The 143,821-nt window shown below is 48.1% G+C and overlaps 1 protein-coding gene across 1 annotated transcript; it reads left to right on the top strand.

Annotated features, from left to right (window-relative positions):
* Nucleotides 1-84,200: 84,200 nt before the first annotated feature.
* On the top strand, nt 84,201-125,501 carry SFRP1 (secreted frizzled related protein 1; the record flags this gene model as incomplete). The annotated part of the gene is made up of 3 exons (XM_082680385.1): nt 84,201-84,726; nt 90,191-90,268; nt 125,179-125,501. The coding sequence occupies 3 exons, from the start codon at nt 84,201-84,203 to the stop codon at nt 125,499-125,501; spliced, it is 927 nt and encodes a 308-aa protein (XP_082536511.1).
* Nucleotides 125,502-143,821: the final 18,320 nt, after the last annotated feature.

The raw sequence follows: 143,821 nt of genomic DNA, 5'->3' as shown, positions 1-143,821 counted from the left end.
TTGTTGTGTAATTATTTGTTTATATATGTCTCTTGCACTAAGTAAGAACAGAGCCATGTTTGTTTTTGTTTTCCTTCTGTAGGCTCTGCAGCCCCAGCACCTGGTTGAGTGCCTGACCCATGATATGTACTCAACTGATATTTGTTACACACGTGAATACGATTCCAAATTCTGACATGCGTGCATAGGGAGGGGCAACAAATTTAGCTAAAAATCAAGATAGCTTCCTGAGTGTCTCAGGTGGACACTGCAATGTATTTTTCTTGCAGCTGGGGACCTTATGATGTAGCAGAAAGGCTCTGTCCTCATCACCAGATTGTGATCACCTGGAGAACAGGGACTGTCTTTTTCGTCTTTATATTCCTCTGCAGGTGGCATATTTATTGGTCCATGATTGAACACTATGTACCTAGCAATATTGACGTAAATGCTGCTGGTTTTCAGATTTTTGAGTTAACGAAGCATGGTAGATGAGGGTGTGGCTTCTGGGCAGATGGGGCAGCCCTGTCTGTCAATTCGAGACAGAGTTATCTGACCGAAGGTGAGACGTGGACGAGCCTGGGGAGGGTGGGTACTCATGCCCTCACGTCACAAGCATCAAGGCAAGGGATACCGTGAGAGTTGATGGAATAAGAAACAGATGTTTATATTATTTACGGACACAAAGGAAACCAATAAGAATAAAAATCATAGTGTACATATCCCACATTGAGTACAAGAGTGAAAGCCTCCTCATTCACGTGGGTCCAATGGGTCTTCAATAGTTAACAGTTGATACAGTGAGATATCATGGTCTTAATGAAGCATTCTCTTTAGCTTTATAAGAAAAAGACAGAAGAAACCAGGAACTTTAAAAGTGATTGTCCCAGGAAGAGGCACAACGGGTGGCGTGGGCTGGAAGGAGCCGTGTGATTTCTGGTCATAAGCTTTTCCGTGCCATTTACTGTGACCCATGAGCACATATTTTGATAAGAAGAAGAGTCCTCACTCTGTTTTATCATAGGCGGTTCACAGTAAACCTGAGCTTGGCAGTCCCACACGGAAGTAGTCGGTGTTCTTGTTACCCTATCAGTGTCAGCTTCCCTCCAGGGTCCACGAATCACAGCATCTTCTCACAAGGTGACAGCCCCTCTCCCCAGGAGCCCCCTGTTTGTTTAACCTACTACCAGTTCTTACTCCTTCCCCAGAAAGAGTAACTGCAACCTTGTCCCACATCTCACATTCTCCATACGTTTTTTCAGCCCAGGCAGGATGCCACAACTGGAGTCAAATGAGGACACAGGAAGAAGGCCTGTGGAATTGCCTGTTCAGACACTGAGCTGTGGACAATGGGAGGCCAGAGGGCATGGCCAGAGGTCAAACTCAGCATCCTTAGTCTTGTCAACCAGAGCCACAATTTTACAGGGCCCGTGACATCTAAACAGGCAAAGTGGAGCGTGGTGGAAGGAGCACGACATTAGGAGTAAGAGGATGTGCGTTCTGGCTCATCGCTGGCCTCACTTAACCTACTCAGTTCCTCATGTGTGAAATGCACACGTGAGGTACATTACGAGGTACCTCATCGGTACCTCATTACGAGGCTGGAAAGACGGGAGTGTGTGGAAGTGTTTCACAGATAAAACAAAACTCTCTACGTTATTAAATCTCTCACTCTATAACGTGGGCTTTATGTTCATCATTCTTGCTCTTGTAGCAATTCTGAAGCTCAGAGACATGACATAATCGTTCATTCATTCATTTCTTCCTGCATCAAAAATTCCTGGAGTCCTTACTAGGTGACATGCCTTATTCTAGGTGTTTATTCTAGTACCTCATTCAGCTTATTATGAATTTACTTACACGCATGACTGTGCTGAACTGTGCTGGAATGTAAAGCAAAAGGAAACATCAGTAATCCTGCCCCTATTTTTTAATTGTGCATCTCTTTGCATTAATTTTGATTTATAAAAATATTGCATTAAAATATTATTTACCTGATTATTGAGCTTTTTGGTGCCCCTTTAAATTTTGTGCCTGAGACAAGTGTGCTGCTCACCTCACTCTAGTCTTAGCTCTGCTAATAACCCTGTGAGGTAGGTATTATCCTAATCATGTTATAGAAAAAGAAATTTCAGTTCAGGGAGATTAGCTAACTTGCCCAAGGTTACAAAACAAATAAGCAGTAAAACAATAATGTAGATCCAGGTCTCTGTGACTTTATGCCACTGTGTCCTGCTATCTTATTTATTTTATTTTATTTTTTTTGTTGTACGCGGGCCTCTCACTGTTGTGGCCTCTCCCGTTGCGGAGCACAGGCTCCGGACGCGCAGGCTCAGCGGCCATGGCTCACGGGCCCAGCCGCTCCACGGCATATGGGATCTTCCCAGACAGGGGCACGAACACGTGTCCCCTGCATCGGCAGGCGGACTCTCAACCACTGCTCCACCAGGAAAGCCCCTGCTATCTTTTAATTGATGAAATGCACAGGAAAATTCCTTTGAGATCTAGAAAGTGCTATTTAGTATTACCATTTTAAAGCCTATTTTTGCTCTCAATGAGGTTTTTTTTTTTTTGCGGTACGCGGGCCTCTCACTGTTGTGGCCTCTCCCATTGCGGAGCACAGGCTCCAGACGCGCAGGCTCAGCGGCCACGGCTCACGGGCCCAGCCGCTCCGCAGCATGCGGGATCCTGCCAGACCGGGGCACGAACCCACGTCCTCCGCATCGGCAGGCGGACCCTCAACCACTGCGCCACCAGGGAAGCCCCTCAATGAGTTTTATTTTGGATTAAATACTCCTATAATTTAGAGACTCATTTTCTTTGTATTACACAGCACTGTAATATAGATGCATTACAATGTAATGTACAATACCTGTAATGTACAGACAGGAATGTGATAAATAACAGTTACATATATATATAATCATATAGAGTGTACTTCTACATATATTATCTGTTTGTTCTCCACAAACCAATGAAATAGAATAGCTGAGTATACATCTCTGTTTCTTTTTTTAAAAAATTATTTATTTATTTATTTTTGGCTGCATTGGGTCTTCGCTGCTACGTGCAGGCTTTCTCTAGTTGCGGCAAGGGGGGGCTACTCTTTGTTGTGGTGCATGGGCTTCTCATCGCGGTGGCTTCTCTTGCTGTAGAGCATGGGCTCTAGGCATGCGGTCTTCTGTCGTTGCAGCGTGCGGGCTTCTGTAGTTGTAGCACACTGGCTAAGTAGTTGTGGCACACGGGCCCTAGAGTGTGCGGGCTTCAGTAGTTGTGGCACAAGGACTCAGTAGTTGCAGTGCGTGGGCTCTGGGGCACACAGGCTTCAGTAGTTGTTGCGTGTGGGCTCAGTAGTTGTGGCACGTGGGCTCTAGAGCGCAGGCTCAGTAGTTGTGGCACATGGGCTTAGTTGCTCCACGGCATGCAGGATCTTCCCAGACCAGGGATCGAACCTGTGTCCCCTGCATAATGGCAGGCAGATGCTTAACCACCAGGAAAGTCCTATTTCTTTGTTTCTTCAATGAGGAAGCATAGGTTTACAGAGTTAATGACTTATGGAAATTCTCACTCACATTTTTTTTCTAGCTTCATCTAATTTCATTGTCATAACAGGCCAAAGGTGGTTACAGCTATTATCCTCATGCTACAGATGGAGAAACTGAGGCCAGAGAGATGAAGCGCCTTGCTTGAGGTCACAGAGCTGCAGGTGGAGAGGAGGATTTGGACCCGGGTTTAGCTGACTTCAGAGCCCAAGGGCTGGTCTTCCACCATCTGCCTGGTGCTTGCTGAAGCCTTGGGAAGTGCGGCTGGAAGAGCAGGAAGAGGTGAGCTCTGACTCCTGCTCTCTTTGACTCCCAGACAGATCAGAAGGTGTGTGTGTGGTTCTGCGGCCATGGGGAGCTGGGGCGGATGGGGAGAAGTAAGATGGGTGGTGAATGGAGGGGTAGAAAACCCAGCCTGGCCATGCCAAGCCGTAGCAGGAAACACCTTTGCCTGTTCAGCCGGCCTGTGGGCAGGGGGCAGCAGTGTGCAGTGTCCACTGCCTCAAGCTGCAGATGGCTTCTAAGGGCAAGGGGTAAACAGTCTGCTTGGCTACTTGGGTGTGTAACCGAGCAGGACCCTAGGGGCCTTTTCAGGGCAGACACCCCCTCCCCATGTCCTCCACCTGCTTCTTGTTTGTAGAAAAACTTCAGCCTCCCAGGCCTTCCCTGAGTCCCAACGAACACATTTAATCAGAAAAGGCAGAAGATGCAAAAACAAAGGAAAACAGTCAAGCAAGGCAAAATAATAAGAGTTTAGTCATTAAACAAAGTCAAGGACCTTTAGTTCCTCCTCAAGGGCTGTAGATAATACTCTGAGCCATGTCCTTTGAGCTGTTTTGCAGATACTGAAACCCCCACCAAGTGGAAGAAGTTAATTGCAAGCTACCCACAAGCACAGAGACCCCAGACCTTGCGGTTGAAACCAGCAGGTTGATGACTTTAACTCCCAGTTATCTCACCACCAACCAATCAGAAGAGTGTCCATGAGCAGATCACACACCCTACAATCCTCTCTCTCACCCTGTCTTTAAAAACTTTTCCCTGAAAGCCACCTGGGAGTTTGGATCTTTTGAGCCCTAGCTGCCTGGACTCCTTGTTTGACCTTACAACACATGCTGCACTTTCCTTCACCACAGCCGGGCGTCAGTAGATTGGCTTTACTGCATGGGGGCGAGCAGACCCAAGTGTGTGCATCTGGGGTGATGGGTGACGGGTGAGCTCTGGAATATTCCTCAATGCCCTTTTATTTTCTATTTTGGATGCTAATAATGGTGGGGTATCCATAGTTCTAGAGTGGGAACCCTGAGGGAGAAACTTAGTGAGATGATTCCAGGGGAGTCTGAGCAGTCATGGGATGGAGCAGGGTCAGGGGCACGGGATCCATGTCAACCTCTGATTCACAGATAATCACAGAAACCCAACAAGTAGCAGGTCTGAGGATCTTCCCATGGATTAGGGACCTCTGGAAACTTCTCAGAGGCAACTTGCATCTGGGAAACGACATACTTATTCTCATTTTGCATAGGATTTTCCTTACCCTTCACCAAGAATCCCTCCACCAGGGAAACGCATCTCCTTTCCCCACTTCTTTCCGGTTGCATCGTGTGTGAAGCTCCGACCAGTAGGGGGCGCTTCTGCCGGTGGGCCACGTGCCTGGTGAACCAGAGGAGGTACCTCATGAACACGGGGCTCCTTTCCTGAAGATCAGCAACGTGACCTGGCCTTGGGCACGGATCTCACTGGGCTTTGAGGAGAGAAATGACTACGACAGCCCCCTGGGCTCTGTCTTCAGGCTTGATCTCCTCCAACGCACTCTCCAAACCAAAGCTAGAAAGAGCTTAGTCTTTTCAGGGACTTCCCACGTTCCCTTCCATAAAATCCGAGTCAGAAGAGCTCTTTACAAACACGCCCGGCCCCACTTCTCACGGCCCCCATCTGCCCATGCTACGGATGAACAATTCCGAACCGTGTTCAGGACTCAGGTCCCCGGCCGGGCTCTGCTTCCGGAGCTCCACGCAGGTCACCTTCCCTGCCTGGCGCCCTTTCCCCTGCACGCCCTTTGCTGGGCTGACTTCTCTCTCTTCAGCTCCCGTTCAGGTGCTATATTGTCCGGGAGGCCTTCCCTGTCCTCTCAGATGTGATCACAGCCCTTCCCGCGCGTTCCCACTTTCCCCGCCTTGCTTGGGGCCGGCACCTGGGTGCGCGCGGGGCGGGATGGGGGGTGGCGATGGTGTGTTTCCCTCACCGACCCCGCCCTCCTGACCGCAAGCTCGGTGGTCCTCCCACCCTCTGGTCTCCTGGTTCCTTGATCTCCTCCACTCCAGTGACCCCTGCTTTCAGCCACTCACTCCCACGGACGTCCCCGCTGGCTCCTGTACCGTCTACATGGTAGGAACTCAACAGAGATGGTTTGGTGAGTGAAATCTTTATTAAAGATTGTTCTTTGGCAGTCTCGGAATGTGTCATTTATGAAATACCTGCAGGCTTTGTTACAATGCAGATCCCTGGGCGTTACTCTCAGAGATCTGGTAGATCTGCACTGGGGTCCAGGAGTCTGCATTTTAACAGATTTCCAGGTGATTCTTAGGCATATGGAAAGTTGAGAACGACTGCTCAGGTTTTATCAGTGATGGAGGAACATCCTCTCCACCAGTACAGTCAAAACCCCTGTCCAGTAAGCTCTCAGACTGTGGGTCACCTTTAGCTGAGGGCGAATTGGATCTGGTGGCCCTTCCACGGCAGTTTCTTCATGCTGCCTGATACTTCCCACCTGAGACCCCCATCCTCCAGGGAGAAATCCTCTTGCCTTTGGCCTGCATTGTCCTGGTGGGCCAGTCCCCGTCACGCATGGGTGTGACCCTGGAGGAATGGGCTTTGTTCTTCCAGGGACAGGGCCTCCAGGTGGGAGCCAGCCTCTCTACTAACATTGACGCTCCCTCCCCAGGTAATTTCTCCTGTGTGTGTCAGGCAGTCTGTAAACGTGATAATGAGGGGCCCAGTTTTCTGGCTAACAGGGGAGCTGGGGGGCAGGGCTCCCCGGGAAAGAAATGTCAGCTGTTGCTCTTAGGGTTTCCTCATCCCCCCGACAACCCCTTCCCTCATCTCTGCTACCCCCCACTCAGCTTCAACTAATGAGGCCGCTAGCGCTTTGTAACGACACCTAACAGAGAGTCCGGAACAAACAGGCCTCAAGGGCTAGAGCAGAACCTGGGTTTCCTACCCCCGTGGCCCTGGGGAACTAGCCAGGACAGGTAAAATGATTCTCAGAAGCTCCTCAGGCACCCGAGGCCATGGGGACCACACGAACATCCCTTTCTTTGCCCAGTCTGTTAGAGGATGCAGCCTTATAGCCAAGGCTCCTGGATTGGCCAAGCCTTAGTCTGGAGAGAAGGTCAAGGAGCAGCTGCCCTCAGTGAGACCACTTCCCCCGCTCACCCCTATGTCACCTGATAACAGGAGAGGGCCGTGTCAAACTCCCCCGAGGTCCTCTTTTGTGCTCTCGGAATAATCGAGTTTCAAAGGAGAGAACAGATGGATTGCATTTTCCTAACTTTTAGCTGGTTCCAATGTGCAAACAGTTAAGATCATAATGTTAACATTTTCTCAATGTTTTATGTGCATATAAAATATTCCTGAAGAATGTGCTTTTGAATGCAAAGTTTGATCCAATTACAATTTTATAGAGTTTATAAAAACATAAAAAGTATGTTTTCTGGGTGTCTGAGACCCTTTTGGCCTCTACAGTAAACTTGGAAGCTTGCAGGGAAACATAACTGCCACCATGTCAGAAAGGGCCCTATGGAGCTTAAAATGATGAGCCCATTATGTAAATATGGAAACATCCCATAGTCTCTTGGGGTGAATGAGATACTGATGAATGGAATTAAAAACAATCCTGTGGTCTTGGATCAGATTGGAAATGGTTGTTGTTTTCTGTCTTTGAAGAGCCATAAAAAAAAAAAAATAAATAACGGGAAAGGAATCTTGTGAACTTGACTTCTGTGGTTTAAAAGCCATAAGGTGGCTCCGTGCAGAATAAAATCAGGCAGCTTCCCCATCAGTGGGGAGAAGAAAAGGCTCCACAGCAAAAAGCAAAAGGCACAGATCAGAAGACGCCTTTCCAGCGTGAACTCTGAGGCTGGCAGAACGTGCGGGAAGCTCGCACTTGAGCCTGGGGTGTGAGGGGTGCTCCTGGGAGTGGAGACAGGCTCTCTCCAGCTCATCTTCATGTACCTGGGCACATAACCTCAGCAGTCCGAGCCTTGACACCTCACTGGTGAAAAGAGAGGGGCAGATGTGAGGATCTCTCTGCTACCTCTAAAATGCTGTGATCACCTACCCCACCTCCTGCCCTAAACTAATTACAAGCTGTTGGAATACACGAGGTGACCATTAGCAGTGTGTCTGGAGGAGGTGTGCATAGGATTAAAGGATGTCCAAACCCGATCCTCCATCAGAAGGCTTCGTTCTTGGAAAATAAAGTGGATAACAAGCATGTGTCTGAGTCCATTTGCTTGCTGCTGGATTTTCTGGTGCCACGTGTAAGTGTTCATAACATGACCAGCCATTTGCATTCAGAGATGTTGATTAAGAGTAGCTCTTGAGGGCTTTCCTGGTGGCGCAGTGGTTAAGAGTCCGCCTGCCGATGCAGGGGACACGGGTTCGTGCCCTGGTCCGGGAAGAGTCCACATGCCGCAGAGCGGCTGGGCCCGTGAGCCATGGCCGCTGAGCCTCCGCGTCCGGAGCCTGTGCTCTGCAACGGGAGAGCCCACAACAGTGAGAGGGCCGCGTACCGCAAAAAAAAAAGAGTAGCTCTTGATACCAGAGTGAGAATGTGCCCAGGATTGTACAGAACAGTTTTGCTAAGGAAACGTGGACCAGATTTCTTTCCAGGGGCTGGTCCAGCTCAAGCAGCTTCCCTATGGCATTCAGGTGCTTGATGAGGGTGAAATTTTTCCATTGCACACATGTGGGGCAGATCCCCCAGCTCTGGACAAACCCAAGGCTGTCTAGGGAGAATTGCTCTCACTGTGTGGATTTGGGTCTGGACCATTGATTAGGAGAATTCCAAGCTCTCAGAACTGGAGGAAGTGCAGAGATTGTCTTGTCTGATACACAAGGAAAATGAGAGGTCAAGAGGTGTGGGCAGAGTCACAGTCTCTCGGGTCAGGACTCCTGCCATTTTGATACAATCAGCTGGCGTCTTCTGTAACCAGATGCAGAGTTGGAGGAAAGCCATGTGGCTGGAACCAAATGAAGGAGGAAGAGTTGTGTGAGTTTCTGAGGGCTGCCATAACAAATTACCAAAAACTTGGTGGCTTAAAATAATAGAAATTGGTCCTCTTACAGTTCTGGAGTCTACAAGACTGAAATCAATGTATTAGCAGGGCCACACTTCCTCCGAAGGCTATAAGGAAGGACCCTTCTTTGTTTCTTCCTCCAGCAAGTGTGGGCCCGTGTATTCCTTGGCTTGTGGCTGCGTAACCCAACCTCTGCCCTGCTCTGTTTTCACATGACCTTCTCTGTCTCATTGGGAGTCTTCTCCTCTTAGAAGGACACCAGCCATTGGGTTTAAGGATCACCCCAACCCAGTATGATCCCATGTTGATTCTTAGCTAATTACATCTGCCTATTTCCAAATAAGGGCACGTACTGAGGTTCTGGGTGGATATGAATTTGGGGGAACTCTGCTCGACCCACTGCAGGTGAGAGGTTGGAAAGGAAGGCAGAGAGAAGAGCAGGGTCCTGTCTCTTCCTGAAACATGCCCTGTGCATCCTCTCCTCACAGCTCTTGCCCTAGATGTCTCCACCCAGACGTCTGTGAGGCAGGCCTCCTTCCTTCCTTTACCATCACCACCCTCACCTCCTTCAAGCCTGCTTGCTTATGCGGGGTCTTAGAAGGCCCACAATTTGAGCAATTTTCAAACAATTTTGGGAACAATTTTGGCTTTAATTCTATGTGAGATGAGAAGCCCTTGGAGGATTTTGAGCAAAAGAGCCACGTGTTCTGATTTCTGTCTTGTAGGACTCACTCTGGTTGCTGTAGGAAACTTGGCTGTAGAAGGGGAGGGAAAAAGCAGAGAGAGTGATGTGGCTTTTGTAGTAGATTAGGGGAAAGATGCTTGGAGTCAGAAGTGGTGGAAGGGGAGGATGCGATCAGATTCTGAGCATATTTTGAAGGTAGAGTGGAGTTTGGGCCATTAAGGTTTGAGATGCCCATTAGACACCCAATGGGGATGTTGACGAAGCAGTTGGACATCTAGGTCTGGAATTAAGGCGAGAGGCACATGTTAGAGACACATATTTGGAAGTCCCAGCAGTCAGAGGGTATTTAAAGCCGTGTTACCAGATGAGCTCACCCGAGGATTAGAGTGAAGATAAGGAAAAAGAGGTTTGCGGACCGTGTCCTGGACTCTGCATCATTTAGGGGCTGGAAAGATGAGGGCGATCCAGCAAAGGCACTGAGATGCAGTGGCTGGTGAGAGCGGAAGAGAGAGAGAAAGAGAGGGTGGAGGAAGGTTTCGGAATGGAGGGAGGGATCCAGTGTGAAGAGATTGGCTGGTAGGTCAAAAAGGACGAGGCCTTAGGACAGTGGGCATCCCTGCTGGCCTTGACGAGAGAGGGTGTGAGGATAAAAGCATGACTGGACGACTGCCCTGTAGGAGCTCTGGGTCAAGTGGAAAAGAGCCGCGACGGATCCGCCCCCTCCCACTCCAGGGGTGGGTCCTTCGTGGTCTCGGGTCAGCTGTTTCACGCCACCAGCCAGTGGCAGCCTCGGGGGCTACAGGACCTAAAGCTGGGCAATGAGACCCGAGGGGAAGTCGGCTGAGGGGATTCGGAGAAAACGTGTCCTCGTGCCCAGAAAGGAATGTGGGAGAGGAAAACTCTTCTTCTTCCTTTGGTCTCTGAACCTGACGCATGGGGGCGCCGAATGCAGCCCCGCAGAGGGGTTCTGTTCCTTCTGAGCACGGAGAGGTGGACCATGCTGTCTCCCCTTACCTTCCAACCTGCTCTGAGGAAGGAGGCAAGAGAAGTAGATGACGGGCCTGCCCGTCTGGCCTCCCGGGTTTGGGGCATCACTGCGCGGGAACCCCCAGCACAACGCAGTCATGCGTGTCTCAGCTCTCTTGTCTCCTCCCAGCTCCGGTACCCACCCCGCTCGCATCCTTCTTCATCCGGCACTTCCGGCCACTATGGTGGGGGTGTGGCCCCTGCAATCTTTTTGCAGTTTAAAAACGGAGCTCCGGGACTTCCCCGGCGGTCCAGTGGCTAAGACTCCGCACTTCCACTGCAGGGGGCGCGGGTCGCATCCCTGGTCTGGGAATTAAGATCCCACATGCCGCTGGGCGTGGCCAAAAAAAAAAGGCTGGGAGGGAGGGGGGAGCGCCTGATGTTGGAAGAAGTCCGCCTGGCTGCAGTATTGAGACTGGAATGGACGATGCTCAGGCCTCCAAGGCCCCAGGAGACTCATTTAGGAGCTGGGGCCTCTGCCCAGGGGACAGCCCATTCAGGGAGCCAGCCCGTCTGTGTTTTCTCCAGGCGTTTTCCTCTCCCAGGCAGATTCCCAGGGGGCTCTTTAGACCAAGCTGGAGGAGGAGTTCTTGGAAACACGCAGAGGCCAAGTACGTGGGGGTAAGAGATTTTTATTCCAAAGGGAGGCAGCCTAGTGGAGGATGCTTTCATTTAGCCTGTGATGACAAGATAAGGAATTAATAGGTTTAAGCTGCCTTGAGGAGCGCTGAGATAACAGCCCGCCATAAACCTCCCAACCAGATGGAGCTCCAGACAACAGGGGAGGATCCCTGGGTTTCAGCCCAGCTTCCCTCTGAGTCCCAGGCTGTTAGGGCATTAGCAAGGCCAGCTTGTGGCCTCGGAGAGGGTGCAAGTGGGTAAAGCCACCTGTAGAGACCCGGAGGAGGGACACACACCAGGAGGAAGGTCTGTCCCAGCCTGGGGGGCGTGCAGGAGTCCGCCGGGACTGACCTGGGCGGGAGATCTGACGAGGCCCTTCAGGACCCTGAAACAATTCCCAGGTTCCACATCAGGGACGCAGGAGTTCCCAAAGTGAATTTCCAACGAAGTGACACCTTTTCCTAAAAGTCTGTGGCCTGGAGAACGATGAGGCCAGTGGGAAAGGGGAAAATGGAGAGAGTTCCTCTCTCTGAAGCTGGACAGGTGCAGCCCCCAAATCCACCACTGTCTTGGGAGCAGAACTTGATGAGAATGGGGATCTGCTCTCTAGAAGCAGGCATGGGGAGCCCATGCTTGTAATTTTAGGAAACAAGGTCTGGCCACTTGTGACGCTCACCACGTTGATCGGCTTCTCCTGTCTAGAATGGGTCATTTTGGCTAAAGGTCAAGTCATATCCATCCCTCCTTGCACCCCACCAAAAAAAAGGGGGGGTGCAGGGAGGGGGGAGAGAGAGAGAAAGAAATGGGGGGGGAAGAGAGGAAAAGAGAGAGGAAGAAAGAAAAAGCCAAACAAAGGCAGTAAGTGGATTTACAGAATGCATTTGGCACTGATCAGAATCTCAAGAAGCTGTCAAAGCAAGCGTCTTTAAGGAACAGCTCGGATGCTGCCGGGCCGGAGCAGCTCACTAGAATTCTTTTTCCCAAAAGGTCCCGGGAGAGGGAAGCTCTCTAACTCCCAAGGCTCTCTTACTCTCTTGATCAGATTCAGGCCCTCATGCCCCCAACCATCTCCCCCAGCTGGGTGTCCCTTCTCCATCGCTGTGTCCCCTCCCCCCAGTGCATCACCCACAGTTGGTGGGGGGATGGCGGGGAGAAGAACCATCCAGTAACTCCTCCGCAGCCCAGCCCCGAGGCCGCCACGCTGAGCTCTGGAACGCCAGGGTAATTTGAACCTGCCTCTGTGGATAGCTACGTCTGTGTTTACAGATAGAAGAAGCTGCAAGAAACAGGACTGGATTTGTTATCTGTAAGTCAAACCAGCTGTGATCTCCTGTCTATGGCGGCTTCCTTGGCAAATGCCAAATGTCCCTTGTGGTTGGAGCCACTTTTTTTCCCAGAGTTGTTTGCCCTTCATGCAGCCAGCTTTCCTCCCGTGCCTCTTCCTCCACCAGCTGCTCCCCCGCAAGGTGTCAGCGTGCGGGGCACCCACCAAGGCAGCCCGGCCCCAGAGAGAAGGCTCCAGCCACGGAGTCACAGAGCCTCTTGGAAGCTGCTTAGCTGGGGTGAGGGTACTAAACTGGAGTAGATTAGCCCCTCCCCAGAGTCTTCCTTTCCCCTCCATCTTTTAGAAATCAGCTTGACGTCTATCTCCATGAAGTTCTGAACCGAGAATCACTTTGGGAAGAAAAAAAAACCACACACACACTCTCAGCACTTCCCTCGTGGCACAGTGGTTAAGAATCCGCCTGCCATTGCAGGGACACGGGTTTGAGCCCTGGTCCGGGAAGATCCCACATGCCGTTGAGCAACTAAGCCTGCGAGCCACAACTACTGAGCCCGCGTGCTGCAACTACTGAAGCCTGCACGCCTAGAGCCTGTGTTCCACAAGAGAAGCCACTGCAATGAGAAGCCTGCACAGCACAACGAAGAGTAGCCCCCGCTCACTGCAACTAGAGAAAGCCCGTGCACAGCAACGAAGACCCAACACAGCCAAAACACAAAAAAAGAAAACAAGCAAAAAAACACACACTCTTATCGGAGGGAGCATCAGAGTGACTTTATGAGTGTTTAGAGACAACTGCATTTCAAACTGGTAATATTTAAATTGTCACATGAAAAGAACTTTTTGCGTTTAAGTCGGTCAGTATCCATCTTTTCCTCATTCAGATGGAAGTTCCTTGGGAACTGGGACCCAGTCATGTTATCTAGGAAGTTCTATATGGAGATTTTCACTCAGCAAGTATTTGTTAAACATCTACTATGTATCAGTTTCTGCCCTTCTACAAAGGGGTAGAAGAAAGGTATATAGCCATGTAAAAATCTTTGTTATATTTCCTTCAACTATTAGCCAAGAGCACATTGAAGCTTACAGGCAGCCAAGGCAATGGGAGTTCAGTGCAAGGAGTCATAGTAGCCTGGGGGCGATCCGGGAAGCCTTCCTGGAGGAGGCAGTGTTGAGCTAAGGTCCAAAGGAGGGGCCCGATGTTCATAATGAAGGGACATGGAAAATGTGGGAGCGGTGTTGTTAAATTCAGCAACTAGCTCCCCCGCTACCCCACCAAAGATCTAATTTAAAAGTGTTGGCCGATTTCCCTGGTGTAAATACACCCACCATGGCTAATTTCATGGTCAGTTTCAAGACACTAATGTGAAGTCACTAAGTCACTGAACAAGGAGTCAGGAAGAGATATATAGTAATACATCATTTAGTAGCATTTTTGCCATACAGGTCAAATAGAAATAAATCATGATATGAAAAAATGCTTTACAATAATTAGGAAATAGTGGATTTTGAGCATTTATTACCTTTACTTTTGATATCATTTATATCATTTATATAACTAAGTTTATATAACTTAATTTTTAATGATGGTTGACCTTAACAATGAGATCACAAAATCCCTGAATGTTCAGTGGTCAACACTCACGAGCCAGTAAGGGCCAGCTCCAGCAGCACACCAGTACAAAGCAGATAGAAGCATGGGATAGAGATTTATACCGAGTGTTAGTGAATGTTCTACCTGATGGAAAGTTTTTCTGCAGCACTAATGATGATTAGTCTAGCCTTGATGTCCCTGCTCACATTCTATTTTCTTCTGCTGGATCTAATCCTAGAAACTCAGACTGCTAGGAATCCCAGTTGCCTGTCCCCAGAGTTCCATAGAAAAATATTATAAACAGAATTCTTTTTCGCTGTTTGACACTCCATGAAAGACTGTAATTGAAACATCACTGACTAAAAGTCACTTCTTTGAACAAGGAGGCCTTTCCCAGGGAGCAAGCCAGAAACTTCTGCTCCTTTTTCTTTCCTCCCATGTCTTACTGTGCTGGACCCTGTTTATAGAACAGCTGAAAGGACGGACCACCACCTTCCACAGAAGATCCTTTCTGGAAGGAGAGACAGGTCCCTGCATTCACTTCTCTCCAGGAAGGGTGCTCTTAAACACAACCTGTGTTCACACTGGATTTTCTAGTCCAGTTAAGATGACTCTGGACATCACTGTATGACTGTTAAGCTCAGGAATGATGATACTTAAAAGGAAAAAAAAATGAGAATGAGTTTGTCTGTTTAGACATTAACCCATGAGTTGTTTCCATATCCCAATTGCTGAGCAAACCTTCTTTTCCTGGGATGGTATGGGATGTTAACTGAAATGATTTGGAGTGTGTGACCATGCTGTACTTTAAATCCCACCACTAGAACCTTCCTTTGGAATTCTGAAGGCCTCTCACCTCGAGCTCCTTTGAAGCCCCTTAGAATTGAGTTTACAGGCACTGGATGACATTTGCCCTTGAAAATGTTTTATTTTAGTGTTTTATTTCCCCTATTGATCTTTTCTCCAATTGCAATGGTGGGAGAAGGGCCAGCACCAGGTTCTGGAGGTACAAAGAGAAATGGAGTGTAGGTAAAGCAGAGTCGGGAGCTGAGCTCTGGGGCGGGTGAGGGGACCCCACAAAGAGACTTAGGAGTAGCTGGGGACATAGGGGAAAACCAGGAGAGACGAATACCTGGACACAAGCACAGAACATTCGTTTTTCTCTTCTAGTTTTATTGAGATATAACTGATGTACGCACTGTGTAAATTTAAGGTATACAGCGTAATGACTTGACCTACATATATTGAGAAATGATTACCACCATAAGTTTAGTTAACATCCATCACCTCATATAGACACCAAAAAAATTTTTTTTTTCTTGTGATGAGAACTTTTTTTTTTTTTAGCAGTACACAGGCCTCTCACCACTGTGGCCTCTCCCATTGCAGAGCACAGGCTCCAGACACGCAGGCTCAGCGGCCATGGCTCACGGGCCCATGTGGGATCCTCCCGGACCAAGGCACGAACCCATGTCCCCTGCATCAGCAGGCGGACTCTCAACCACTGTGCCACCAGGGAAGCCCAGGATGAGAACTTTTAGGATCTACTCTCTTAGTAGTTTTCAAATATACCAGATAGCAGAAGCACAGTACTTGTTTAAAGAAAGAGGCTATGATTTAATTGTGTCAAATGCTGGTGAAAGTTAGAGAATTGACCTCCAGATTTGGTGAAGTCACTGGTGACCTTGTGTATTAGTCAGGGTTCTTCGGAGAAGCAGAAGCAATAGGATACGTGTGGGTATGTATAAAGAGATATATTTTAAGGAATTGGCTCACGTGATTATGGAGGCTGGCAAGTACAAATGTGCAAGATGGGTCAGTGGGCTGGAGACCCAGGAAGAGCTGATTCTGTGGTCGTCTGCTGGAGAATTCCTTCTTGCTCAGGAGAGGTCAGTCTTTTGTTCTATTCAGGCCTTCAACTGATTGGATGAGGCCCACCCACTTATAGAGGGCAATCTGCTTTACTCAGAGTCTACAGTATTAAATGTTAATTTCATCTGAAAACACCCTCACAGAAACATCCAGAATGTTTGTTTTTTTTTAACATCTTTATTGGAGTATAATTGTTTTACAATGGTGTGTTAGTTTCTGCTTTATAACAAACTGAATCAGCTATACATATAAATATATCCCCATATCTCCTCCCTCTTGCATCTCCCTTCCATCCTCCCTGTCCCACCCCTCTAGGTGGTCACAAAGCACCGAGCTGATCTCCCTGTGGTACGCAGCTGCTTCCCACTAGCTATCTATTTTACACTTGGTAGTGTATATATGTCCATGCCACCTCTCACTTTGTCCCAGCTTACCCTGCCCCCTCCCTGTGTCCTCAAGTCCATTCTCTATATCTGCCTCTTTATTCCTGTCCTGCCCCTAGGTTCTTCAGACCTTTTTTTTTTTAAGATTCCATATATATGTGTTAGCGTACGGTATTTCTTTTTCTCTTTCAGACTTACTTCGCTCTGTATGACAGACTCTAGGTCCATCCACCTTACTACAACTAACTCAATTTTGTTTCTTTTTATGGCTGAGTAATATTCCATTGGATATATGTGCCACATCTTTATCCATTCATCTGTCAATGGACACTTAGGTTGCTTCCATGTCCTAGCTGTTGTAAATAGAGCTGCAATGGACATTGTGGTACATGAGTCTTTTTGAATTATGGTTTTCTCAGGGTATATGCCCAGTAGTGGGATTGCTATGTCATATTGTAGTTCTATTTTTAGTTTTTTAAGAAACCTCCATACTGTTCTCTGTAGTGGCTGTATCAATTTACAGTCCCACCAACAGTGCAAGAGGGTTCCCTTTTCTCCACACCTTCTCCAGCATTTATTGTTTGTAGCTTTTTTTTTTTTTTTTTTTTTTTTTGCTGTACGCAGGCCTCTCACTGTGTGGCCTCTCCCGTTGTGGAGCACAGGCTCTGGACGCGCAGGCTCAGTGGCCATGGCTCACGGACCCAGCCGCTCTGCGGCATGTGGGATCTTCCTGGACCGGGGCACGAACCCGTGTCCCCTGCATTGGCAGGCGGACTCTCAACCGCTGCGCCACCAGGGAAGCCCTGTTTGTAGATTTTTTGATGATGGCCATTCTGACCTGTGTGAGGTGATACCTCATTGTAGTTTTGATTTGCATTTCTCTAATGATTAGTGATGTTGAGCATCCTTTCATGTGTTTGTTGACAATCTGTATATCTTCTTTGGAGAAATGTCTATTTAGGTCTTCTGCCCATTTTTGGATTGGGTTTTTTGTTTTTTTGATATTAAGCTGCATGAACTGCTTGTAAATTTTGGAGACTAATCCTTTGTCAGTTGCTTCATTTGCAAATATTTTCTCCCATTCTATGGGTTGTCTTTTTGTCTCATTTATGGTTTCCTTTGCTGTGCAAAAGCTTTTAAGTTTCATTAGGTCCCATTTGTTTATTTTTATTTCCATTTCTCTAGAGGTGGGTCAAAAAGAATCTTGCTGTGATTTATGTCATAGAGTGTTCTGCCTATGTTTTCCTCTAAGAGTTTTATAGTGTCTGGCCTTACATTTAGGTTTTTAATTCATTTTGAGTTTATTTTTGTGTATGGTGTTAGGGAGTATTCTAATTTCATTCTTTTACATGTAGCTGTCCAGTTTTCCCAGCACCATTTATTGAAGTGGCTGTCTTTTCTCCATTATATATTCTTACCTCCTTTATCACAACTAAGGTGACCATATGTGCGTGGGTTTATCTCTGGGCTTTCTATCCTGTTCCATTTATTTATATTTCTGTTTTTGTGCCAGAACCATACTGTCTTGATTACTGTAGCTTTGTAGTATAGTCTGAATTTAGGGAGCCTGATTCCTCCAGCTCCGTTTTTCTTTTCTTTCTCAAGATTGCTTTGGCTATTCAGGGTCTTTTGTGTTTCCATACAAATATTTTGTTCTAGTTCTGTGAAAAATGCCAGTGGTAGTTTGATAGGGATTGCATGGAATCTGTAGATTGCTTTGGGTAATATAGTCATTTTCACAATGTTGATTCTTCCAATCCAAGAACATGGTATATCCAGAATAATGTTTGACCAAACCTCTGGGCACCTTGGCCCAGCTAAGTTGGAACATAAAATTAACCATTGCCCCTGGGCAGTAGCAGTTTTGGTGAAGCGGCAGGAGCAAAGCCTTATTAGAGGAGGCTCGAGAGATAATGGAAGGAGGACAATGGAAGCCAGGGTGTGGAGACCACTCTCTGAAGGATTTTTGCTTAAAGGGACATAGAGAAATAGATCAGTAGCTGTGGGGAGATGTGGGGTCAAGAAAGGATTTATTTTTAAAGAGGAAGAGATATTACAGAATATTTACACATTGATGAGAATTATCCAGTAGGTAGAAAAAAATGATTGGACAAGAGGTAGTGAGATCCTGTGTATGGCTTGGGGGAGGGGGGGTGTAGCCTTTGGGTAGATTTGATAGTGGGAGCATGTGGAAGGTCTCTTCTGATCACTTTCATTTTCTCAGTGAGATAAAAGAGTTATCATTTATGGATGGGTTGAGAGAAGGGGCTCTTTTAGTCCAGAAATTGATAGCAGAGACTGGGTTGCAAGCTCAGAAGAGTGATTGATATTTGAAATTGATTAGACTGAGAACTTTCACTGTTGCAGCCTTTCTCAAAGTAAAGAGAAGGAGGCCAGAGGGATGAGGTGAAGGCAAGGTCAAGCATTTTTTCTTTTTTTAAAAAAATTATTTATCTATCTATCTATTTATTATTTTTGGCTGTGTTCGGTCTTCGTTGCTGTGCGTGGGCTTTCTCTAGTTGCGGCGAGCGGGGGCTACTCTTTGTTGCGGTGTGCGGGCTGCTTATTGCAGTGGCTTCTCTTGGTGAAGAGCACAGGCTCAGTAGTTGTGGCACACAGGCTTAGTTGCTCTGCAGCAGGTGAGGTCTTCCCAGACCAGGGCTCAAACCTGTGTCCCCTGCATTGGCAGGCATATTCTTAACCACTGTGCCACCAGGGAAGTCCTAAGCATTTTTTCTTAATGTGGAGAAAACCTTGAGTGTGTTGCAAGGCAGGGAGAAGGAGAGACACACACACGCGCGCGCACACACACACACACACACACACACACACAGACAGAGTCAGAGAGACAGAGAGACAGAGACTGAGGTTCTGTAAGAGGATAATCAATTATACAAGGTCCCAGATTGTTGAGGACCATTCCTATTCACCTTTGTGGTGAGTGGAGAGCTTGCCTAATGCTCTGATTATTATAGACTCTTAAACATTTAAGCAAATGTTTAGATTGCTTTTCTTCATTTAACAAGTGATGTGGAAGAAATTGTATCTGAATCTACATTATTTATTTATCACCTGCTACGTATGAAGGGCTATGGATTCAAGGGAGTTCTAGAACCCAATTAAATTTATGCAATTTTCTTTAATTTTCAAGCATAGTTATTTTTTTTCATTCTAGTTTGTCCTTCACTCACTTAAAACACCTCTGTTTTTAGTCTTGTAGGAATTTGTTTTAAAGCGTAGCCTAACAGAAAATTCTTCTATAATTTTTAGGTTTCAACAGAGGCTCAAAATGTACTCTCAATGATAAGGTGGAGAGAAATGTAGGTAGGTTGGAGGATTTAGTGTGGAAAGAAAGGGACGACTGCCGTTTTCAGAATGATCTCCACGTGCCAAATCCACTGAACATTTTCAAATTTCCTTTTGACTTGACTTCTTAGCAGCGATGGGAATTATTGACTTCTTCCTCCCTGCAGGCTCACAGTCCTACGTTGTCCTTAAGTGTCAGATCCTCAAAGCTATTCCTTTAGGCTTGCTCCCCTTGTTGACATATACTCCTTCACTAGATAATCTCCTCCACACAAATACTTTCTGCAGGCAGATTAATATTCCCAACCCAGACATCTCTTTGGACCTTCAGACCCATACATTCAAATGCCTACTTAGCATTTGGAGACCTCTAGAGGTCTCCAAAGTACCTCAAATGCAAGCCTCAGAACCAGCCTGATGACCCAAGCTACACTGATTGGTCCCTCTTTTTCTGCTGCCACTGCATCTCGTTGCAATTATGTGTATACCTATGATGGCTACTGTTAGCCTGGGAGCACCTAAGAAACAGGTTATATTCATCTGTGAATCGCTAGCTGTGACGCTGGGGCTTAGCAAGGGCAGATGGATGGATGGATGAATAAATAAATGAATGAATTCTCTTCCATCAGTGAAAGACCCTGTGATTTTTCAAAGTTTCAACAAAAGTAAAGAGCGTATGCTATTTGGTTTCTCTCCTCCCTATTGCACTGAAACCGTTGCCATCAAAGTCACCACCACTGCTTTGTAGCCAAATATGGGGACACTCCTTTGGTCTCATCTCACAAGCCCTCTCATCATGTAACATGATTTATCCCTCCTCTTGGGTTTCATGACGTTGTTCACTGCTGGTTTTCTGTCACTGGAGACTCCTTTTGTTTTTAAAAGGTATTTTATTTTACTCAGCTTTATTGGAACATAATTGAGGTGTACTGGTCAGATATGTTGTAGGATGCCTTTCTATTAGATTTTGTCTAGTGTTTTTCTTGTGATTAGACCATGGGTATGGTTTTGGGGAGGGAGACTACAGAGGTAGAATCTATTGTCATCCCATCTGATCGTGGGTATATATTATCAAAATGATCTGTTGCCATTGGTGATGACCTTGATCACCCAGCTCGAGAAGGTGTCTGTCAGATTTCTCCACTCTGAAGTTAAGCTTTTATTTTCCTCTTTCTATACTGTACTTTTTGGAAAGAAGTCACTATGCACGGACCACCCTTCAGGAGTGGGGAGTTACAGTCTTTCTCCTTGAGGCCACGTGGAGTATTTACATAATTTTTTTTTGAATTCTTGTGCATGGGAAATTTGTCTCATCTTATTTATTTATATCTGTGTGGATTCATGGATATTTCTTTTATGCTTTAGGTTATAATTCAATACCACTTTATTTATTTTACTGCTCAGCTCATTCCAACTTTGGCCATTGGGAGCTCTTTCGGTTGGCTACTGCGTCACTTTGACACACTCCTGTCAATCTGTATATGTGTGTGTGTGTCTGTGTCTCTGTGTGTGTGCATGTTTTCCTGAGCACTTCTTTACTTTCTGACACTAAAAGATGCTGCAGACTCATCCTGTATATTTCCTGCCTCAGTCCTAGAATCAACCATTTTTCCAAGAAGTCCTGGTTTCTTTACCAGAGAATGGAATTAGAAACTAAGATCTGGGCACTAGGTGTGTTCATTGCTACTGTGGTATTGTTATTTCTAGACCCTCTCAGTTGACAGAGCAAGGAGATACACATGTGTACACTAGCCCTTTAAATACACGTATCTGTAAATACTTCTGTATGTAACCAGGTGATCATTATTAAGCTAAAAGACTTTGTACTGATGTCTCCAACTCTAATCCACTACCACCTGGAGCATCCTAGCTTCCTCCCCTTACTTATCTGTAAATTCCTACTCCTGAGATGAGAAATATGGCTCCGGCCAGCCCCTGGACATTTACTTAATTGTTCAATTCTGGTATACAAGTAGAGCAGCATCAGAATTACTAACCCATACTGCTGTGGAAAGCAACTTTATCAACTAGTGTACAATTCCTTTACAGATTCCACTCATTTCCAAAGTTAGTTAAGTCAACAATCTTTCTCCCGTTCAGTAATGTTGTTTCATATGTTTTTAGTACCTGGGATCCCCTGACCTCTGAAATTATTTGATTTTTTAAAAAATTGCATACATTAAGATTCATTCTTTGTGCAATAAAATTGTATGGGTTTTAACCAATGCATAATGGCATGTATCCACCATTATAGTATCATAAGAATAGTTTCAATACTTAAAAATCCCCTGTGCTTCACCTATTCAACCCTGTCCCTATCTCCCTGAACCCACTTATCTTTTTATTGTCTTTATAGTTTTACCTTTTACAGAATGTCATATAATTGAATTATACAGCTTTTTCAGACTGCCTTCTTAGCGATAAGCATTTAAGGTCATCTGTGTCTTTCTGTGGCCTGATTGCTCATTTTTTGAAATCACAGAATAACATTCCATGATACAGATGTGTCACAGTTCATCAATTCACATGCCGAAGGACACCTTGGTTGCTTCCAGTCTTTGGCAATTATAAGCAAGACTGCTAATACATACACACGCAGATTTTCTGCATAGACATGTTTTCAAATAAGTTGGGCAACAGAGAGACAGCCATGAAGAAAGATTTCCAGCCCAGCAGGTACCTTTCAAACAAAAGAAGCCTGGGCCTCCAACCCAGCTTCTTACAAACAGCTGCTTGCCTGGGACTCTAAACCAGCTTCAGAGTATGTTCAGAATTCTAAAAATCAAAATCTATCACTACCATGCTTCAGAGGACTGCCGCGTGGATCAATCAGCCAGGAATGAAGCCAGAGGCCTCAACGATGCTCACTTGGGTTCCGGAGTAAGAGGTCTGGAGGTCCAGTGACGAATCTGATCTTATCTGAATCATGGCACCGTAACTGTTAAAGAAAAAAATTACGACACTTGTTAAATGTGGCAAGGAAGACTTTATTCAAGGGGGGTAATGGAATGGGGTTTTTGTGGTAGGGGAGAGAGACTGGGCTCAAATCTGAATACAATAAGGAAACATGGGGATTTATAGCCAAGAGGCAGGATGGGAGGTTGGTGGATAGAAAATTACTAAGAGGGTAACTCTTTGCTAAACTGACCTGACAGGATTTTTGTTCAGGGCTGAAAGTCAGAAAGAGAACTCAGAGGAGCCTGACTCAAGTTTGGCGAAGGAGAGAGTCTTTGTTATGTAAACAAACAAGTAAACAAATAAATAAATGTATACTAATTTACTAATAATACACACGCATATTTAATATTCAGATGAGTTTGATGATGGAGGTGAACCGGGGAAACAGGGAAGCAGCAACGTGAATTCTGCCCAAGGGAATCAGCAATGACTTCAGAGAGGAGGTGATGGAAGCTGAGCTGATGTTGCAGGAGGAGAGTTTGTCCGCACAGGAAGGAACGGTGCATTTCAGGCAGGAGGAAGGAGGGTTTGCTGGAATGGAGCAGGGTTAGGGGTGTGGCGGAGGGAGATGATGCTGGGAAGTGAGTCTGGATAAGTCGAGAGAGAGGCTTATGCCAAAAAGAGATGGAATGTCATGTATAATAGTTCCGTTTGTACCCCGCAGGTGGAGGACCAAGGAGCCTTGGGACAAACAGCACCTCCATCACCTGGGAGCTTGTCAGACGTGCAAACTCTGGGGCCCTGCTCCAGACCTACTGAACCAGAATCTGCACTTTAACAAGATCCCAGGGCCTTCATTTTTTTTTTTTTTTTTTTTTTGCGGTACGCAGGCCTCTCACTGCTGTGGTCTCTCCCGTTGCGGAGCACAGGCTCCGGACGCGCAGGCCCAGCAGTCATGGCTCATGGGCCTAGCCGGTCTGCGGCATGTGGGATCTTCCCAGACCGGGGTACGAACCCGCGTCCCCTGCATCGGCAGACGGACTCAACCACTGCACCACCAGGGAAGCCCCCCAGGGCCTTCTTAAACACCTCAGAGTTTGACAAGTACATCTATAGAGAGTTCTGGGCAGGGATTACCGTGGCGACATTGGCACTTTGACAGACCTTTTTTTCTGTGTTAATTCAGTTTTTCCAGTGAAAAATTTTCCAATCTCTTGTCTGAGGGCATTGACCTGGCAGCCATGTTCCGGGAGCGCGTAAGGGTGGCTGCTGTGTCCTCAGGTCAATATTTGGACTTTAACTTAGTCTGTTATTAGCATCATGCCTCGTCCCTGCCATTTGGGCATGATTTTGCTCAAGCTGGACCCTCTCCTGAGAATAAACTTCCAGTTTCTTGAATGGAGCGAATGTGGATATTGTTTGGTAGGGAAAAAAATCTGAGGGTCCAATTGTTCTATATATTTATCAGTCCCCTTACTTTCAGCATCGCATCACATGGTCTCTGGTACTTTCAGGTATGGTAGGATAAATTGGCTTATTTCTCGAAGGTACCACTGCCTGGGATTGTATCTTTCTCTGCTTTGTTAAGAGAGGCAATACATCTTTATACACGTACAGTTTTCTAAAATTCTCCTGAAGTCTCCCAAGCACTATTATTGTCTGTCTTCTTTGTACTTGAAGATTTAATTTAGTTGAGTTGGAAGAAAGAGAAGCTTCTTCCATGTGTAACAGAAACTTTTTGAAATTATGCTTTAATCTCTCTCTCTTTCTTTTTTTTTAGTAACTTGACTTTAAACAAGTCAGCTCTGTGCATGTACTAAAATGTATTCATTCTAAGCACACTCTTTGATGAGTTTTATCTCCAATCAAGATATGCATTTCCACCAACCCGTGCACTTCCTTCCTGAGGTTGGCAGCTACCGAAAAGGCCTATTGATTCGCACTTCCTCGTATTTACTCCCGTGTAAACTCCTCTTCTTGAGTGTGAGGTGCAGCCAGGGACTTAATTCTAATGAATAGGACATGGCAAATGTGATGGGCTATTGCCTCTGAGATTAGGTTATAAGACATTGTGACTTCCACCTTGCTGGTGTTCCCTTGCTCTCTTGCCGTCTTGCTTGTTTTCTCTGACAAAGCCAACTTCAGTAATGTGAGCATCCCTGTGGAGAGGCCCACATGTCAAAAAAATGAGGGCATTTTCTGGCCAACAACTTATGAGGAATCAAGGCCCTCCATCCAACAACCTGCAAGGAACCGAATCCTACCCACAACAGCTTGAGTAGGCTGAGAAGCAGACCCACTCCCGGTGGAGCCTTCAAATGACTGCAGCCCCAGCAGAACCATGACTGCAGCCTTGTGAGATATGCAGAGCCAGAGGACCCAGTTGTCATGCCCAGATTTCTGACCCACAGAAACTGAGAGATAACAAATGTTAAATACTATCATTTATTATAAAGAAATAGGTGATCATATACATCCTGATCTTTTGCAGCCAACCTCTCCCAACCCCAAATTCAGGTATCCACTCATCAGCTGATCACTCTGTCCTAATCGATTTGTCTTCCTTTTCTAGAATTTCAAATAATATAATATGTATATTTTTGTGATTTGTCCACATTGTTGCCTATAATAGGTATTGATTCATTTTTATTGCTGAGTAATATTCCATTGTATGGATATATCAAAATATTTTTCCAATTCACCTATTGATGGACATTTGTATTGTTTCCAGTTTTCGGTTATTATGAATAAGACCTCTACTATCATCCATGCATAATCTGTGTGTGAAATATGCTTTATTTCTCTTGGGTAAATACCTAGGAATAGAATTGCTGGGTCACGTGATAAGTGTAGGCTTGTATGTTAATCTTTTAAAGAAACTATCAAAATGTTTTTTAAGTATTTGTACTGTTATCAAGATTTCTCAATCCTTTGGCTTTCAGCAGTTGACAATGATGTACCTTGGTGTGGCTTTCTTTGTATATATCCTGCTTAAGTTGTCAAGGTTCTTGAATTTGTAAGTTAATGATTTTCTCCTAATTTGGAGAACTTTGCCACTATTTCTTTAAATATTTTTTGTTTCTCTCTGGGACTCCAATTACACATATATTGGACTGTTTGCTATTTTCCCCCATATTTCATAGGTTTTTTCTTCAGTATTTTATATCTATTGTTTGGACTGGATAATTTCTACAGATTTATTTGCAAGTTCACTGATTCCTCCTCCATCTTCATTCTACTGTTGAAATTAGAGAGTAAATTTTTTGTTTCAGTTATTGTAATACTTTTTGGCTCTAGAATTTCTAATGGTTTCCATTCTCTGTTTAGATTCTCTATCTGTTCACTCATTAGAACTATATTTCCCTTTACTCATTAGTCCTTATTTTCCTTTAATACTTTGAACACATTTATAAAAGTGATTTGAAATCTTTGCCAAATTCGACATCTTGGGCCACTCATAGTCATTTTCTGTTGACTGCTTTACTTTCTTTTTTTAATAAATTATTTATTTATTTATTTTGGGCTGTGTTGGGTCTTTGTTACTATGCACAGGCTTTCTCTAGTTGTGGCAAGCAGGGGCTACTCTTCGTTGCAGTGTGTGGACTTCTCATTGCGGTGGCTTCTCTTGTTGCGGAGCACAGGCTCTAGGCATGCAGGCTTCAGTAGTTGTGGCTCGCGGGCTCTAGAGTGTAGGCTCAGTAGTTGTGGTACATGGGCTTAGTTGCTCCTCGGCATGTAGGATATTCCTGCACCAGGGCTCGAACCCGTGTCCCTGCATTGACAGGTGGATTTTTAACCACTGTGCCACCAGGGAAGCCCTGCTTTACTTTCTTATTTCTTTGCATATCTAATAATTTTTGGTTGAAAGCTAGGTAGAGTGGATAAAATGTAGTAATTCTAGATTCTACTATTTTCTTCTGAGAGTTTTGTCATTGTTGTCCTAGAACACAGTTAATTGCCTTGACACAAATTGCAAACTCTTCTTCCTCTGTGTTGTGCAGTAGCTAATATATGTGCTCATTTCTTCCAGTTTCTAGTTGCTGTGTATTTTTAACCTCACCTCCTGAGGTGGGGTGGGGGAGGTGCCCTCCCTCCCCACACATGCATAATTTTGTGGTCGTCCAGGGCATTGTGGCATAGCTTGCATACGGATTTTTAGTCTCACACTTTCCACAGTTCTCTTGCTCCCAGGATTTTAACCCTAAATCTCCCTGCTCTGCCATTCTTAAACTCTTTCCCCTGACATTTTGAGTTGGTAAAACTCTTTTTTTTAAAACTTCCCATAGCCCTGAGGGTTGGGGGTACTATCAGCCTAAAACAAAACAACATAAACAAAAACAATAAACTTGCAATTCTTACTTGGAACAAGTGTAGTCTTTCAAGAGTAAGCTCTTCTCTGACTTGTATTTACCAGTTACTTCAAATAGTTGATTATTTAAAAAAATGTTTTTCTCACATTTTATTATCATTATCTAGGAAAGGCTTTACCAAAGACTTCACTCCATCATTACTGGAAGCAGAAGTCAATGGAGCTTTTGAGTGTTCCTGAGGATAGCTTTTGTGCATAGAAAGATTATTTGCAGAATGTTAACATTAATATTTGATTTATTGAAATTACAAATTAAATGCCTAGATTTTCCTTAATCTTTTAAGTTCAACTTACAAACCTTATAAAATTAGTAAAGTTCAAAAATTTTAAATTTTCCTTTGATTAAAGTTTAATTAATGCAAGGTGAATAGAACAGATCCCCTTAAACATTCAGTCCCGTTTACAGCTCAGTTAATTAAATTCCTTCAATCATTAAAGCTGTATTTATAAGTTTAACATAGTAGATTTTCTTTTCAGCACTTCAAATGCCTCTAACAAGCATTACCTTCCCAAGTACCTGAACAAGCATATTAAGTCTGATAGAACAAACTGATAAATACAGCAAATCTTTAAAGACATTCCAGTGCTATTTAACAACCCAGCTGAAGTATCTATACCTTTCAACTTACAACTATAAATCAGTTACTCAATTACATGTTCTAAAATGGAATCACAACTGTAATCTGTTAGATTCTCTCTATGCCAAAACTCTTAACCCTACAATCACTGTAAACACCAAACACATACAGATTGTTCCAATGATACTACAACCTATTTTTGAATGTAACACAAAAGTATTAATGTAATAGTTTGATTTATTTACTCATCTCTGTATTTGGTTCTAAACCGTCCTAGGGTTAAAAAGACATCCATGAAAGAAAAACTTTTACCATCACAAGCCAATAAGTTATTATCCCAGTCAAATTGGAGATTTCAGTAGAATAAAGTTGCTTATGGGACAGACATGTTGCTTATGGGACAGACAAGTTGCTTATGGGACAGACATGTTTTCCAGACATTAGATCTGATTCTCCTGCAGCCACTCAGCAGCACACTCACTCAGATTTTTAATAGTCACTAAAAAACTGGGACTCTGAGTCCGTATCCTTTGGAAGGGTTTGGTCTCTTCTGAGTTTAAGATATGCCATTAATTAACCCTACTGTCTGATATGAAGTCTGCAGCCTCCCACCTGGTTTGCTTCACAATATGGTTACGTCCAGTAATTCTATTTCCTGCCCAGTTCTGCTCTGAATTCTTTACAGATCCTTTCTGTATGTTCTGGCCACCCCTTGATAGCTATTTAATGACACCCTGTTGAATTCAGCATACACTTCCTGTTTGATTCAAACTCCCAGGACTGAAGTCATCCTCACTAGAGTAGAGAATACTATAGAAACATCCATCACCCAGCTTCATCAAATCTTAACATTTTGTGGTGTTTACCTCAGGTTTTAAAAAACATTAAAACATTTCTGATTCAGCTGAAGTCTCCTGACTTCACTTGCTCCCTCCCCAGAGGAACACTTTCGTGAATTTTGCATTTCAGATTTCCAAGCATTTGATTCTATTATAACATGAATGTACCGATAAATTGTATTGTTTTGCATGTTCTCAAATTTTATGTAAATATTATTTTGTGGTACCAGTTTGCAATTTTCTTTTTTGTTAATCAGCATTACGTTTTTGAGAATGACTAATGTTGATATGTGTAGCTTCAGTTAATTTAACTGCTATATAAGAGGAATTAATTCAGTATATATATTATAGTGTATTTTCTGTTCATTTGGTTGATGGAAATTTCTTTCCCAATTTTTTGCTATTATAAACGTGTAGCAACGAATATTTTTGTATGTCTGTGTGTACACATATGTATGTGACAGTTGCCTTAAAATATACATCTACAATGGAATTTCTGGGTTGAAGAAATTCTACATTCTTTTTTTTGGCTGTATTGGGTCTTCGTTGCTGCGTGCAGGCTTTCTCTAGTTGTGGCGAGCGGGGGCTACTCTTCTTTGCGGTGCACGGGCTTCTCATTGCGGTGGCTTCTCTTGTTGCGGAGCACGAGCTCTAGGCACGTGGGCTTCAGTAGTTGTGGCACGAGGGCTCAGTAGTTGTGGCTCGCGGGCTCTAGAGCACAGGCTCAGTAGTTGTGGCACACGGGCTTAGTTGCTCCGCGGCATGTGGGATCTTCCTGGACCACAGATCGAATCCGTGTCCCCTGCATTGCTAGGTGGATTCTTAACCACTGTGCCACCAGCGAAGTCCTCTACATTCTTAATTATTTTCAAGTAGTTCTCTAACTGTATATGAGAGTTCCCATCTCTCCATTATTCTTGCCAACTCTTATTTATAAACTTTTGCAATACAATGAACGTGAAATAATTTTCATTATTGTTCTGGTTGTAATTCCTTTGTTACTGGTGAGATTAAACATTTCTCTTCTGTCTATTAACTCTCTTTCCTTTAACTTGCCTGCTCATATATTTTATCCATTTTTTACTGTCATTTTTTCCCCTTAAAAATGGATTTGTAACCTCTTTATACATGCAGATTTTAATCCTTTGTTTGTTTTATGCATCAAAAATACCACATTTTAACTTTTAATGGGGTCAAATTTATCAACATTTTCCTTATGATTTATAGTTTTTTTGTGAAGTCATAGTTTCCTCTGTTGCCTTCTAGAAGTTCAACATTTTTGACTTTTGGTATTTGCAATTGATTGTTTTGTGTGTAGCATAAAGTGTCTCTATTTTCCAAATAGTATCGCCCTTTGTTAGATGATTGGTCTTTATTCATGTATAATGCCACTGCTGTTGTTTAGCAAGTTTCCATGTATGTATAAGTCTGCTTTTAGACTCTCTAACCAGAATGTGTGTGTGTGTGTGTGTGTATGTGTGTGTGTAATCCCTAAGGCAATATTTCTTTTAATTACTATAGCTTTACATTTATTTATTTGTGATACTCTGTTCTTTATATAAACTTTATATCTGCTTATCAAATTCACAAAAACTTGTGTTAGGATATTGATTGAAATTGTATTGAATTTATAGATTAATTTGAGTAGAATTAGCATCTTAATAATATTGTCTTTTATCTATGAACTTAGTATTTATTCCTTAATGTTTTTATTTATTATATCCCTAATTAATGTTTTGTAATTTTTCCAATAAATGTGTCTTATACATCTTTGTTATGTTTACGTATATATTACAACTATTTATATAAACTCTATACACAGATTCTTTACAGTTTTCATTGCTGTTGTGAATGGTATCTATTTTTCTATTATAATCTCTAAGTGGTAATTGCCAGTAGAGATGTAAATTATTAATTTTAAAATGTTAATGATGTTTCTTATCAGTTCCAACAGTTTTTTAGAATTCTTAGATTTGTTCTCATGAAGAAAACCATCACCTGTGGATAAAGACAGTTTTACATTATTTTCCAATTATTATTAATTTTATTCTTCTGTCTTATTGTATTGCCTGGGACCTCCTGTATAATGTTGAGTGTAAGTGATGATGATGGGGATCCTGTCTCATTCCTGAATTATTGTTTATGCTTCTCAAGTTGTAACATTAATTATCATATTTAATAGGTTCTCTGTATCATGTTTAATAATATAGTTTATGAAATTAAGGAAGTCATCTGCTATTCTCAATTTCCTAAGAATTTTTTTCTAAGCATGATAGGTATTGACTTTTATCAAGTATCTTTTCAGCAGCCATTGAAATGATCACATATCTTTTCTGTTTTAATCTATTAATGTGATTTATTACACTAATAATTTATTATACCAGTAGTCTTCTGATGTCAAATCATACTTTCCTTTGGCATTAAGGCTGTACTATTCTAGAGTAAAAACATATGAGAGGGTTTTCTTTCTCTTTTCTTTCCTTTTTAAAATTTTTGTAAAAGAGTCCCTTGAATGTTTTGGAAAATTTCATCCATAAAACATTTAGGCCTTGCTCCTCTTGTAGGGGAAGTCTTTTGATTACCAATTCAGTTTCATTAAGCTTTTCGTTTGTTCGCTTATTGAGGCTTTCTATTTCTCTTAAGAGCCAATTTTGGTAATTAATTATTTTTCTGGAAATTTTTTCAATTCATTTACATTTTCAAATCTATTAGCATTGAATTTGTATTAATTGTGATTTTTAAAACTCTACTGCTCTGAGATTATGTCCCTCTTTTTGCTTTAAATATTGTTGATTTGTGTCTTTTCTCTTTTTTTCTTGATTACTGTTACTGCAGATTTATTCTATTAATATTTACAAAGCCCATTTTCCAGTGTTATTGATACTATGATTTCTTTGTGTTCTATTTAGTTAACTTTAGCTCCTAATTTTATTTTTTCCTCCTTCTGTTTTCTTTGTTATATGATTTGTGTTCTGTCTCACTTTGTGACTTGAGTATTTAATTATCTTTTTTAAAAATAAACTTATTTATTTATTTATTTACTTATTTATTTATTTTTGGCTGCATTGGGTCTTCATAGCTGCATACGGGCTTTCTCTAGTTGTGGTGTGCGGGGGCTACTCTTCATTGCAGTGTGCAGGCTTCTCATTGCGGTGGCTTCTCTTGTTGCAGAGCACGGGCTCTAGGAGAATGGGCTCAGTAGTTGTGGCTCGTGGGCTCTAGAGCTCAGGCTCAGTAGTTGTGGCACATGGGCTTAGTTGCTTCGCGGCATGTGGGATCTTCCTGGACCAGGACTCAAACCTGTGTCCCCTGCATTGGCAGGTGGATTCTTAACCACTGCATCACCAGGGAAGCCCTAATTATCTTTTTTATCTTAATTTTTTTTTTACTGAGTGGCTTTAAAGCTATAATTTCAGTATAACTCATCTCACTAATTTTCATATGTACCATTATTTATTTATTTATTTTTGGCTGTGTTGGGTCTTTGTTTCTGTGTAAGGACTTTCTCTAGTTGCGGCAAGCGGGGGCCACTCTTCATCGCGGTGTGCGGGCCTCTCACTATCGCGGCCTCTCTTGTTGGGAGCACAGGCTCCAGACACGCAGGCTCGGTAGTTGTGGCTCATGGGCCTAGTTGCTCTGCAGCATGTGGGATCTTCCCAGACCAGGGCTCAAACCCGTGTCCCCTGCATTGGCAGGCAGATTCTCAACCACTGCACCACCAGGGAAGCCCCATATGTACCATTTTTATTGTTATCCATTTCAAATATTTAAAATTTCCATTTTGATTTTGTCTTTATTCCATAAGTTATTTAGGAGTTCATTTAAAAATTTCCAAACATACATTTCTTAAAAATTACCTTGTTATTGTTTCTAGTTTAACTGGACCAAGCTCAGAGAACATGGTTTTTGTCATATTGGTTCTTTAAAATCGCTTGAAACTTTCTTTGAAATCTCAGATATGTTCAATTTATATAAAAATTTTGTGTGTAGTTTAAAAATTATGTTCCCAGTTTTGGGGTAGAGGAGTCTCTTTTATATGTACACATGCTTCCAAGAAAGTTGACTCTAATAGTTGAGATTCAATAATTTGTAATTATTGAAAATTGTGACTTACCTCTACCATCTATTTTTTTTCTTTTTATTATCCTTTGCTTTTTTGTAGCCCCTATTTCCTACCTTTGAAGTATTTATAAATTTTTCTACATTTCCTTTTTTCCTTTCTCAGATGATTTGGAAACTCTGGGTCTTACTTCCACTCTTTTGAAACATTCATACTTAAGTATACATTTTTTGCAACAAAGTCTATAGTCATTCAGTGTCTTTCTTCCTCTTCTCAAACATGACAGAGAACTTATCAAATGTTGACAACTTTGGTATAAGAACAATCCTCTCTCCTGCCTCGCTGCCCCATCGTCTTGAGATTGTTATCTAGAGCAGTGCTACTGTTTAAAATAACATATGTAATTTTTAATTCTGTAGTAGCCAACTTAAAAAAAATTTAAAAAATAGTGAAAATAATTTTAATAATGTATTTTCTGTAACACATATCCAAAATATTGTCATTTCAGTATGTAACCAATATGAAAGTCATTGAGATATTTTACATGATTTTTCACATGGAGTCTTCAAAATCCAGGGTGTATTTTACACTTCATCATGCTCCAATTCAGATTAGTCACATTTCAAGTGGTCAGTGGTCACCTAGAGCTAGTGACTACCATATAGGACATCTTAGGTCTACAGTTTTCATTTTCACCTATTTCAAACATAAAAATTACCTATAATTACTAATTATAGTTAGTGTATATATGGATATATATTATATAGTAATATGTTATATATGTGGTATAGCTGTATGTTATATAGCTAATGTTAACTTTACCAACAAATCTACCCATTTTAGTGCTCATTATTATTTCATAAATCTCATGTCTTCCCTCTGGATTTGCTTTTCTTTTTGTTGAATCAAATCAGTTGTAGTTCTTTGAGTGAGGGACCATTACATATATGTAACTTAATATATAGTTATTATATTAAGTTACATATATATAAAACTTTATGTAGGTCTGAAATGTTCTGCTTTACCCTCACTCTTGAATAATGGTTTGCCGGTTATAATCCTATGCTGACAATCATCTTCCCTTAGGGTTTTGAAGACACCACTCATTGTCTCCTGCCTTCAAGCAGTAAGTCTGGCTCCTGTCCCTTGTCTTGGTTATTGCACTTCTAGTGTCCTTTATCTGTAAGGAGCTGAACTCTGGAGTCATCTGCTTGTCTGTGGATGAAAGCTCAGCAGGCCCATAGCTTCCACTTTCCATATTCCTTTGTATTTCTCTTCAGTTTCTGATCTGTGGTGATGCTTATCTTATTTTTGAATTAGCTATAGCTTTCTAGTATTCTATTTTATGTTTTATCCATCACTGACAAGGGTTGTGTTAAAGAAGGAGCCAATAGAACCATCTTGTCCAGAAATCAACGACTTTGTTAAAGTGGAGTCAAGTATTTTATTTATAGTTTTGTTGCATTTGTAATTTTGATCCTTTCCTTCATGGTATATAGGAAAGATATTGATTTTGGTACATGTGTTTGTAATTACACATCTTCCTTTCTAATTAGTTCTGCTTGGTTTTTCAGTTGATTTTGTAGATGAAAGGTAAAATAATTTGCAAATAATGCATCTTTCTTTGTTTAGACATGATTTATATAATTTCCTTTTCTTATTTTATTACATGGGTTAGAACTTTCATGTTAATTAACAGTAGTGATAGCTAAAATCCATGTCTTGTCTCTGAAGTTAAAGAAGGTTTATCTAATGTCTCATCATCAAATATGATAGCGGAACTTGATCCAAAATAAATACTCTTGATTAGGTTAAGGGAGTATCCTTTTATATCCAGTTTACTGTCTTTAAAACAAATCAGAAACAACTGTAAAATTCTTTTAAATACCTTTTAGTTTCCCTCAAGATATTCATATGTTTTGACTTATTATTGTACTAATATATATTGATTTCATAAGACTGAATCATCCTTCACTCCTGGAATAAGCCTTATTTGGTCATGGAGTATTATTCTTTTAATATACTGCTGGATTCCATTACTAATATTTTAGCTGGACTTTTAGATTAAAATAACAAGTGAGATTAGCTTGTAGTTTTCCTTTTTGTGTTTTCTTCGGTTTTGATTTGAGAGTTATGCAGACTTTGTAAAATTAACTGGGAAGCTTTCCATCTTTTCATATGCTCTGAGAAAATTTAAATAGCATAGGAATTATCTGTTCCTTGAAAGTTTGAAAGAATTCATCTGTGAAACCATCACATTATTGTTTCTAAGTTGTTATTTTTGCATTGTGTTTCCTCTGTTTCACAAGTAATTTTTAACATTTGCAACCGGTTATTTAACCAGATTGCACCAGTTATACTGAACCCTTAACAGTGCATACTTAACCCTTTGTTTGTCTGATGTGGCTGCCCATTGCAATCATTTATTCCATAACTCTTCCATTCTTAAGCCCTCATTTGATTGAATTATATTTTAAGACTCTTTAAGGAAGAGTGTATATATTCAGGTCCCTTGCTCATATGATCGTATCTCTCCTTCATATATGAAATATCATTTTCCTGAGAGTAATTCTTGGACTACAACCTATTCTTCTCAAAACCATGTAAAACTTTTCATCTGACATTTATTACAGCAGTATAGAATTCTAAAAGTCTTGTATTTATTCCTTTGAAGAGAATATGTTTTAAAAATATGTGTATTACTCATGGATCTTTAGAAGATTTTTATCTGTATCTGATAATGTAAAAGTTCTAAGGTATCCTCGGGTCATTGCTTATTGATTTTTGCCTAGAACGTCATTTGCTCCTTCAGTATGCATTCCTGCTTCTTTTTTTTTTTTTTTCTGGCCTTTAATGTAGTTTAGTTGTATGTATTTTACATACATATAAAGTTGTTGCTTTAGTTCCAGTTCTCACTTTTCATGAGGAATAATCCTTGGGCTTGATTATTTATTTGTATTACAGATATTTGAAGGGGGCTTAATCGGCACTGGGCTCTGATCTAGGTTCATGCACATAACTTGCAATTTTTCTTATAAATTTCTTCTCTTAGATTTTTCCTCTTTACTCTGGTTTGATTTGCTGATATACTTTTAGTTTCTTTACAGTTCTTTCTTATCTCAACCATATTTCTTTTCACCTCATCTTGTTAACCTTTTATCTTTTCATGTTGTATTCTTAAGAGTTTTATTCTTAAGAGTACTTGTCTCTGTTTTTGCATTCTTTGGCAGGTAACAAGATGTCTTATAAATTAGTCTCCTCAGTCTTGCATTAAATTATCTTCAGAAATATGTTCTGAAAAAAAAGAAAAGAAATATGTTCTGCTCCTGAATCTTTGGGTTGATTTTCCTTTCCTCTCATTCTGCTGTATCTTCTCATAGACCTCATTTGGTTTATTTCCTTTACGCTGGAATCTCTATGAATAATAGCCGTGTTGACTCAGAGCTTGCCCAAAGATTTTGAGAATCTCTCCAAGCACTCACTACATTCCCTCTTCAGGTCTGTTGACGTGTTCAGTTTTCAGTGCATGGTAAACATCTATTGTTTTCCCTTCTCACTGCTCCACTTGTTTTAGGAACAACTCTTCCTGGAAGGAGTTTGTGCATATGTGCACATGTTTGTGCATATGTCTGACACCTGGGCTTTTGTGGCTGCTACCCAGAGGACGAACCCTTTGAATGCCTGGCTTTGGTGGCCAGTGGGGCTTGTGTTTGCAGGGTCCCACAAGATGTAGCAAACAAAGAAACAATTCTTAACTGGCTACCTGCCCCCAGTGCTCAGTGCAGAAGGAGCTGAGAGAAATTCCCACTTCCCAGTCTACCCCTGAAAGAGTCCTATTTGCATACTATAAAAGCTGCTGCCTGAGAGTTCAGCTTCCAATCATCCTGCATGAGGTGGTGACTGAGACCCTCTCCTTTGGGACACTGACAGGTCTTGGTACACCCTCAGCTACTGGGAGCCACTAAGAACGAGGAAGGTGGGTTAGACAATCATAAAGGTCTGAGAGACAACCAAGAGCTCAGGATGGGCTGAACAATAAGGTTCATCTCCTACACTCTTGCCACTCTGGTAAGACTGGGAGAGGTGGCTGTTTTATGCAGAAATCAACACAGAAAGTCAAGGAAAATGAAGAAACAGAGGAATATGTTCCAAAAAAAGAACAAGATAAAACTTCAGAAAAAGACCATAATGAAAGGGAGATAAGGTGATTTACCTGATAAAGAGCTCAAAATACTGGTCATAATATGCACACTGAAGCCAGGAGAATAATGCATGAACAAAGTAGGAATTTCAACAAAGAGGTAGAAAATATTAAAAAAGTACCATAGAAATCACAGAGCTGAAGGATACAATAACTGAAGTGAAAAATTCAATAGAGGATTTAACAGCAAACTAGATGAAGAGAAAGAAAGCATCAGCAAACTGGAAGACAGGGCAGTGGGATTCATCCAGTCAGAGGAGCAAAAAGAAAGAAAATAGCTTAAGGGACTTATAAGACACCATTAAGTGCACCAATATTCACATTATAGGTTTCACAGGAGGAGAAGAGAGAGAGAGTAAGAGGCAGAAAGGTTATTTGAAGAAGCAATGGCTGAAAACGTCCTTAACCTGGGGAAACAGACATCTACATCCAGGAAGACTAAAGAGTTCCAAATGAGAGGAATACAAAGAGACCCACATTGAGAAACATTACAATTAAATTGTCAAAAGTTAAAGACAAAAAAGAGACTCTTAAAAGCAGCAAGAAAAAAAAACTTGTTATATACAAGGACATCCTCAGAGGACTACTGACAGACTTTTCAGCAGAAATTTTACAGGTCAGAAGGAAATGGCATAATATTTTCAAAGTGTTGAAAGAAAAAAAACTTCCAACCAAGAATACTCTACCTGAAAAATCCTCAACAAAATACTAGCAAACAGAATCCAACAGCACATTAAAAGAATCATACATCATGATCAAGTGGGGTTTATCCCAGGAATGCAAGGATTCTTCAGCATGCATGAATCAATCAATGTGATACACCATATTAACAAACTGAAGGAGAAAAACCATATGATCTTCTCAATAGATGCAGAAAAAGCTTTTGACAAAATTCAACACCCACTTATGATAAAAACCCTCCAGAAAGTGTGCATAGAGGGAACTTACCACAACATAATAAAGGCCATATATGACAAACCCACAGCCAACATTGTTCTCAGTGGTGAAAAACTGAAACCATTTCCACTAAGATCAGGAAGAAGACAAGGTTGCCCACTCTCACCACTATTATTCAAAATATTTTTTGGAAGTTTTAGCCACAGCAATCAGATACGAAAAAGAAATAAAAGGAATCCAAATTGGAAAAGAAGAAGTAAAACTGTCACTGTTTGCAGATGACATGATACTATACATAGAGAATCCTAAAGATGCTACCAGAAAACTACTAGAGCTAATCAATGAATTTGGTAAAGTAGCAGGATACAAAGTTAATGCACAGAAAAAAAAATTAATGCACAGAAATCTCTTGCATTCCTATACACTAATGATGAAAAATCTGAAAGAGAAATTAAGGAAACACTCCCATTTACCACTGCAACAAAAAGAATAAAATACCTACCTAAGGAGACAAAAGACCTGTATGCAGAAAACTATAAGACACTGATGAAAAAAATTAAAGTTGATACAACAGATGGAGAGATATACCATGTTCTTGGATTGGAAAAATCAACATTGTGAAAATGACTGTATTACCCAAAGCAATCTACAGATTCAATGCAATCCCTATCAAACTACCAATGTCATTTTTCACAGAACTAGAACAAAAAATTTCACACTTTGTATGGAAACACAAAAGACCCCGAATAGCCAAAGCAATCTTGAGAAAGAAAAACAGAGCTGGAGGAATCAGGCTCCTGGGCTTCAGACTATACTATAAAGCTACAGTAATCAAGACAGTATGGTACTGGCACAAAAGCAGAAATATAGATCAATGGAACAGGATAGAAAGCCCAGAGATAAACCCACGCACATATGGTCACCTTCTCTTCGATAAAGGAGGCAAGAATATACAGTGGAGAAAAGACAGCCTCTTCAATAAGTGGTGCTGGGAAAACTGGACAGCTACATGTAAAAGAATGAAATTTGAACACTCCCTAACACCATAAACAAAAATAAACTCAAAATGGATTAAAGATCTAAATATAAGGCCAGACACTATAAAACTCTTAGAGGAAAGCATAGGCAGAACACTCTATGACATAAATCACAGCAAGATCCTTTTTGACCCACTTCCTAGAGAAATGGAAATAAAAACAAAAACAAACAAATGGGACCTAATGAAACTTAAAAGCTTTTGCACAGGAAAGGAAACCATAAACAAGACAAAAAGACAACCCTCAGAATGGGAGAAAATATATGCAAATGAAGCAACTGACAAAGGATTAATCGCCAAAATATATAAGAGCTCATACAACTCAATATCAAAAAAACAAACAACCCAATCCAAAAATGGGCAGAAGACCTAAACAGACATTTCTCCAAAGAAGATATACAGATTGCCAACAAACACATGAAAGGATGTTTAACATCACTAATCATTAGAGAAATGCAAATCAAAACTACAATGAGGTATCACTTCACACCAGTCAGAATGGCCATCATCAAAAAAATCTACAAACAATAAATGCTGGAGAGGGTGTGGAGAAAAGGGAACCCTCTTGCACTGTTGGTGGGAATGTAAATTGATACAGCCACTATGGAGAACAGTATGGAGGTTGCTTAAGAAACCAAAAGCAGAACTACCGTATAATCGAGCAATCCCACTACTGAGCATATACCCTGAGAAAACCATAATTCAAAAAGAGTCATGTACCACAAGCTCATTGCAGCTCTATTTACAATAGCCAGCACATGGAATCAACCTAAGTGTCCATCGACAGATGAATGGATAAAGAAGATGTGGCACATATATACAATGGAATATTACTCAGCCATGAAAAGAAATGAAATTGAGTTATTTGTAGTGAGGTGGATGGGCCTAGAGACTGTCATACAGAGTGAAGTTAGTCAGAAAGAGAAAAACAAATACCATATGCTAACACATATATATGGAATCTAAAAAAGAAAAAAAAAAGATTCTGAAGAACCTAGGGGCAGGACACAAATAAAGATGCGGACATAGAGAATGGACATGAGGACACAGCGAGGGAAGGGTAACCTGAGACAAAGTGAGAGAGTGGCATGGACATATATACACTACCAAATGTAAAATAGATAGCTAGTGGGAAGCAGCCTCATAGCACAGGGAGATCAGCTCAGTGCCTTGGGACCACCTAGAGAGGTGGGATAGGGAGGTTGGGAGGGAGATGCAAGAGGGAGGAGATATGGGGATATATGTATATGTATGGCTGATTCGCTTTGTTATACAGCAGAAACTAACACACCATTGTAAAGCAATTATACTCTAATAAAGATGTTAAAAAGAATAAAATGAATACTCTACCTGGCAAAGCTGTCATTCAGAATTGAAGCAGAAGTAAATTGTTTTCCAGACAAGCCAGAGCTGAAAGAGCTCATCACCACTAGACCAGCCTTATGAGAAATATTAAAGGAAATTTTAAAAACTGAAATAATGGACACTAATTAGTAACAGAAAAACATATGAAAGTATAAACCTCACTGGTAAAAGTAAATATATAGTTAGATTCAGAATACTCTAATGTTATAATAGTGGTGGATAAATCACCTATAAATCTAGTATGAAAGTTAAAAGACAAAGGTATTAAAATAAACATAACTACAGTATTAATTAATGGATACACAAGGTAAACAGATGTAAATTGTGACTTCAAAAACATAAAATGTTGGGGGAGGAGAGTAAAAGTGTAGTGCTTTAGTATGTGTTGGAAGTGAAGATGTTATCAGCTTAAAATAGACTGTTATAAATGTAACATGTTTTATGTAAGCTGTGTGGTAACCACAAGCAAAAATCTGTGGTAGATACACAAAACATAAAGAGAAAGCATACCACTAAGCATAGCACTACAGAAAATCATCAAATCACAAAAGAAGAGAGCTGGTGAAGAAGAAAGGAACAAAAGAATTACAAAATAGCCAGAAAATAATTAACAAAATGGAAATAGGAAGATTATATCTATCAATAATTACTTTAAATGTAAAAGGACTAAATTCTCCAATCAAAAGACATAGTGGCTGCTGAATGAATGAAAAATCAAGACCCTATTCTATGCTGTCACAAGAGACTTACTTCAGCTTAAGGACACACACAGACTAAAAGTGAAGGGATGGAAAAAGATATTCCAGGCAAATGGAAACCAAAAGAAAGCAGGGGTAGCTATACTTATATCAGACAAAACAGACTTTAAACCAAAGACTGTAAAAAAAGACAAAGGCATTATATAATGATTAAGGAGTCAGTCCAACAAAAGAATATAACAATTGTAAATATTTGTGCACCCATCCTAGGAGCACTTAAATATATAAAGCAAAAATTAACAGATCTGAAGGGAGAAATAAAAAGCAATATGATAGAAGGGAACTTCAATACCCCAGGTTTAACAATAGATCATACAAACAGAAAATCAATAAGGAAATATTGGACTAAATATTTACAGGATAAATTTCATCCAACAGCAGCAGAACACACATTTTTCTCAAGTGAACATGGAAGACTCTCTGGGAATTTTCCAACCACAGTGGTTTGAAACTAGAAATCAATTACAAGAAAAAAACTGGAAAATTCACAACTATGTGGAGATTAAATAACCTGTTCCTGAACAACCAATGGATCAAACAAGAAATCAAAATAGAAATGTAAAATATCTTGAGACAAATGAAAATGGAAACACAACTTACTAAAACTTATGGGATGTAGCAAAAGCAGTTCTAAGAGGGAAGCTTACAGCTATAAACACCTCTATTAAGGACAAAGTAAGTTCTCAAAAAACAACCTATCTTTACAACTCAAGGAACTAAAGAACAAACTAAGGCTAAAGTTACTAAAAGGAAGAAAATAACAAAGAGCAGAAATCCATAAAATAGAGACAAAAAAGAGAAGAGATCAATGAAAATAAGAGCTGTGTTTTTGAAATGATAAACAATATAGACAAACCTTTAGCTAGACTTGCTAAGAAAACAAGAGCGATGACTCAAATAAATAAAATAAGAAATGAAAAAATATAAAATATGAACAGACCAATTTCTCTCTCTAGAGAACAAATCTCCAATTTTCTGCCAATGTAAGGGCAGGAGCAATCATCAGTGGCATCTAGAGATCTCAGAATCTCTTAGTCTTTTCTCCTGATTTTAGCTCCCCCTTCACCCCTACTTCCAGAGCTCTCTGGTGCTAACTATTGGGCATCCCATGATGTAAACTGGTTGCTACTCATATTTCTCCACTTTTCTCTTAGTATTCAATTTTCTGCAGGCTTGTGTAGTCAGTTGCATGTACATCCATTCACTTTCCAGCTTCCAACACTTCGTTGTTCTGCTTCTGTCCAGAATCTCTGTCTTATGGGGGAGGAAGAGGAAAATGATATATATGTTCAGTCCTCCATCTTTAACCGAAGTTCTTAAGCTCTGTGTCTTCTAGTTCATTGCTACTTCCATAGAGAAAGACTTGTGCATATGTCCAGGCTTAAACACACGTGACAAGGCAGCATTTGTTTGGGCAAGGTTGACCAAGGCCACCATCATCTTGATTTCTTCTGAGAGAGACCAGGTGCTCAGTGAACCAAGCAGTGAGCTCTGTGGCATAGATGAAGAATTAAGGTGACTTTATTATTGTGAAAAATGTTTCAATAATCACAAAAGTGTGTAGATTTCTCTAAGGCCCTATTTTAAAAGACAGTAAGTGACTTCCCTGGATGTCCAGTGGGTAGGGCTCAGCGTTTTTACTGTGGTGGGCCTGGGGAACTCAAATCCTACAAGCCACACAGTCCAGCCAAAAAAAGCAAGATAAAAAAAAAAAAGACAGTGCATATTTTTGTTAAAGTAAGGAGTCACTTCTTTTCTGAGCCTGGATTATATTACAAGAGCCACTCTTGTACCTGTAATGGCTCTTTCCTCTCCTGGACATGTGGTGCTACCAACAAACAGCATCTTTTAAGTTCTCCAGTGGAAGGGAGAGGGATATCTGGTCAACCCAACCATAGCAATATCTAAAAATGCTAAACAATACAGCCCCACAATTTAGCATGTTTTCCCATGGGATGATTTTGCTCTCCTGAAGTGTGATTGTCTTCTATCTGGTTTTGGGTGGCCTAGACTAACACAGTACTGTTATTGGAAATAAACGATATCCTGCAAGTCCTTCTGGCTGAGCGTCTCCTGTTTTACCCCATGCCTGGGACAAATGACTTACAGTGACTACAGCTTCCAAGATGCAACAGAGCACGTCCCAGGACTACACCTCCCAAGATGCAACAGGGCACCTCCCAGGACTACACCTCCCAAGATGCAACAGGGCACCTCCCAGGTTCCCAGGCCGTTGACTTCCTGGGCCTTGATGTCCCTCTGAATGGATATAGAAAGCTTAGAAAGGATAGTTGGGGTGGATGGGAGCAGGACCTATCCAAAACCAACCAAACAAAATGGACCACACTTGGAAGTTAGAGGAATGACTATCTCATTTCCTGGACGTAGGTGAATCAGGAGGAAGACAATGAGTGTCGATAGGAGGTTTTCCAAACCTTTTTTCAAGCAGTCTTTATTTTTTAAAGCAAAATCTAGGGTAGGCTGTCAGAAGTTCTCTGCAAAAATACAGACCATTATCTGTATGTGTGGGAAACACATTCTTAGTCAAAATATTTATTTAAACATTTCAGCTGATCATTTGTTCCTTTTGGGAAGAATTATTTCACTGCATGTGAACCTCAGTGGAAAAGACATTGAAAAATTGAGTAGTTCATTCTACACAGCTCCAACTCACATTCTGCTTCCCTCACCCACACGTTTTTATTTCTATCGAAAATTCTTTTTACACCTTCCTTTGAGACAGGAACCGATACACAGCACTAAAACAATTTCAACAAATGTCAACACAAAACGCAAGAAGACATACACCAGGTGCGTTTTCCGAATCAATAAAAACGTTACTAATAAGAAAAGACATTTGTAGTTTGTAAATTTTCATTTTGCTGGGCAGGAAGCCAAAATTCTGGATCATCAGTTTAATAACCAGCCGCTCGGAAGCTGGCTTGAGAAGGAAGATTTTCCTCATTCTGCTTCCTTGGAGTGGCTTAGTGTCTTTTCCAACAGCGATCCCCTTCCTGGGGATGTTTCTCAGGGCTGAGCCTGTAAAGGGACTGGGGGCACAGGCCCTGCTCTTTGCTGCCCCCTGGGGCAGCCCCCTCAGTGATCAGGCCAAGAAAAGGCCCTTCCAGGCCTTGGTGGGCTCTCTAACCTGGTCCTAAGGGTTAAACAACCTTAAACTTCCAATCTCAGCTGTTTACCTCAGCTCAGGTGCATTAGAGAGATTATATAAAGGCCTTCCTACTTTTTTCTGGTTGTCGGATTCCGATGCTTGGGTATTGTGTTTTAAAAAGTTTATTAGTGAGACTCTTCTGAAAAAGTAGTAACCAAAGAATAGTTTTCTGCCTTTCGACTATGATTAATTGGTGAATCCTCTACCCAATTAACTGAGGCAAACTTCGCATTTGCATTATTGCTGCCTGTTCAGATTCCAATGGCACTTAAAAAAAAAAAAAAAGTTCAATGGCTCATTTCAGCTCTACCTAAATGTCCTTACAGCACAAACGTTATTTTTGGCTCAGGGCACATGCTTTCAGCTATCTCCCTAAAGCTTTCCCCGCCCCGGCTGTGGAAACCCAGCTTTGCCGAGTCTATTCAGGCCCCCTTACATTTGCATGTCTATCAGGGGTCTTTCACAGCCCAGTGGCCCCAACAAGTACTTGCCAATGGCCGCATTGTTCTTCAAAACCACCCCAAATCAGGACTTGCAGCGTCCTTCTCGCCTTACCATTGAAACACCTGTTAGTTTTCCGGGACTTTGCTTTCTACTTATGGGAGTTGTACCTTCCCTACTTGTTGAGATGGCTATTTGTGGGGAAATGCTTGAACTTCCTCTTGGAAAACTCTTTAGAAGTTACCTCAAGTTTTATATGATGCCATTTGATCCCCCTTAGCGCTCATTTCTGCTTGTTCAAAAAAGGCTGGATGGCCACATGGATGGGAGAATGAAAAACACTTGTTTCTCTCACTCTCATGTGCTTTATAAATTTAAAATTTCCCCGAAAAGAATCTGAAAAAGAATGGGTATATGTATATGTATAACTGAATCACTTTGCTGTACACCTGAAACTAAGACATTGTAAATCAACTATACTCCCATATAAAATAAAAATTAAATTAAAAGAATAATAAAATAAACTTTTCCCAAAGTTAAAAGTCTACATGAACGTAAAGTGATTATATTGTGAAACCAACATTTCAGATTAGACTATAAAACAACACCGTGTTCAGGGAGATGAATTAAAATCTATTGCAAATATTTAGTCCACAATTGCACAGGTCCAGGGAGCCCACTTAACATAAGAGCAGGGCAGGACTCTGAGTAGATATGTCTGTTCTGACTTGTGTGGTTATACATATGTGATATGTGTCTACGTGTACAGATACATACATTACACAGATATGTTTATTATAAATATATGTGTATACGTGTATTTAAACATATATACTTTCATGGCTACGTAAGGCATTGAAGACTAGAAAGACAATATCTCTCATTTTTATTCTTTAAAGTCTGTACTTAGGACCCACACAGGGTTCGGCTCATCTGGAAGTCTAAGAAATGCTTTTGCAGACTCACATTTTGGTGTCCATATCAGACCTGAGAGTAAGACAGCTCGCTATTTTTATTTCCATGTTATGAATGAGTTATTATTTTTAGTATTAATAACTACTTTATCATTCAGCTGTTCGGAAGTAGACCCAGGCTTTGCGACCTCTGGTCTTACTGTGCTTTTCTCCTTGTTCCCAGCTCAGTAGCAATTTCCCCCCAAACTGCAATCTTTTTATATGATCGTATAACACTTTTATTGAGTTAGAGAATTTTAATAATAACAAGCAGATGATCAATTATAAAGCAAGTCGTAAAATATCATCGGTGTAGGTAATACTAACGTACACGTAAAAATAGTTTAAAATGGTTTATACTTATTGAGTTAAGGGAAGTTCTGTGCTTTAAGATTTCGCATTGTAGCTTTTTAAGCAACTTGGCTTCACAGCCCAAGAAGCGTTATTCACTGTTTCTCAGAAGGGTGGCAAATTCACATTTGGGCTGTTTTCAGCAAATCATTTTTGGGCTTCTTGGTAAATTGTATGCAAAATATTTACTCTATGGAGTCACGCAAGAGAAATGGTACACGTTGCCATTTTTGGACGTTTGTGAGTATAGCCAGACAAAGCTAAGTGGGGTGGAGTCTGAGAAAAAGCTTAAAAGCCTCGACCACCTAAACAAATGTGGCATTCAGGCATTCAGGCTGGAGGTCCCCTGGTCCTCCAGCATCTCTGGGATACTGGGATGACCAGAGGAACAGTGGTGTGAATATTCAAAGCCTGACCTATTCCTCTGGGTGCCCCTTTCCTTCTCCTTCTGGATGGAAGCATTTTCTCCACAGACTGACTCTAGTTCCTGAACTTACTGCAATAGGTAGTTATCAATTCCTCCAAATACATATATATTTTTCTTTTCTAGGGCTAGAGTGGGGCTGGCTGTGGGAAGGAAAAGTTAGGTCTATCTAACGGCAGGATGAAAGAATCAAAAGGATTATGTTTCAGAGAGAAACAATTGGCTGTGCCTCCTTGGGAAATGCTTCTAAACCGTTCAGGGCCTGAGATGGGATTAGACGCAGCCCAGCCTGAGGCAGCATAGATGCTTATTCAGCTCAGGTCTTTTTCTGCCCACTTTCCTCTGGGGAGTGACCAGGAGAGAGGGCAGCCGTGTCACCATGTTTCCCAAGGAGCAGACAGTGGAGGTTTCAGAGGTGAAAGGTTAAACACTGGTGTCACTAAAGTGAAGGGGAGTTTGGGGACGGGGAAGGTCAGCAGGGAGGTTGGGGGAAAGGCGGGGGAGGTGAGAGCCAAGGCAAGCCAGTCCCAGGGTTGAGAGAAAACAGGCCGGCCTCTCCTCCCTCCCCTGACTCCAGACCCTACATCTGTGTGTTGGCGGTTGTGATGTGATCTCCTGCCTCTCTCCTTCAGCTCTGCGGTTTGGCATTAGCCTCGATGCTATGGCCTTATACACAGGATGTTCACAGAAGATGCTTGTTAAGTTATCGTGGTCCTGCCTAGACTTTGGCTCCCCTAGAAATACTCTGATTTTGGAATCACTTCCAGTCTTGGGGCACAGTTTTGCATGTAACCTTAAGGGTTGCTAATTTCCCTAAAGTAAAGGTGGAATTGATTTTTGGAAGAAGTGTTGCATAATTGGAATAAAATCTGAAAAGGGTAGAAAATGAAGCATGGACTTATTGAAAATGAACCCCTTTGAAACATGGGGTTACCAGAAAGTAATACATTCACTTTTTTGTTAGGTATATATATATATATCTATTTAAATATGTATATATGTAATACATTATATATAAAAATATATTTATATATATTATATATTTATATATATTTATATATATATATTTTTTTCCTGAAAACATTCTAAAATAATTTTGCTAATAGTTAGTACATTAGGGTAAGTGTGCAACTTCCCAAAGTCAGTGGTCATTTTGGAGGTCCAGTCTGCATACAGAGTATTTATCTGGAAAGAAAGGCTGTTTTCTTCCCCTGTTGTCATATCCCCCATGATGGACTCTTCCTTGAGAGCTGAAGAGAGGCTCTACTCACAGCCCAGGAGAAAAAAGACCCAGTTACCTCCTGGACTGCATTCAGGTTGGTTGCCAGGATCCCTCCTTTGAGGAATCTGCCACTTAAGTCAATGGAGAAGGGCATACTCTGTTCTGGGGTGAGATGCAGGCAGGGCCAGCCATTAGGGGACCTGGCTGGGATTGGGTCTACCTGGTAGCTACTTAGTGATGTATTTCTTTGGCAGTTTCCCTCCTGACTTCCCGAATGAATTAAAAACCTCCCCCCACTTGGGCTTATATTTTCTTACCTATAAAGTAGAAAGAAAAAGAAGAAGGATTTCTCCCTTTGTGCAACCCAGTGCTATAGGGACGACTATAAAAACTCTTTGGGTTCAAAAAAGGAAAAAGAGAGAAAGACACAGAAAATCATAAGGAAGGATAAAAGGGAAAAACCATACAGAGAAAAGACTGGCAGGGAACAGGTAGGGAAGGGAACAGATGGGAAAAGGGAAGAGAGGAAGGAAGGACAAAGAAGAGAGGAAGAGAGTGAAAGGAGGGATGAGGGCAGAAAGAAAGAGCAGAGGAGAGGATGCCTCATCAGACCAGAGCCAGGGGAGACTGAGGAGCCCTAACGCCCCTGGGGAGACAGAGCAAATCTGGTCTGAAATCTTCAGGGATCTATTTTCTTAGATGTCCTGGGGACAGAATTCCAAGGCCTGGAAGACACCAAATTGTGTTCTTTCTGTGGTGCTGGGTCGTGGGGCTGGATGGAGGGGAGGGAAACCATCTGCAGAAGCAGAAAGTAATAGATTGTAATCTCAGGCTTCTTATGTGGACACGAAGCTGAGGCAGAGAGGGAGGAAGACAGATTCTCAGGTTTGGGGTTGGGGGGATCTGTAAGCATGTAAAGTGGGATAAAACTCTAATTTATGTGAAATCATACGTATAAAATTTGTAACACACAATTTTATTTGCTATAGGACAATGTATTTTTAAAAATCATTATAAAAGCAATCAAGATAGAAGAAATAATCCTAAAATTTATATGGAACCACAAAAGACTCAGAATTGCCAAAGAAATCATGAGGAAAAAGAACAAAGTTGGAGGCATAACCCTTTCAGACTTCTGGCTATACTACAAAGCTACAGTAATCAAAACAGGGTGGTATTGGCACAAAAAACGAACATACAGATGAACAGAACAGAATAGATAGCCCAGAAATACACTCACGCACCGATGGTCAATTAATCTAGGACAAATGAGGCAAGAATTTACAAATGGAGAAAAGACAGTCTCTTCAATAAGTGGTGCTGGGAAAGTTGGACAGCTTCGTGTAAACCAATGAAATTGGAACACTCCCTCACACCATATACAAAAATAAACTCAAAATGGTTGAAAGACCTAAATATAAGACTTGACACCATGAAACTCATAGGCAAAACATCCTCTGACATAAATCGTAGCAATGTTTTCTTAGGTCAGTCTCCCAAAGCAAAAGAAATAAAAGTGAAAATAAACAAATGGGACATAATCAAACTTAAAAGCTTTTGCATAGCAAAGGAAACCCTCAGGAAAATGAAAAGACAACCTATGGAATGGGAAGAAATATTGGTAAACGATGCAACCAACAAGTGCTTAATTTTCAAAATATACAAACAGCTAGTACAACTCAATATCAAAAACCCAAATGACCCAATCAAAAAATGGGCAGAATACCTAAATAGACATTTCTCCAAAGAAGACATACAGAGGGCCAACAGGCACATGAAAACATGTTCAACATCACTAATTATTAGAGAAATGCAAATCAAAACTACAATGAGGTTCTCACATCAGTCAGAATGGCCATCATCAGAAAGTCTACAAATAGTAAATGGAGAGGGTGCAGAGAAAAGGGAACCCTTGTACACTGTCGGTGGGAATGTAAACTGGTACAGCCACTATGGAGAACAGTATGGAAGTTCCTCAAAACACTAAAAATAGAGCTACCATATGATCCAGCAATCCCACTCCTGGGCATTTATCCTGAAAGACAAAAATTCTAATTCAAAAAGATACATGCACCCCAATGTTCACTGCAGTATTATTTACAATGGCCAAGACATGGAATCAACCTAAGTGGTCAGTAACAGCTCATTGGCTTAAGAAGATATTTTATATATATATATATATATATGTATATATGTATGTGTATATATATATGTATGTATATATATGAATATTAGCCATAAAAAAGAATGAAATATTGCCATTTGCAACAACATGGATGGACCTAAAGATAATCATTTTAAGTGAAGTAAGTCAGATGGAGAAAGACAAATATTGTGATATCACTCATGTGTGGAATCAAAAAATAATACAAATATCTATACATAAAACAGAAATAGACTCACAGATATAGAAAACAAACTTTTGGTTACTAAAGGGGAAAGGGAGCGGGGAGGGATAAATTAGGGGTATGGGATTAAGAGATACAAACTACTATTTATAAAATAGAAAAGCAAAAGGGATTTACTGTACAGCCCAGGGAATTACATTCAATATCTTGTAATAACCTATAATGGAAAATAATCTGAAAAAAATGTGTAACTGAATCACTTTACTGTACACCGGAAACTAACACAATCTTAAAAATCAACTACACTTCAATTTAAAAAAATCAAGGTAGAAAAACCAGCCAGCACTACCGTGGATGGACGCGTGTGTGCCCACTCCCTGCTGACATATTGAAAAGGTCCCAGCCCTGCTGTGAACCAGGAAGGGTCTTTGGCATCCTTGTTGGCACACTGTGTAATAGCAACCTTGTATTCCCAGCCCAAAATGGAAATATGCAGCTTCATGCACGGTCTGACACTGGGATGGAGTATTTAAAGTTAGACTACTGTGGGAACACATGGGATGTATAGGCTTCTCCACTTAGGCCCTAGTGATTCAGCCACAGACCTGCTTCCCCTCCCAGGAGTAACAGTCTCCCGTCTGCGTAGAAATGGAATCCGGGTTTTGCTCCTAGGGATGACTGGTCCTCGGATGAGATTTCCTTCCCCTTTATCCCTCCAAGGGGACAGTGTGAAGACCCCGGAGCAAACTCCCTGGGGAAGAGGCCGGGAAGGGAAGGAGCCACTGGCTGGGCCGAACTGGGGAAGCTAACAAAACGCAAACACCTCCCAGCCCCCAGCGATCCGCCACTTCCCACCCCCTCACCATCCCCGTCCCGCTGTAACGCACGGTGTAATCTCGCTTCTAAACACAGAATTACAGCAAACCAGGGGGGAAAAGCCCCAAAGGAAGAATTAATTTCTGCTTCCTCATGCAAATCCTTTGGCCAGTCATTGAAGGTTCAGAGCAGGACCAATTCAGCTCCTTGTGCAAATTCCAAGCTGAAGGCATTTAGAAAAGAAGAGGGAGCGAGAAGGAGAGCAATTGAATGGATTTACTTTTCTAAGAACCAGCACTAACAAAGGTTCCATTTTCCATGGTTATGGGTCTGGCTAGCCGGCTCTCCCTGACAAGCTCTCCAAACACATGTGCTGGCCTGTTGAAAAGGCCTCGCTGTTGACTGACAGATAATTGAAGTGACAAATTGTTTCATTGTATTTGGCAGGGAGAGTGCTGTATTAGATAATTATGGGGAACGGAGGAGCTCTGGGGTCTCAGGTCACAAGACATGCCTGACCCTATTTTCTGCGAGGTCTGAATGGCGTTCTCGGTCCCAGAGGACCTGAGTGGGGGGCTGTCTCTTTTTTCGTTGGTGTTGCGTTTTTTTTTCCTTCCCCTTTACCTCCCCCTCCCCCTCCCCGGCCACCCCTCCCCTCCCCCTCCCGGCCACCCCTCCCCCTCCCCCTTTCCGATCTAGTGATTAAGAGCTAAAGCATATGGAGACCTCCAGAGCGGAGAGAAGGGCCCTGATCTCGCCCCTACCCTGCCCCCACCCCAATTCCTGGCCTTTTAGGAAAACAGTTTGTGGATTTTATCCACAGTAGAGAGTTTTCAAACTCTTCCTCTGATCGGCTGCCCACAGCGTCCTGAAAGGAGGCTGGCTAGTCTTGGAGGGAAAGTGGCTGGGGACGAGGGAGTCCCTTCAAATGTCTGGGGGTGGGGGGGCCTGGGGCGCGTCCTGGCAGGGTAAAGGGCGCAGAGCTGCTTCTGTGTGCCGCGTCCTGATGGGGGGTTTTCTGCGTCATCAGCTCTTTCTGATCCTGGTTTTCCTGAAGGAAAATTAGGAGACGCGGGAGACCTAAAGATTAGGAGGTAGTAGAACCATCTCTTTTTTCCAGCTGAGCCCCAGGAGGACCACGCCGTTTGTCAGTGGAGAAGTAGGGGAGACCTCAGGTCGGGGGACTCCCCATCTGGCACTCTTTTCCCCCAAACACTGGAGCCTCCTGGGAGATAATGAAAAAAGTGTCTGCGAGTGTGAAATACAAATAACTTTGTCCGCCTCTGCCTTCCTAGCTGCCTTGACTGCTGTATAATCTTACATGAAGCTGAAAGCACATCACGTAGATGGATGGATGGATGGATGGATGGATGGGTGGGGGCTCCCTTGTGTCACACTTCCTGCCCTGCCCCACACCCTCAAGGCAGTCATTCTCAGGAGTTGGGGGAGAGACCCTGGGAATGAGACTTCCCCGATGGTTCAGAGGGACCCCAGAGCAGGCCAGAGGGGCTGGGAAGAGCCTGCTCCGTAGGCTACGAGGGAAAGTGAGTGGCAGGTCCTTCTGCCCTCAGCCTGCAGCCACTCAGGGAGGGGGGGCAGGAGATTGGGGTCTGAGGATTTTCACTCTCAACCTCACTTGTTTTCTACAGAGCTTTGATGCTTTGGAAGATTCACTTTTCTTTCCAACGGGAAAGGTGTTAGAATTACGCAAACTCTTAAGATTCATTAGTTTCAGTTGAATTTTCACTTTGCCCCCATGGACTCTCTTTTTTTTTTTTTTTTTTGCCTTTCTTTTGACTTTTCACTCTAAATATAAGTCCAGAAGAGAACCTCAGAAGGTGATTTGTCATTTGGTTTCCAAAAAACAAAATGGTGGGAACACCTGAAAATTTCTGCAGTGTGTGTGACCCATGCACTTTCTCTGACTGTTTAAAAAATCCAATAACTTAAAAAAAAGAGAGAGAGAGAGAGCTCTCTAGTGGGTTTTTTTTTTTTTAGATGTTGGGAGTTTATTAATTAATTAATTTATTTTTGCTGTGTTGGGTCTTCGTTTCTGTGTGAGGGCTTTCTCTAGTTGTGGCAAGTGGGGGCCACTCTTTTTTTGTGTGTGTGGTATGCGGGCCTCTCACTGTTGTGGCTTTTCCCGTTGCGGAGCACAGGCTCCGGACGCGCAGGCTCAGCGGCCATGGCTCACGGGCCCAGCCGCTCCGCGGCATGTGGGATCTTCCCGGACGGGGGCACAAACCCGTGTCCCCTGCATCGGCAGGCGGACTCTCAACCACTGCGCCACCAGGGAAGCCCAGGCGGGGGCCACTCTTCATCGCGGTGTGCGGGCCTCTCACTATCGTGCCCTCTCTTGTTGCGGAGCACAGGCTCCAGATGCACAGGCTCAGTAGTTGTGGCTCACAGGCCTAGTTGCTCCGCGGCATGTGGGATCCTCCCAGACCAGGGCTCGAACCCGTGTCCCCTGCATTAGCAGGCAGATTCTCAACCACTGCGCCACCAGGGAAGCCCTCTAGTGGTTTTAAGGCAGTCATTCTCTGAGTCAAAACCTGCTGTGCTCAGTTCAGGACTGGCTTTGACTGACTTATAGAACGTATGTCCCTAACAGAAGGCATTAATTAGAGGGATCGTGAATTTGAGGGGAAGGCAATAGAGGCAGCACAGGATCAGAAATGAATAAAATGGTTTTAGAATCTTGTGGTAAGAGAAGTTGTGGTACGAGTCTGAGGAGAGTTTCCAAGCATGGCTGCCACAAGTTCCTTCCCCCAGCACAGGTATACTTCTCACCCCATCAGGAGGAGGAACTGAATTCCTCTGCTCTTGGACTGATCTTAGTGCCTTGCCTGAGCTGTAGGACGCGGTGGAAGGGACTTCCAGGGACTTCTAAGGCGAGGCCGTGAGCACTCTGCGGCTTCTATCTGGGTCTCTTACAACACTTGCTTCTTGAGACACTCCTTCTTGGGACATTCCCTCTTGGGACGCTGCCACCATGCTGTGAGAAGCCATATGGAGAAGCCACACGAGGTTGTTCTGGTCGTCAACCAGCTGACCTCTAACTGACAGTATCACCTGTCAGCCATCGAGTTGAAATGAAGCAGGACCCTATGAAGTCTTCCCAGGACAGAACCACCTCCAACCATGTCCTCTGCCTGCCTTTTGTCTGTAGAAAGACTTTGGTCAAAGAATAAATTTAATCAGAGAAGTGAGAAAATGTAGAAGCAAAGGAAAGCATTCATATAGGACGAAATAATAATAATTGAGTCGTTAAACAAAGTCAAGGGCCTCTATTTAATTCCTCCTTGAGGGCTATACATAATATTCTGAGCCATGTCCTTTGAGTTGTTTTGTAGATACTGAAACCCCCAGCAGGTGGAAGAAGTTGAGTATGTGATGACCAGGCTGTCGCCATGATGCAAGCTGCCATAGTTCTGAGAACTGGCCTCAAAGGAATGGGAAAAAACCAACCCTGGAACTGAAGACTAACTGTACTTAAAACAATCAAGATGACACTGATCAGACCACTGCATGACCAATTTCAAGATGATTGTCAGAGCTGACTGTGCCGTTCTGCAGGTAACCCCTCCAGCCACCCCTGAAACTCCCCTTTCAAAGTTCTTGCCCCCTGATTGGCAGGTGGGGATTTGGCCTTTGGACATGAGTCTGCCTTCTCCCCAGGTTCCTTTCTACCAACACTTGCCTCTTGAGTATTGCTTTCAATCAGGGAGCAGCCGGACCTGAGTTCAGTAACAGACTGAAACAACTCCACTGGATGTCCAGTCTACTCAAGCCTTTAGATGACTCCAGCCCTGGCCCCTACCAAATACAACTCCATGAGAAATCTTAAATGAGAACTGCCCCGCTGACCCATCAACAGACACATGAGAGACAATAATAGATTGCTGTTTCAAACCACTATGTTTTGGAGGTGTTTGTTAATCAGCAAGGTGGACAGAACAAACAATGAGGCTTCCGTCCCTAAATCGTTGCCTTGGGGAAGGGGCTAGAGAGAGGGGGATTGCTCCAGAAGAAGTAGAACACCATCTACAAACAGTAGATAAAGCAAAGACCTAGGAGAAGGAGACATAGAAATTCTATGGTCCAAAGGATTTTGCCCAGCAACTGATGTAGGACATGCAGCTGGCCCCAGATGCTTTGAAGTACTAGCAAAAAGTCTTCATGTTTTTCTCTCCTTCTTACTGAAAGGATGCTTTTCCTTATGAAATTGATCTGAAGGATTCATCATGGTAGGAAGCCTCTCCTCCCTGCCCTGCACTACCTGTGCAGTTGTGTGACAAGAGGGATTCAATTACCTTGAAGGGAAGGGAGTATAATATATGGGGCTCTCAGTGTGGGGTAAGTAGAGACTGAGGATGCTTTCATGAACGTGGGTTGTGAGTGAGGGTTCGCATCCAGAAGCTGGAGACGTTTGCAGAAATCCAAGGTCACCAGGAAAACAGGCTAGAGACTCTGTCAGCTTGGTCCCTTTGGCCCAACACAGAGCTGGATGCAGGAGAAATCACAAGCCAGTGACATCAAAGGTCCTTGTCATGGGGTTTCTATCTCTCTCACCCAGTGGACTTATTTGCTGTTTTCTTTTCCCTGCTGCACCATCCCATTGCACCCTCTGGCATAGACCCTCCTTCATTATTTAAAGACCTCTCTGGGGACTGATGATCTCAGCCCTTTCTCTTTCTAAACCTCCCTTTTGGAGTTAGGCTCCCATGTGGACCACATGCAACTCTGGCAAACAGGCACGCCCTCCTGGGGCCTTAGCCCTGCAAGGAGACTGCAGACAACCCACTCACTGCTAATTGTCTTCTCTGAAAGAAGAACAAAGAAGAGATGGATATTCCTTGAGAAAATCCAATATGAAAAATTCGGGTTTGATAGGATGTACATTAGAGAGTTATTCATATTGCAGGTAGTAGTCCTTTAAATGTCCACTAGTGCATTTAAATACAATTTGATTTAAAAAACTAACCAAGGTAGCGTTTCTTCAGGCCATGTTTACCATGTAAAGTGAGAGGGACAGATGTTTATAAGAAGGGAATCCAGCAGAAAGTGTCTCAGTCTAGAGACAAAGGGAGCCCTTGATTGATTTCTCACAGGGGGAGACATTTTTCTACCTTCTGGAGTTAAAACAAACAGCCAAAGAGGGGAACAAATCAGGCTTTCTGCAGTCAGTTCACTTCACCAAGTACTTTTTTAAAGAACCTACGTGCACCCGTTTGGAATATGCCAAATAAAGAGTTTCAAATTAGTAGAGCAGACTAGAGGAAAAGCTGTCTTCAAAACTATAACAAGGTGATAAAATGTTACTATTTTAAAAGGGTGTAATGTGAGACAACATTCCTTATTTCTTTATTCCACACCATTTCTAGAAAAATAGGCTGATACTCTTAGGTGTCAGGAATGGAAAATGAATTTTGCCAGATTATCTAGGGAGAAATGTCTAGATCTACCTGTAAGGACCTTTACATTCTAAGTTAAACTTCTGCCTCAGGCAGATTCATTCTCTGGGTAAATCGAAATCAAATCCAAACAACGAAGCTAAACAAACTAACCAGAAAAAAAAAAAAAGCCAACAACAACAAAAAAAGAAAATTAAAAAAAATAAAAGTCTTTGTGGAAAGAAATTACAGTCAGCGTGGAGGAGAAATGGGAGCTCAATTCGATTTGATTCCATTCACTTCAACTCAACCCAACCCAACCCAACCCAACCCAACCCGATCCAACTCATTCCAATCCAATCCAGTCTGATCCAACCCAATCCAATAAATATTTATTGAGTGCCTACTACCTGCTGGCAGAGCAGTACATTCCATGGATTCGGAATTGAGACACAGTCTCTGCTCCCAAGAAGTTCTGTTTGCAACATCTGCAGAGGATCAGACATTCATACATTAGAGAAGGTCCCAGGCTAGCCCGTTGCTTCCTGGCCCTCTGGGAAAGCCCTGCCCTTATGACCCCACCTCTGTGCCGCCAGGTTTAGCCCAGTGCCTTCTCACCTCTGCACAGAGGGGGTACCACTGCTCCGTGTGCATGGCCGTGTGGGTGTATATGGACATTATGCCTGGTCAGGTAGAACTCGTCTTTTCTAGCACATTTGCTAGAGCTTGAATTTCATTATGATCCCTTTTTTTCTCTCTCCACTGTCAGTCTAGCGCAAATAATAATTATGAAAACCCTTTTCCCACTATCGAAATAAAATACAGCCAGAGAGCTAAAGCACAGCCCATCCACTGAGAGCCGACTGAAGCTGGGTGAGACCAGTAATTCAAAACAGATGAATGAGCGGCAAATACTATGGACTCAGTATTCCAGGCTGACCTGACCTTTAAAACTTGCTGAAAGTTATCCTTGAAATTCCCCAGAACTCCTTGAATAACTTCTGTAAAAGGCTTATTTATCACAAAGTCATAAATAATATTTGCTAGGTATTTGTTCCGTCCGTCTAGAAAATGAATTAGGCCAGAAGACATGAGCTCAGTGGCTGAGCTGGGGTGAGGGTGGGATGGCCTGGGTTGTGGGGTGACCGTTCACAGATCTGAGAAGGAAAGTACCGAGAAGCTGCAGCTTTCTGTCTTCCATACATGGAGGTGTAAAAGGAGGGGTGCTCAAGGAATGTGGTTCAGTACGGCAGATTTTAATTTCATTGCTTCAACACAGAGGTGGCTGCAGATGGCTGTCAAGAGACATAGCTCTGGCAAATAATTCAAGTGATAACTTTTACAATCACTAAATTGTTTCTGGGCAAGATCCCAAAGTCCCTTCCCCAAGAGCTAGATGCTCTGTAACTGCCCTCCGTGAAAGCTGGAGGCTTCATTCATTCAACAAATCTATCCAAAGACAGCATCCTAGTTCTTTGGGGGATATAAAGATAAAAAGGACTTAGTTACATCTTTCAAGGAATCTTTGTCTTCAGGAAGACAGAGAAACATGCAAACACCTAGGACACAATGTAGAAAGTGATAAGCATGTTAGTATAGGAACAGAGACAGGGCAGTAGGAATTCAGAGGATGACTTCCTGCTCACGGGGGTGGGGGGGCAGGTGGTGGTAAGAGGGGGCAGGGGAGGAGATGAGAGGATTTTTAGAGGAAGCCCCACTGAGCTTCTTGAAGGCTCGGTAGGATTTGGCAGGGCAGGGGTGAAGCCTTCCAGGATGAAGGAAGCGTGGGAAGATCAAATACAGGCGTATACAAGGCTTGGCCCAAATAGGCTGTGAATTTAAATAGGGGGGTGATGGTAGGAAGGGAGGTGGCAAACCAGGGCTGGAAGACTGACAATGGTCCTTACAAGATCTAAGGAAGATGCTGTTGTAGGAATGAAGAGAAAGGGATGCTCCACAGCCATTATAGGGGGTGACAGACAGAAGTTGGCAACTAATCATGAGGGTGGGGCGGGGGGCGGCGGGAAGGAAGGGGAAGGGATCCTCAAGCAATAATGTTAAGATCATTTCCTGGGTCGGGCTTCCCTGGTGGTGCAGTGGTTGAGAGTCCACCTGCTGATGCAGGGGACACGGGTTCGTGCCCCGGTCCGGGAAGATCCCACATGCCGCAGAGCGGCTGGGCCCGTGAGCCATGGCCGCTGAGCCTGCGTATCCGGAGCCTGTGCTCCGCAACGGGAGAGGCCACAACAGTGAGAGGCCCGCGTACCGCAAAAAATAAAAATAAAAAGAAAGAATAAAAAAAGATCATTTCCTATCTTGAGCGTGTGATGCTATTAAACCTCACGGTCTGAGCCTGCCTGCAGGGAATTGAGGCAGAGCAGGGAAGATAGGAAGTGATACCTGCTGGGGGGAGAGGATCACAAAGGACAATCGACTGCATCTTCTGCTGCCGATAGCTGGGGACCGGGGAAGGTGTGGGGTGTTTGCAGGTGAAGGGAGCCCGTGGGGAGAGGTGAGATAAGGGAGGGGGATGACACACATTGTCGAGGGGTAAGGAAAGGAGGGATGCATGGCCTACAGGGAGAAACAATGAGCTCTGATGAGTGGATGCCCAGGAAGTTTGCGTGGGGAAAGGGGGAGTCGAGAGAGTGCCTGTCCCCACCCTGATGAGGTCAGAGGGCAGAGAGAGCTGCCTGGACACCTGGGGAGGTGGTGAGGTCTACACCAGGTTGGCAGGAAGCAGCGGTCAAGACCTCCTGCCTAGTGTTTTGCCTCTGTTTTTATTCTGTGCCTAGGACCAACGGGCTCAACCGGACACTGTGCCTCCACTGTTCGTCCTGAGAATACGGAGCTCTGAATGAGGCGACTGGGTGCTGGGGAGGCGGGGGCCCCGTGACAGGATGGTGGCTGCCTAGATTGGGGAGGGCAGGTTTGCCTTGCCAAGGAGCTGCGCTCGGAGATGCTCTGAAGAGCCTGCCTGCTTTTCTGTGTTCCTTGGTGGCCTTCCTGGTGACTCCCAGAGGACACATGCTTTCTTCACGGCACAGCATGACTGATTGTGACGGATGCCTCACTCAGGGGCTTGGCATGGTTCCCGTTCTTATCCTAGAGCGTCAGAGCTAAAGGGGGCTTCGAGCTCATATCGGCCAGGGGCCTCCAACCGGTCCACCCGGAAAACCAGGTCTGGACCTAGTGTCACAGCAGCTGCCAGCCTGAGAAGCCCTCCAGGGATAGGGAGGGAGCCTGGTGGGGTAGCTTGAGCGGCCTCTCCCCTCCAGGGCAGGTGTGATGCTGGCTTCAGAGGTAGAGTGGGATAGTGTGCTGCTAAGAAGGTGCAGGAACCCCTTATGAGGATGACTTCCAGCTGGCAACACCATGAGCTTAGGGCCCACTGCCCGGCATAGAGTAGAAGCTCAATAAACATTAGTTGAGATAAAAAAAATAAGGAAATTCATTAATTCCATCATGATTGGAGAAGGAATAAAGTTTGAGGAGTTATAGGGTTTTTGATTCCTAGTTCAGTTTCCTCTCACTGCACCCATAAGCTTTCTCTCCCCAACATCATTTTCTCTCATGATTTTGTACCTTCAAGAGCTGTGTGTCTTTCTTAGGCTTCTTCTCGAATTTCCAGAATCTTCCCCGGGGCCTGAGGATCTCAGTTTTCTTTAGGCACTTGGAGTGCTAGACCTACATTCACTCCCTGCTCCCTCCTTATTCACTCTTTCTTTCTTTCTTTGTGTGTTTATTCACTTACACCATTAAGATGTTAATTGGCCATCTGTCCTAAGTCACCTGCCGTTCCTGTAAGAGTGGGTATTGTAAAAGACAGCCTGGCAGCTCAGGTCTCCTAGAGGTAGGTCACAGGATGGCCGCAGTCCGCCCCCTCCTTGGAGTCACACCCTCCTGCATGCACGCTGACTTCCCTCCTGGGCTTTGTCACTTGAGTGGCTCTGGATACTTGGAAACCAGCGGAGGCTGAGAAGCTCTTGTGCAGTGGGACTGGTCTTCTCTTCTGGTTTGTGGAACTCTGTGGCTGCCGCCGTGTGAAGAAGCTTCTGATGATGAGAGACACGTGGCCCAGTGGCCTCCGTCATCCCGGCCAATAGCCTGCCCTCAGCCAGATGTGGGAGTCACCCCATTACGTTTCGGGACTGTTTGTCTTCTGGCAATAGGTAACTGATACAACAGTTACCTCCTCATTAGCCTTGAGAGGCATCTAATATCTTTCCAAACAAAAATTCCCTCTTGCACCAGGATGCGCCATACTTTCAGCCCCCAAATCATTCTCCAGCTGTTGGTCTCCTTTTATCTTGTTCAGACTTTCTGGAAAGCCACTGGCTCTCTTACAACCTCTGGGCCTGAAATCAACAATAAATATTGGCTTCCCATCCCAAGACACAAAGTGAGAGCAGTCATCACCATACTCCCAGCTCTGATGGGAGTGGGTGCACCAGAGGCAGTAGTGAATATTTGAGGGAGCGCCCTCCAGGGCACCCCCAGGGAGCACGGGACAGCTGTTCCTTCAGCCAAGGAACTTTGTAGACTGGACTCCATCCTGCCAGCTCAGGGCACGCCATCACCCCCAACCCAGCAGGATCCTTCGAGGGCCAGAGGCGGCTGTCCTGCTGCAGGTCCCCAAGGGGCAGCATTTCTGTTTGCCCACTCAGGAGTCTTCGCTGGGTGAGGGCAGGGTCTCAGGTTCCGGAACACGAAGACCCAGCTGAGGAGTCTGTGCTTTGTTATAAGAGGGGATGTTTCCAGAGTGTCGGGCTGGAGCCTGCTTTGGGGGTGCTCTGTGGCTCAGTGGTCCCTGCATTTGTGGAGAGACTTCTAGGAGTGGGGAGGGATCCACACTGTGTGCAGGATGCAGAGAATGTCAAGAGGATGAATAAATGATGCCGATACATGAGTAAGTGATGCCGCTGCTGGTTACAGTGGTAACAGCAGCAATAGCAGTGGGAATCGGGGCATCAGCAGCTCTGCTAGCAGAAGCGATGGCGCTTGCAACGCTGCAGGGCTAGGTTTGCATGCGTCTGACCTCTGTCCAGCCCACTTGCACTGGGCGCCCTTTCTCTGGCTTTCCCACCTCCAAGCTCAGGCTTCCCTCCCCCCAGTCACCCTGACAGCCCCTTAAACATCCAACACCCCCTCCGCCCCAAATCAGTGTCCCCTCCTCTGTCATAATCCTTTTGGGCTCTGGTCTCTACCAGCAGACAGTTAAGCCCAGATAAAGGCGGCCCCACTAATCTGTCCGTTAGTGTGTGTGTTCCTGTCCCAGATAACACACTCATTATGGCAGACACTTGGCTGGGCTCTTGGAGAGGGTCATGGAGCAGCAAGACGCGGGCTGGAGTTTGGTTTGTACCTGGGGGTCCTGGGGGAGCTTGAAGAGATGGGGTCTCATTACCTCTTACACCATCCTGAGGGTGGATGTTCAGGCTCCCTCTGTGTGTCTGAAGCCGACCTCTCATCTGGGGCGTTGGAAGAGTCACAGGCTTTGGAATCAGATGACTCTGATTCGGCCTCTTATGAGCTCTGTGACTTAACAGTTTCACTTCCCGCCTCTGGACCTCAGTATTTCTCATCTGGAAAAATGGGAAAATTATAGCTACCGTGCAAGCTTGCTGTGAGAACTGGGAAGAATATATGAAAAACGTTTACCCACGACGGGACTCCCCCAAGGCAGTGCTGGGATGGGGAGTTTCTCCTGCCCGAAGCCTTGAGGATGTAGAGCGCCCCCAGGCGCAGGGGCTGCAGGCCTGGCTCTGGAGCCAGACCCCGTGGGCTCAAAGGCTGGTTCCACCGCTTATGAGATGTGTGACTTTGAGAAAGTTACTCTTCTGGGCCCCAGTTTCCTTATCTGTAAGGGACAGTATCAGTCCTTACGTCATAGGGATTAAGTGAGTATCTCGGCATGTGATGGAGCTGGCACTGTGCCAGGGCAGAAGGACGGTTCCAGGAGGCTTGGGGGAGGACTTCACCGGCTGACTGTTTTGTCTTCTCTCTGAGCTCTGTCCTTCCCCAGGTGTGGGGCATGGCTCACCAGGACAGGTGCCTGCCCCAGACTCTTCAGATTCAGGGGGCAGTGTCCCGGGGGGGTCTCAGGGTCTGATGGGCCCCAGTTTCCTTATCTGTAAGGGACAGTATCAGTCCTTACGTCATAGGGATTAAGTGAGTATCTCGGCATGTGATGGAGCTGGCACTGTGCCAGGGCAGAAGGACGGTTCCAGGAGGCTTGGGGGAGGACTTCACCGGCTGACTGTTTTGTCTTCTCTCTGAGCTCTGTCCTTCCCCAGGTGTGGGGCATGGCTCACCAGGACAGGTGCCTGCCCCAGACTCTTCAGATTCAGGGGGCAGTGTCCCGGGGGGGTCTCAGGGTCTGATGGGTCCAAGCATCTCACCTTAGGAGGCCTGGTGGGGTGCAGCCAGGACCCTCTAGGAGGGATGGCCAGGGGCCTGGGGTGTGAGAGGTTTGGGAGGCAGGAAGCAGGAAAGGAAACTCAACTTTCCTTTAGCTCCTACGTGTGTTAGAGGGTTAGACCCCATGATACACATTATCTCCCCACCTGACGAGCGCATGTTATTATCACGAGGAGCCCGAGGCAGAGCGGTTTCTACCTGCCGAGGTCACACGGAGCACGGCTGATGGGAGAGAGACTGGGACGAGCGTCTGCGGGACACCAGAGCTCCTCCTGGGCAGTGAGGCCATGCAGTGGCTCTGGTGGCTTTAGTCACAGCACGGTCCTTGGATCCTTCAGTTACCAGGGTGGGGAAAGTGAGCTGTGTACCGTGGGGTCACCTGGATCCTTGGCGTGCGGCTCTGTGAATCGGCCAGTCGACAGGTGCAGGCAGCCTCCAGCTTCCAGCGAGGCCTTGGGGCAGCCGGGGAAGGAGAACTGCTGTGTTTGCTGATTCAGGGCAGAGTCATTTCCTCCGCCTTTGCTGAAATTGCCTCTGAAACTCTGGATGCTAAAACATCACCCCGCTTTTTTTTTCCAGGAACTATGCTTGACCACAATTCTACTGTCAGTTTGTTTTCTTGGATTGCTTCTCTTTTTCCTCCAGAAAGGGTACTGGGATCTAAGAAATGAAACAAATAAACAGAAACCTCCATGAGATGAGAACTGTGACCGATGGAGCTCTGGTTAACTGAAGCATCTTGTGGAAGGTGGCTTTTGTCCCTATCACTCAGTATCAGCTTTAGTGTGTCTGTGCAGCAGGGAGAATCTGTCACTGCCAGTGACCACCGGTGGCTCCCCGGTTGAGGTGACTGTGTGTCTTCTGCTGTGTGTGGTCACACTAGCTTCCGGGGTGTCAGGGCCATGGGATAAAGGGGCCCAGCAGGCGGGCCTGTATCTCATTGATTTCCTGTGGATGCAGTGGCCCTTGAAGAAGAGGATTCCATGGGGCAAGGCCCCCCCTGCTCTGCCTTTGCAAATTTTCTCCTCACTGAGCCCAGGCCTGTGTGATATATGCTGCTGAAGGGGGCACCAGGCAGCGGGGAGGGGAAGGAGGGAGCCATTGAAAGGAGCGCCTGCACGTCGAGCATCTTCAGTGGGCCAGGCCTCTCTCATTACTACCTAGGACGCTGGTGGTCCCCAGGGCAAAGGGCCCTTTGTTTACTGTTCCTTCCCGTGTCTTCCTTCATTCCTCCCTCCTTTCCCCCCTTCCCTTTTCCCATCCATCCATCCATCCATCCGCCTATCCAAGTATGACACTGTACAGGAGATGTGGTGGGAAATATACAAGATGAAGTCCCTGCCCTTTAAGAACCTCCAATCTAGGAAGACGGATGAGACAGAGACACACATAAAGCAAAGTAGAAAAAGAGCAGGGCCGTAGAGCAGAGCAAAAACTGCCACGAGCATTCAGGGAAGAGGTCTTGCTGATGTGGTCAGGAAGGGGGGTGAACCTGGAGGGGGAGGTGAGGGGGTTTTAAATGATGGAGGGGATAGGATTAGCCTCTCAGGGAACAGAAACAGCAAAGGTCAAGGTTGGCAGGTGGGAAGGCTGTGGTTGTTTAGGGAAAGGTGACCCGTTCGGTTTGGCTGTGGAGTAAGGGTGCGTGGAGGTGAAGATGGCGGGATACATTTGAGCCAGGTTGCAGAGGGCCCTGGCTTTAGGCTTTGTTGCACGAGGTAGTCAGGATCCACGCAAGGCTTCTGGCTGGCGGTGCCTGTCCTGAGCGGTGCCGACACACAGCCGCCAGGGACAGCGCCCAGTGGGTGAGTCCACACCCACTGTCACTCCCTGACCTGGAGGGCCCAGCCACTTCCCTCCTGTTCCAGCACTCCTGGCCACTCCCATTCGTGTGAGGATCCATCGTGAAAGTCCCGTGAGGCACGGCCGGATGACTAAGTGATGGGTCGCCTTTATGGAAGAAAAGCATTGACCAGAAGAACTTGTCAAAGAGAGGCGGAGTCTGCCGCAATTAAACTTTGTCAGTGACAAAGAGAAGCATCGCCCGGTGGCTGTAAGTGTCTCAGTCGTGACTCCTTTTTGTAAACTTTTTTGGCCAGCGCCAGGTCTTAATTGCGGCACGTGGTCTTCATTGCCGCGTGTGGGATCCAGTTCCCTGACCAGGGATCGAACCTGGGATTGGGATCGGACCTGCATTGGGAGCGGGGAGTCTTAACCACTGGACCACCAGGGAAGTCCCATGACAGTCCTTTTAAAAAAAAATGTATTTTATTGAAGTACAGTTGATCTACAGTGTTGTGTTAATTTCTACTGTACAGCAAAGGGATTCAGTTATACACATAAACATTTGTTTTCGTATTCTTTTCCTTTATGGTTTATCAAAGGATATTGAATGTAGTTCTCTGTGCTGTACAGTAGGACCTTGTTGTTTATCCATCCTCTATATAATAGTTTTCATCTGCTAATCCCAGCCTCCCACTCCCTCCCTCCCCCACCCCCTCCCCCTTGGCAACCACCAGTCATCGTTGCCCTTTTAAATGAGCAGTGAGCTTACTTCTCACAATACTTTAAAGAGTGTTAAAAGGTATTTTGTCCACAATAATTATCCCTGCCCCGCCAATGCCATAAGTGGGAGCCATTAGGCCTTCTTTTGGTTTAAGGACGACAAGGTCCCTGGCACGTACATGCCTACCTGGGAAGGGGAAAACATGGAGATCTGTTGGGTCCCTGACCTTCAGGGTGAATGGATTCCTTAGGTCAGCAAATCTGTGTGCTGCCGGCTTCTGAGGGATCAGCACCCAGGACTGGATGGGTCTGGAGTATTTTTAAGAAACATTTAATGAGCTTGTCGAGTGTGCAAAGGTCTAAGCTGGAGAGCTGGGGCTGGGGAACAAAGACGAACACACCTCAGTCTCTTGCTGTAGCTGCTCAGAGGGTCCTGGAATCCGGCAAAGAAGAAGCATCACTAATGTTCTCGTTACGTTTCTTAAGGCATCACCTCCTTTAAATGCATTCATACACCCTGATGAGATAGCTACTAGGATCCTCACTATTTTAGGCTGAGGAAACATGCTCAGAAACGTATATACGTAGTGTTACAAATCAAATGAAGGAGATCTGGGGGATGGGCAGGAGGTGACGAGCCGCGGGGGGCAGACTTAGCCAGACTCCAGCATCTGTGTTACAACTGCAGGGCTATGAGGTGTGAAGACCATTCTAAAACCTGACCCCAGGAGCGAGGTCAGAAGGAGAGAAGCCAGTCAGACCCTGGGGCGGGAGAACAGAGCAGGTAGGAATCAGGGCAGACCCTGAGGGTGGGCCCAGGGCGGGTGGCACTTGGTCAGGGCTCTTGGGATTTGCTCCTTTCTTCTCATCAGTAAATTCTGGGAGCAGGACCAAAAGAAGCAACGGTGGAGGCTCACCAAATCTGTGGGGTTAACTCAGGCAGACCGAGCCCGGGTCCCCTCCCCATGGGACCCGCCGGCCCCCAGATGTACTAGAGAATCAACCTAATTCCTCCACTTGGAGTCCATGATAAATTTTGATGCAGCCGAAAACGGCGTGGAGAATAAAAGCCTCCCCTGGTGGATCCCAGGATGGTGCATGTGTGTGTATGTGTGTGCACTCAACCAAGCTCCCTCAGTCCCACGCAAACGTGCGGGGGCCCCCTTTTCTTGGAGGTCAGTGACAGCCCAGCCTCCCATTCACAGGTTGGAGAAAGGGCGTTAATCTTCCTGACATGGCGGGGGTGGGAGCGGGGACTTGGGGGCCAGAATCCCTCAAACTGGGACGTCACTGAAAGCAGAGAGATCCTTGTCTTTGGCTGGGTGAATATGCTCTCGTTATTGAGCCCAGGACATAAAAGAAGTCAGAGGGGCTTGAAGAAAATCGAGTAGCATTACAAGAAGCAAATATCACCTCTCCCTTTTCTCCTTCCTGCTTTTTTTGGGGGGGGTGGGTGGGTAGGGTATTCACGGAGGGGACTCTGTGCCCTTGGAGGAATTTTGCAGTGTTTTCCGAGGACAGACACCTATGTTCTCAGCAGAAGGGGCAGAAAGGGCAGGCCTGGTGACGTCTGAACTTGTGCCCGGAACGTAATTCATACGGCCAACGGCTTGTACAGACTGGCCAGCTGGTGAGGCCTCACCTTTCTCCAGTGGAGTTCTCCTCCACCTGGATGTTCCTATCTCCCCTGTTCCTCGCTATTCACCTGGGCTCCGCAGCCACAGCCTGGGGGATCGGGTCCCATCCATTTGGAACGAGAGAGGCAGGATTGCGAGTGAGGGGAGGGGGAGGGGGTCAAGCACCCAGACCCATTGGTTACAGAAACTTAGGACCCTGTGCCCGCATCCTCCTGACTCATGGCTGGTGGCCCTCTCCCCAACCCCAGCTTTGCCCCAGCTCCAGGCTTCCCTCTCCCAGACTGTCCAGCCACCTCCTCTCCCGCTTAGCCTAGCCCCGATGTAACCCAAGGTAGGTTCCGTCTCTTTCCTGAAGTCTCCAGCCAAGTCCAGCTACATATCAGCCCCATACAACGGAATGCCTCCGGGGCCCTCACTGCTTCGCACGTGACAGTCCCGGTCCTGAGGGCTCTGCCCTCTTGCCGGGGGCTTGCAACCATCCTAACTGCATTCGGCTCTCCAGGGAAATGTCACTTCTTCAGAGCGGCCTGATCTCAGCCCTTCAGAGCTAGTCACCCTGTGTGACTTTTTCCCCACAGCACTTCCCAGTTTCTTAACATCTTGCTTCCTCGTGTGTTTTTCTTTTCTTGTCTCGCTACGGGAAAGCCAGGCAAGGAGGCAACTTGAGGCGTTGTTCACTACAGTGGTCCCGGTGCCTAGAACAATGCCGGTTTGCTAAAGGATTAGAGATGCTCAGGGCAGCAGAGCGAGCGGAGCAGAGGCTGGAGCGGTGCAGATCCAGGACTGGGCTTGGGGTTCTCACCTCCACGCTGTGGGTGACCCCGGGCAGGTCCGGCAGCCTCCCTGGGGCTGGACGGCGGCAGCCCTTCTTCCTGTGATCCCAGAGCCCTGGGTGTGGTGGGTACGTTTGCGGCTCTCAGGCTTGGCCAGCAGACGTTCCTTGGCAGCCGGTGCCGTGCACGCAGCGCACAGGTGCGCCCGGGGCTGCAAGGCTCTTTATGGAGCCACTGGAGCAGGCTTCGTTAGTGAGGAGAGGAAAGGGAAACAAAGGGCAACCTTCCCAATTATTAATAAGGCAGCAGCCCCGTCCATCTTAATGAGACAGGGCGGAAAAAAACAGCGTTTGGGCCGTCAGTACACAATGAGATACAATAGAGACCTTGCTTTCTTTTTCAAAAGGAGGACAGAGACACAGACAGAAGGGAACAAGGAGGCCAGATTGGAACGCCGATCGGAACGTGCACCTCCGCGCCCCTCGTGGAAGGAGGCCCCTGCGCTGCAGCAACAGCTGTCGGGAAAGTGCCAGGGGTCCTCTGCTGGGGCGGGATGAGGCAGCCTCTCTGGCAAGTGGGCGTGGAGCGGCACCCAGCCTAGCGAGGGCCTTCGATCCCTGGGTGCACGTGGCCCAGTGCGGACCAGTGGCACAGGACCTGTCACCTAACGCGGGGCTCGTTTTGATGCGTTAATCTTTTCAGTTAGTAGCCCCCTTCCTCCTACCCCTACGCCCCTGGCCACTGTGCCGTGTCAAAGATTTTCTGAGCCCCGCACCTGGGTCCTTCTACTCGTCAGCTGAGTGACTTTGGGCAAATTTCTTAATGTCTCACCCTCAGTTTCGTCAGAACTAACTTACCTCCCAGACTTGCTGAGGTTCTACTGCGCTCATCTGTGTACAAATGATTGTCAAAGTTCTGACACAAAGAAGGCATTGAGTAGATCTTCACCGAGTCAGAAGCTGAATCTCATCTCAGCTGGCGGACAGGCAAATGAGGTCTCCAGGAGGCTGGGCTACCTTGAGAGTGGATCTGCCTCGTGTTCGCGCTGATCGCTCCCCACCCAGCACGGAGTAGCTGAATGAACGACCAAAAGGCCAGAACTATAATAACTTCATCAAGACAAGAGGCTGATCGAGGGTTGGTCATGCCCCGAAAGGTGGGGAATCGTCCTTCCTTCTGGAGAATGTTCCCTGGAGTCTGGAGGCCCCGCCAGCCCTGGGGTTCCCTCCCCCTCTACAGCAGGTCCCCCAGGCTGCGAGGTCCAGCTTGAGCACCGGCCGCGCTCTTCTCCTTCTGGTGGAAATTCTCCATCTGCAGGAGACTGTAGGAAGGAAGAAGGAAGGCAGCACACATGGGCGTCAGAACCCGGACAAGTGGGCGGCGCAGAGGCTGGCCAGGAGCCCAAAGCACTCAGGTGGGGCTGCAGAGAAGCTGGTCTCTCTAGCCACGTCTACTTAGGTCAAGGTGTCCTGGGTGGGATATGGAAAGCATTTCAATGTGGGGGGAAGGGGAGGGAAGAGGGGCAGTTGGGGGGTCTGGTGACAGGCTGCAGAGTGTCCCGGGGCTGTGCCCTGCAGGGGCCCTACAGGCAGGGCAGGACGTTCCTGGGGAGAACGGGCCCCAGCCCTCACACGCGGCTGTCCTCCACAGGAGCCAAGGCTAGATCCCAATTAGAGCCAGGATTCCTGCAGTGATGGCTGTGCGCTGCCAGCACCCTCATTAGCTTGGCAGGAAATCCCTCCAGCCTCGCAGGATCCCGCCACATGCCCAGACACGCTCCCTGATGTCCGAACCCCCGGCTCTCCGCCTCCCCTCTCTTGCTGGGTGACACCCCACGGGTGCGGCATTTCCTCAGAACAAACACCCCCAGGACTCCGCAGGAAACGCAGGTCCCCCATGTGTGCAGGGCAGAGTTCTCACCAGCCCTCCCCTCCCGGGACACAGTCCAGTCCAAATGGGAAAGGAAAGGTGTGTTTTGCGTGGCAAGCTATTACAGGATGAATTCCTGCAGCCTGGAAAGGGCAGCTGTCAAATGCTCTCATGATATGACAGGCATATGACCTCCCAAGGCTCCCCTCTTGGCCCCTTCCCATGGGTGGGTTACCTTGGGCAGAGCTTGTGCCATGCCTGGCAGTGGCCGGGAGGGTGGAGGGGACTGAGGCGAGTTTGCTGGGAGGGAGCTCAGAGGCCCCGCATCCCCCAGGGACCATTGCATGACCCCCGAGCCTGCTTCAAACCCTCCTCTGCTGCTGCCCAGAGTTAGAGCAGGTGGACGAAGCTCAGAGTCTCTTCCTTAGGGGATGCAGAACGCAACGGAAAGATATCCAGACTGGGCCTGGGATGCCCCGGGAGGGCAGGCAGTCCACACAAAGCAGACAGGGGTGGCGAGAGGTCTTGGGGGGCAGTGAGGAGGGCACGTGCACAGGAGTGAGCAAGGATGCACAGCAAGAACCTTGCACGTAGTAGGAGCTCATTAAATACCTGTTGATTGATCACTGGCCCCAGAGTTCTCACACCAGCCTTCACTTCTGTGTGGTCTGGAAGATGCAGATATGACTATGACTCTATATGCATCGTGAACTGGACAATGGGGGCAATTATCCCCCATGTGAGCCATCACTCACCCCGTCCCACACGAAATCTTTTGCAATAATTACCTGACATTTCAAATGAAGCAGGATTTTTAAAAACCTATGTCATTGGGACTAATATTAGAGACTCACGTTGTTCCTTTTGCTGAGAAAAATAGTTATGCTGCTCTCTTTGCCTATCCTTTTTACTTTAAAGTTAATATCTATACTTTCACTTTTTGTTCCCCCAAAGTGATATATGATCATTGTAGACATTTTAGAAAATGACGAAAAGCCAAAAGAAGATAGTGTAAATTCCTTTTTTTTCTTTTTTTTTTTTGCGGTATGTGGGCCTCTCACCGTCGTGGCCTCTCCCGTTGCGGAGCACAGGCTCCAGACGCGCAGGCCCAGCAGCCATGGCTCACGGGCCCAGCCGCTCCACAGCATGTGGGATCTTCTCGGACCAGGGCACGAACCCGTGTCCCCTGCATCGACAGGCGGACTCCCAACCACTGCGCCACCAGGGAAGCCCTAAATCACTTTTGATTCCAACAACCAGAGACAATGAGCATTTCAGTGTAGTTATTTTCAGTTTTTTAGCCATCTTTTTTCCTTCTTTCCTTCTCTCCCTCCTTTCTTTTTTTAAATTGAAGTATAGTTGATTGACAATATTGTGTTAGTTTCAGGTGTACAGCAAAGTGATTCGTTTTTTCTTCAGATTATATTCCATTATAGGTTATTACAAGATACTGGGTATAATTCTCTGTGCTCCACAGTAAATTTGTTGCTTATCTATTTTATGTACAGTACTTTGTATCACTCACTTCTTTCTCTTCTTTCCAGTCTTTCGGCAAAATTTGTTTTTTTTGTTTTGTTTTGGTTTGGTTTTCTTGCGATACACGGACCTCTCACTGCTGTGGCCTCTCCCGTTGTGGAGCACAGGCTCCGGACGCGCAGGCTCAGCAGCCAGGGCTCACGGGCCCAGCCGCTCCACAGCATGTGGGATCTTTCCAGACCGGGGCACGAACCCGTGTCCCCTGCATCGGCAGGCGGACTCTCAACCATTGCGCCACCAGGGAAGCCCTCGGCAAAATTTGAATCATACTATAGATAGGTTTGTATCCTATATTCTCCTCATTCACTCATTCATTCATTCATCATTAGTTCATTTGTTCATTCAGCAAGTGTCTCCTTCTTGAGTGCTTTCTAGGGACCAAGGCACTGTTCTGTGAGATGCAGTTGTGAACAAAACTGATACGAATCTCTGCCCTTGGGAAGCGTTGGTGATGGTATAGAGGGAGACAGACAATAAAATCAATGAGAAAAATATGTGGGTGTTAGAAGAGCATAAGAGGTGGGTAGGAAGTTGAAGCAGGAAAAGGGGGTGGTCGCTGTGTAGAGGCTGGATGCAATTTAAATAGAGAAGACCCCCCAGAGCAGCTGATGTCTGGGCTGAACTGGCAGGACATATTCCCTCCCGAGATGTCCCATTTTCAATACCTAAGCTTTGGGTGCTTGAAATGACTTTCTCAGTCGCATCAAAAAATCTAGGCAAAATTCTTGTATCTTCCATATTGATAAATGCAGTAGCGAAGAAGAAAAATGCCAAGGGAAGTGCTCAAAGCTTATGGCCGAGTCGTGCATCTTTCCCGGGGGGGATCAGAGCACGTCCACGGCAGAGAAGAGAAGGAGCTGGGAGAAGGCAGGGCTGGTGAGGGCGACACGGTAGCACCCAGTCCGCACTGCCGACCAGGTGGCTCTCTCATCTTCCCATTTGGACACAGTTGTTATAGGAATAAAAAAAGAAATCACATCAGTGGGGACTTCCCTGGGGGTCCACTGGCTAAGACTCCAAACTTCCAATGCAAGGGGCACGGGTTCGATCCCTGGTCAGGGTACTAAGATGCCGCATGCCGCGCAGCGCGGCCAAAAAATTACAAAAGACAAAAAAAAACAAAGTCACCTCAAAACAGCTGTATCTCTGGTGGTGCCTTTGCTGTTTTCACATTCATCTTTTCACACCGATCTTTTGCACACTGATCTTTGCTGGTTATAATCATCACTAATATTTGCCCTGGGCTTCTGGGTTTTCTGGTGTTTTCAGAGCTCCTAACGCAGTATGAGATGTAAAGTAAAGGAGGCATGGTCAGAGTTTTCTTTCTACATAAAATTTCAAGGTTTGAAGGGGTCTAGAGCCTAAATCGCCCAACTGCCTCACAAATTAAGGCCCCGAGGCTCAGAGAGACCGAGAGGTAAGTCCCTCTGCTTGGTCAGGCTGGAAAACTAGACTCCTAACATCACAGAGTTGATGTTATTACAGCCCCATTCCCTTCCAGAAGCCAAGCTGGTTTTCCCTAAATAAAACTCGCAATACTTAAGATTGTTCTGGAGTTAACCACTGGTACCAGGACTCTCAAATTCAACAGAGAATCTGCCTTGCCTGTGTTCAGGGTGGCAGTGTGGTCACCTGTCTCAGGAGCGGCGTGGCTCTGACCAGGATGGGGATGGGCTTGGCTGGCTGGTGTCAGCTGCTGGGCTCTTTCTTGGCCACTGGGATGCTTTGAGAGGGGGTCCCAGGAAGTAGCCTGGGCTGGTGCCCATTAGCCAACCCCTTCTGAAGCCCTGAATATGGACTTTGTCTGGCGGCCTCCATTCTGCTCCGAATGGACTAAAGCCAGTCATTTGGCAAAAATCAGCTCAGTGGCCGCCATTGTTCTTAAAGAGGCAGAGCTGAAAGGGCTGTGGGACTAATGTATTCTATTGTGCCCCTTGGGCTGGCCTCTGAGCGTGGGGAGAGGGCTGCATTCCACAGACGCCCCTCCCCCAGAGCTGGAGCTGCTCAGGCAGCCTTTGGGGCCATGGGTGCCTCACCTCCCAGGGAAAATCGGGGGGGGGAGGCACCCCATCTGGAACCCCTCGGGTGGAAAGAAAGGGTCTTGAGAGCAGCCAGGAGCCCAGGAAGCGAGCCAGGGATGGGAGTGGAAAGGTGGGGAGCTTCCACGGAGCCAGGCACATCGCCCTGGTGGTCCAGCCCTGTCTCCCTCACCTCTGCTCTGCAGGGCACAGTCACCAATCAAGCAGCCCCTTCTCCTCTGCAATCCATTTCCCATCAAGAACATTCCACCTCCGAGGACAAGAGGGGTCACCGGATTTGTTTTGAGCTGCCTACAGATCTCTGGTTCCAAGGTCAGTTATGCCCGAAGCAAGAGAAATATGATGTGTGAAAGATAAGGAGGGAAGCGCTTGGAGACGGAGAGCCTGGGCTGACACATTTATCATATATGCCCTTTTAAGCACAGAGAAGGGGTCTGTGTGAGTCTGGGGAGACTACCTCTGGTTCCCTGTGTTTTTGCAAAGCTGGGCCTCCATCCCAGGCTTCCCCTCACTTTGGAGGGCTAGAAAGGACCTCAGCCAGGGGAGGAAGGAGGCAAGGCAGGGTGTGGTCCGCTGGTTTAGGTCTTTCCTAACAAGACAGAGGTTTGGAAGTGTGATTCCTCTGGACTTCAGCACCACCTGGTTCTTCCTCCCTGCCACCCCCTTTAATCTTTTACAAGTGTACTTATTCTCGTGACAGCAACCATTCAACCTTTGGGGGCGGTATCACGAGGCTGAGAGCCTCCTTGTTTAGGATAGTCGGGGGTGGACAAAATGATGGCGTGGGGAGAGAGAGAGAGAGAGACTTGTCTCCCAGCTTGACAGAACGTTGGACCTGAGGAAGATGGGGTCTCTGTGTGCTGCAAACCACAGTGGGTGTGAGGCGGGGTTCTGGGGGGCTTGATCTGGGGCCGAGTTCCTAGCATGTCCCTTGGTTTCCCTGAGTTGCTGGACAATAGGTGGGCAGATGCAGCTCCAGAGTAAAGCATGTTGTCCTGACAGAGTGTGACAACCCGTCACCCACGCTCTTCCCACCACCACTCCCCCCAACTTTGCTCTGCATACACTGGCCCCCTCAGCCGTCTCTGATGTGTGTCTTTCTTTCCCATCTCTATGGTTTTAGGGATCTGGGGATACCTCTTAGAAGACCTCTCTTCCCCACAGGACCCAGCTCAGGCAAAGCTTATGTCAGGAGAAAAGAGAGGATGGAATTAACCCCCAATCTGAAATCCCCACTGATTATGAAGAGGCAATTTCCTTGCAGTGGAGATGGAAATAAAACCCCCAATCTGGGACTGTGGGTGAGTTAAAATTATGCAGGATGCAGAGCACTTCATCCTCCAGAAAGAGTATTTTATTCTCCTGTCAAGGCGCCAATGATGATGGCAATAAAGGAAAACATAAGTGATAGTGGTAAGGATTATGTGGCAATTCAGGAAGTGGTCGCTTATATATTTATGGACCAACGTGGCTGGAAAACTTTTCACACCCAAGGAGTTCATGCAGAACTTGGAAAGCACTCCAAGGCTGAGAGGCTATACTGGGGAAGTTGTTACTGATGGGGCTTACACTGTGTTTTAAGCAGTTTGGTTAATAGACTACAGTTAAAAATCAAGAACGAAGGGGTTTGATGGACAAATTATGCTTTCCTGGGGGGTTGGGGATTATGGCTTTCTTGTAACACTATAAGTGTTAGAAGGACCCATAAAAGGCCATGCTTGTCTAGCGACAGATATTAAATATGATACAGCTTGGAGCTGCTGGAAGATTACAGAAGCCTCCAGATGCGCAGCTGCTTATATTGCAGCATGTGGGGAAGAAAGCGGGGTCTGTCTGCCCCTGGCTGCTGCAGTCAGCCTCAGAGGTGCCAAGGGGCAGCGCTTCTGTGCTTCCTGCCCTTTGCTTTGTAGCACCCCTGCAGCGCTGCTTCCTTTAAGAAAGAGAGTTGCCTGTCCGCCCTTTCGGCCCGTGAGCTCGATTTCATTGTTGAAGGATTGTCTGAATGCTCTGTCCTTGGGGTGGCTGACGAGCCTCTCTGTGACTTACTCTCCTCTTCTGAAAAGTGGGGATCCGTAAGCCCCTTCCAGTTGATTACTATATTGCGAATGCAGAGCAATGTGGGTGCCCATGTGTGACAAATCCACTGACACCTAGAAATAGGTTGTTTTTGCAGCCATCGGAATTGAAACAGGAGGAAGACAAAGCAACTTCCTAGCCTTGGAGGAGTTTCTTAGGATGGTACTTCTCAGTCTTAAATATGCATAATATGCATGTTGGAACCTTGTTAAGATGCACATTCTGATTGAATACGTCCGGGGTGGGGCCTGAGATTCTGCATTTCTCACAAGATCCCAGAAGCTACTGATGCTGCTGGTCTGGGGACTACACTGTGAATAGTAATGTCCCAGGAGACAGTAAAAATTGGAATGTTCAGCCTTTGAGCTTCCTGTCTGCTGTGAGAGCCTCTAAATGAGAGACCTGTATCACTTAGGTTTGTTTCTATCTGTATGAATGAGAAAACCCAAATGATTTTGGATTTCAACAAGTGAGGCAGAGAGATTATAGGTCCCGCCCACCAGGAATTCCAGGGTAAGCCACTCAGGTCATTGCTTATGATCCAGGTTCTTTCCATCTTTCTGTCCCTCCACTCTAGTGAGTGGGCCTTTATCCTCATGCTTGTGGTCTCATGGTTGCAAGATGGCTGCTGTACTTCTTGGTATCACATCTGAATTCCAGGCAGGCAGAAGAGTGGAGGGAGGGTCAAGGTGCATGCCTTCTAAAGTTATCTGGATTTTTTTTCCCCCCACTGCCCAGCTTGTGGGATCTTAGTTCCCCAACCAGGGATCAAACCCAGGCCCCCTGCAGTGGAAGCATGGAGTCCTAACCACTGGACCACCGGGGAATTTCCTAAGGCTGTCTGTTTTAAAATGCTTTCCAGGGTGCCCCAGTTACCAACCTGCACTTACTTCTTACTGCTCAGAGCTGGGTCCTAGGACCCATCTCATTCAGGGATCCCGTGTCTACAACATGGCAGGCAGTGGGCTGAGTACGGAAGATACAAGGACCAAAAGGATATAGCTTCTGTCCTCAAGAAGCTTCTGGAGGAGCTCCAGACATGTAAACAAGCAAATAGTATTTGAGGAGGGCTGCTTGGGTAGCCATGGTGCACAGCGGCAGAGGACTGCCCTGGCCACTTCTAGCAGGGGGACCCTGGGGAGTGGCCAGCCAAGAGAAGATGGGGAGCTGAGTCTTGGGTACGGATTGGGAAGACAGCTGGCCTGATGCATTCTGGGAATGGTGCATCTTCTCACGCCTCTATGGGAACCGTCCCAGTGCTGGGATGAAGCTGGCACGCCTGTAGGGCTGCACAGGTGGTTTCTGTCTGGCATACAATCTGATCAGTTGTGCCATAATGGGTTTTAAAATTTTTAATATCCCCCCTGGAAAGACCACGTAACTCTCAAGGTGTTCAGACCCTGAAGAGGACCGTACACAGAACTCCTGCCTCACATCCTGGACCAGCTCTCACACAGCCCTCTTTCTCTCTCTCTCTCTCCCAGGTGTAGTGAGCCCCCCTTCTTTGCATGGCTCCCAGTCTTTTCTCCCCTAGAGCATTTCTTCTGGGCATCCACATGCTGCCTGCACAGAGCTCTGTAGTCTCCTTGGCAACCCAGGACAGACCGGGTCACCCTTCCTAGCAGCAGTTCCAAAGCCCCCACTTCTGACCCCTGCAGGCACCCGCTACTCCATCCCGCTCTTCCCTGGTTCCAGGACTCACAGGAAGACCCCTCATATACCTGCCCACGCTTCAGACCTATCTCTCCATCGCTCCCTCTTTCAAAACTGCACTGCTGGTGGCGGTCCCACCGCTCTGACGCTCCGGGTCTTCTTCTGAAAAATGGGAATAACGAGCTGCTGTGCCAGCTCAGGGGCTTCTTGTGAGGTCCAGAGGCGATAATGTGGGTAGACTGCAAACTGGGAAAGACTGAAGAATGGCAGCTCACTACTGGGGCTAGGGGCTAGGGACCGGGGGGCAGTGTGCCTGAGCTCAGGGGAGCAGGGCCTCTAGGACGCGGTGCGTTATTCAGGCGGAGGGAGACTAGGAGAGGAGACACCCCCAGCCGTGGATGGAGATCAGGGGATGAGCGCCTTCAAAGCGCATGTGTGGTCACCACACCTGACGGGTGCTCACTCATCCTCTCCCCGCACCTCGTTTATACCAAACCCATGAGAAAGGCGGCTCGCGGCTCCTTGGGGAATGTGTCCCCGTTGGCCTTCCCCACCCCATCCTCGGAAGCAATCCCAGCGATTTACGGGCCTCCGAAGCCTGTGTCACTTCACTTTCACTGCCTGGATCACCGGAGGGGGGCTTTCCTAAAGAACCATTTTCCCTGCTCTGTGATGTCCAAGCAAAGCCCGGGGCTCTGAGCCAGGACCTGGCATTAGGTCGCACCCTGCGGAGCCCTCTCCAGCTTCTCTTTGCCCCTTCTCCACTCCCAGGTGCTGTCAGAGGCTCTCAGGAACCCCGGCCTTCTGGGTACCAGACCCTGTTTTTTTTTTTTTTTTTTTTTGCGGTACGCGGGCCTCTCACTATTGTGGCCTCTCCCGTTGCGGAGCACAGGCTCCGGACGCGCAGGCTCAGCGGCCATGGCTCACGGGCCCAGCTGCTCCGCGGCATGTGGGATCTTCCCGGACCGGGACACGAACCCGTGTCCCCTGTATCGGCAGGCGGACTCCCAACCACTGCGCCACCAGGGAAGCCCCCAGACCCTGTTTTTAACAGGGTTGTGTTAGGGTCAGTGCCCACGCAGGATTTGCAGGAAGTTCTCTTCTCCTCCGGAAATCGGCCAGTACATTCACCAACTTGCCCACCTTCCATGCCCATCTGCAACTGAGCAGCCTACTTGGTGCAGGCCCTGGGGAGAGGTAAGTTGGATACGTGTCTGTCCCCAAGGCCGGATATGAGGATCAAAAGGATGCAGGAGAAAGGCTCAACCCGCCATTGCTGGCTCTGAGGATGGAGGAGGCGACCTGGAGCCAAGGTATGTGGGCAGCGTCCAGAAGCTGGAAACGGCGGAGAATCTCAGAGCCTCCAGGAGGGACGCAGCCCTGCTACCACCTTGATTGTAGCCCAGAGAGGCTTCTGACCTCCCAAGCTGTAAGATGATAATACATCTTACAACAGTCCCACACTCTGTTTACAGTCTTTGTATAAGGCGCTGAGGATCAGTTCCTCTGCAGAAGGAGAAAACCATGTGAGTTATTCATTCTTACTTACTGCCTTGGTTCTCAGGAAACACAGCGTAAAATCGACGCTCAAGGGCATACCTCTCTTAGCCTGGGTCTTTCACACATCTGCCTCTCTCTACTACATATTTATGCATTTATTGGGGAGTGCAGAGCCTTATTGAGCACTTACTGTATGCCTGGCACCATGCTAGATGCTGGGGATGCAAGGATAAAGGAGACAAAATAAGATCCTCCAAGAGCTCCCAGTTGTGTAAAAGACACCCCAAAGCAAGTAGTTATAAAAGGTCAACAGGAGGAGAGAGAGGTTAATCCGATTGGGGTGAAGGAGGGAGGTGATGGGCCGAGAGGGAGTCAGACAAACCTGCTGGGGAGAAGCAATGCTAGAAAGATGAACAGGTGGGTTTGCCACATAAAATACAGGATGCCGATTTCAATTTAAATTTCAGATATACAAGAAATAATGTATAGTATAAGTATATTCCATGCAATATTTGGGATATACTTATACTAAAAATCTTTTTTTTTCTTGTTCATTTGAAATTCAAGTTTTACGGGGGCATCCTATAGTTTCATTGCTAAACCCGGGAAGTTTATGAGCTGGAGTTTGTACGAAGGTGAAGGAGGGTGTTACTGACAAAACAACATGTGTAGGAGGGAGGGACTGAAGGGACATTGGAGGGCAAGATCTTGATATTCTTCTGGAGTCTGGGCTTTTTCCTGTGGACAATCAAAAAGTCTGTGAGGGTTTTAATCAGAAAACCAGCCCATTAGAGATTTTAAAAAGTTATGTTAAAAATGTGTGTTTTCGTTCCTTCTTTTCTGGAAGGCGGTACATAAATTCTACAATGTATATATCTATAAATAAGGTAGTATATTCAAAATTGAATACAAATTGCCAAGCCCAGTTTGACAATGCCTCTTCTGGGGAGAGAGAGGTGGGTCTACCTGAGCAGTGGGGCAGGCAGGGGCTGTGTGTCTGTGGCCTTGAGGTAGATTAGGGTGGGCACTAATGCTTGGGTGGCCTAGGGAGGAGAAATTACAGGGAGCAGAATTTCCCTTCAGGAAAGGAAGAACATTCTCATGAAGTTGCCTGAACCTGGTGGCTGTGTCCCCAAGAAGTGAAAGGGTCCAGTGGTGGTGGCTTGGTGCTCAGCCAGCCCCCATCAAGAGTGGTGCAGAGGTTTGGGGACTTCCCTGGTGGTGCAGTGGTTAAGAATCCACCTGCCAATGCAGGGGACATGGGTTCAAGCCCTGGTCCGGGAAGATCCCACATGCGGCGGAGCAACTAAACCCGTGCACCACAAATACTGAGCCTGTGAGCCACAACTACTGAGCCTGCGCTCTAGAGCCTGCGAGCCACAGCTACTGAAGCCCGCGCGCCTAGAGCCCGTGCTCTGCAACAAGAGAAGCCACTGCAACGAGAAGCCCGCGCACCGCAACGAGGAGTAGCCCCTGCTTGCCGCAACTAGAGGAAGCCCGCGTGCAGCAGCGAAGACCAAGCACAGCCACAGATAAATAAATAAATAAATTTATTTTTAAAAAAATGGTGCAGAGGTTCACCAATACTGTATTGGACACTTAAGAATGCATTTGGAGGGTAGCTCTTATGTTAAGTGTTCTTAGCACAGTAAAAAATGAATAAAAAGAAAGATGCAGAGGGGTGTTTGCCTGGGAGGAGGTGGAGCTGGACTATGCCTTTAACTCCAAATATTTATGATTCTTCCCAGACATTCCCAATCCCAGACAGCAGGTCAGGCCAATTCTTTTTTTTTTTTTTTTTTTTTTCGGTACGCGGGCCTCTCACTGTTGTGGCTTCTCCTGTTGCGGAGCACAGGCTCCAGACGCGCAGGCTCAGTGGCCATGGCTCACGGGCCCAGCTGCTCCGCGGCATGTGGGATCTTCCCGGACCAGGGCATGAACCCGTGACCCCTGCATCGGCAGGCGGACTCCCAACCACTGCGCCACCAGGGAAGTCCCTAGGTCAGGCCAATTCTTGAGTCAGAGGGGATTGGGAACCTCCGGGCATTTGCACCTCCACAGAGGCGGAGCAGAAAAGCAGCTCATCCAAGTGAGAACATTTCTGTGCTTTGTGGTGTCTCGTATGGAATGCCATTTTAAACGTTGCAGACTGTAGAACACAGTTAGGACTGTGTGCCTCCCTGACACTGGATGTTGAGAATCCACATATTTTATTTCCTGAGGTAGCAGGGCAGGCATGAATAGCCCTGATTTACAGATGAGAACTCAGCGCAGAGAGTCAAGTGTGAGTCATCCAGCCTGTAAGGAGCAGAACTGGGGCCATACTCCATACATCCTGGGTCTGAACGCAGACCCATCACCACCCAGCCACAGGCAGGAGACCCTCCGCCCTGCACACTCGCTCCAGGATGATGGAGAGGACGCTGAGTGTACCTCTGGAGAGTGTCATCAAAATCACTGATGATATGACAGTGAAACAGAATGGGAGAAACCGGCCGGAAAGGTCCACCCCGCAACCCTTGTTTTTTCGGAAGAGGGCAGGATGGAGCTCTGTGTGTAGGCGCCGGGGAGGCCCTGCAGTGACCCTGCATAGCCTGACATTCAGCTTTCGGCGACCCGGGAGACTGAAGAATGCCTCCTTAAGCTGGGGCTATGAAGCAACAGGGAACACGCTTCCACGTTTTTTTTTTTTTTTTGTAATAAGTTTATTTATTTATTTTTGTCTGCATTGGCTCTTCGCTGCTGCGCGCGGGCTTTCTCTAGTTGCGGCGAGCGGGAGCTACTCTTTGTTGTGGTGCGCAGGCTTCTCATTGCGGTGGCTTCTCTTGTTGCGGAGCACGGACTCTGGGCACGCGGGCTCAGTAGCTGTGGCGCATGGGCCTAGTTGCTCTGCGGCATGTGGGATCCTCCCGGACCAGGGCTCGAACCCGTGTCCCCTGCATTGGCAGGCGGATTCTTAACCACTGTGCCACCAGGGAAGTCCCACTTGCACTTTTTTGAAACGAAAACCACAAGTTTAAAGGTGTATTTTGCCCCTGTTCATTCAAGAAGGAAAGATGTGCCTGGCTCACAACTCCCCTACTGGAGACCCCTGGTTTCTGAGAGCTCTGTCATGTCAATAACATGTTTAAAGAACCTTTGTTCTAGAACTTTCTCCTCCACACACACACATTCTTGCCATTAGGGCAAGGGAGACTGGGCTTTGAAGTGCAAAGTTTTGACAATATGACAAAGCACCACACAAACCCAACAGCTGCATATGCACCTCTAAAATATGAAGTGTTCAGGCTGCTCTGCCTGGCGCTGCTCTGGGGGAGGGGGAGGGGGGAGGAGGAGAAAGAAGAGATTGTGTTTATTCTTAAAAAGCAGTAGGTCAACTTAGGGTAAATATTCAGGTATCAAAAACAATGGCTAGGGCTTCCCTCGTGGCGCAGTGGTTGAGAGTCCGCCTGCCGACGCAGGGGACGCGGGTTCGTGCCGCGGTCCGGGAAGATCCCACATGCCGCGGAGCGGCTGGGCCCGTGAGCCATGGCCGCTGAGCCTGCGCGTCCGGAGCCTGTGCTCCGCAACGGGAGGGGCCACAGCAGTGAGAGGCCCACGTACCGGAAAAAAGAACACAAACAGAAACAATAGCTAAAGTGTTTAAAATTTATTAGATTAACAAACTTGCTCAATTATATTATTTGATTTAATTTAAAATTTATTAACTGATAGCTGTTCCACATATTATTTTAGAATTTATAATATTTGTACTGTTTCAGTAAATTTTCACCAGAGTTGTCTGCTCAGAGCTAATCATTTATTCAATTTTCCACTTACCCTCTGAATATCTGGATTTAGAAATCATTACATCTCTTGTTATATATGAGATGACCTTATAAAAATTAGTGCTAGCTTCCTCCTCAATTTCAAGAAAATCAAGACATTTTCTTTAAAAACATTTTAAAAGATTACCTGGGCAGTCACGCTCAGTGCAGTTCCAAACTCCATGGGCACTGATTGGTGGTGGGCAGTCATTCTCCAAAATCCTAGGTGTGAGTTAAAGTCTGTCAGTGGGACAGACTTGAGCCTTTCCTTTCCAGCTGGGCCTTGAGAGGAGCCAGAAATGTACTGAGTTTAGGATTCTGGGGTCTTACATCCACACTCCCTGTATTTCTCAGAACAGTCATGTCCCTGGCTTGCCCCAAGAGGCCTCTCGCTAAGGCCATTTGTGGGTGATCAATGAGAAACAGCAAGACCTAGGCTAGGCCCTCCCATGAACGGATTTGTGAGATTTACTCCAGACTCGAGACCCCCCCACCCCCACCCGGCCCCAGGACTGGTGGAGGTGTAGTCACTTGGACTAGTTTCCAGAATTTTCATGGTGGGCAGACCCAAGTCCTCCCACCATTTGGGGAAACAGTGCAAACATGAGTGAGAGCTGGGCAAAGCCTGGATCCAGAGGTGACAGGATGTTATCTGCTAACACAACTCTTTGCAATGAGTACGTAAACAGACACATTTGTCTTGGGACTGAGGGCCTGCCTGGAGGAGAGAAAAGGACCCCTACCAAACTGCATTTTTCTCTAACTGCCCCTTGAATCGAGTCACAGTTGCCTGGTTTCCTGAGGTCTATTCTGTGTCTGTGAAGAATGTCTTCCCCAGCTTCTGGGGCTGAGCATTACCAATTGTTTAGGGATTAACCCTTCGCCACCCAAAGTCTTGCTCTCCCGCCATCTCTTTGCCTCCATGCTGCCCCTCTCATGTTAATGCACCTTTCATTGGCTTAGAAATGACAGGGAAGGTGACCATTGGCAGTTGCTTCCTGTGTGCACAGTGGAATCACCATCTCGTTAGGGGCACCAGGGCTTTAAGAAAGTAGCCTCGCTTCTTCAGAAACTCTAGTCGTTTGACTTGGAATGTGTCCATCAAGAAATTTGGTCTGCAGAATCTAAAGCAAGCTTCCCCAGAGCTTTACAAACAAGCTGGCCCAGCAAGGCAGCGCCTCCTCCGGTGTCTGCCTTGAGCCCGGAGCTCTGTGGCCATTTGCCACCTGGGGAGGTGCCACACTGCTCAGATGTGGTCTGCAGCGTTCTTGGCCGCCCTCCACCCCACATTTCAGGACACAAGCAGTGTGGAGACCCAGTTAACCTCAGGAACTGCTGTTGCTGTCTTCTGCCCCTGGGGTCAGTCGTGGTCACACTTCAGGTCCCTGAAGCTTGAGCCTCCCCCTCAGGGTCCCGTTTGAAACATACAAAGAATCCCCAGGAACTCTGAGGTGGCAGTGGCAGAGGGACTTCATTTCCCGGGGGGCTGGATGGGAAGGATGGGCTGTTTCTGCTAAGACTTCCCTCTTGCCTCCTGCTTTAACGGAACCCCTGGTTTTTGACTTGAAGTTCCTGGGCCAGCTCTGAATGTAGCATGTGTGCCTGAGTGATGGACTTGATATTTACACAAGCCACGCTGATAAGTGCACATGTGTTTTTAATGTTTTGGCTTTCTAGACCACAAACATGTCAATGTGCATATGCGTGCACACACAGACGTGCTCTTGGGCTGGGCCTTGAGTAGGGCTCTTTTTTTTTCTTCTTTTTCTTTTTTTAAACTGTTCTCGCAGAGTTAACACCTTTGTTAGCACCCTTTCCTGCCTCACTGCCTCCGGGTTGTCGGAGGGCCGTCATCCAGTTATCCCACCTGGAAAGGCGCTGCCTTTTTAAGCCAGCAAACAGCCCGACGACACCTTCGCCTGGCCCTTGCGGGAGCGGAGCCCCATGGGCTGGGGATTGAAAAGCAGACCTCCTTTGCCACAGCCTTCCTGCGCCCCGGTCTGTCGGAAACAGCCCATCTTCGTCTGCAGACACAGAGAACAACACCGAGGAGGTGGACTGCTGCATAAAGTTAGGGAAAACTGTTTGAAAAAAAAAAAAAAAGTCTTGATTATCTCATGGACTTGCAAGTACTGTTAAGGTTCCTTACTTTCCTGCCATCTGACTCAAGTTAACAGCAGCATTAAACATCGTCTTTACCCACCGCACGCTTCTCTTCGTCCCCAGTCTCTCTTCCTTTTTTTTTTTTCTTCTTTTTCTCGTTTCCCCCCCTTCTTCCTTCCTTTATTTATTTTTTGGTTTTGTTTTTTAAGGGGTGTTGACCCGCGCTGAGTTCTAGGGAGCCGACCCCTCCCGCCCGCGAGCCGATTGGCCGGCCACGCGGGTGACTGACGGGCGGGCCCGGAGCGCTCGCGGCGGCCGGCGCTGATTGGCCGGCGCGGCTCGGAGGGCTCGGCCGCGGGAGCGCCGGACACTCGGGTCCCGCCGCCTCGGGAGCCGGGCCGCACTCGGGCCGCGCGCTCGCCTCCCCGCGCGAGCTCCCCAGGGTCGCCCCGCCAGCGCCTGGCGCGGGTGCGGACGGCGCCTTTTGTGCCCGGGGGCTCCTGGAAGTTCGCGGCGGGACGCGCGCGGGGAGGCGGCCGAGGACGCCCCGCGTCGCAGGGGCCGGGGCGCCGAGCATGGGCGGCGGGCGCTGGGCCGCGGCGGGCGCGCTGCTGGCGCTGGCCGCCGGGCTGCTGGCCGCGGGCTCGGCCAGCGAGTACGACTACGTGAGCTTCCAGTCGGACGTCGGCGCGTACCAGAGCGGGCGTTTCTACACCAAGCCGCCGCAGTGCGTGGACATCCCGGTGGACCTGCGGCTGTGCCACACCGTGGGCTACAAGAGGATGGTGCTGCCCAACCTGCTGGAGCACGAGACCATGGCCGAGGTGAAGCAGCAGGCCAGCAGCTGGGTGCCCCTGCTCAACAAGAACTGCCACATCGGCACCCAGGTCTTCCTCTGTTCGCTCTTCGCGCCCGTCTGCCTGGACCGGCCCATCTACCCGTGCCGCTGGCTCTGCGAGGCCGTGCGAGACTCGTGCGAGCCCGTCATGCAGTTCTTCGGCTTCTACTGGCCCGAGATGCTCAAGTGCGACAAGTTCCCCGAGGGCGACGTCTGCATCGCCATGACCCCGCCCAACGCCACCGAGGCCTCCAAGCCCCAAGGTGAGGCGGGGTGTTCCCGGGGCTGTCCGCGCTGCGCCCCGGGACTGGGGACGTGCTCTCGGCCGTGCCCGACCGCCTTGAGAGCTACCGGCCCGTCCGAGGTGGTGCCTGGCGGGGCGAGCCCCGCGCGCACCCGGTCCGGGTCCTGGAGCCGCTGTTCTGGGATCCAGTCAACGGTGAAACAAAGCCTTAGCTCTGGCTCCCAGAAGAGCGCTTCTGTCCCTTGCGAGGGAACCGAGTGCCTATCGGAGTTTTGAACCCCCCAGACGGGATGCGCCGGGGGGAAAAAAAAAAAGCCTAAACCCCAAATCTGGGAAGCTCAGAAAGGCCGAGCAAATGCTAAGGTGCAGCTTTGTTTATTTGCTTAGGTTTCAGGAGGATTTTTTTTTTTTTTAACGCTTTCCTTAGCTAGTCATTCAGCCAAGTAGCTCCAGGACTGGTTCAGAACTGGCCGAGAAAAAAAGTTCAGAAGTTGCGAGGCTTTCTGTTTCTCTACCCCTTTCAGTTAACAGCTTCGGGAAGGTTTGGGCGGGGGCGGGATGGAAAGGCTCTTCTCCCTCATTCTTGCATACCCCCTGCTTCTCTCATTTACACAAATCCTCAGGTAATTAGAAAGATAAAATTGTCATTAGCTCATGGCTCAGCTCCCCTTGGGGAGCGAGGCTCCGCAGATTGGAGGCTTTCCTAACAGCCCCAGGGATGAGCCGGAGGTACTTCTCTGAAACCCCTTCCACTTAAAGGGCAGTTCTTGGTGGGGGTGGGGGGAGGAAAAACCATCCTGGGGAGGCAACAAAACAGAACGAAACAAGTTAACAAGCAAATAAACCAAAACAAAACCCCACAGAACAAACAAGCCAACGAAAACAACCCAGCACTGTGGCCTGACTTTTAGAGGAGTGAATTCAACCCCAAATTCTTCGGAAGCGGAGTTGAGGCTCAAAGAGGTAGAGGTCCATACCCAGGGCGCCGAGCAGAGCGGTCCGCATCCCAGGGGCTTTTGAGGAACGGGTTTAGGGTGGGGGGAACCTGCTCATGGCTGACTCAGTTCATCTCCAAGGGATGCCAAAGCACAAAGGTCCCCCGAGGGGCGTACTCCCCAGAGTGAGGGCGGGGTAGTCCCGGGAAAGGGCACCCGGAACGTTGAATGCCTTGGCTTATTCCAGGGAAGGAGGAGGTGGTCCAGAGGGGCGGGTGTGGGGTGGCAGGTCTGGCGGGTGGGCAGGGCAGCGGCCCGCCTGCGGGGGCAAGGTCTGGGTCCCGCTGCTCCCCTTTCCTGGGGGTCTGCACAGAGTTCACCTTCGGGGAGGCGCAGCCCTTTGAGCACGGGAGCCGAGCCGTTACCTGGAGCGGACAAAGCGCTTTGTGTTCTGTCCGCGTGGAACCCACGGGATTTTCCTTCTCCCCGTTGGCACTGCCGGCGGGCAGACTAGCCCAGCCCTGCCCCCGGAGGCCGCGGCCAGCTCTGCTGGGGCTGAGTCCACCCCCCAAGTGCCCCTTTCTGGTACAATCAGCGACAGAACACTTCTGAGGGGGAAGCCCTTCTGACGGGAAGGTAGGGGTGCTGGCTGGGCTGCCTACTTGTGAAGGGACGAGCATCCTCCACCTCGATGCCCCAAAGGCAGGGGTGGCGGGGTGGTGGTAGAGAGACCAAACCCGTGCCCTCTTCTTGGAGGCTTTGACTCCTTGGCTGTGTCCCACTGGGCTGCTCCTGAAGTCTGCCCTTTGCACCATCTCCTCTCCTCCCTCCATCCCAGGAGTGCTCAGGTCGTCACCCTCCTGAGACCAGCTGCACACAGAGAACAGTTATGAAGGGACCAGTCCCGTGTGGGACTTGGGACCCGGTTGTCCCCACCGAGTCTTTGGTGACAGGCTCTGGGGGAGGCTCCGCTCCTGCCCAGGACTGCGGGCCCTCAGTGGGAGGGACCCCCTATAGGAGTCAGTCCTCTGGGGCCGAGAGGCCACTGACTGTCAGCTGAGCCTGGAGGTGGGAGGGGTGTGTGTGTGTGTGTGTGTGTGTGTGTGTGTGTGTGTGTGTGTGTGTGTGTGTGTGTGTGTGTGTGTGTGTGTGTGTGTGTGTGTGTGTAGGGCAGGTGGAGACTGGTCCTCGTAACCTTACGGCTGGTGGCTCCAGCATCAGAACTGGTACTTTTGGAGGAGACCAAGTATACATGCCCTACTTTTATTCTTTATTTCTTTTTATTCTGTAAACTTAAAATGGAATTTTCAAAGCAGCGGCATATCTCTGCATGCCGCAGGCTGGTTTCTGTTCACATACTTGGACAAGCACCGTTTGGGGGTATTGGGCAGGCCTTTGGGGCCGCATGTTATCAAAGATAAACTTGATAATGAGACTGAGTCAAAAGACACCCCCCCACACCCCCAAAGGCTTCAGCCCAAGCTGCTTCAGCATCTGTTATGGGAGAGGAAAAGTGTTTGTTTGTTTGTTTTCAGGAAAGTTATTTCTAAATCTTGCCCTTGCATTAGACCTGTATATTCCCAGGCTGATAAATTGTCGTTCCTCCTCCCAGCCAGGTTTTACTGATTCAAGCTCTGCGAACGAGCACATACCTTTAGTTTTATTTTGTTGTTGATTAGGCATGTTGTGCGTTAAAACAGCCTGGCTGTTTTAGTCACAGATTGCAGAGGCCACGGGGCACTCATCCTTCCCGGGAGCCTTCCTTAGGATCCCTTCCCTGTATTGAAGAGCTGGCCAGGGAAGACCTGCTCTGTGTGTGTGGGGTGTGTGTGTGTGTGTGCTGTGTGCATGTGTGTGTGTGTGTGTGTGTGCTGTGTGGGGGTGTGTGCCGTGTGCATGTGTGTGTGTGTGCTGTGTGTGTGTGTGTGGGGGGGGATGTGTGTGCCGTGTACATGTGTGTGTGTGCCGTGTGTGTGTGTGTGCCGTGTGTGTGTGTGCTGTGTGTGCGTGTCTGTGTGTGCTGTGTTCTCTGTGTGTATGTGTGTGTGTGCTGTGTGGGGGTGTGTGCTGTGTGCATGTGTGTGTGTGTGCTGTGTGTGTGTGTGTGTGTGCTGTGTGAGGATGTGTGTGCCGTGTGCATGTGTGTGTGTGCCGTGTGTGTGTGTGTGTGTGCTGTGTGGGGGTGTGTGCCGTGTGCATGTGTGTGTGTGTGCTGTGTGTGTGTGTGCTGTGTGGGGATGTGTGTGCCGTGTGCATGTGTGTGTGTGCCGTGTGTGTGTGTGTGCCGTGTGTGTGCGTGTGTGTGTGTGTGTGCGTGTCTGTGTGTGCTGTGTTCTCTGTGTGTATGTGTGTGTGTGCTGTGTGGGGGTGTGTGCCGTGTGCATTGATTTTTAAAAATCCACTTACTCTTGATTCCAGTGTTGGACTTTCCCGTCCTCTCCCTTAACTACTGATGAAACACAAAACCTTTTGGGTTTTGGTTCTTTTGCTTTAAACATTATTTTAAATACACCTTAAAACAGCCATTTAGTTCTGCCGCTCGATGGATGACTGTGTGGATTTCCGCTGCTCGGGCCGCTCGCAGGGCCCCCCAGCACGATCCGGAGAGGCCGCAGATTAACAGCGCCCTACACAGTCTAGAGCTGCTCCCCAGTCGGCTGTGGGTGGGGGCAAGCCGTGCGAAGGCGCAGAACTCACTGCAGCCAGCTCCTGCCCGGCTGGGAGACGCTGAGGGCCAAACGTAGCTGAGCCCGGGCCGCCAGTCGGGTCGCGGAACTCAGAGCGTCTAGACAAGGTGATGTGAGCGAACCAGGGGAATCCAGTGTTTGTATTCAGATAGTCCTGCCCTGCAGGTTGTTTGGTCAAGGTCACATTCATAGAACTTTGCAACGTGATAACTTCCACTGGAAAAAAATAACCCAAACAAGGAAAGCCCCAAAGCACAGTCCACACTCCCGAAGTAGATACCACGGTCCTTCCCACATTGCGGGATTTCCTTTCCTTTTTTCTCCCCGTGGAAGCAAGAACCATGATGCAAAATTCTGGGTGAGTTTTTTCCTTTTGTCAGAAACACAACCTCTGGAATCCGATCTTAAGTTCTGGCTGAAAAGCACATTTTCAGCATCCGGGCCAAAATATAGCCCCATGGTCTCCTGCTCGGGGCGTGACTGTGGTTCTTGCTGCAGGACTCTGGATGGAGGGCGGCCCTGGGCACAAAGTAAAGGTGGGACAGGGATCTGTCAGTAAAGACTAAGGTGTACGGCCTCTGCTGCGCCTCGCAGCGACCCTGCTTGGAAGTGGGGCAGGGGGGTCGCGCATCACCTCCCCAGAGCTGGGGACCAGCTGCGTCCTGGGGGCGGCACTGGCCCCGGAGGGCTGTACAGCTCCCTTCTCATCCACCGTGGGAGGCTCTGCCTGTTTCTCTGAGCCATAGAAGTGCTCGAAGGTGAAGGAGATGCCGCCAGAGGAGCCACGAAGACGGAGGGGTTGGAAGAGGATGAAGAGCCTGAGTCGGAGCGCCCCGTCCTCCCTGGGGGTGACTGCTCCCCCCACAGCGTGGCCGGGCATGGCCTCCACCAGTGTTGCCGAGGTGGAGGACCCTTAGAATGTGCTCGTGCTTTCCCGCATCATGGATAAAACTCCAAGTTGTCTGATAGATGATGGAGGTGACGGTGGGATGGCGGCGGTGGTGCCAAGCCGCCTTCCCTTCTGGCGATCCCACTGGGCCGCTCTCTCCCTGCCCTTCCACGGAGCCCCCTTACCTCCCAGGGGTCTCTCCAGCATCAGCAGCATTTGGCTGGGAGGACCCGCTGGCCCTGGCCTCCGAGGCCTCCCCCTCCCCCGGGGCCTCAGCTGCCCCCGGTGGCCCCCATCCCTGCAGCACACACACCTCCTCTTCAAAGCCCTTCACAGTGTGAAAACGCCTCCAGAGGGTCTCTCCCATGTCTCGCCAAGTCCTTCCCTTGGGCAGCAGGGCTGGTGCCGTTCCCAGCCCCCACCAGCTTCTCCTGCTTCCCACCCCTGGCAGGAGCTTGCTGCAATAGCCCTTCTGGGGAGGGGTGTTCAGGGCCTGTGGTTGGAGTTTGTGAGTCGGGCTGATTTTCTTTCTTGGCTCCTGGAGAGCTGGTCGGACGGATCGGCCGTCTTTTGGGGAGTTTGGGAACAGGAAGTGGGCAGGAATCAGAGGGGGGTATTTCAAGGAGAGGGGAGAAAGAACCGGGGGCAAACAACTGGGGTAGAAGTGTTTGGTTACAAGTCAGCTTCTCCTAGGGACCCACCACATCCATCAAGCCACGACTCAGGACCCGCCCCATCCAGCCCCACATCATGTTGGTTTTCATAGTTGTACCATATTCAACAGCTCTAGTCCCCAGATTTTCAAGAAACTATGCGTCTGTTTTGGTCTCCAGGACTCGTCTTTTCTCAAGTTGCCCTATCAGGAATTCCAGAAGACCTTTAACTCCCTGGGCTGATCCGGGCCCCAGGGGCAGGTTCTCCCCGCGTTCCACCGCAGTCACTCAGCTCCTGTTCTCCCCTTGCCCTTCCTAGGCACGACGGTGTGTCCTCCCTGTGACAACGAGCTGAAATCTGAAGCCATAATCGAGCATCTCTGTGCCAGCGAGTTTGGTAAGAAAGCGCCCCTGGCCGCCTCCGGGAGGTTGGGCATCCCTGGCTGCTCCCATTCTGCATCCGTGGTGCAGAGCCTGTGGGAGCATCTTTTTGGAGATGTGTATTCTCTCCCTCCATCCTCCCCGGACGGCTGCTGTTCTCAGGCAGATGGAAGGCCAGATAGGATGGGGAACCGGCCGGTTTTTATGAAAGTCAAACTTGGCTTCTGTTCTTCCGTGTGTGGGATCACTCGGCGGGTTTGGGGGGACCTTCTCGAGGAGTGGAGGGAGGCAGGCTTGGGGAGAGCTGTAGAGGAGCTGGGGGAAAGCAGGCGGCTTGGGCTGGCCTCTCGGCACAGCTCTTCTTCCATCCACCCCTAGGTGTCAGCACCACTCTGCCCAGGATCTGGGAGGGGAGTCTCCATGCGCTTAGGGCATTGCCGGGGCGGGCGGGTAGTGGGTGCGGCGGCTCTCAGGTCCTTCCAGGCCAGGAAACTGACAATCCCACAGTGAGGGGTTTTCCTTCCCTTCTTCGCAAATCACTCCGGGCGAAAAGGCAATTCTGGATGAGCACTTGCAGCCCTAGGAGAAGGGCTGGATGTGGCCCCGGGGGCTGATCTCAGGGAGCCTCTCAGGGACGGTCCCCGGTAGTCTGCCCCGCAGAAGACCGAGCTTCACACACCGTGGGCGGCTGTCCTCCGGAAAAGTAGACGTGAACTGCATCCTTTTGAAGGGCCGACTCCCTCCAGCCTCTATTGTATATGGATGCTGAGAAGTGCCTGCCGCCAGGCCTGCTTTGCCAAGGACAGGTTCTCACGATTCTGGCCATTGTGTCCCCGAGGCTGGATTTCTTACAGAATTCCTCCCAGGGAAAGCATGATGGTAGGTAACGTGAGTGTTTACGTCCATCCAGGGCTACCTACTCCAGGTTTTCACTAACCAAGCATAATAAAGTACGTGAAAGGGCCTCGTGCTGGCAAAGTGCCGTGTTGGAGAGCTGCACACGTGTATGTGCGCACTTGTAAGCTGAAGGAAATGGTACATGTGACAGGTGTAGTCTCAGGTATTTGTCATTGTGACTGAAGGCGGGAAGTGGCGAATTCTGACCCTTTGCCACGGAGAGCTTCTTGAGAATGCACACGTTTTTTAGTGCCTTATTTCTGCATTAAGTATCTCTCCCTGCCTTCTTGGTTCTTGGTGAATGACCGCTGGGACGATTTCGTCTCCCAAGCATTCCACTGCTTGTGTTTGAGTCACATCCTTTGTTCTGGTTGCCATTTTAAATGAACTCAGATAAATTGTAGAGGGACCTGCAGCAATGTTCCCAAACTCTGATGACCCTTCCGTCTGACGGCGGTGACACTTGCTTGTTGACGCTCACACCCTTGCTCCATCAAGGGGAGCCCAACGCCCGGCGAGGCTGGCAGGTCTCTGCGGCAGAGTCTGCGCGGCCCCAGCCTGTCCGAGTCACAAGCTTTCCTTCCGCAAACGGCGCGAGATTCCTTCCCAAAGAGGCATTTGGGCATCGAGAAAAAGGCCAGAAATAAAATCTCTCAGAAGTCCTGATGAGAAGCCTTTTGCTGCGTGATTGGGGGGGGTGGGGGGGGTGGCAGGAAGAATCTGCTCGGATGTGGCTGTTATCCCGAAGCATCCTTCCTTGCGGGAGGCCGGAGGCAGTGTGGATAATACTCAGGGGCCACCTTTAGATGTCACTGACCCTCTTCCGATAGTGTAAATCACCACACTCACTTTTAGAAGTCGACTCCCTGACGTTTCAGCAACTCCAGGCAATCGTATTAGAGCCCACTCTGAAAGGTAATATATTAGCTGATGTTCTACGTTCAGATGACTTCTCCCGGGATGACTTCTCCCGGGACTGCGTGTGCGGAGGACGCGACTCAGATTCAGTGTGTCCAGTCATTGACTGAGCCACGCGTCCAGTCGGTCACTCAACATTTCTTGAGTGCAGAGCTCTGTGCTAGATACCGTGTCCTCAAATACGGACCTAGAATAGACGAAAATTTCATTAAAGAAATTTCTTCACCTCGACCAAACACGAATCGGTGATTTCCTAGAGAATCGTGGTGTCATAGAACTCACCGCCTGAAGGGGGCGCCGTGGAGACTCCAGGCGAAGGATGTTCGGCAGCCGTGAGAAGAGAATCTGCACCTTCTCTTTCAGATTCTCAGTAACCCACCAATCTGCTTTTGTTGGGGGCTTTAGTGGCAACTCGTTAAACTAGAGCCGTTCGCTAGACATAGGCTGAAGAAGCAAACCTTGGGAAAGAATTTGAGTGTGAAGGTTGACCTTTGCGTGAAGGGGAAAGGTGTGGAGGGGGCTGCGGTAAGCCTACTGGGGAGGGACATCCTCTCCCCGCGGCAGTGGCTCCCTGCGTGCAGGCGCCAGGGGTGTATCTTATTTTAATAACCAGTCAGGGCCTGGGCAATCTGATTGGCTGTTTGGGACTGTGTTCCTTTCACCGGGAGATTATCTCCTTCTTGAGTTCCTAGAACTTTTGAATTCTCCTGGATCCTCCAGGTCATCCTATCAAGTCCACTTATTTCACAAATAAGGCGTCTGACTTGCCCCACTGGAGTTCTTTTACTCGCTGTCATGCTGCCTTCCCCCCTTAGGAGAAGATGAACAGCCGCTGGGCTCCCTCCTGGAGGCATTTATCTCCTCCTTGCTTGGGTGTCCTGGACGCCAGCCTTCTTTATCTGAATGCAGGAGAGACTTTTATGGGTTTTCTGCGTGTCATGGTCTCATAAGGCAGTAAATAGGATTTTTTTTTCCTCTCTCTCTCTCTCTCTGCAGGGGCTGAGCTCAGCTCTGCCCTTCTCGGCACCCTGGAGAATGCAGCCTTGTTGAGAAACTTGTTTCCTAGCTCAGCTCATTTCAAGTAAGGGAGGTAGTCAGCCACGCTGATGGGATTCAGTTAAGAGACAAAGAAATGCAGCAGGGCAAGCTGACACACAACAGAGAAGAAAAAGAATGCTTTACTCCCTACTCCAGGGATCAAACTTTGCTTTAAGCGGCCCTGACATCCCCTGTGGGAAGACATCAGGTTGTTGGAAGGCTCCCTGGGAACTCCAGGAACAAGGGGTGCTTTCCTTCTGGGTCAGCACGCCCTCGCCCTCTCCTGCCAGTGCGTCCTCAGACCCCTGCCGCCCCCGTAGAGCTGGGCCTGCCCGGTCTATCACCGGCTCCCCGGGCGGCACAATTTTTTAAAAAATTATTTATTTATTTTTGGCCGTGTTGGGTCTTCGTTGCTGCGCGTGGGCTTTCTCCTAGTTGCAGTGAGCGGGGGCTACTCTTCTATGCGGTGCGCGGGCTTCTCATTGTGGTGGCTTCTCTTGTTGCAGAGCACGGGCTCTAGGCGCGTGGGCTTCAGTAGTTGTGGCACGAGGGCTCAGTAGTTGTGGCGCACGGGCTTAGTTGCTCCGCAACATGTGGGATCTTCCTGGACCAGGGCTCGACCCCGTGTCCCCTGCATTGGCAGGCGGGTTCTTAACCACTGCGCCGGGCGGTGCATTTTTAACTCTCTGGCAGGTCTGCTTGGTTCTCTCCACCCCTGCACTGTACCTCCTCAGTTCAGAGCACATATTCTGCCCCCAGCAGGGAAAAGCCTCAGTAGAAACACCTGTGGGCTGATGCTCAGGAATGCAGCTGGATCAGCCTGGATCAAGCACCAGATGTGTGACGGCTAGAAGTTAGACGGTGCAAAGTCTGTGGATTCAACATGGCGGCCAGGCTGCCTGCTGGGCTTCAATGAGAACACCGGCCCTGCTGCTTGTTTTCTCGCTGCTTTTCCTGCTCCATGACAGCAGGGTGCTGCTGTTCTCCCTTCGACGGGTCAATATATTATTTGCAAGCTGCCACACTAATAATCCTGCTGTTAACAACTCAGCACCCATAACTGTCTTTCCTTCAGCTCAGCTTATCCCAGGGATGGGGGATCTGATTTATAATGGCTGTGCGGTTAGGATCCTGCCTCTGGCCACTCTCTAGCTTCTGGATCTGTAAACACCCTTGAGCTTTCCTGGTAGAAATGTGTGGGATAATATACTTCTGCTAAGACAGTTCAGAGCTTCCTCTTGTACTGGCTTCTCCTCTTTTTTTTTTTTTTTTGAGAGTTCAGGTTCTCCTTTTTTTTTTTTTTTTTTTTCTTTGAGTTCAAGTGGCCACTTCTTTAGCCCAGTATTTTCTGGTTGTGGGAAAAGATTTCTTGGCCCCTAGGAATTTTCCTTGCCTTCTGGAAGTATTTTTTTCCCCGTTTATATGTTTCCTCATAAAGAGTAAAACTGTACACTGCAACACTAAACTGAGTCAAAGAGGAAAGAGAAAAAAATTGGCTCTCACCATTAGTGTTTGGGAGTATTTCCCAGAAGAAGCATTCTCGGCGGTTTCTGGACCTTCACTAATTTGTTCTCACTCTGGCTCACTCTGCTTTCAAGGTGTTTTGGCTGGGCTGCTGTTTGGAGGTGCATTGTTTGATTTCTTGCAGAAAGGAGGCTCAGCCTTTCCAAACTAAACCTTGGGTTTCCTCCCACAGAGGAGGAGACGGTAGCTGCCAGCACGGTAATTGCAACATCTGTAAGCTGCTTGAGAGCAGAATCTGTCTCTGATACCATATTTTACCTAACGGTAAGACACCCATTGATCGCGGGATACACCATCCATCACGGGAGATGCCCCGCCCACAGAGAAAACATACTTCACATTAAAATGTGAAGAGAATCTGTGTCTTAGAATGAACAAAACAAGGCCTGTGTGTAGTTAAATCGTCCTTGGTATGGTGTCTTATCCGCGGTAGGCATAAAATAAAAGTTCGTTGGACATGTGTGTGAATGATAGTGTGTGGGCAAGGTAGGGAGATGGAAATTCGCCTTTTTTTTTTTTTTTTTGAGTGGTTTAATTTCCAGTTTATTTTCTGTTAAAGTAACTACAACCTGGTTTTATGTTGCATCATCTTAAAATTCACAAAGATGAATAATATAGGAATTTTTAAATCCGAAAATATTATAATAGTACGCATCTGAGTACAAATCCTAGATTTTCTACAGTGTGCATGGAAATGCCTTTCCTTAATGTTCACAGTTGTTAAATGGGAACAAGTACATTTATATCACAAGATTAGGTTGTATTTAAGTGAGAAAAACAATGTAAAAATTATGTAATATTAAAATGTTCCCAGATGACTAGCAATTGGGATAATTTAGACTTACTTTTTAACTTATTGTATGGGTCGCCTGTTTTTGACCTAACCATTGTATATCCTCCTTTTTCACTATTATCCCATTCCACTAGTACTTATGGAAAACCGGTGAATAGACGATATTATTCTGGCAGTAGACGCACCTTGTAGGCAAAAAGTAACAGAGCATTGGTTTTATTTTGTTTTCCAGTTTTCTTTCTTTTTTTTTTTTAATGAAGTATAGTTGATTTACAATGTTGTGTTAATTTTGGCTGTACAGCAAAATGATCCCGTTATATATATACATCTTTTAATATTCTTTTCTGTTATGGTTTATTATAGGATATTAAATATAGCTCTCTGTGCTGTACAGTAGGACCTTGTTGTTTATGGCTTTCCTTTTTTGTAAAAGGAGAAAACGTCTTTCCAAACGAGTATGTGTAACTTGTTTATTAAATTCGAGGGAAACTGCATCCCTGTTTTGGGTGACTGAGTGTATATGTTAAAAAAAAAAAAAAAAAAGCCCTAATATCTAGAAATCTAGTTCAGTCAAAGTAAAATTAAATAGACAGAGGAAGGAACTGTAACCCCGGGGTGGAGTTGGTAGGCTGAAAACAACTGGTTTTTATTGTCAGTGAAGGTCTCTAAAATACACAGCCCATCCACAGATCTGGAAATAGTTGGAAGGAGCTGTATGGCATTTCCCATTCAGGGAAACACGGGGTCAGAGCTTTAGGTGCCCTGGAAATGCCACTCCCAGCTCGTGGCCTGTGGCCCATCCTAAATCCTTTGCCCGTGATGGGGGGGGCTTGTTCCGTGCAGAGACCACTGCTGAACCCTTGAGGGCCTTTGAAGCCCTCCCGTGGGCTGGGAGGGTCATGGTGGCGATTCCACGGCCTCCCAGTGGAGAGCTGGGGGCCTGGCTGGGGGAATCGAGCCCCGGGCAGTTCGGGCCGAGATCCCATGGGGACCACTCCGCGCTCTGAAGCCATGTTGAGGCTCCGCGAGGAGACGCTGGGAAAGGAGCCAGGTTCCCCTCTGGTGAGCACTCTGCGCATTTAATTCTCTCTCGGCTGTCCCTGGCAGGACGATTCTTAGATAAGGCAAACGTCAGTAGGAGCACTTTGCTTTAGCATATTTGGCCCTGAGAAAGGACCCAGAAACCCAGGATCCACGGGTGGAGGCGGCTCCCCTGGAGCTGAGTTCATCTCTCCCTCTGCCCCTGTACGTACGCCGGGCAACGCTGGGAAATCTCAGAACCTCTCCAGGCCTCGGTTTCCCTGCGAGGTGACACTAATACCCAGCATCGGTTTTAGTGAGGAGCAGATGAGCTGGTGTAAGGAGCCCAGCCCTGGGCCCCGCACACCCGCTGGACTCACTACCTGTTCATCCTGGGGGTCTTGGCAAGGACGGGTGGCCCAGCCCTCCGTTCCCAGCAGACGAGGCCTCCCTTCTCTAGAGGAGCAGGATGCGCAGCTCCAAGGCTCTCAGTTGACACCTCTCCAGAGCCGAATCCTGTTTCCAGCCCTTCCCTGTCTCACATCCTGCTGGAATCGTTGCTTTCTTTGACCCAAGACACGTGGCGGGGTGGGGGGGGCATGTGACTGCTCCCTCTTTGTCGATGAGTCCGGCTCCGAAGAGGTTATTCCTTGGGACGGTCAGTTGCCAGACCGCTGGGTTTGGGTGCCCTTTGACGCGCCCTCCAACCTGCCATTCCGTGATTCTCCTGTTGAGTGGCCCCGCCTCACTGCCTTCCCCTCCTTTTTAAAAAAAAACTTATTGTGATGAAATATACATGACATAAGATGCACCCTTTTTTTTTTTTTTTTTTTTTTTTTGCGGTGCGCGGGCCTCTCACTGCTGGGGCCTCTCCCGTTGCGGAGCACAGGCTCCGGACGCACAGGCTCAGCGGCCATGGCTCACGGGCCCAGCCGCTCCGCGGCATGTGGAATCCTCCCTGACCGGGGCACGAACCTGTGTCCCCTGCATCGGCAGGTGGACTCTCAACCACTGAGCCACCAGGGAAGCCCAGATGTACCCTTTCAATCCTTTTTAGGTGTATAGCTCAGTGGCATTAAGTGCATTCACACTGTTGTGCCGCCATCGGCACCATCCATCTTTGGCGATTTTTCTTCATCCCAAACTGAAACCCTGCACCCAAACGCTAACTGCCCTCCTCCTTCCCCCCAGTTCCCAGGAACCGCCACTGTACTCTCTGTCTCTGACTTTGACTATTCCAGGTACCGCGTGTAAGTGGAAGCCTGCACTGTTTGTCCTTTTGTGTCTGGCTTATTTCACTTAGCATCATGTCCTCCTTATCATTTGATGTGTATATAAACGGTCATGGAGAAGGGAAGCCAAGGGAAGGGTTTACCCTCAAGTTCACCTCTGTTCCCTGGAGCCTTTCTGGGGGTGGGTGGAGAAGGAGGGGCGTAGAGATGAGCTGAAACAAGGGGGGCTGCTCGCGCATTTCTCTGGGTGCTGCTTTGCTCCTCCGTACCCCTTTGTCATTCTGAAGATCTGCTGAGCTGGATGGGACCTCAAAGATCAGCCAGTGCAGGGCGCTCAGCTTACAGATGGAGGAAAATAAGACTCAGATAAAGGAGTTAGTCATCAGATTGCCCAAGGCCACTCTCTGCCTGGCATCCCTTACCGGTTTTGTTCCCAGCAGCTCTTAGCTGGGTAGCCAGTCTGGATTCCACACCCTTCTTCCTTCATGTCCCCTCATGCCCATCACGTTCCCATCCTGCCAGGAATGGGAGACGAGGCTCTCTGGGAAGGGGCACTGGATGCTCTCAGAGTTTGCCGGGTATAAATGGACTGATGCCTGTGCCTGACACAGGGAAAGAGCCCGGCGATCGTTGGTTTCTTTGTGGAGGGGCAGGCGGTGCTGTTGCATAGAAAGAACATAGGCTTCAGGCCAGACAGACTTGGATGAAATCCCACCCTTATAAGCTGAGCGGCCACGAGAAAGTCTCTTAACCTCTCTGAGCCTGTCTCTGTCACCTGTGGGTGGTGATTCCTGTGTGACTGTGTTGGGAGGAGAATTGGGTCAGTCAAGCATGTTCAGTTCCTGGAACATGGCGCCTGCTCCAGCCATAACCATTATTATCTCTTCTTATTGGAAAGAATTGTTTCAGGATGGAAATTGGCCTCGGTAGGAGGATGCAAGCACTAATAAAACCAGCTTGCTTGGCACAAAATGTTAGGAAATGGAATGGAATGTCCTGATGAATTTCTGGTTAGTAGAGGATTAAACTGGAGAAATCTTTTACAAACCCCACTGGGGAAAACTTTAAAAGGCTGATGCGGCTTCCAGGTGCTGAAGTTCACAAAACCAAAACCAAACCAAAACCAAACCAAAAGCAACCCTATAAATACCAGAAGTGAGACAGTCCGGGCTTTAGTGAAATGACACCCTAGAGTCACTGTAAAAACTGGAAGTCATCGGACAGTGATGACCGCAGAATACGTAGCGCTTGGATTGAGTATTTGCTGATTCTAGGACACGCCCACTGAACTTTGTTCTTTTGTTTTTGAGTGATTTTCAGAAATCTTATTCCTGATATGAGTTTTTCTGCTCATAATTTATCGGGTCTAAGAGAGACCTTAGAGGCGTCCGTGTTGTCCCCTCCTCCCAAGCACTGTCTCTGGGGCAGTTTTCACGTTTTTTCCAGCAGCTGTGATATCTGTGATATGCACTCCCGTGAGCCAAAGAAATAGGCCATATTCAGAAGCAAGTGAGCGTTTAAGTATTGGCAGGTTTCTTCCAGTTTTTCAGAAATGAGCCAGCAGCTCCAATCTGTATTTATTTTTCAAAGGAGAGCAAATGGCCAAAGAGATGTCAGGCCCTCGCCCTGCCCCAGCCTGCGTGGAGCAGCCAATTAAACGTGCATTAGCTTTGGAAGGCTTCTCAAAGCCCTATAGATTGCACTTGAAATCTTTGTTTAGTCTTTCAGGAACACTGTCACATGGATGATTTATCAAAGAAAGTTGTTTATCTGCCAGTAAAATAAACTCTGGGCCTGTTCAGACGAAGATTTCCCGTGAATTTCTACCAAGGTAAACACTGGGAACTGGCAGATTGCAAATTCTGTGTGAAAGCCAGACGCATACAATAAATATTTGAGCTACAGATCTGCTGTGTCAGAGGCCCGGCCTGTCACCAGCACTGTCACTCCCGCCGTGCCCCGGAGGACCTGGCCCTGCAGCCGGGCCGGTGGGCTGCCAGGCCCAAGGACTGCCCCTGCTGCGTGGGCCTCCCTGGGCTCGAGTGCCACTGAGTGTGGCACAGGGAACTTCCTGGTTCAGAGGGGGCAAGCCTCAGTCCGGCTTCCCTCTGCATCACACCGACAGCCCGTCCAAAAGTGGCCACCTTAGTTTTCTTTGCAAGTAGACATTTGTTGAACCAAATTGGCAGGAGGCTGGGGCGTGTTGAATGATTTGGGAGCTGGGGCCGGGGCATGGTGGTCGGGGGTGAAATCACCTTGAAGATTCTGCTGAGTTTGAAGGATGGGGGCAGAGGGCTGAGATGCTTTCCCAGGGTCTCTGGCTCTGCTCGTTGGGGGTTGTGAGAGCTCCATTTAGGAATAAAGGGGGAAGATCCAGCCCTGTGAGGGCGGCACAGGCACGTGTGCCCAGGACCTGTCTGAGGGAGGGAGGGAATGAACGGATGAATGGTGATGATGGAATGAGAGGAAACGGAGCCTTCTAGGTCTTTCTGAGGGAGACAGTACAGCGGCTATCTAGAGTGGCTTTTCAGGGAGGGGCTGCTGGGTTATATACTGCTTGTTCCCAGACAGCCCTGGAGTCTGGAGTTTCTGGGTCACCCTGGTCTTGGGGTCCTCATGGAAGGCTGAGTTTGAAGGGGTTTGTGGGTACCACCTCTTATTTAGGCACCATCCTGGGTCCTGCTCATCCTGATTTCCTTGGTGGGTCAGGGAGGGGAAGCAAGGACCCTAGAAGAGATGATGTCACCTGCGAGGGCTTTGGGGGTCGGGGTCAGGGCTCACGTTTGAGGATGGAGAGGAAACGGTGCTGGTCTTTCACGGCTGAGGGAGCCGTGGGTGTGTAACGCCCTAGGGATTTATGTGCAGGTACTGGATGCTTGCTGGCCTGCGGGTATTTAGGGGAATAAAGGAGTATTTCTTCAGGGCAGGAATTAAGGGAAATCCTTTACAACAGATTCTGAAAGGATGGCTGTGAGTTGGAAAGAGATGCCGAAATAGGACTTTGACAGAGGGAAAAATTAGGAACCAGCTTCCCTAAACGACGCTCTGTCTCATTCAGGCAGGAGAACCAGGAGGGATTTTCTTCCGTCAGCATTTTCCCTGGGACGTTTCCTCTGGGAGTTCCTCAGACGTGCTCTCTGCTCTTTGTGAGCCCTTTGAAAATGAGTTCACACTGGTGTGTCTCTCACTGCAAATCCAGCTGGCTTCTGGAGACGGCTTTAGGGCTGAAGGAAGTCCCCACCGCCGTGGCTATGGCCACAGAGCTAGAATCGGGGCCTGGAATAAGCACGTGAAACCCTTCAGGCTCCACTGGGGCCTCTTGGACCCAGGTCTGTGTCTGTGGCAGGGACGGCCTGTGCTCCTTCCTGTGGTCTCAGCTCCACATCAAGTCCTGAACAGATCTGAGGGCCTGGAGGATGAGGCAGGCTGGAGCCAGGCTTGTCAGTCCCTGTTCTCTTGCTTTAGTGCCGGGTTCCAGCTCTCAGGCCTGTAGGAGGGCAGGGTCTCCCGCGGGGGTTGGATACATCCAGGGCGGCTCCCTAGAGGAGATGAAGGTTAATGGAGAAATTCAAGGAAGGCATCCTGGTGTCAGGAGGTGAGGGCTGGGAAAGGAGTTAAGACTCAAAACAAATAGTACTTAAAAAAAATTTTTTTTTAATTTATTTTATTGAAGTATAGTTGATTTACAATGTTGTGTTAATTTCTGCTGGACAGCAAAGGGACTCAGTTGTACATATATATACGTTCTTTTTCATATTCCTTTCCATTATGGCTTATCACAGGATATTGAATACAGTTCCCTGTGCTCTACAGTAGGACCTTGTTGTCCATCCATTCTCTATATAATAGTTTGCATCTGCTAATCCCAAACTCCCACTCCATCCCTCCCTCACCCCCTCCCCCTTGGCAACCGCGAGTCTGTTCTCTGTGTCTGTGAGTCTGTTTCTGTTTCATGGATACGCTCATTTGTGTCATATTTTAGATTCCACATATAAGCGAGATCATATGGTATCAAATAATACTTCTTAAGTTGACAAAACCCGATTCAGGTAAATCTGCACAGGTAGAGGTCATCTGTTGGTTCAGGCAGCTGACTCGGCGTCCTGTTAGGACTCGCTTCGGCCGAAACCCAGGGACTCAAGGGCTGAGTTGAGGTGTGAGGAAGGAGGTGGTCTTTCTGATTCCAGGTTCCCCGCTGGTAGGATGCTGGGGCCCCAGAAGGAGCAACAGCCGGAGTGAGCAGGTGTGTTACAGGGGTGACCCAACCAGCATGTCTTTGGGTCCGAGTCAGGGATCCTGCCAGCGGGGCATGGCTGCAGGGGGAGTGTGGCAGTCTGCCCTGGGCGACTGAGCCTACGAAGACAGCCTCTAACTTCATGTCAACTACAGCGGCTTCCACGAAAGGGAGGGGGCTGACTAGAGAGAGTCACGGCCTGGCCTTTGTTCTGAGATGCGGAGGCTCGGATGCCCACAGCGTGCCAGGTGCCGGCTAGCACCCAGCCTCTAGGGTGACAGCTCCTTTACTCTTGGCATGCATTCGTTTAAAAACAGGCATATGACGTGTGCGTGTGTTTTCTTTTGAAAAGTCTAACGATCGCAGAAGGTGGGCAGTCTTGCACAGATTTGATCCTACAGATGATTGTTGGGCTTCTGCTGAGGACACGGCCCTGCTTATACTTTAAGCTACGTATGCTGACTTTGGGATGGACAGACATCCAGAGACAGGAGTGTTTGTACTGTTTCTTCCCAGAGCCTGGGAGGAGGGGGGTCCGCACAGTCAAAGCCAAAGAGAGCGGCTGTCTCCTCTCTGCAGGTGCTCTGCCCTTGGCGAGGAAGGTCAGACCTCAGGCAGAAGATAGCTTTTACCTGTGCACATCAGGGGAGCTTTGTAGTGGGGGCAGTTCCGTCCATCCTTTTGTGTGCAGCCTTTCAAACTGCATTCTCAGTGAGAAGGCGTGCACTGAGCTGCCTTGAGGGGGCGAGTGGCCCACGTTATCAGGCCTCCATCCAGACGCGGTGGAGGTGGAGGGGGGTGTGGTGTGTTCGGGGGGCGGGGTTCTCTAGGTGACCTCATAGGAAGACCAGGGCCCCTCACCCTCCCTCTTCCTGGAGCCAGCTTGAGGCCAAAGCTTCATCTGGGGGCTTCCCCATGGGGCTTCTGTTCTGCCTCTCGGGACCTGGCACCCGCCAGTTCTGTGCCAGTCCATATGGTGTTCCCTGCCCTTGAGAGGGAAGTGAGTGGTTGACCCAGTCCCGCATTTGCGTTAGAGATGTCATAAATGCCGGCGGAATTGAAGGCTGTATCGCGTGCAGACTCAGGAGCAGTGAGTGCGCACGACGGTGGTCGTGCCGGGAGACCGGCGTGTGCTTTCTACCTTCAGAAGGCTTACGGTCTGGAGGAGACAGAGGGGAGAAAGCAGGCAAGTATAAGATCACGTCGTCAATGCTGAAATCCCTGTAACAGGTAAGCACTGGGGCCATGGGAGCACAGGAGAGGGAGCAGGTCTTCCTGGGGAGGGGTCGGGACAGCTCCAGAGAGGAGGCGCCTTGTGCTGTCCACTGAAGGATTGGTTGGAGTTTCTCACCAAAAAGATGGACATAGGAAGAATATTCTAAGTGGTAGACCCCTCAGAGACCAGGACACATAGGCATGACGTCCTCTGTACATGGGGGAGTGGTGATTCTCTTTGTGGACGGCTTATAAGGCGTATGGGGGCGGGTATCTAGAAATGAGATTGACAGCGTAGTCAAAAGTCAGCTCAGGGCCTTGAATGCCATGCTGAAGAAAGGAACATTTGTCTTGTTGGCAATGAGGGGCCAGGAGCCTATTTTAAAGTGAAGGGCTTGGGTGGAGAGCAGAGAGAGGAGGGGGGAGGGGGAGGAGGGAGAGGAGGAAGGGAGGAGGGGAGAAGAGGAAGGGGAGGAGGGACTGGGGTAGGGTGAGGATGAGGGGAGGGGAGGGGGGAGGAAGAGGGGGAGGAGGGAGAGGAGGGAGAGGAGGGGAGAAGGGGAGGAGGAGGAGGAGGAGGGAGAGGAGAGAGAGGGGCTAGGGGAGGGTTAGGAGGAGGAGGAGGGGAGGAGGGGCTGGGGAGGGGGAGGAGGAGAGGAAGGGGGAAGAGGAGGGAGAGGAGGAGGGAGAGGAGAGGGAGGAGGGGCTGGGGAGGGGGAGGGGAAGAGGTGGAGGGGAGGGGGAAGGAGGGGGAGGAGAGGGGAAGGAGGGAGAGGAGGGGAGTAGAAGGAGAGGAGGAGGAGGAGGGAGAGGAGGGGCTGGGGAGGGGGAGGGGAGGTGGGAGGAAGAGGGGGAGGAGGGGGAGGAGGGAGAGGAGAGGGAGGAGGGTCTGGGGAGGGGGAGGGGGAGGAGGGGCTGGGGAGGGGAGGGGAGAGGGAAGGGGGAGGAAGAGGAGGAGGAGGAAAACTGAAGGAGGAGGTGCTCATTCATCCAAAGCAATGATGTGCAGAGCCTCAGGTGTCAGGGGTGAGAGGTTTGGGACAGGAGGGCCTGTGGGCTCAGGGCAGCGCCGGCCGGTGCCGGGCCACCCCCTGGAAGGCGCCGCTGTCGGCCGTTCTGATGAGGTCGGCACGCAGCTTGGGCAGCCGGGCAGGCCATCTGCTGCGGTCAGGGCCCCGGGAGACCTCCGTTGGGGTGCGCGGGGCAGGAGCCCGAGAGTGTCATCAGCCCACACGCGGGCCACCGCCGAGCCGGTCATTCCCGAGAGCGGCGGTCATTAGGAGCCGAGCCGATGTAAACTGCGCACTTGCTCTCCAGACCTCGTTAGCGGCCGGGCGGGCGGCACGCTTGGCGCCCGTGGAGCCAGGCCTGTGATGGTGGGGCTGAGTCACCCCAGGGGTCTGGGGCCTCCTGGAGGGGGAGGCAAGAGGGGCTGTGGCCACACGGGGGCGGGGGCGGGGGCGGGGGAGGCCTCGGCTGGGGTGCGAGTGTGGTTTGTGTGTGTGCGCGCGTCTGAGCGTGTGTGGGTAGGTCTGAGCGCGGTGATCTGTGCACAGCGTGTCTGCCTGGTGAGCGTGGGTGCCAGTCACCCCTCCGGGGGCTGAGTTTCCACGGCCGAGGTCAGGGGCCTCCTCCTTTCCCCGTCGCTCCAGAGAGACGCCTTCCAGAACCCGCCACCGATTCCCCAGACTCGGGAGGGCTCTGGAGCCTGGCAGGGATTTCTGGGTGGCAGGCGCGCCCAGGGCCATCTCTGCGGGTCGGCGAGCCCTCCTCCAGTCCCCGTGTTTTGTTTATTCCTCCAGATGCCAACCGGGCTGATTCTGTTAGGCTTCAGCGTTTGCAGCAAGTCCATTTAGAGCTGCTGCTTCTCTGGGCGAGAGCCACCTCCTCGGCAGATCCCAGCGGTTCGCAGGGGTTGTTGGGAAGGGCATGGTGTAATCCCTGGGATATGAAAAATCCATCCGGAGAAACAGGCACGGCCTGAGGTGTCATACAGGCCTGAGTTCAAGGCCTGGTCCGACCACCTACTGTGTCAGCTTGGGCAAGCCGCTTCACTGCTCCATGACTCAGTTTACCCACCTGTACACAAAACGCAACAATAAAACAAACTTAAAAACTTCTGTGCGAGGAGATAAAGTGGGATGTGACAGACAATCGCCCCAATCCTGGAGTCCTGCGATGTGACCCAGCGCTGCCACTCGGCCAGTCGGTGACGTCTCTGAGCCTGTTTCCTTAAGCAAGTCGAAGGGGTCACCCTGGGTGACCTCTAAGGCTCCTTGCAGCTCTGAAATCTTATGGTTTTGCTCCGCAAAACTCTGTGACTTGGTTTCCTGATAAATATCTCTGCTGGCACCTCCCCGCTTGCTGGGGACCTGGGTCTCCATCTCAGGCGCGTGTGGAAGAGCTGAGCAGTGAGCGGGAGGCCGTCGCGGAGGAGCTGGGTTGCGGTGCAGCTGTGGGACCCGCAGCCTGGGAGCGGCACTGGTCCACGGCAGGTCCGCATCCCCTGACGGGGCCTGGCTGGCTGCTGGGCACCCCGACCTCAGCCCCTCTCCTGGACGTGTCCCCCCATGCTTCCTAAGAAACCCAGGGACAGTGGGGACCCTCTCCACCTGTGCGGGGAAGACAGCCTGATGGGAGACCAATTTGCAGGCACGGTGCGGGTGATTTCCAAGGAGGACTTTCCAAACCTCAGAACCGATTTTCTATTCCAGCCCCATGATTTGTCAGCCACGAGACTCTGGCCAACTCCAGTTCTCTGGGCCTCAGTTTTCTCACCTGCCAAATCGCGATAATCGTGTATACTTCTCAGAACTGGTGGATAGACCCCATGAGATTGTACCGATGTGTCCTGCAAAGGACACACTGCAAATCCACCCCAAGCCCGTGACCTTGGCCGCGGTCCCACGTGCCATCTTACAGCTCTGCTGGGCAACCCCGCATGGCCGCTCTTCCCTAAAGCATTTCTAACCTAAGACACACACTTGGCTTTCCTTAAAAAAGAAAAAGTAAAATGAATGCATTTTACAGATAGACCAGATCTGAACCAGGATACTTAATGGTGATGCTTTTCTCAGAGGAGCTTCACAGTAATTTTTGAGGTTATTAAAATACACACAGACTTCACCCCCCAGACATCTCTGGGGTCACAAGGGGAGCAAATCTTACCTGAAGACTAAAGTTCAAAGCATCAGGTGGAGAGGACACTCAGAACGTCTGGGACGGAGACTTTGCGTCAGTCTTGTCCCCGAGAGGGGCCAGTGGCCATGGCAAGCCGGGTGCAGACAGGGCACCTCTGGGAGCCTCTGTCCCTCAGTGACAAGTGACCCGGGGCTTTTACTGACACCCTCTGCACTGGTTCTCTGCACCGATGCCGGCGTGTGGAATGAGCACCCAACATCCCTTTGGCACTGGTCCTCTGCACTGATGCCGGCGTGTGGAATGAGCACCCAACATCCCTTTGGCCCGTGGTGGCCAATGGTGGATACTTCGTGTGGGCAGCAGCTTGAAGTGTCAGCAGGTAGGTTGTGAGCATCACACCTAGGTGCTACCGGGTCAAAGTTGGGTGTTTCCCGCTTTCTCTGGGGCCTGGTGATTCTCTTCCCACTTCCTCCTTCAAACGACAAGGCTGTGTTTGCCCCTCAGGACCACAAGTGCCAGGAGGACAGTGGCTGAGAGAACTGGGACTGGCTTGTCCAGCCAAGGGAAATCGTGTGCTGTGTAGCTCAGGTAGAACCCGGCTTGCTGAGGAAACAAAACCTTGACCGACAAGGTGGTGGGGTCCCCCCTCCCCAGGGAGCCGTTCACAGACGGGATGGCCTCTTGCCTGCGGACCCGAGAGGGCTGCATCTGGCAGGAAGCAGGAGGATGACTTCTCCGGTCCTTCCAGCCCCACAGAGTCCGTGGTCCTCAGGGCACCTGCTGGCGGCACTCCTGCTGGTGGCTTCCCCAGGAAGGTGGCTGTGTCGGAGGACGAACCTTCCTTCTCGGGAGGACGTCGCCTGATTTTCCAGAGGAAGGTGGAGGGACAGCCTGCGGCCTGGTCAAGTCACCCAGCAACCTGGGATGCCAGCCTCGAGTCCCCGCCCTCACGCGTAGACCCTTCAGGAGGGAAAGGCCGGCTCCGGTGTGCACAGTAGAACCTCGAAGCTGGTCCGAGTTGCGTGTCTTTGTGGCGAAGACCAGACGGCTTGGAGCCCCTGACTCCCGGGGACCGGTCCTCTGGTTGCCAGGGAGGAGGCCGACAGACCTGGAATGAAGTGCAGGCCCGGGCGGGCCTCCCTCCTGCCCTTTCCTTCATGCAGGCGGGACATCTGGTCCACCCCCCGCTCCGGGTATCAGCTTTCCTGGGGACTTGGCTTTCCCAGTTGTGTAACTGTGTGTGTGAGGGTGTGTGTGCGAGGCGCTGGGGCAGCGGAGCCCGGGACCGGCTTCTCTGGAAGGACGGGGCTCCGTGGCTGGTGTGGGTTTGCTCGTGACTGACAGCTCTTCGCCTGCAGCCTTCTTTCCTTACAGACCTAATGTGTCTTCTGGCAGGTTTCCTTGTTCGAATTACTCAGGCCCCGCAGAGCACCGGTGCTTTCCTTTTCTTCTGCTCACCGCCCCCATCTTGGTCCCCCCTTCCCGAGCGGGTTGGGGGGTGGAATCCGGTCTGGACCAGCTGAGAACTCTCTGTGCTCCTGCCTGGCCCCGGGGCCTTAGAATGAGGAACCCCAGCCAGAGTTGAGAAGCTTCCTGTTCCTCCCTGGGAGCCCTCAGCGTGGAAATTCCAGGCGGGCCCACACCCCAAAAAGCTCTGGCTCAGGAAACCGACACGCAGCTCCTTGTGCAGTGGCCTGGAGGGTCCCTGGCGTTCCCCCGGGTCTGGCTGTCACAGGGGTGTGAGGCCTGAGAGCCCATTTCCCCGGGCAGTTCTCTAATGAGGGTACGCATGGGAGTGCAGCCTGCTGTCCAAGCCGCTGACTCACCCCCAAAGGCCTCCAGAGGAAGGCAGGTCTGGGACTCACGAGGACAGGCCCCAGGATGGCTCAGTAAGAGTTTCCAGGACCGGAGGGGATAGAGTGCTGGGCCGCAGCCTGCTGTTCTGCCTGATGGGTGGTCCTGGGTCAGAGTGAGGGGCCAGGCTCTCCTTGAAGTGGGGGGACTGGCAGAGGGACCTCTGGCCCCGGCTTTCCTCCTCCACTGTAGCCATGTTTCTTGGAGGAAGTGACAGATGTGAGAGCGAGCCGGGGTTGTCCTCAGCCCGGCTGCAGCTTGGTTTTCCGGTTTGGGGCATCTTGTTCTGGCCTTGGAGCAGGGGGAGGGTTGTTCGCATTCGGAGAGGAGGGAAGGGGACTGTGTGATTACATGCGGTGGGAGCCCGAGGGGCTGGGAGTCCTCTTTCCGAGACGGAGTGTGTGTTGAAGGACAGTGCTTGGGGCTCGAGGCGGGGGGCAGTGGGGGTCCTGGTTCCAGCTCTTGATGAGCCGGGTCCTTGTTTCCTCTCAGCCCCGTTCACTGATCTCTGGAAGAAGGCTTTGGCTGGATGGCCTCTTAAATCCCACGTCGCTGTCAGCATGTGCTGTGTCCTAACGTGGTGTTCTTTAAACACACACACCACGAAGCGGAACCTTTCTTCAAAGGAAATCTCACCCTGACTTCATCATAGAAACTGGTCCACGGGGGCCTCTACGCTGGAGGAGGGGGGCCTGGACCTGGGTTGGCCTGGGCACTTCTTACTCGCGGCGCATGACTGACCCTTACTCTTTTAAGAGGTTCCTGGGCGTGTGGAAGGGTGTCTGACCTCAAGGAAGAGGGGCTGTGATTATCCGATGAGACACTCGCTGTGTACTTTCTTCCTGGACGGACATTGGGGCCTTTACCCAGTGTCCCCTGGACTGTCCCCTGTGGGTATGGACGATGACATTGCCGCCCACAGCGTGTGGCCCTGCCAGCCTGCACTTGCTGGGGTCCACCTGCTCACCAAAGGCGGGGTGCTCTCCAGGGGATGCTCTGGGGAGACTCTGCTCCAGGGCCCTCTCCTGGCTTCTGTTGGCCGCCGGCAATCCCGGCATCCCTTGACTCATGGCTCCAGTCTCCGCTCTGTCTCCACGTGGCTCTTCTCTGGTGTCTGTGTCCTTTCTACTCTTCTTGTAAGGATACCAGTCGTTGGGTTTGGGATCCACCAAATCCAGTGTGGCCTCATCCTAACTAATTGCGTCTGAAAAGACTGCATTTCCAAGTAAGGTCATATTCTGGGGGTCCAGGTGCATGTGAATTTGGGGGCACGCTACTGAACTCTCCGTTACTCACTAGCTGTTGTCTTTTGGAAAACTGTAGCCTAAATCCTCTTGTCTTACAAGGTGAATGATAGTTGTACCGACTTTACCAGGTCTCTGTAAGGCCCTTAAGGATGATGCCTGACACTTGCGGTCAGTACCGGGGTCCCTAAGGTGGACTTGGGAGGTGGCAGCAGAGGGCGGTGGTCGTCAAAGGCGTGATGGAGTCGCAGACAAAGAAAGCCGGCTTCACGCGGTGAGTACCAATGCGCGAATCGTGGAAGGCGTTTGTAAGGGATAAAAAGCCTTGTTGGTCTGGAGCACCTGGCCTGGCAGAGAAAATTCTAGATGTGAGATGGTGGCCCGCTGAGTGCCGTGTCACACACAGCAGGGCCTGGCTCCTGGTGGCCCCTGGGAAGCAGGGAGCAGCTCCAAATACAGCCTGGCTCTGTTGTTTAGCTGCTGGGGGCAGCGGTGTTACAAGGCTGATTTCTAACATTATAGGTGAGCTTGGGAATAGAACCGCCGAAAAGCAAGAACCTCAAGGTGCAGTGTCTAGAGCATCAGAGGTGAGAGGATGTCTCCCGTCAGCCAAGCCAGGGAAAGTCAGTTGCAGATGTGGGGCAAGGTCGGCTCCCAAGGCACCTTTGGAACAGGTTCTAAAGGGTGGCGGGAGCGATCATGGAGCCCCCCTCTGTGCCCCTGGCCTGCAGTGCCCCGAGGGTCTCCAGCAGCTCCACCCGAAACCCTCCAGCTGGATGGGTTTGCCCCAGCAGCTCATCTGAAGCGCTTTAGAAAATAAGGACCCTTTAAAAACCGTTTATTTGTTGAACATGAGGCAGGAGAACGTGAGGCACAAAATCTGCATTCACAGGAGGGAGGAACTTTGGAGAAATCACGACTGGGGGAGATCGGAACTCAGAACGCCAGAGAACGGCCAGCAGCGTTGCCCGGGGCCCTGGGTCTTGAAACCGCATCTTTCCTCACCGGCCAGCAAATGAAATTCTTCATACAGAGGGTGTGTCAGCCCCTCAGGCTACCAGTAGTAATTAGTCACGCATGCAGGCCGTGTTAAGGATGGTTTCACTGCAAACCCTCAATTTACGACAAATTGGCACTGTAGCTGTTGGGTGTACGGTGTCTATACGTCTGTCCACCAAAGATCAAAACGGGTGCTGACAGGTGACAAGGTGCCTCCTACATAGTACCAGCTTATCTGCAATGGCTGGGTGGTGGCCGCGAGCTCGAGCATTCTGGGTCCTGAAGTGTCTGTGCTGGTGCCGGAGCTCTGATCGTAGGCCGGGTGACATTCGTCTTCCACCATCCCTGGTCAGTGGCGGTGACATCAGTCCCCGATGCCTGGCACGTGAGCAGGGCGGTGACCTCCGTTCTTGGGCAGATCCGGGGGGACCCGCCCAGCTTCCCGACTCCTCCTGCTTCGTCCCAGCTCTGGGGGGACAACTGGGGGCAAGCGAGTGTGTGGGCTCAGAGAGTCAGCCCTCTTGACCTCTGCCAGTGAAGGGCATGCCTGTCCAGGGAGCCGGATGCTGGGGAGCAGACTGAGCCAGAGCCATCGCCCGGAACCCCGGGGTCCTGACTGTCTTCAGCAGGAAGGGATGCACCGCACACGGGGCGTCCTGGGGCCCATTAACCAAAATCTGTCGGTTCCGGAGCCAGGAGCTTGGTAAACACGTCGGAAGCACTGGCCGCCTGAGTGGTAGGCGTGCCTTGGCAGTTGGCGCGCCACCCCAGGATGTGGTGAGACACCTGCTGCCCAAGAAGCTCTGTCCCCGTCATCCGAGTCCTTGCCCATCCACCAGCTTCCCCAGGGGTCTCCTCTGGGCCAACTCGGCCCCGGGGCGCAGCGGCTTCCGCAGCCATGGGGAAGTTTGTTTGTTGATGTATTGATTTTTGTTTCCATCTCTTTTTAATAAGTAGTTTTCCTGAAGAAGCAGAAAAGAGCCCCAAGGGGGGCACCCAGATCTGCCCCCTTACCTGTGTGTGGGGCTCCAGGTGGGTGGAGAGAAAGAAAGGAGACCCAGTGAAGTCAGGATCTGGAAGCAGGACTCGGGACCCCCAGCTCGGGGCCGACACCACGGGCCACGTTGCGCGCCTGCTTGCTGAGCTCGGCGGGAGCAAGGAGCCTGGACAGTAGAGAGGAGGCCAGCTTTCAATGTATTGTATCTGTTGTTTTATACAGTTTTGAAAGGTTCCTTTCCATTTACAAAATATTAGCTACATTCCCTGTGTTGTATAAGACATCCTTGAGCCTATCTTCCCCCCAACAGTTTGTACCACCCCCTTCCCCATCCCCCATCATGCCCTCCCCATTGGTAACCACGAGTTTGTTCCTATATCTGTGAGTCTGCTTCTTTTTTGTTATATTCAGTAGTTAGTTGTATTTTTTAGATTTTAAGTGATATCGTACAGTATTTGTCTTTCTCTGACTAATTTCACTTAGCATAATGCCCTCCAAGTCCATCCATGCTGCAAATGGCAAATTTTCATTCTTTTTCATGGCTGAGTAGTATTCCATTGTGTCTGTAGTATTCCATTGTGTGTGTGTGTGTGTGTGTGTGTGTGTGTGTGTGTGTGTACACCACATCTCCTTTATCCATTCATCTGGGTGATTTAGGTTGCTTCCACGTCTTGGCTATTGTAAATAATGCTGCTATGAACATTGGGGTGTATGTATCTTTTCAACACACATAGTGTTTTTGTTTTTGTGGATATATGTCCAGGAGTAGGATGGCTGGGTCCTACGTTAGTTCTATTTTTCGTTTTTTGAGAAACCTCCATCCTCCGTAGCAGCTGCACCAATTTACATCCCCACCAACCGTGTAGGAGGGTTCCCTTTTCGAGAGGAGGCCAGCTCAGAGCTAGGACCGGGTGCCGACTGCCATTAACTTTTCAGATTCTTGGCTTCATCCAGACCTACCTGAGGCCACGACAGACTTCACCTTTGGGAGACCAGCATTCCTCTCCATCCTGATTGCATTACGTTGTAATCCAAGGGGACACACGTCTGTCTCTGGTGGGGCAGTGCCGGGCGGGTGGCAGGAGAATGTGTGTGCTCTTGCCCCTCCCTGGGGCTTTGGGGTGAAGCCGGGTGCTGCCCCACCTGATGGACGGGGAAGGTGTGCACGGCGGGCTGGGCTCAGGCTGACGCTCGGCGCCTCCCAGGCCGGGGTCAGGCAGGCTGCTAGGGTGCCTGGGCCTTCTGCCCTCCCTGCTCTTTATACAAAGCCTAGAAAGACTGAAAAAAAGAAACAGAAACATTCAAGTGCAGTCAGCTGGGTAGCTACGTGGTCAGGATCTCGGATGGGCAGGAATAAGCTTCATGGCGGGCGAGGGGTGGGCTCAGGTCTAGGACCAGCCTCTGTTTCTGCCTGTGCATCCTGTGATGGTTAGAATGAACGATTTTGGACATAGGCTGCTTTTTGCCTTCTTTTGAACTTGGTACTTGAGAGACATCTGTGACGAAGCAGAGAGGTACTTCCCTTTCCGAATCCTTTTATACCTCGAACGTCCTTGGGAGGGAAAGGGGGACAGTGACTCCTGAGTGAGGACGCTGCCTGCCCCCAGGCCGCGTCGGCGGAGGAGGCCCTAGGACACGGGTCTCCTGTTCTGCTTATTATTCCCGGCGGCGCTGGCACTACCGGGCCTCGCTGTCCTCACTGCACTGAGGGAACAGGACGTAGGACGTAGGGCTGTGGCAAAGGCTCCTTCCAGCCTGATGGTTCTGTATCCACTGGACTCTGCTTCCCCAGCCAGGGCCGTGGAAGTGTGGGCAGCCCCGCGGTCAGACAGGGTGCGGACCCTCTGACCTCTGCACCTGCCTGGTAGCTTTGGCAGCCAGGAGAGGGAGAAGAAGGGCCTCCGTTGCCCTCTCCTCCGCCAGGCCACTCGTCACCACCTCCATGCCAGCCACACCTGTGAAGCATGCACCTCCCCGTTACACACGGGCCACCTGCTCGTTAGGGTGGCTACATACCCTGTTTGCTCAGGAAGGTCCCCGTTTATTCCTGTGGTCCCAGCATAAAAACGAATGGCCCTCAGGAAGGTCCCCGTTTACTCCTGTGGGCCCAGCATAAAAACGAATGGCCCTCTTTCTGTCTCCGAAGTGTCCTGGTTTGCAGGCTCAGTTGTATTCCTTTCGCTTCCCTGCCCGTGACCAGGGCTTTTCCCTGCTGGCTGCCCCAGGAAGCTTCAGGGGGTAGCAAGGAATTTGATTTTTTGTTTGTTTGGGAAATCTGGTCGAATGCACACAGGGTTAATCGATGTTTAATTTGGTGTCGTGGGCTTTCTGTGAAGACCCGCTGAACACCTGCTGGAAGAGTCATGAACTGTAAGCTGTAAACTTCTTATTTACCCAGAGTACAACAAGACTTACTTCTCTTTGGGATACTTTTTTTTCTCACTATAAAAATTATAAAACCTGGAAAATAAAGGGAAACACAATAAAGAACTTAGACATCAGCCGTTCTCAGAGCCCAGAGGCAGCGACTGCCGATGTTTTGGAGTATTTCTCTCCTCTGCGTCTTTGATGTGCACAATTTTGCATAGAGATTGCTTCCCAAATAAATTTACGTGGTAGACTTTTACACCCCTAAAATTGCTCTGCAGTTTTCCTCACCCTAGGCCTTTCAAAGGCAGAGATTTTTTTTTTTACTTACTGTTTCAACGTATCAGTGTCCTCTTTTTTTTTTTTTAATTGAAGTAAAGTTGATTTACAATGTTGTGTTAGTTTCTGAAATGTTCTCTTAATTATAGGTACCATGCAAGGGTTTCACAGGCATACCTCTGTTAGGGACAGTGATTGGGGTCGGTTTGTCGGAGAACATTCTCTGTGTGTTAGGGAAGAATTAGTGAGACCCAGCCTGCAGCGGCCACCGGCCCAGGCCTCACACGAGGCCTGGGTCCCCTGGACCTTAGCTGAGCACTGTCCGTGCTTCAGGCGGTAGATGGTGGTGGCCTCACCTCCACTCCTCCTGGCACAGTGTCCCCTCGAGATCCGTGGAACCTCGGCCAGTCTCTTGAGCCATCCTGCCTTAGCCTCCCGATCAGCAAGCCAGTTATCAGGGTTGGTTGCTAGAGAATTCGGTGAGTTAACATGTAAAGGCACCTACACCAGGGCCTGATCTGCCAAGTAGCCGTTGGCCATCGTTGTTGCTGCTGAAGCAGAGGTTTGAGCGAATGATGCCCGTCTCACCAGTGAGGCTGTGAACTTCAGGGCAGACTGTGCTGTTTACATCTCTTCGTTCGCTTGTGTATCCGTGTTAGCTGAGCTCAGGGATGTGTGGGACACCCACTAGTCCAGGGACAGGGGTGGGTGGGTGGGCCAGGCCTGCAGGCTCACGGTGGGAGGGTGCTGAGAAAGCACACTCACGGGTAATTACCACCTGTGCTGAGTCCATATGCAGATGGCGGGGTGGGACCTGGAAGGTCAGGGCTGGAGAAGATCACCTTCAGGGAGAAGATGATCTGTAGTTTGGCCGGAAGGATGGGTAGGAAAAGCATAAATTTTGTCTGGAGCACACCCTCTGCTCAGAGGGATCAACTATGAGAACAGTGAAGGGAGGAGATCTGAGGTGTGCCTGCCGCCGCTTCTCAGAGGCCTGACTCATAGCTGCTTCGGGGATCTCCCAGCCGAGGGGTCAGGGCACTGCCGGGCCTCTTCTCCCATCCGTCAGATGGGATAGTGTGAAGACCTGCCTGCCGCCGTGCTGGGAGATGATTTCTGGGAGCTGTCTTTGAGTTTAGACAACTCCACAGTCAGGGCCAGGCTCTTGTGCCATTGTGTTCTCTGTGGGCTTGGGCTGTGACCACTGTCAGCAGGGTCCCCGGGCGCCGTGAGCCGGCGAGGGCACCCGGTACCATCTGAGATAGAGGTTACTTTCCCTTGGATAATCTATACTGAGTTTCAAGACAGAGAAAGGAAGTATGAAGACTTAGACAGATTGCCCGTGCTGGAATGGAAATTGAGATTCACTGGTCCAAATGGCTACATGAAGACCCAGAGAAGTAAAATGATTTGTACAAAAGTTAGTGATGGAATCCCAACCAGGAGCTGGAGTTGGCTGATTCTGGACTTAGAGTCCTTTACTCTGAAAGATGCTGCCTCTCGCTAACAAAGCCTTGGTTTTCCTGATTCTGCAAGATTCCACCTCTGCGGGATAGGGGCCCCAGAGACCTCAGCGATTCTGAAAATGGCACTAGAACAGCTTGCCCAAGGTCAGCTGGGTCTTGGACCTGCCCGTGCTGACTTCAGCCTGAGTTTTAATGAGTTTGGAGGGCTGCCCTGGGCTTCCAGTAAGTTTAAACACCATCCAAGAAAGCGTCCTCAGAATGCGTCACTGTGAATAACCAAGGTGACAGACCAAAAAGCCCACCCTCAAACCCTTTGGACCAGTGGTTCTCAAGTGTGGTCCCCAGACCAGCAGCATTAGAGTCACTTGGGAACGTGTTAGAAATGCACATTCTCAGGCCCCATCCCATTACTGCTGAAGCAGAAACTCTGGGGGCAGGCTGGCAATCTGCATTTTTTTTTTTTTTTTGCGGTACGCGGGCCTCTCACTGTTGTGGCCTCTCCTGTTGTGGAGCACAGGCTCCGGACGCACAGGCTCAGCGGCCATGGCTCACGGGCCAAGCCGCTCTGCGTCATGTGGGATCCTCCAGGACCGGGGCACGAACCCGTGTCCCCTGCATCGGCAGGCGGACTCCCAACCACTGCGCCACCAGGGAAGCCCCCCAATCTGCATTTTAACAAGTCCTCCAGGAGATCCTGAGGACCCCTCTCCGGAGCATCTCTCAGAGCCAGGGCTAGCTCATGGCTTTTCCGATTCTTGGTTCTGAAACCCACTCCCCATCGTCTTCTTTCCAAGAGACCATTGCGCACTCCAACGTGCCGTGTGGCGTGAACACTGCGGGGTGGAATGGAAAACTAGTGAGCCCTCCGGCAGGAGGACTGTTTGCCTTGGCCGGTTGGCCCGGACTTGGAGCCAAGGTTCCATTAATCCTTTTGAGTGACTTTATTTAAGCAAGTCTCCTATTCTCCTCTGCCGACTGCTTGGGGAGGCATGGGGGAGGGATGCGGTCCTTACTGGGAGGAGAGGGGCCCAAGCCCCTGCTGCCTGGGCCGCGGTGCACACGTCGTCCCTAATAAACCCACGCCAGGCAGCCCTTTGCTCTCGAAGTGGGGTTTCCATTTTGCACCATTAGCTTCGATCAGTGGGGATTTAACACAAGCCACGAAATCAAGCGCTTAGGCAGCGGGATTCCGATGGCTGACACCGCCGCTGCCGTGCTGCGTGCGTGAGTACTTGTAAGTGGGTTGGGAGGGCACAGAGCTGCAAATTCCACCCTCCCGCCTGACCATCCCCCCACCTCCCCAAGATGTCTGGGATCCAGAAAACAGGACAATTTCAGTTAAATAATTTGTCTCAAATAAGTCACTCAGGAGCATTTTTTACATCTGCTGTTTTCTTGTAAATGAGGAAAAAAGAAAAGCTGCTTTCAATCTTTTTGTTTGTTTGTTTTGTTTTGATTTTTCTTTGTTTTCCCTTCTCTCTCTGTAGCGTCTGTCCTGTAGCCAGTAGATGCCTGTAAGTATGCAGCACGTGGTTTGTGGTCGGGGAGAGAGTCTGAGTTATTGTACCAAGCGCGAGCCCCTTTCTTTGCTAAAGGAATTAATGATGCAAACACTGGCCCCTGCTGGGAACGGAGGTCTGTTGAGCTGCCTTTGCAGGGCCTTTGTCAGCAGGACTCATTTGGATCCCAGTGCCTGCAAGCCAGCCTGTGCCGTGCCCAGACCCTCTGCTGAGTGTTGGAAGCGGCGGCAGTTTCTCCCAGCCCCGCCCTTACCCAGCGCTGTTACCAAATCTCATTTGCACAGTTGGCTTTGGGGATGGCGCTTTCTGCCTCAGGGTCGCCCACCCAAGAGATTTGTGAAAACGGGGCTGGGACGTAGAAAAGCAGGTCCTCTCTGTCTGACTGCTTAGTGAGGTCTTGCTATCTGAACAGGCTCTTTCACCAGGGGGCAGGGTGGGAGGCGGGGTGTAAGCTGAACCCCCAGGGCTGATGCTCCAGGCGCCCACCTGTGGGCTCTTCCTGGTCCTGGGGTCTGGGAACAGGCCACTCAGTAAAGAGTTTGTCCATCTGCTGCACAGATCATGTGTTTGGGAACTTCAGCCCTGTCTGTCAGAGAAAGTAATTTAGGAAAGCAAGCAAGTCAGGAGTCAGACTGTGTGGTGGGTTACCTGCCCCAGGATGATTTTTTTTTTTTTTCTTTTGCGGTACGCGGGCCTCTCACTGCTGTGGCCTCTCCCGTTGCGGAGCACAGGCTCCGGACGCGCAGGCTCAGCGGCCATGGCTCACGGGCCCAGCCGCTCCGCGGCACGTGGGATCCTCCCGGACCGGGGCACGAACCCGCGTCCCCTGCATCGGCAGGTGGACTCCCAACCACTGCGCCACCAGGGAAGCCCCTAGGATGATTTTTTATTAGCACCTATTGGAGATAGTATATCTGACTGCTGGTCACTTGTCCCCAGAATCTGCAGGGACCCCATGCTTTCCTGCTCCTTTCTTGGAGGAACTGTGGCTGGGCTGAGAGGCAGGGAGCTGTGGGCACCTCCAGCCTCGGGCAGCCTATTCAGCTGAACCAGGTTTGACGTCCCTTTGCATTCAAAGTAAATAATCCGAATTCTAACCTAATTGGTTTTTTATCTGAAAAATGATCGGCTTGACAAGCTCTATAGGCTACCCCGTGCTCCCAAATAAACAGTGGAAAAGGCAGAATTCTTAAACAAAACCCTTCCTGAGAAGCCCTAACGCCAAGCTGCTCCTGCTGGACGGGGAGTGAAGGGCAGGAAATGTAATCTTTGTGTTTCTGTTAAGAGCTCCCATTTTGTGATTCACTGACATTTTATATACATTTCAGTTCTTTACTAGACAGCAAGCTTTTTTAAAATCTAAGTTTTTTGCTTCAGAATAAATGCAATTTAAAACGTCAAATAGTATTAAAAGGCTTTTAACAAAAAACTGCAGGCCTCTGCCCCATGCCTTCCAACCACTAATTTCCACAACCCAGAGGTAATAATTTTCAGCTATTTTAGCTATTTCTTATGATAGATAGCAAAATCGAGTAAATAAATACCATACTTAATTTTAATTTTGATTTTCAGACATTGCTTATTGATTTTCTATTATTGAAGACAAAGATCTGTCTCACTTTTGTTTCTTAATTTTAATTTTTACACAGTTTTAATTTTTAGTTAAATTCTTCGTTTTAATTTTTAGACACTATTTATTGCTTTTCTATGATTGACGATAAAGACATCTGTCTTATACCCTATTCCCTCTTCTCCCCATTCTTTTCAATATAGTTATATCACACTTCCGCTTAAATTGACATTCAGCGTTTAATTTTTGTAATTATGTCAATATTATCTGCAGCTGAGCCGTGTAGTGTACTGCATTTGTATTTCCTTTATTATACACCATTTTGTTTTCCCTTGAGATAGTAGTTGCCTCGTTTTATTTTCCTGGCTCCTCGTGTTTGTGTTTCGAATTCCGCCCCAGACCTTCCTGCAGATATACATCTATCCCTCTGTCCTCCTGTTTCAGTCTGGACTGATTGAGCTTTGCGCCGGCCACACAGTTGTTTGGAGGAACCATTCTAAGACTTCCATTGCCTTTATCTTATGTGAGAGCTTTAGTTTCCTGATCCTGGGTCTTGTGCTGCATTTTGGGGGCAGCTTCCTAAGAACAGATACATGGAAGATTTTTTTTTTAACCATTAAATGCCTGAAGTTGTCTTTATTCTCCTGTCCCACATTGACTGGCTCAGTATTGAATTTGGAAATTGTTTTGGCTTCTAGTGTTGCTCTTGACCAATCCAGGACCATTCTGATGCCTGGTCCTCTGCAGCAGATGTAGCCTCGCTTTGTCTCTGGAGGATTTTGTAAGTTCTTTTTACCTCTGGTGTTTCTAAATGCTGATTCATTGACCCGGGCACTGTGTAATCTGAGAACTTGCATTCTTCATTTCTGGAAAATTTTTCTTGCATTATTTCTTTGGTATTTTCTCTCATTTGTCTTCTTGGTTTTCTCTTATTCAGATGTTGAACCTCCTGGTTGGGTTCTCTCTTTTATCTTTCTCTCTCCTGTTTCCACCTCTTTGTTGTTTTGTTCCAAGCTTATCTTAAAGCACGTGTGTTGCATTCTTTATTTCTGCTCTTACCTTTTAAAACTTCAAATACTCTTGGTTCTCTGAACATTCCTTTTAACAGCATTCTGTGCTGGTTTCATGAACACAGTATCTTCCATTATCTTTGTAAACAGTTTTCTTCTGTGCCATAGCTTGTTTCTGTTATCTCTGATTTCTTTTTTTCTGTGTGTTCCGTGCGTTTTGGTCTCTTGTTCACATGTAGAGTCTTTCCTTTAAAAGCCTGCTGACCTTGACTGGCCGCTGGAGCTCAAGAGTAAAGCACTAAATTGGAGCTCTTTGCGTGTGTGCATGGCCTGTGATTTGTTGGGCCTCATTTTGGAATTTTGTTAGGGGGAGCTGTAGGTCTTCTCTTTGGGGCTACTAGTTTCTTTAGATAGAAACCCTACAATCCTCTGACTGGGGGTATTGCTGTAGTGTTCTAAGACCTGAGGGTCTCGCTTTTCACTGTGCAGACTTCCATTTAACCCTTTGGTGTCGGGGCAGCTCCCCCCTACTCCGTCCTCCTGTGAGGCTGGTGTCCGCAAGCCCAGTCTGTCTGGGTTCAGACCTTCTGTACGGAATAAACGTCTTGGCTGCCTCTGGAGTTGGTGAGGGACAGTCATCTGGACTTATGGCCAGGCTGGTGGATCTGGGTGCCCTGATGCAGACTCCTCGGTTCCTATATTTAATACAGTCTCTGTCGTCGAGTGCAGAAGCGCCCAATGGCCCCAGTTCACGAGCACGTCTGGGTCCTGCCGTGTGGACCTGCTGCTTTCTTACTGTCAGCTCCCTCTGTTAGCAGCTGGGTTTCAGCTTTTCTCTTCTCATCAAGCCAGGACCCACCATCCATTTGCTTTCTATTTTACTAAATGTGATGTCCTTGTTTCTTTACCATTTTCTTGCGTGTGTTTATAACTTTTTTTAAACTATAATTTTAGAGGGGTGGAAATGATTGTGTGCTCAATCTACTATGTTTGGCTAGAAGTGGCCAGCGATGACTCTTCACAAACATTCCAGACGTTTGGTGGTTGTCAGGATGGAAAACCTTTTCACTTCCCATTGGTTTGGAGCTCTCTGGGAGTCTCCCTGACCCCCTGGGATTGTGGCTCCCACAGGTCGTCAGCAACCCCCCCACTGCCAAGGCTGGCAAGCTGGTCCCACGCTCGTTCTTAAGCTCCTGCAGCGTTGGGGATGAAGGAGCATTTCTTCCACTTGAAGCGCCTTCCCGCTGTGCTTTCCGAGACGCTGAGCTACCTAGTTTTCCATCTGTGCCTCTGATGACTTTGCAGGGACTCCCCAGTGGAGGTTCCTCCTTCTCTTCTCGTCTCTGCACTTTATTCTTCACTGCAGCCGTTATCTGTAATCAGAGGAGTCACACAGCTGGGGACTGACTCAGCCTCTTCGGCACCTTCCCCATCTCAGGCCCTTTCTTGCACTCCTGCAGCGATTCCACACCGTCGATCGTGTAGATGCCTGGCGCTTGGCCAACAGTGGCCTCTCGTCCAGGCTCCCTGTCTGGGTATTTGGAAGGATGGCGGCCCCATTAGCATAAGCAGGTCAGGAGAAAAAGACGGTTTTGAAGAGAGTGTGGGTTTGGGATGAGTGTAACAAGCTTCCTCTGCTCGTTTCAGCCTCAGAAAATGGCCAGGCTTTGTGGGGAGGCTACCAAGGGGGTGTCATTTGTGGGCAAAAAATATGGTTTCGGTGACTGCAAGTGGGATGAAACTTTCAGGGTCTAACCTGAATAGAAGGGGTTATTTATTTTAAGGTTGCGGAGAAAGACCCAGACAGCCCCTGTGACCTTAAGTTTTGAGTTTTCAAAGTTTCTGGTCTCTGCATCCTCGCTGGCCCTGACCAGCAAGGTGAAAGGCAGGAGTCATATCCTACTGTTGGAGGGCGTTCAGTTGCTGCTAAGAAAAACCGCAGAGAAGGGTTTTGTTTCTTGTTTTGTTTTGTTTTAGTTCAGGGCCTGGCTGTCACGGGTAGCTGAGATCAAGGGCCTGAGGCAGGTGTAGAGTCATCACCCTGTGGGAGACAGGCTTGGGAGGGGGCAGAGAAGGACGGGGACAGGGTGGGCGCAGCAGTCTGCCTGGGATTGCCCAGCACGGGCCCTCTGCATGCCCGACCGGCCAGGCCGGCAGGCAGACTGCACTCCACGCTTTACAGCCTCCAGGAGCTCAGATCCAGGTTCTGTGGCCACCCAGTTAGAACCCAGGACCTGGGACTCCAGCAGCGCCCCAGTCGTGAGCCCAGCTGCTGCACCAGCACCGGTTGCAGCGCAGACACAGTCCCTGGGCGAGCGAAATCCCTGGGGTCCAGGCTGTCTGCATGGTGGAGGCCGGGTGGGGGAAAAGGAAGTGGTCAGTCTCCCCCCACCCCGTCGCAGCAGCCCCTGGGTGTATGTGGTGGGAGGCTGCACACATACCCACAAGGCAGGGGGAAGTCGACCTGGGATGGCTAATCGCCTATCCAAACATTGCTGGTAATCTGCATCCCTGAAATAAAGCCCTGAAAGATGGAAAGATGTTAGTAATTTCTGGCCACATGTGCCTCCTTCTTCCCTGCTCTCCCTACCTCAAAAAGAGAAAGGAGCCAAATGGCAAGAAACGAAGAGTCTAATGCAGAACACATTTCCATAGTTTGCTTTTCCCTCTCCCCGCCATGCTCCCACCTATGTAAACTAAATTCCTTGACACGGTCATGGCAAAGGAACATTAATTTTTGATTTGAGTTGTGATTAAAAGCAACACAATCAAAAGAGGGAAATAGTTTCCACTGAAGCAATAGCATCTGAAACCCCGTCATGGTATAGTAGGAACCAGCGTGGTCTTTGGGGTCAGGGGTGGGTTCTATAGTCCTGAGTCTCTTTTCACAAAGTGTGGCCTCGTGTTGTTCCTTAGCCTGAGTCCTTCTTGATCGTCGTCAGTAATAACAGCAGTTGCTGTGCATTAAGTCAGGAGAGCCGCACAGAGAGCACCTGTCCTGTGCTTGGCACACAGTGGGTTCTCCAAAAAACATGATGGCTCACTTCTCTGCAGAAAAGAGGCTGCCCAGTTGTCACTGGAAAAGCATTCGTCCCCGCCAGTGATGTAATTGATCCCAGCTTTAGACCTTGGGTCACGTGACACGTCGGGGCACTTCTCGGAGGGTGTCTTCACCGCCTCGCCTTCCTGCAGTCCCTGGCCGCCTTCCTTGGGTCAGTCGGTTCTCGCAGTGCGGAGGGCGGGCAGAGATGGAGCCCTGATCTGCCCAGGCCTGGGCAGGGAGTCTCCTCTGGCTCAACCCCCCGGACACATTTCTAGATGAGCGAACTATAGACTGGCCCAGGTGAAGTCTTTTCTCAGGTGGCCCACCGGGTACAAGGATGGTAAGCCGACAAGGGGAGCTGAGCTGGGGTGGGAGAGGGAGGGCTGCTTGGGCAGGTCTGGGCGGAGGTCCCAGAGGGGTGGTCTCTGCTGGTTCCTAGTTGCGGCTTTCCCACCTGCTGGTCCCCCTGCCTCTGCCCTCAGGGTGGGAGTGGGTGCAGGAATCGAGCAAGATCAGAGGTGCTGGGTGGTGGCTGGTTCCGTGGGGCGGGGGGCAGTAAAGAGAGGAGCTCACTGGGAAACTGTGCTCAGTGCACTCCCGTGGGCAGGGGGGCTGGGCCAGCCTGCGAGGTCAGGGCTAACCATCTGCTGCTTGGGCCAGTCCCCCAAACCTCCGCCACCCTTGGGGGCTGCGGGCCTGGGGTATCTGTTACCCGGGGCTCGGTGGCTGCAGAGCTGGGACTCCTTCTGTAAGCAGAAGGGATGGGAGTGCATTTGATTTCCTGATTTTGACACATCCACTGAAGCTTTGTTCCTAGGATTTCTCCCAATTCTTGGGGTGGCCAAGAGTGTGCTTTCTAATCAGCTAAAGAATAAATAATAAAGCCTTCGCTCTTGCGGTGTTCCCTTTCAACCAGGAGGAACTCTTACCATTTCGTAAGTAAAGTCATTTTGAAATGTGGGTAAACCTGGGAAGAGAGCCCGAGCCCTTTTCCCGTATTGTCTTGGTCCATTTAATCAGCACTTGAAATGTCAGCTTCATTATAAAGAATTTTGCAACTCGGCCTGGACAGCACGGTGATTATAAGTGCACACTCAGTCCGTGGGTTTAGTTTAGGGTTAGTGACTCTGGGCAAGTAAAGGTAACCATTACGCCTCAGTTTTCTCATCTGTTCAATGGGGGAAATAATTGCACCTTCCTCGTGGAGGTATCAGGTTTCACTGAGGAAGTGCATGGAAAATACTGAGCGCTCTTGAGGGCATCCAGATGCTTTCCTAGTCATTAGCTACTGTTCTGTAGCTCGATTCAAGTCTTTCCTCATGGAATGTGGGTGGAAGCTTTGAGTTATTCAAAAGAGAGGGCTTGGTGATTTGGAATTCACAAGAATTCAAGGGATGGACACATCATCTGGTGACCAGAATCTAGAAATGATTTCCAACTCCTTTGGAACTCTCCAGGGCTGGCGAGGCTTCCAGGGGAGTTGACTGTTATAAGGACGCTGTGTTTGTGTTTCTGGTGCATTTCCGATGACTAGAACGCCTCCACGCTAATTTGTCCTCACCAATTAACCCCATGAAGCCAGCACTAGAGTGTGTGGTCCACACACTAACCCTGAAACACTGTTGACTCAGGCTCTGTAGAGACAAAGAGGCCAGAAGGCAGAGCTGGCAGAGGGCTGGCTTTCCCTCTCTTCGGGGAGCCGTGCTGAGAATGGAAGAAGCCCAGGTACCATGTGAGATTTAAGGAATCACCACCTGGATTTATCTATCAGGCCCTCACCAGGACTTGCTCGAATGGGTCGAGAGGTCAAAGTCGGGTTTGGTCCTGTGGGTCTACACGGTGGGTAGGCTAGCCCATTAGTGGCGCCATCTAGTGGTTGATGAGTGGTGGACAGCACGTCAATGGTACCTGCTGTCTTAACGCCCTGGAGGCCCAGTGGTTGGAACCCTGGTTTCTCTGATGACAAAGTTGGACGCTGACGTTTGGTGCAGTCAGCTTTCCCTTGCTGACTGCACACACACAGGTTCTGTCTGTCTTCTTTCCAGAACCCAACTGACAAAGAATTTTAGGTCCTTTGGATATTTAAAAAAAACGTAAACCAATAACTTTCTCCTTAAAACAAACAAACGAACAAAACAGGGTAAGTTTTTTCTTTGAGTGCTGATGTTGGTAGCATTGGATTATGTGGACTTGATTGGATTAGATGATCCCCTTCTTCTCTTAAAGCATCGTATGATAGTCTGAGTCCTGGAGTTTTAAAAAAGAGACACATGATTTGGTTTTGAACTTTTATCTGAGACTCTCACGGCATCCTGTGACAACCAGTGAGATACCATCAGATACTGCAAAACCAGGGGGCAGGATTGGTACGTGAAGGTGAGCTGAGACCTTGGTCCTTATCTATAGAATAGACAGATAGGGCCTCCCTCTTTTAGGTGATCTTTGCCTTTTATGTCTCCTGCTCTTCTGCCCGCGGGTGGGTTGTGGTTTCTGATGAAAAGCCGTGTTCTAAAACTCTCTCTCTCCCTTCTCTCCTCTTCCCCTCTCTGTCCTCCCCCTCTCTAGCCCTGAGGATGAAAATCAAAGAAGTGAAAAAGGAAAACGGCGACAAGAAGATTGTTCCCAAGAAGAAGAAGCCCCTGAAGCTGGGGCCCATCAAGAAGAAGGAGTTGAAGAAGCTGGTCCTATACCTGAAGAATGGGGCTGACTGCCCCTGTCACCAGCTGGACAACCTCAGCCACCACTTCCTCATCATGGGCCGCAAGGTCAAGAGCCAGTACCTGCTGACGGCCATCCATAAGTGGGACAAGAAAAACAAAGAATTCAAAAACTTCATGAAGAAGATGAAGAATCACGAATGTCCCACTTTCCAGTCGGTCTTTAAGTGATTCTCGCGGGGTGGGTTGGGGGGAGAGGACACCCCTGGACCCTCGGCAGTTCACACCCCCGATCCTTCGAGGTGGAGGGCATCGTAATCCAGCTACTTTGCCCTTGCAGCATTTCCCACCCCTCCCTCCGTCCCCATGCTCCAGACCCCAGTATAGCCGATATTTAAAGCCGCATGCCCAGATGAGGAAACCCATTTAGATCAGGAAGCTTCTGAAGACCTACAGTGTGGAGCAGCACGTCCCCAGGGGAAGGGAGGTGCAGCATCATCTCAATCAGAGACACAGTCACTACAAAAGAAAACGCTGCCGGTAAAGAAAGGGGGTGGGCAGCAAGGGAGAGGCGGCAGCAAACGTTAGGTTCTGCCACTCTCTTTGTGTCGTTACAGATTGCTTATGGATCTATCCGCTAATCTACGCCTTTGGAACTAGAAAATTCTAACTCTTGGTAAGATGCACGGCTTTCAGTTCCAGAGGAGTTTCTCTTTCTGTCCGTCGTGGACAGAAACAGACACACACCACACTCAGAGAGTGACAGTGCACAGGAGAAATAGTAAGAACAAAGGGAGGGGCCTGCATTGCTTGGCCCTGTGGCCATGTGTCATCTCTGATATGAACCAGCCAGTCTCAGATGCCCTGGAGGTGGTTACCGTCAGCCTCGGGTTTGATCTCACCTCCTGACACGTGAAGGGCGGCAGGGGCCCGCCTTGGTGTGACAGAGGTGATGATTCGTAGACTGAGAAGGCAACGGTGGTTTTCAAAAAACAGAGTTAAAGGAGAAAAACAGAAAAAATTGAGAACAGTCGAGCAAGTTGCTAGTCTAGGGTGAATTGTCATTGGGCAAAGAGCTTAGTATTCTAATTCCCTTGTTTGTTCATTTCACATTGTTTTAAAGCGACCAACAGACCCACTTACTTTTCAAGGTTTTAAAAAAAAATCTCCACTGAGCATTTGAAAGGTGTGGTGAGACTGGGGTCTCTTGGTGCCTCCGAGGCAACTTTCTAGCTGAGTGGCTGTCTCTCTGAGCATTTCCAGTGGGAGGTGGATTCTCCTGGTAGTGTAGCTGTGGGTCCTCCTTCCTGAGGGGTTCTGGCTTGCCCTGGCCCGAACACAACGCTAATCAAAACTCACAGTACATCCCTTTCCTGTCTTTCCTGTGAAGAAATGGATTCCTTTGAACTTGATTGCCTAGAGAGCCGAGAAATTCAGAATAGCCTGCCTGCCTGTCCTCTGCACTAAAAAAAAATGTTTGTTTGGCTTTGCTTTTTTCATTTCTGCAGAGGGAAAGCTAAGCTACAAGGGTCCCAGTCCAAGGAGGGAGTTTAAAAGGCAAAGCAGCTACGGTTTTCCCCCAAGGGCCCTAAGATAATTCTCAAAGCCATTGTGTTTAATGAGTGATGTACATAAACCCATTCACGGAAGCAACTTGACTTCTGTTGTTCAATGTATAGGAAGTAATTCCTCCCAAATTAATTTCTCCCTCAAGCCTGATTCTTAATTCTCTGTAACACCTCGAGGATTTAACGATTGTCCCTCTGGGCAAATGTTTATACCCAATCCAATGCTTCAGTGGGGCTGGAAGGCGTCACCCGCATGGCCTCTGCCTGACACAGAAACAGTGGAAGATTCTGTTAACTTCCCAAAACTCCAGTCTGAAAGCCAGCCTGCCGACTTCAGTACGTTCTTGAGGGTTATCCTGATCTAATGAACCCCTGACAATTAGTGACCCATCATTTAATACGTTTTTTTTTTGGTTCTCTCTGACCTTTAATCATAAAGTGTTGGGGATCTTAAGTGATTCGCCTGTAATTTTGGATGATTTTTTAAAAATGTGTATATATATTAGTTAATTAGAGATATTCTGCTTTCCTGTTGTCAACTGAAATTCAGAGCAATTTCATGAGCCTATGGTCTTGACTGATTAACTCAAGAGTTCTGTGCTCGTTTGCATCTGCTTGTTTGGACAGAGTGGGTCAGGCAACAAGGCCTCTGTCCAGGGCGAGGGCCTTGGGAAAGGCTTTGTGTGGGCCATAGCAGTTACCCCAGGAAGGTTATACATGAACAGGTGGACTCTCTAAATGGGAATTCTCGGGTAGGAAGCAGTAAGAGAGTTCAAAATAAGTTGGAAATGTGAATTGCAATTGTAGAGTCCAGCCACAGAGTCCCGGGACTGAGTTTCACCGTGGACTTGGGACAGCCTTGACTATCACACATCAACCATTGCAGGGCAAAGGGAGGCTCTGGGCCCAAAGCCGCCTTTGATCACAAACCTTTGTTTTTCTCAACAAAGGATGTAACAAAAACGATGTGCAGACTCATTGGCTTCCTCATTGGTTTCCAAAAGAGGTCTGTGTGTGATTTGGTCATTATTGCTAGTGCAAAGGTTGTATTCGTGAAGGTTTAAAATCATCATTCTGGGTGGAATCCAGTGAGGTCATGGGCAGAACTCAGCTAAATCTTTGAAGAATATTAGTACTTATCTTAGAAGATAGAAAGTGAGGTGAGAATTCCAAGAACACTTTATTTTTAGAGCATCCTGTGTCACACTTGGCTTTGGGTGTCGGTGAATTAGCACTGAGGGCTCCCTAAGGCACCTGGGTCTGTAAATTACAGAAACCCCATTGCCGAAACCTAGAGTCTGTCTTTCTCATCAGACTCCAAGTAACTAATGGCTTTGCTGTAACCCGTGGATGTGTTGGGCTCAGGCGTTCTGTTTTAGGAGAGACTGTCATGGCATAATGGGCTGGCCCTCCTGACCTTTCACCAGCAGATGCACAGGACACAGACGAGATTCCTGTTTCCTCTAGTTCCTCCACGTAGCACTCCTCTTATAGAGTCTAAATCTCTTACAAAAGCTTTGAATACTGTGAAAATGTTTTACATTCCATTTCATTTGTGTGTTGTTTTTTTAACTGCATTTTACCAGATGTTTTGATGTTATCACTTATGTTAATAGTAATTCCCGTATGTGTTCATTTTATTTTCATGCCTTCCTGCCATGTATCAATATTCACTCAACTAAAATCACTCAATTAATCAACGGTAATGTGCATGGTGACTTCTTCCCGCCAGTGATGCACCATTCGCCCTCCTCCACTGCACACATACCCCTCTCTTGATTTTTTTCGGGTCCCAGTTTAACAGCTTTCAAATGGTAACGGGGCATGGTGGGCCAGAGGAGTACCTGGGGTGCCCTGCAGACACCCTCACCCCATCCCACATACACCACCTGCTCCCATGAATCATTTCCAGAAGTTTCCCCCGGCTGTGTGTTTCAGATCAGAGAGAAAGTTAAATACTTGCTCTCCAAGAATGTATTTTTCAAACTGCCTGCGTTTCTTTTCCATGTTTTTGGTTTCAGATGATCTTTCCCCTCCAGCCAATTCTATGTTAAAATTCCAACTAAAATCTGAAAACTCTTTGGGACCTGGAGTCTGAGACCCACATGAGCCGTAGAGGAGACCATGTCTGCCCCTTTAATTTACAGATGGGAAGCCAGATGTGAGATGGCTAGGGTTTCCCAAGGAGGGTGGGGCTCCCAGGTCACTGGCGTTGCTGGAACCAGAACCCAGGGCTCCCAAGTCCCAGTCCTATGGGATCAAGGTCTGAATTACAGCTGAGCCTCCCTCTGGACCCAGACTGTGTCACTTGGCGAGCCCAAGCTCTCTGATAGGAGGCTATAGGCTGCTATAGGCTTCTTGCCTAAGGAATTCCTCGCTGTGATTTTTAATTCTGTGAGCGATGACACTGACAACTTCAGTTCATGTCTTTCCCTGACTAACAAGGCACTTCCAAACCTCAGACAACTGGCAGTCTCACCCAGAAGTGAGCAAATACTCCAAGTGACCCCAGACCACACCTAAGCACAGAGACATCATTTTTAAGGCGTGGTATGAGGACTTGTAAAAATTCCACTAAGTCGTGCTCTGGTATCAAAAGATTTTCCCATACTAGTGGACCTGTACCTGGAATGCCAGCCCAGCCAAGGAAAATACTGGCATTTCCTTTTTATTCCTCTGTTGTTAATAAGAAGGAAAATCTCTTTTAGGCTGGGCGTGGATATCATTGTCACCCCACTGAACCCTACCACCACGACCCATATGTTCTCACTGCCCTTTTGCATTTTGAAAAATCAAATCAGTATAACTGAGTCATTTTGCTGTATAGCAGAGACTGGCACAACATTGTAAATCAACTATACTTCATTAAAAAATTAAAATTAAAAAGTTAAAATAGAATTATCAAAAAAAAAAAATCAAATCACCAAAAAGATGATGAAGTGTGTTCAAAGGCATCCTGGCTTCAGCAGCTGGCGTCGCCCTGGAGTTTGGGTTGTTCCAAGTGTCAGGACTGCCAGAGCCTCGTGACTAAGAGAGGGTTGGCAGGGCTGCGAACGGCAGCCTTACCCTCAGGCTCCATAGCGCTCACACCTCTTGAAGGAACTGTACAGGTGCAGAAACTCCAACTCAGGGGCAGAAAGAGATCAGGGTCACAGTGTTATCCAAGTTAGGTGGGTCTTATTTCCAAGGCAACCGCGGATCCAGAAGTGCTAGCAATTCACTTTCTCTCTGGAGGAAGAGAAATCCATACCAACGATCCAACAGTACTTAAAGGAAATAGGGAGGCTCATTCTTAAATTGTAGCATGTGTCCCCGAGGGGAGCTTGCTAACGTGCAGTTTCTGTCTTCCACTCCCAGAGATTTAGATTCGGGAGGTTTGCCATGGGGCCCTAGAATCTCAACTTTGAGGGAGTGCTCTAGGTTTTCCAGATGCCAGCAGTCCTCTGGGTCTACTTTGCATGACATTCTAGTAGGACATACGTGGTGGCTTGGGAATGAGAGGCAGACGATTATTTTGGTATCTCTTTTCCCTACTCACACACTCCATATTGCGGCAGCCCTTTCTGAAGTTCTGTGAGTTATTCTTAACTAGGTATTGATTAACAGAGGTAAGTTAGATACACGAGGGAGAGGATGAACCTAACTCTTTACTGCCAGGTACATCCTGCTCTCCAAGGAGTACTTCTCAACCTCTAAGATGCATATAAGTCACCTGGAGACCGAGTTAAAATGCAGGTTCTGATTGGATAGAGCTGAGGGTGGGTTGGAATTCTGCATTTCTGATTGGCTCCCGGGTGAGGGGCGGAGCTGGCGCTGCCGGTCCTCGGAGGCTCTAAGCGGCCCATAGTAGAAGGGCTGCCCGCTCAGCAGTGTCCTGGCTCCCTGCGCTACTAATGTCACCTCTGGGTCCCCACGCAGCGCCCCTCTCCTCGGAACTCAAAATATGAACCATGCTTTGGGGTGGAAAGAAAATCAAACTGTGGGAGAGTCGCAGTTCGAAACCCAAAGCTGGGGGCCCATCCTCTCCATCCACTCGTTAGGGTTCTTTGTCCTAGCTCTCCAGGGTTGATTCTTCCCCAGACTCCTTTCCCTTTTTTTTTCCTTCCTCAGCAAACTATTAGCCATCCAGACCTGTCCCGTCCAGGTCTGCCTTTGGACCTCCCCGCCATCCCTCCCCCCAGCCCCGCCCACTGGGGGGGCCTTGGAGTTCACCTCTCGATGGTGTTCCCCTCCACCGCCAAACAGAATCAGAATCTGACAACAGAACGGGGGCTTTTCATGTTCCGATGTTCACATCTGGGCAGCTTCAAGCGCAGGTTATGGGAGAGGCCACGAAAAGAGGGGTGGCGGGGGGAATGAAGTATTTGGAGGGGAAATCCCACCTCTTTGATAAATTGAGGACAGCCTGCCGAGCAAGGCTGCTTTACCCGGGGAACAGGCGTGAGGAATTTCTGTCAGCAAAGGCCGAGGAAGGCTGCTCTTTGTAGGTTTGGAGAAGACGGGAGCCAGAACAAGCTCCGAATAGCACCCGAGAGTGCCTGTGTCTTTATAGATCTGTGGACTATTTAGATAAGCGGGGGCTGTACTTAATCACGGAGAGAGTTGTTTGCTTAAATAAGGGGAGGGAAGGTTGCATGTGTATGTTTAAGGAGAGACAGAGGAGATGGGAGGTAGGAGAAAGGATCCAGCAATTTTTCCACAGCTGAAACCCCACCACGTGGCTTTAATTAGGATGACCTTCCCGTCACCTGAGCACCAGAGTTGGTGGATAGGGCGGGCGCGAAGGATTCGGAATTCTCACGGTCCTGTCCTCGGCATTTCAGCTAAGCTCTGCTGTAGGCATCCACGAGATGCAAGCAATGGTTTTACCTTCTCTCTTCCCTGGATTTCCTGAGTCCTGGGCCCTGAAACTGAGCACACCGCAGAAGCCTGTCCATCAGCTAGCCAGGTGGGATCCTGGGCTAGGGCTGCTCTGAGATTCCTTGGATGTCAGGACTTAGAGATAAATAAAGCCATCAAACCCCAGAAGTGCACATTTGATTTCCTTTCAAAAAAAAAAAAAAAAGAGAGAGAGAGAGAATTAGAAAGAAAAGAGGAGATGCTGCTGCAGTGTTTCGTACATGATCCCACCTCTGTTGCGCTTTTTAATAATTCACACCAGCATCACCGTCACTGTTTGTACCTGGGAATGGATTGGGGGTGGGAGGGGCTTTAAGGGCCTCGGTTTCCAGTTTTGCTGTTGAGTCCTCTGGAGACTTTGTAATGACCAGATCTGGGTAATTTTGCCTCTTTGCCTAGAAGATTTAGCCCATCAGCTGAAGGAATAAAGGCATCGCATGCCAAAACCCAAGTGTGTGTTTCACAGTGTGACCCAGAGACAGCCAGGGTGGGTTCCACAGAACTGACTGGATTCCTGGGGGGTCAGCACTCCCTCCAGAGGCCGGCAGCTGAGAGCACGGGAAATCCAAGTCTGGCTGCCCATCCCGCAGGTTACTCAGTGACTTCTAGCAACAGTAGCTCCCCTCCGGCATGCAAATCAGGCCCTGACCTGGGCCAGGCCTGGGGGAGGCCTCAAGGCCCCTGCAGAGAAGGAAGAGGCGTGGGAAGACGCAGCGTGGAGCCGGCTAGAGGAAAATTGCACCCCAGTCTGCAAACGGCAATTAATGGCAGCAGGAAGCCTTTCTAGCTCTGCCTCTGACTTGCCAGCCACTGTCACAGCTAAACTCTCCGAGCCCTCTCCTAATTCTTCAGAGCTGACTCCTTACTTTTGGACGTCTCCTCTCTTCAGGCTGTTTACGAGGTGGGGGCTGGAGAGGGGTGATGAAGGCTTCCCACGATGTAGGGACAGTTGAGATGGACAGCCGGACCCAGAGACTTACTTTTATTTCCGTTTAGTGAGTTGGAAGGAAAAGAACTCACCTTTAAAACCCTAAGAACTAGCTCGACTGTGCTGTGACTCTTGATGAAAAAAAGGACAGCTCGTGGTCAGTGAGGCTCCTAGCAAAATATTTGCGTCCTAGACCCTCCTCGCTGTGATCCGACCTCCAAGCCTGAGCTCTGCACTGGGGACCATTCTTCTCGGGTCTGAACGCTTCCAATCAGGACTCCACTGAACCTACAGCAGGTCCAGAAAAATCGTCCCCTCTTTTCTGACTCACTGTTTCCTCCTCTCCTGGTGGATGGAAATGTGTTTGTTCAGGAGAAGTGGTTTCAACTGCAGGGGAAAGAGATCCAGTTTTAAATCAAGTCAAATGAAATTCATGTGTTTCAGAAGCCCCCCACCACACACACAGTCACACACGTGCCTGAGGACAGACAGCTCCGCCCCAGAAGGAGCGTTTTCTCAAAGTGCAAACAGCTCCGGGTCTCAATTTGTTGCTATCGTTTTTATAATCACTGTTATGTGTTGGGATGATTGTGAGTGGCGCTGGGAATGTTTGTTCTCATGTAATTGCTTGTTTCCTACTGAAATTTCCATGTCAGACCCTTTCACTGTTCTCATTATCACTTGCCTCCTATTCTACCTGCCTGCCCCTCGGGGAGGCCATCACGGGCGGGAGCGGTGGGAATTGTTGGTATCCATCATGAAGCCGGTGTCCCCCAGCCCTCCCCAGGCAGGCCGTCAGGCAGCTGTCACCCACCAGCACAGGAATTCAAGGCTGTGAGCCCCTGCTCTGTCCTGACCATCTGGGGGTCCTGGGTGCTGAGCCAAACCTGGGGACAAGGGAGATGTGACAAGGGCCTGGCCTGCCACCTGATTTGGGATTAGGCTAAATGCACCCCGACCAAGTATTTCGGAGGAATGTGACCCCTGTGTTTCTCACTGTGTGCTTAACTCATTAAAATGTTGATTTACAAAGGGTGGGTGATATCCAAACAAACCTCAGGGCCTCTATTCCAAGCCAACCATTTTTTTTCCTTATGACTTTTTGTGAGGAGGGTAGGTGGGAAAAAGGAATCAAGGATCTTCACTTTGAACTGGGAAGCGACGTTCCATTAGGCATGAAACTTGACCGAGGGGCAGGAATGCCGACCTTTGGAAGCCCCCGATTCTCTAGTGGAAAAGCCAGGCGTCTCTAGACCTGATCAGAACCACCTGGACTTGCTCATGGCCCAGTAACTGTCTAGGCAGCATAAAGCATTTGAACTTGACCTGTGCTGGAAATGAGCCAGAGTCCATGAAAAGAGAGGCCAGCGTCTGTTCATGGGATAAACACTTAACCGCAAGAGCGTTCGAAATTCCGGGATGAACGTTTCGCACTTTTCTCTTCTTCACCTGAAATTCCAGCGACCACCTCCCATGGACACTAATTTACTCCTTCGAAAAGCCCAACCCTTCCAGGAATTTAGGGTGCATTTTCTTATGGATTACTTACAAAGCCTGTTTGGAATGGGGCAAAAGGAGGATGACAGTATACATTTAGCCAATGGAGAGGTTGTGAAGAAAAGGGAACCCTCCTACACTGTTGGTGGGGATGTAAATTGGTGCAGCCACTATGGAAACCGTATAGAGGTTCCTTAAAAAACTAAAAATAGAGTTACCATATGATCCAGCAATTCCACTCCTGGGCATATATCTGGAGAAAACTCTAATTCAGAAAGATACATGAACCCCAATGTTCATAGAGGCACTATTTACGATAGCCAAGACCTGGAAGCAGCTTAAATGTCCATTGACAGATGAATGGATAAAGAAGATGTGGTAGATATATGTATATGGATATTACTCAGCCATAAAAAAGCATGAAATAATGCCATTGGCAGCAACAGACGGACTTAGAGATTAGCATACTAAGTCAGACAGACCAAGGCAAATGTGAATGCTATCACTTATTTGTGGAATCTAAAATATGATACAAATGAACCTATTTACGAAATAGAAGCAGACTCACAGACACAGAAAACAAACTTATGGTTACCAAAGGGGAAAGGGGGTGGGGGAGGGATAAATTAGGAGTATGGGATTAGCAGATACAAGCTACTATACATAAAAGAGATAAACAACAAAAGTCCCACTGTATTCAACATCCTGTAATAAACCATAATGGAAAAGAATATGAAGAAGAATATATATGTATATGTGTGTGCATATCTCTATATATATATATCCGAATCACCCTGTTGCACAGCAGAAACTAACACAGCATTGTAAATCAACTATGGTTCAGTGAAAAGAATTCAGCTGGGAGTGCCTTCTTGGGCCGCCCAAACTTCTTTAGAAAGCTATGTGCTTTTGTCCATTTCTCATTTCTTTCAGCAGAGGAACTTAAAAACTATTACTCTCAACACAGTGGTTGAGAGTCCACCTGCCGATGCAGGGGACATGGGTTCGTGCCCCAGTCCAGGAGGATCCCACATGCCCCGGAGCGAATGGGCCCGTGAGCCATGGTCGCTGAGCCTGCGCGTCCGGAGCCTGTGCTCCGCAACAGGAGAGGCCACAACAGTGAGAGGCCTGCGTACCGCAGAAAAACACAACAACAACAACAACAAAAAACAATTACCCGTGAACTGGTGTGCGGAGAACACATCTCTTTGCAGGGTGTGGATGTGTATGGAAGGCGTGTGTGTGTGTGTGTGAGTGTCAGAGCGTGCAGGAGCTGATGTTGGGACGTGTGTGCTTGCCTTGGTGTTGGTGTCTGTGTGTGTAACGTGGCTCTACTACCAGACCGCGGGGGGGGGGTCCCCTCCTCACAGGCCCCTCTTCTTTGAGCACCCACCACGCCTGATATATAATGGAACGTTAGGTGGTGCGGTGACAATTCTCTCTCATATGGGTCTCTCTTGTTCCTGGGATGTCTTTTAATCCCTTCAACCTGTTTGTAGCACATGAGGTCTAATACTAATGTAATATACATTATACCATGCGTTACACATGGTAATAAGTTATACCCGCATTATACCTGTGTGATACTAGTTTTGGATCACCCCCCTCCACTGCCTTGCACATGGCCTGTACTCGGGTAACTTGTCCACATGCGTAACTTGTTTTTATGGTTAAGAAACAAGAGGGATGGGTGGAAACAACGGGACTTCCGAATCTGCAGATGGGGGCATGTGTGAGGCCTCCCAGGAGGGAGGAAAGTGAGTGGAAGGGTGAAGAGGGTGAGCAGTGTGACAGTAGCTTTGCTGTCCCTGCCCTGGAGCCCTTCCTCACCTCCTGTGGCACCATTGGGTTGAAAGTGTCTTCAATTAAACGAGCTTTGCTTTTTCCATTATGAGAGGAAGGTGGTGAGTTCATGCCAGTAGACTGGAATGTATTAAAGGTTGGTCTGGCCTCACAGAAGGTGACCTTCAGCTGCTGGCGTACCGAGAGAATTAGGGAACGCTGGCTCGCCAGTATTTCTTTGGCAGAGGACTCGGCAACTGACACCGATCAGAGTTAGGACTCATAAAGCACAGAGCCAAGACCTGAATGCTCAGCGCTTTCTTCTAAGATGCTTTCAGCTCCTTATCTTTCAGAGCAGTTAAATGTTCGCATTCACTCCCCTGGGGACCCTTTATTGATTTTTAGGGTGGTCCCGTCGGATGCAAGTCATGAAGATCTGAACTGGCCAGAAAACCTGGGATATTTTCTCCTAAATAAGTGGCTCATTTTGGATCTTGTACGTGAAGTTAATTCTTTAAGATTCCTTGCTGTACGACGGGAAAATGTGTACCCAGAAGGCAGGGACAAAAAAACACCCAGCGTCGAAACAAAACCCCACCAGCAACAACAAAACAAAGAAGCCAAAACCCAAACTCCTAAGTTTAGCATAGGTCTGAAAAAAAAAAAAAAAAAAGATTTCTTATAACCTCGTACAAACTCTGACTCGGAAAGTAACAGAAAGGGAAGGTCAGCTCCTGTCCTGGTCCACACTTGCTCATTGTGGCCACTGAGATCCAGGCCACCCATTATCAGCACAGGGTTTTATCTTGTTCTCTCACTTAAAGGCATCTTGAGAAGAGCCATGGTATTGAAATTGGCTAAAATACTCTTCTTACAGGAAACAAAAGAAAAAAATGGATGAATTGGATTACATCAAAATTAAAAACTTCTGTGCATCAAAGGACACAATCAGAAGAGTGAAAAGGCAACCCATGCAATGGAAGAATTTGCAAATCATGCATGTGATAAGGGTTTAAGACGCAGAATGTATAAAGAACACATACAACTCAACAACAACAACATAAAGAACTTGAGTAAGAAATGGGCAAGGGACTTGAATAAGCATGTCTCTGAAGAAGATATACAAATAAGCACATGCAAAGATTCTCAACATCACTAATCATTAGGGAAATTCAAATCAAAACCACAACAAGATACCACCTCACATCCATTAGAATAGCTACTATCAAAGCACAGAAAATAACAAGCATTGGCGAGGATGTGGAGAAATTGGAACCTTTGTGCACCGCTAGAGAGAGGGAACCATAGCACAGCTGCTGTGGGAAATAATATGGCAGTTCCTCAAAAAATGAAAAATAGAATTACCATGTGATCCATGCAATTTCACTTCTGGGTATGTACTCAAAAGAACAAGAGGTTGGGCTTCCCTGGTGACGCAGTGGTTGAGAGTCCGCCTGCCGATTCAGGGGACGCGGGTTCGTGCCCCGGTCCGGGAAGATCCCACACGCCGCGGAGCGGCTGGGCCCGTGAGCCATGGCCGCTGAGCCTGCGAATCCGGAGGCTGTGCTCCGTAACAGGAGAGGCCACAACAGTGAGAGGCCCGCATACCGCAAACAAACAAACAAAAAAAGCCAGTCACAAAAAGAAAAGTACTGTATGATGCCACTTAGATGAGGTCCCTAGAATAGTCAAGTTCATAGAGACAGAAAGTAGAATGGTGCTTGCCAGGGGCTGGAGGCGGGGAAAATAGAGAGTTGTTTCATGGACACAGAGTTCAAGTCTGTGAGATGAAAAGGGAACAATGTGAATGTACTTAACACTACTGAGCTCTACACTTCAAAATGGTTAAGATGGTAAATTTTGGGCATAGACTGGTGGTTGCCAAGGGGGAGGAGGGGAGGGAAAGATTGGGAGTTTGGGATTAGCAGATACAAGCTATTATATATAGAACAGATAAACAACAAAGTCCTACTGTAGAGCACTGGGAACTATATTCAGTATCCTGTGATAAACCATAATGGAAAAGAATATAAAAAAGAATGTATAGGTGGGAGGGAGGGAGACGCAACAGGGAAGACATATGGGAACATATGTTTATGTATGACTGATTCACTTTGTTATAAAGCAGAAACTAACACACCATTGTAAAGCAATTATACCCCAATAAAGATGTTAAAAAAAAAAAAAAAAAGAATGTATATATGTATGTATAACAGAGTCACTTTGCTGTACAGCAGAAACTAACACAACATTGTAAGTCAACTATACTTCAATAAAAGATAAAGTTTTTAAAAAGTTGGTCAATTTTGGCATGTGTAATTACCACAATTAAAAATAATTTTAAAAAATACTGTTCCATCTCTCCTGGGCATTTCCAGGACAAAATAGGGTTTCCAGAGCCCAGGACGATGTGAGTTGGAAGCTACGGGTGCAGCAGACCCTTATTTCTGAGCTCCTTGTGCTATTTCGTGGTCTCCGTAATGGAAAAAACCTCAGGGGTGCTTTTTCCACTTCCTCTGCTCACCACACTGGGGATTACAAGAGGAAACCAGCTTCGCCCAAAGCAAAAGTGAGCAGAATTCTCCGAGGGGCGAGATTCTCCAACCCGGGCAGGCAAGCTCCTCAACCGTCCCTCCACACAGGCATGCACGCTCACAGGCACACACTCACACGCACACACTTTCCAGCCAGCTCAGCAGATGTCCTGTGTGAAATGACACCATTTCCCAGTGCCCCTGCTGGGCTGGAGTGGAACCCTGAACTTGCCCCCCGCCCCGGGCCCCCAGGACTTGTACTGGGAGGAGAAAGGGGATGGGGCTGCTTTGGGCTTTGCTGAGAAGCTCATGGCTTCACCTGTGTGGCCCTGCTCCTTGCTGGTGTGAGAAGACGGAGTTTGGACCAAAAGCCCCAGCTCGGAGGGAACATGTATCCAAGCAACAGCACCCATCAATCCACGAGGCTCTGCAAACATTATTCCCTATTTGCCTTCTCTTCCCCACCCCCCGGCTTTTAAGATTTCTTTATTTTCCTTTCTTGCTGCTCATTCTTTCCTTTTTTCTTTTCCATTCTCTTTCTTTCATCATCTTCCATTTTAAAAATTGAAGTAGAGTTGGTTTACAATGTTGTGTTAGTTTCAGGTGTACAGCAAAGTGATTCAGTTATACACACACACACACACACACACGTATAGATATTCTTTTTCAGATCCTTTCCCTTTGTAGGTTATTCCAGGATATTGTATATAGTTCCCTGTGCTATACAGTAGGTCCTTGCTGGTTATCTATTTTATATATAGTAGTGTGTATCTGTTTATCCCACACTCCTAATTTATCCCTCGCCTTTCCCCTTTGGTAACCATAAGGTTGCTTTCTATGTCTGAATCACCTTCCATTTTTACACGTTTGGCTTTTTTAGATTCCACATTGCAGTGATATTATACAGTATTTGTCTTTCTCTGTGTGACTTAGTTAACATAATGTTCTCTCAGTCCATCCCTGCTGTGTGTGTTGGGGGCGATAGCACAGAGGTTTAAGGGTACAAAGTTGCAACAAGCAGTGAATAGCCCTAGAGACCTAATGCCCAGTATAGTGAATACAGACAAAAGTGTCGTGTTATAATCATCAAGCTTTCTGAAAGACTAGATCCAAATTGTTCCACCCACTAAAAAGAAACTATAATTATGTGGCATGATTGTGGTGTTAATTATTGCTATGATGGCAATCATATTACAATATATACATGTATCAAGTCAACATGTCATATGCATGAAATTTATACAGTGTTACAGGTCAAATATATTTCAATAAAAATATTCAAAGTCACAAAAAATCATCTTTCCTCATAGCTCTGCCTCCGGCCCCTCCTCCACCCTCAATCTTCCTACCTGTTTTCCGAGCTCTCCCCTTGTCTCCCCTTGCTTTCTCAGCTCCCCTTCACAGCCAGATACAATCCTTGGCTCGGGGACTTGTGTTCTGAGGCGGGATGCAGCAGGTACTCTCCCGCAGGCTGGAGCACACTCGGGGACTCTGTCCCCGCGGTACCAGGTCAGGCAGCCTCCTTTACAGAGGCTGCCCTGCTCCCCACGTTTCTCAGCCAGCCAGTTCACACTGCCTTTGACTTGAGGGCGTCCAAGCTTGCTGTGCAGCAGGGTCATCACGGCAGAGTTGAGGGGACGGCAGCCTCACTGAGGGACAGGAGGGGCGTGGTCCGTTCCCGTAGGGATGAAATGTGGCACGTTTTGCCTGCGTGCTGTCCTTGGATGCAGGAAAAAAAACAAGCCACGATGGTTTTCCAGCCCAGGTGGCGCATTCCTCCCATGGTTCATCACCCTGTAATCAAGACTTGTGCTTGCCGTGCACGCGAGGCTCTGAACAAAATTGCTTCCCTTCACACACAGCTGACCCGTCTTCCATCTGCCAGATCTGCTTCCCCGGCTTGGGACAACTGGCTCTGGGCTGTGACACCCTGCTGGGCAGGGAGAGGCCTGAGTGAGATGAAAGGAAACGTCCTGCCTGACTGAGGCAGGGGACAGCTGGTGGCCTCATTTTCTGAAGAGCTTTGAGAGGCACAGAGCCCTTCAAAAGGGTCCCCTTAGCAATCCACTGCTTTTCTTAGTGCTGTTGGGATTTCCCCGGCCAGGGGCCTTCAGGGCCTGGACATTCTTGGCCCTCGAGGTTAGGAAGAACAGACAAACAACCATTTCTCTCTGCCCGGCCTGCTCCATCCAGACTCTGCGAGACAGTTCTGTTGTTGCCAGTCACTGATAAAAGCCAACTTTCTCGGGTAACCACTGGCATGGAGGCAATTCACTATTTGCCTTTATGAAGGCCGCCAAGATCAAGCAGAAATGAATCCTTCCCTCAAGTATCCTATGGTCTCCTAGGGGAGGGAAGACATGGACTTGACCACAGTGCTACATAGAAAGTGGAGCACCAGATCAGAGAGGCCTCAGAGCAATGCTGTCCAGGAGGATGGAGAAAGTAGGGCAGGTGGCACTGACATTGGGCCCCAGAGAAGAGTGACGATGGGATATGCCGAGTCAAGAAGAGGGTGTCCCACGCAGAGGGAACAGCACGAACATTGAGAGAGAGAATCAGGGCACGGAGCTGATGCCGCGGGACCCACCCACGCTCTGGAGATGGACCTAATCAGAAGTTGCTTCAAGGAGCCTGGAGAGGCCGTCAGGGAGGAGGACAGACACAGCCTGGCTTGAGCTGCTTGAGAAGTGAGTGGCTGCCATTGAACTGACCCGGCTAGTGCTACTGAAGAGCACGACCATGGAGGGCGGTCACTATACACGTGAAATACGAAATGCGTGCAGAAATCGCTATTTGATGGAGTGATTGCATGTCGAATCTAATGATACAAAATTGCTATTTGATGGAGTGATTGCATGTCGAATCTAATGATACGAATGTTGAACTTGGATTTTGTATGCTTTGCTTTTATTCAATTTTTTCCTAACAATTTGTTTTTATTGTATCTTACAATATATAGAGTTCTTGGACAGACTGGAAAGAAAAACCTCACGAGTCTTTCGTGACAGAGAGTTGGGGGAGCAGTCCCTTCACTTACCGCTGTGGTCTTTCCTGAAACAGATCCCATTCTCCCTCACACCGTTTGCTGGGGTCTGTCATGTGAAGCCCAGTCTCTTTCCTCTCTCCAGATGGACCACACGTGGCACCTGCTGTGTCTGCATAGCCATGTGAAGCCCACACAGTGGGGCAGGACACGAGTCTAAAGTGTCCACGACAGGAGTGGGCACTCTGGGTGGTAAGGTAGATCTGGACCCTGGTTCGGCCACAGCAAGGCCACCATCATGGGCTCAGGGGAGGCCCGGCAGCAGCTGGCCTTTGTCTTTGACCTTTGGAGCCCCATCTCTTTTCCTATAAACTATTTTCACATGTTTAGTATTTGTACCTGGTTTATTCCATGAACTGAACTTGGCCTGAAATGAGGAAACAGTAGTCCCTTTTCCAGCTATTGCTTTTCCCACCTGCTGGGTTGGATCCCGATTCCGAGAACTCATGCAGCTTCCATAGTTTTCTGGTCCTTGCAGGTACTAAGGAGGAATCTCGTTTTCATGGACCAAAGAGCCCAGACTACCTAAAAGTTTTAAGTTCTTATTCAGGTTTGACGTCTCCCTCCCTCCCCCCTCCAGCCTCTGAAACCTACAGGGGAGAAAGGGGAGGTGGTCTCTTCCTCCCCTTGTCCTGTACCCCCTGCACTGGGAGCCCAGTGGGAGAAGTTCTCATTCTTCCAGCAGGTAGTCGTCTGGACTAGAGGCCACCTAATTTGGATGGTGCCCCAATCTAGACGCTTTCTCTCATGGTTTTTAAAATATTTTTTAATAAATTATTGGAAATCCTCCCTCCCTGCCCTGCCCCCCACCCCATAGAGATACCTCTATATCTCATCTTCCAGCTGACAATCCCAGAGCTGTCTGCCAGGATCACCTGGGCCTTTTAGATGGGCTCTTCCCAGCCATCTGTTCTGCCCCAGTGGGAAAGCCTGGCCCTTGAAGCCACTCCCAGGGCAGCCCTCTCATGACTTTGGCTTTCCAAATAACCACCCACCTGCTGCCTTTAGAGGTCTACTGTTGAGAGTCAGACGCATGACCCTAGGACTTCCCAACTCCAGGGGACACTTTTATTTATGCTCCTCTGGGAACTCTCCTGCTGACCTCTGCTCTAGTCCCAGGGCCCCTTGGCTTGAGGTGGTACACAGAGAGATCACATCTATATCTACTTTTATGAAGCCACCAACCTTCTTCAAGAAATGTATTATTTGTACAGCAGAAATTAACAGAACATTGGAGATCAATTATACTTCAATTTTAAAAAAAGGCATTATCACCAACCCTCTCCCTCCATCTCTTTCTTACCATTTTAAACTGAAGGAAGGGACTTCCCTGGTGGCGCAGTGGTTAAGAATCCGCCTGCCAATGCAGAGGACACGGATTTGAGCCCTGGTCCAGGAAGATCCCACTTGCCGTGGAACAGCTAAGCCCGTGCGCCACAACTACTGAGCCTGTGCTCTAGAGCCCACAAGCCACAACTACTGAGCCCATGCATCACAACTACTGAGCCCATGCGCCACAACTACTAAGCCTGTGCTCTAGAGCCCGCGAGCCACAGCTACTGAGCCTGTGTGCCACAACTACTGAAGTCGGCACACCTAGAACCCATGCTCCGTAACAGGAGAAGCCACCGCAATGAGAAGCCCGCGCACCGCAACAAAGAGTAGCCCCCGCTCACCGCAACTAGAGAAAACCCGCGCGCAGCAACGAAGACCCAACACAGACAAAAATAAAAATAAATAATTAATTAAATAATAAATAAATAAGTAAATGGAAGGAAGGTGATTGGCAGAAGACAGAAAACACGTTATTTTGATGGAGAGAGCATAATATAAATAATTATTAATGATACAATTTTCCAGTTGTATTGGAGAACTGAAAAGGCAAAACCAACTACTAAGGTATTATGAAAGTTGTAACCCTAGAATGTAGCTACCCTCAGTTAGGGAACTCAGGGAAGAGATGATAGGAATTATGGAAGTTTCGAAGTAGTTCCTCACTGAGTAGTGAGGAACTGTTAGTCAAAATATTCCCACACCCCACACAGAACTGGGAGTAATTCAATTCCACCAGACAGTGTGGAGAGACATTCTTCTATATCATTAAGGCCTCAGAAGGGACATACCTAATAGAAGGACTTAATGAATCTGAAGAAAGACTCTCTAGACGTCCTGAAAAGAGGTTTAATAAAAGCCCAGAAGATTAAACTGATGTGGAAATAACTTACTTGACTGCCAGAATAAAGTCCATCACTCTTTAAAGCAAAGCAACAAAATCTAGCATTCAAGAACGTAAAACT

The sequence above is a fragment of the Grampus griseus genome (genome assembly GCF_964374135.1).
Source record: "Grampus griseus genome assembly, chromosome: 21".
NCBI lineage: Eukaryota > Metazoa > Chordata > Mammalia > Artiodactyla > Delphinidae > Grampus > Grampus griseus.
The sequence above is the reverse complement of the archived record's forward strand: the minus strand, read 5'-3'. Positions and strand labels throughout refer to the sequence as shown.